Below are 144,179 nucleotides of genomic sequence, written 5' to 3'. Positions count from 1 at the left end.
TTGATGTCTGTGTTCTCCTCCCCTTTTCAGAATTTCTTTGCTACTGAGAATGAAGTTCCTGGAGCACCCAGAGCTGGCTGGATCCATGTAAAAGAAGCAGGGAAATGACAATCCTCTGCATTTTAGAGCCTTTCAGGGACATCCTCTCATCAAACACATGCTGGAAAACCAGATATCTTAGATGCCTCTAAGATATCACACACAGAAAGGGTGGGTAGAGTTCAGGACTTAGGTAGCCAAAAGCAAAAAGAGCTTTCAGGAGAGCACTCAGACTAAACTTTTTACAGCCTGGAAACTTTGACATCTGCAGAATGCAATGCTTAGTTATTCAGCCTCTGTTTACATCTCCTTCAGATCAAGCCATCTGCTCCACTTCAGCTGTTGTGTTTTGATGCCAACCTCTCTGTAAGCAGGCTTGCATTGGTTGGATTCCATCTAGCAGTGGAGCTGCTTCTCTGAGAAAGCCTAGCTTAGCAGTGCCTTTTTTACTTCAGCTTGGACATGAGAATATTGCTTTCTCATCAGAATCAAACTGACACATCATACATCTACTTGTTGCCCACATCCATTCTTGCAAGTCCATTCATTCACCAGGAATTCCTATGATGTTACTTCACATTGCACTGATGCAGAGGATGAAAGTGGAGGCATTCCATACATGAATGGATATGACAGATTTAGCAGTTAGATGTTCACTTTCTTGCACCTTTCACGGGCAGCTATTACATCCTAAGCAAAATGAACTGTTCAATATATTAAGAGTAGGTCATTTTTAGAGGCTGAGTTGGCTGAGATGCAAAGATTTACTTACACCTTATTTTTTCTCTGTTTTTATGCTATTTCTTCCTCTGCTTTTTTACTTTTTGTTATCCTTAACAAAATAATAATTATTATTATTATTATAATTTTAAGCAATATTTACCAAATGCATGGATAGTAGAGGAACCATTCAGTTAGCTACTAAACCATAGCCATGCACAATGGAGTCTGAGGAGTGGGAAGAGAAAGGACAGAAAACCCCAAAAAACCTGAGACAAATGTAATAGGTATAGATCAGTGGGAGTAAAAATTTTGTCATTCTAAGACAGTAATGACACCTTCAGAAAGTAATTTTTTTAAGGTGAGGTTCTGTGTTTCTTACTGCATACCTAGAAACTGTTACTCTGTCATACAGTCAGAAACATTCTGCAATTGTTTCCCTGTCTGGCAGAGCAAAGGGAAAAGCAGGTATTGGAAGACTAGAAGTGTGTCTAGCTTTATTTTCACATTTTATCTGTCTTTCTTACCCTTCATCCTCCCTTTCATACTTATTCCAACCATCACATTTTATAGAAGGGGCTGTGCCTTCTAAGGACAGCATTTAGGACACTGTGAGCACACAAGTAGCATCAGCAATCAATAATAATTCTACCACTGAGCAGTCAATCAGCAAAGTAGATCCTGCAGCTCAGCCATAGTAGTAGACATAGAATCTTAATCCTGAAAATATTTCCACAGAGTTGTTTTTTTTAAATCAGTCAGAAGGTCCATGTTGTGAAGTGCAGCACATGAATAGGAGCTTTTGGGATTAAGACCCAGGAAACAACAGAAATTTTTCATAGAAGGAGAAAGACAAAAGGATTTATTCAGGTGATTTCCTTTACAAAAAATTATAATGTGTATTTTTAACATTGTGATTGGAGTCTGGGCTTTTATTATAAAGCAAATGTTGGTCAATATGCACTTCTTCCTCCATCTTCCAAAAAAACTTGTTAGATGTACCAATCAAACTTTCTCTCAATAATATCCAAGTAACTTCACTAGATTCTAAAAATACAATTTTATGTTATGTGGAGAGTGAAACCCATGGTATTAATCTGGGAATTTGTACTATTGCTCCATGATTCTCAGTGAGTACAGAATTTAACCCTCCAGCATCCTGGGTGACAATCCCTTCTCATGAATTCCCTCAGGTACCATTGCTCAAGGCAGAGGTCCTGCAAGCTGTCTTTGTTTCACTTCCCTCAACTCTTCTGTCACAGCTCAAGCTAAATTATTATTTTTCAGCATGACACCATTTGCAGAAATATCCAGTGTTGTCTAAGGAACCTTTATTTAAATTGGACTTTTTCAGCTCAGGGCATGCTAGGCAAAATTTGCCCCTGTTCACCTGAAGTGGAGAGTTTTGGCCATCTCTTGCTGTAACTACACATGCAGACAGGAAGCTCCACTCACGGTCATTTGAGATCTCTGCAATTGCACCTTTGGGAAGGCAACATTTTTGAGGGAGAGGTGATATACCTTATCAAATCAAGCAGACCAGGTTTTGGTTCCACAGGGTCTGATCCGAGGAGTCTCATATGGATGGAATAAATTTTATGCTAAGCATAGATTAAGCTACATCAGTGCCATGTAACAGGGAGGGCACACATAAATTTGTAGATTTCTTGCAGATTGCTACAGCTTAAAAAACAAAACAAAACAAAAAAAAAAAAAAACAAACTAATAATTTTTTATGCATAAAACCCCAGATTTCATCTACATGGAGGAGACATTTAAGAGTTACAAAACACAAGATATTTTGAACTGAATATGTGCTTATGATGCTACCCATCTTTCAGTGTAAAACCATTTTCCTAGTTCTGTGTTACTCAGATGGTTTCACATCATTCATAGGTCCACAGATGAGGTTTTGCTATGATGAATCAGCTACTCAAGGCAGAGCAAAGTTTTGGCATAGCATAGCCAGGTTCTTTGGTCCTGCAATGAGGACAATTTCATTTAATCTCCTACAACATTTGAATGAAGTATAACCAGATTCTTTCCTGTGGTTTATAAAATGATGGCCAATGCAAATGATATTATCTCAGTTTCTTTCTACAGTTCATTGATATTCTCAGTTTCTTTCTACACTTCATTGATACAGATCAGTGAGGTGTTCCTTGATGTCTTCTCCCAAACTATATCCAAACTATATAGAAACATGTAGTTGGAGAGATTATATACTTCTATATAGTTTCTCTGGAGAACTCTCTACAGAAAAGTATTTCTTTACAACATAGTCTTGAAAAGCTGACCTTTTCTTGAAAGAGAGAAGGGTTTTGAGGAGAACTATGGAAAGTCAGAAAAGGAAACACCCAGGAAGGCATCTATTTTCTACAGACTGCCTCTGCTGATCATAGTCCAGAATTTCTTTGCAACGAAGCTTCCAGTCTGGAAGAATGTGTGGATATGCAAAGGTCAGGACAGCAAGGGGAAGGTCTGAGGTGTGTTTCTTACCAAGTTTATGATCAGAGAAGAATAATGACATTGGTCCAGGCCTTTCACCTCTAGATGCTCTACAACCTCTGACTTCTTTGATGACACTTTCAAGATATTCTAATAGGGTGATGGAAAGGCAAGTTTTCCTCCTTATGAGTGGTGATAGATAGAAGTGTGTAGGGACTTGGGACTTCCTCTATTTGCAGCCTCTGGAAAAATAAATCTTTTGCATTCTCACCCTTACTTTGTACTGACCTTCTCAATTCACACGTTGAGGCAAAGATCCAGAGCCTCCACCAACAGGAGAAGAGGCCTGTAAATCTCATGTACACAAATCTGTGTAGCAGATTTCAGAGTGGTCCATGGTTTCTAAGACAAGACCAAAAAGTATAATTCTGCCTATTTTTTAACCAGTATTCCCTGACTACAAGTCTATTGACAGAGCCTGCAGAAAATACTGCCTTTAAATGTCCATGCTTAGACAAAAAGGAGGCATTTTGCCAGAATGAAAATGAAAATCATTGGCCAAATTAGCATCGTGTGATCTGTGCTTTAAAATGACCCTGATGTTGTATAAACAAGATTACGTAAGGGTTCAGAGGTATGAGAAGCAGTTCAGTAGTGCCATCTTGAGGGGAGCTCCTCGATGTTATGTGTAATTCCAGGTCTCAGATCATCAGCATTTGCCTGTGTTTTAGTAGTTGGAAATAAGTTAATGAACTATCTCAGAAGGATGAAGGATAGTAGATTCAGAAATGCATTAAAACATGCCCTTATTAGCAAAAGAGAAGTCAAAGCCAGGGGTAATGCATTTCTATTGCTGCAGAAAATTATAGTCTGGGAAATAAAATTGTAATGTTTTCTACTTTTAGCTGTTTATTGCAAAGCCACTTAGTAATATGAATAAAGCCTGGCAAAACATTAACACTACTTTAGACCATAAATACCTTTTTGTCAGAAGGGAACCAGTGGAAGAAAAGAGTTGATGCCAGAGTCTCACAGAATTCTGTTTATTTTTTAATAGTTATTTTCACCTAGGATGCAGACCAGCATCTGTTTATTCCAGTCTGACTTTATCAGCAGAGTTAGAACTATACATCAGAAATCAGATTGATTAATTTATGAAGTGGCAAATGGTCAGAATCATAAAAGAGGATGCTTACAATTACGATCTGCTTTGTTTTCCATCCATTCCTATCTTCCCCATCACATTGGTCTGGAAGTGCCATGCACCATCTGGTAGCATAAAATCAGTAAATGTCAAAAGTGGTTTTCATTTTTCAGATCTGTCAGCTGGTGACAAGAAGGGCAGTTTGGAGATCATGCAGATTTTCCTTTTTCTTTTACTTGTGAGGGATCTGTTCTTATCCATAAACATTCTGCCTTTCCTGACCAAAGTCAGAAATAGCAGCAAATTATGGAATTTCTTGGTCCACCCCCCCCCCATTTCCTTCTTTCAGCAAGAGCAGATTTCCACCACAAAAGCAATGCACCATCTTTAAGAGCTTAGATGCTGATGACTTGTTTGTTACTTGACATGCACAATCACCAGAGCTGACGTATGATTTATTGATTATCTATGAAAGGACAGACAGCTGTGAACTTTGATGCTTCTGTAAGTATCACCATCACTCCAGTGCGAATGCATGCAGTGTGTGATCTTACAGACACACACAATTCCTCTGGGACCTGTGTGGAACTAAACACAGAAATTCAAGTCACTTCTTCACAAGACCCAAGCACTTTCATTTATTGGTGAGTTTACTTTCATTTATCGGTGAGGATCAAGGGTATTTAGTGCCTTTAGGAAGCTCTGCCAAGTCCAAGACTGTTGTTGGAAGAAGCAGGAAGGCACAGGAAAAAATTAGGGGAGAAGTGGACATCCCCTTGAAAGAAAAGTAGATGACTTCAGAAAAATCTGACTTCCTGGTATACCAGGATGATATTTATTTCAAAAAAGAGGCTCTTTGAATAAAAAATAAAACTTGTAAATGTCATCATATTGTACTGATAAGACATCATGCCGTGACTTTTTGGTATCTTATGATTCTTTTAGAGTTGGCAGAGTACTCAGTCCCTGTATGATACCAAATGCTATGATGCTTCACCCACATTCTGGTGGCAAATATGTAAAATACTGACCGTGAATAGTGTGGCCAGCAGGACCAGGGCAGTGACTGTCCCTCTGTGCTTGGCACTGGTGAGGCCACACCTCAAATGCTGTGCTCAGTTTTGGGCCTCCCCACTACAAGAAGCACACCAAGGTGCTGGAGTGAGACCAGAGAAGGGCAATGGAGCTTCTGAATTCTTTGGAGCACAAGTCCTGTGAGGAGTGGCTGAAGAGGCTGCAGAGAAAAGGAGGTTCAGGGGTGACCTGGTCACTCTCTCCTGAAAGGAGGTTGTGGGAGTCATCCCCTTCTACCAGGCAACCAGAAACAGGACAAGAGGACTGCCTTAAGCTGTGCCAGGGGAGATTCAGGTTGGCCATCAGGAGGAATTTCTTCACAGAAAGGGTATTAAGCATTGGAATGGACTGCCCAAGGCAGGCAGTGGTGGAGTCACCATCCCTGGAGGTGTTCAAGAAAGGACTGAACAGAAGCAGGTACTTAGACTGCTACAGTCTAGTTGGCATGGTGGTGATAGGTCAAAGGTTGGACTCAATAATCTTAGTGGTATTTTCCAGTTTAAGTGATTCTGTGATTCTGCAAGCAAACTGTTAATCAGCTGAAAAATAACAAATACGGAGAAAACAATTGTTCATAAATCTCCTTGAATAAATTCCAAATGGAAAGTGCTGAAGAAGAATACTTTTGCATGTATCCTTTTGAAGTGCAATTTGCTTGAAAGAAATGCAGAAAATACATCTTTTTGCTTAAATGGGAATTATATATTGACTGTGTAGGGCCAGGGTATCAGTACATGCCTTCCTTCTTTTTTTCTTTTTTCTTTTTTTCTTTTTCTTTTTTCTTTTTTTTGGGGTTTTTTGGGTTTTTTGTTTCTTTCACATGTGTGACATCCTGTTTTGTTCTTCACCCTGTGTCATAGTCTTAGGAATAAAATCAAGTTCTACAGCCATTTATGAAGGTGAGGGTCTGTCTTCTGGCTTCATTGTCTTTTGTGTCTTTTCCATCAATACAGGATGCAGATAAACAATTACTCAAATTATGATGTAATGTTACTTTTTCACCTGGTCTTCACTGTAAGTAAAATCTCTACCTGATCCTGCCCTGGGAAGAAGGTTTAATTTTATACATATGCACATACACATGAAAGAAGGAAACTTAAGGGAAGGTTGTCTTGAAAATACATGAAGATTTACATTTTTTACTTATCCTTTCCATAGAAATTACCACAAAACCCCAAAGATTGGACAGTGGAGGATGCACTGAATGCAACAAAAACACTTTTAAGAAAAATACACTGAAGAAAGAAGGAGTTTTTCTTCCCTTAAGTATTTTTATGGGTATTCCTCATTGCTCTTCCCAGCACATGCTGTCCAAACAGACTCCTACAACGTTGATATCGACAAAGTAATTATATCATCTTAGTTTCCTTTAGAATTTTTATCTGTTCTGTTTCCAAATAACTGATTTGCAATTTGGCAGTTTCATTTAATTTTCATGTATTTTCATGTATTTCTTAAACTCACCATCCAAGTTAGTAAGTGAAATGATTTTTCTAAAGTACAAACCACTCTTGCCATTTATTTTTAATTTCAAATGTCCACCCTCAAAGGAATGGGGTGAAGGATGAACGTGCCTATGTGTTGCCCTGACCTCCAGTCCAACATCACTGCCTGAAAACTGAGAACCATCTGCTTAATAGTGTTAGTTGCTCCTACCAGAGCACTGTTTCCCAAAAGCACATTCTGTTCCCAGGTTTGCTGTTTCAAGCACAGTAGGTGTGTTATTGCATCAGTCAAATACAAATCTGAACAAACATTAAGCTTGCACTGTATTCCTGGGTAAACCATTCTGCAGTAGTAAATAAATGTAGGAAAAACTTTTCTAGATGGATCCATGCTACTGAATGTGAAGGTTTGCACTCTTCTTCTACATGTTTCCTGCAGAACTTGAGGCACAGCCCATGAGAAAAACAAATCCCAGCTTTTTTTTCAATTTTTACTTTAACTATCAGGACTTTGAAACCCCCCCAAAAAACCCAACCCACGACAGATTGTCATTTCATCTTACTCATATATTTATGTTCCAATCAGAAATTCATACATGTGGTGGTGATAGCTACTTGGTTTATATTTGAGTATGACTTTCTCTTGCAGTGGAGAAGTTATTTCCTCTAGAAAGGATCCTATTCCAGCAAATTTGCTGTGCCAGTATGGTGCTTTGCAGCCATTCAGAAAAGTTGCTGAACAATGGGAGAAGGAAGGAAGAAAACTCATGAAAAAGAAAATACTGAGAGCCTATTTTAAAAGTACAGTATGATAAGCACTCAGTTTTTCATGGTGAAATATAAAGATTTTTAATAACTCAGAAAAGTCCCTAGGATTTTGTTCAAATCTGACTATGTTTGCAGCACATAAAGTTCAAGATTTCTTTTACCAAATGGCAAGATACAAACAGGCATGGTGGTTCACTGCAGGGAACAGTCTTCAAGGCTGTACATAATTCTGAACAACAAAATTACACACGTTTAAATGAAGACTTAATTAGACATAATGTTTTAACTGTCTCCATGAAATACTGGATTTGATTTGCGACTGCGTTTTAACATCACTTATTTCTGACTCTGCGTACATTAAAGCCTTATTCATTCATGACTGGTTGCAAACAATAATCTGATAAACATCAGCTTTAACCCCTTGCATGACAGCCTAAGAAAATAAGACCCTGATCTTGACTAAGGTCTTAGTAAGCTATAATAAGACAAAATGATACAAGTTTCTCCTATAATTTCTGTCAGAGGTCATCAATCTGTATTCAACAAAACCATTATTGATATTTGATGCCGATGAGTTCCCAGTTCAGTGGCTGAAAAAACCCATATGACACATTAAGCCCATTCTTTTTCTTACGTGAGACCCATAATTAATAGGACCAAATCATTCTCCACAGATAATTAATTCTCATATAATTCCCCAGGGTGACTGACATTTCATGTAAATACTTCTTTGGATAGGAGAATGCAAAGAAAAAGGGTTTAACTGCTGAACACAGAGAGCTGCAACAACACACATATCTCTGTTGTGTCCTCCCCCAGTGCCTCTGCAAATGGCTGGAGAAGCAGTGTGCTATTTGAAGGAGGAAAGGGATTGACAATGCTGAAAGAACCCCAAGGACCAAAAGCCAGGATTATGGCAGTTTTAAAGCATATCACAAAGTGTAATGTCTGTGTAACCCTCCTGTGGTGACAACATCTCAACACAGTCTTTTGGTGTTTTTAAGCAAGATGGCTGAGCCAACCCTACACAGTACAGCAGTGCTATCAAAGTATTCAATCCTATTCCTTCTTCCTCATCTTTGGAGGAGGCTCTTTACTGAGCTGACACAAGACTCCAGCTACCAAACCTATAAAAATTTCAAAATCCACCTAAAATCCATATTGATCAGTTGAAACAGCCCAGTGCAGGAGCAAAGAAGCACCAGAGTTTGCCACGGCCAGTGTGAAGAGAAGGGGACAAGGGCTTCCCCTAGTGCCAGCCATGACCTGGCTGCAGAGCTCACCTCCTGCAGACCTGTCCAGCAGAGTCTAACACCCACAGAACATCCTGACAACCTCATTTCCCAGCTAAAGAGAAAGAAAAGGAGGGCAAGGAGGACAAAAAGCACTCACATGCTTTCTCGTCCCATCTATCTTCAGAAGCAGATGGCAGCACTTTGCACTCACTCACAGAGCAGGCAGCTGTGCAATTAGGCAGCTGCTTTTTGCACACAACAGCTTGAAGGTGGAATCCTAAAAACTCCAGGAACATACCCTATGAGGAAGTTTGTATTGGCTACTCTTGCAGGGGGAGAGAAAGATACTTCACCTCATCTCCTGGGGACAGACACCTCACAGACTCAGATTCCTTTAGGACATGCAGGAAGGACTTTGGGCTGCAATGAAGCCAGCACATAAAAGCTGAGGATCCAAACCCATTTTAGCCTGTTCCAAAGGGACAATGTTGACTGGTGACATCGCTCATTTCGTGTGCCTGCATGTCTGTCTCTATTTCTTATTACTATTTTAATCACTTCCAATGACACTTGGATGCAGTACAGAGGTCTCAGGGAGGTCAAGTTCCTCTGGCTGTCAAGAAGAAACTGTGTGGGTACTGACCAAAGGAAGGGCTGGAGTGAACTGACTGTTTGGGTGAGGCCATGTGAAAGCTCAACCTCAACATACAAGTGTAAATTCAAGGGTTTGCTGGTTCTACTGACCCCACAGAAACTTCATAAGACTTGATAGAGGCTGACTATATAAGGCTAACTGCAATGTCAGTCATTTTTTCAGCTCTGGAGACCAAGTAGTTTAGTTCCCTGCTCTCAGGAAAACAGGAAAACAAAGTAATAAATTATAATATTTTGTATTTTTGCAGACATATTCTTTCTTGGCCCATAAGATATATTAAGAAAATGCCTCACAGATAAAATACAAAAGGTTTATCACAACTGCATTTTCATAGAGACTCCAGGATTAATGCAAAATTATAGCAAAATCCATGTGTAAATCACAGCTTTTTTGATAATGCTACCTGCTACTTAATGTAAGGATTTTGGGGAAAAAAAAGAATGCTGGATTTAGTACCATGCTACTCAATACAGGGCTTTGCAGTTTTAACGAGTTTTTAAACAGTAAGTTTTACTTTTACCTTATGGAAACTATTTAAAAATTGATGCAAAGGCATGGGAATAAAAATATAAAAATACAACAGATCTGCTAGGTCACCAGATCCATCTATGTGCCAGATCAGAACAGTTCTCTGTGACAAATTCACCCAGCTGAGTTTAGCAGTCTTAGGCAATTGGACAACCAGCACTTTCCCTTAGATTATAATTTTTTCAGACTGTATGTTGTGTGCTCCATTTCATTAATTCAACCATATTTTTTCCTCTTCCTTTTAAATAAAGATTGCAGCACTCACATGTCAAGCTGAAGAAGACATTATTCTAACAGTAACATCTAACATCTGTTTTTGGCAGGCACTATGGGCAGTTGGCAGCAGCTCTGTGCTTCCCTCCTTATGTAAATGATCATGTGCTGGTGGCTGTCTAAGATAACATTGCTGGAAGACAAAGGAAGCAAAAGTCCTTTTCCTTTTACTTGATGTTTACTGTTAGCTAGAACATAAGGACTTTTGCATGTTGAGCAGACAGCCTCATTTTCACTGTATGTGGGCCAGATCTGGCTTCAGGGGAACCAAAGAGAGCCCTGTGCAAGCAGGAATATTCACTAAAATATTTATCAAAGGGAAATGATTTTTAGGGTCTTATTTATGCACAGAGCTATTTATTGTAAAAAAAAAATTGCTAGGGAATGCTGCCTGACACAGAAGCAGCAAAGAAATGAAGATGTGCACCCTCCAGTCCACACAGCAGATGTAAAATCTTGCCAAGACTGGAATACGATTGTAAAAGGCAGGTTTGTTGGATGCAAGTGATTGTTCAGACCTTTTGAATATGCTTGTAAAAGACAGCAAATGCAGAGTCCCACTAACTGGGAAAATCTGGCCTTTGCTGGGTATCACATAGGAAGCATATTATGTATGTGTCCCTCTCATTCTCTGCACTGACTGATGTATGCAGTAAACCCAGGACAACTGGGGAAATTCTGCTCTGTGTTGTACAAGAGCACAAACCAGAGGGTCCTTTCTCCTTATCTGTATAGATCACTGACATGCAGCTTGGAAAATCTCAGCCTTTTTAGCTCTGGCAGAGATATGGTTTCCAAAGATATCACTTCTCTGAGGTGTTTTGGAGATTCTCAAAATGCCTCTCCCTCCCAGACTTTGTGACAACACTGCCCAGCCTTAATTCCACTGAAACACTAATGGTGGATGCATGGAGTGCATGAGCAGACTATGGGACTATCATGCCTGCACAGTGAAGTTGTTGACAAGGCCTTCAGCTCCAAAAAGCAGGTGTTGGCCTGAGATCAGTTTCATATTAATTAGCCCAAGGTGTTCCTAGATGATACTTCCATGGTCCTGCCTTGCCCTCTGTCCTGCTGCATCCTACCACCTTGGATTTCTGTACCTGTACTGGTGGGTTTTTTAAACTGTGGCAGGTAGCTTACATGGCCAAACACTGATTCTACAAGAAATACAGGCTCTTCAGTCTGTGCTAGCATACTGCCATTTTAGCAGCTCACACTTGCCTCAGAGCTGCATTGTGCCATGCTGATGCTGCTCACAAATACTGAGGAATACACTTTGCAGTTTCAGACTCTGGATAAATTCTTCTAATTAGGTCTGCACTGTCAGCTACAGGTGTTTATCCCCAGCTCTAAGTTTTACCATCACAAAAAGGCCTCAAAGCTGTTAGAACCATGGCTATGGGTAGCTATGTTTAAGTGCTATCATGCAGCCAATGGTTTCAAACAAAATAAAATAACCTTAGTGTTTGGTATCTGAGTGACACAGACATCAGTATGAGAAGCCAGCTGTGATACTTTGTGGCAGTAAGAGCCCCAAAAAAAAGAACTCACCATGGAATTTGAAGTAGTGGATGAACATCAGTTTAGATTAGATCCTTCCTATGATCCTGCTCTTGGTAAAAAGCAAATCAAGACATTTCACAATTTGGCAAAGATCATGCTTCACCATGTTCATACACAGAAATTTTTAGAAAGATAAATTGGATGTAGCTTTAGAGTTGAGGTCTGGGTTCTGTTTTGGCCCAATTCTAATTTTCAGGTTAATTTTCAACCTCAAGTATTCTACACAGCAGGAAACAGAGTGGTTTCAGTTAAGTGGTCAAATTTAAGAGATAGAGCTGCTGAGTATGCTCTGTTCCCTCAACCTACTTAAGAATATAATAAGAATGCAATAAGTCTATAATTATTATAAGTATAATAAGAATGCCCAGTGATTGCAGCACTGGACTTCAGCCTTCTGCAACAATTAGTTTGCTGCATTAGTAAGATGCTGCTAGTTTCTCCATTTTCTTCAGGGACATCAGGAAACTGCTGCTGTGTGTGCATTTGAGAGGCCTAGACCTTTCACCGGCAGCTTCTTCTGCATGTTTGCACCAATCTTTCTATCTAAATGCCATCCTAAACTATGCAGAACAATGGTGGGGACATGCTGTGCATCCTGCTGTGAGAAAAGAGAAAAAAATGAGCAGAAGGACAGTAGGAAACAGAATGGTGTGTGAAAATGAGAATATGACTAAGTGACTTACCATTCCAATAGCCTCTCACCAAACGTGTGTAATCAATTCCAGTGAGTTAGGGAGGGTTAAGCTCCCTTACAAAAGCTCTAATCTTGGATTTGTCCAATATTGTCTTTCCCAAAAAGTAACCTCAGATGCCTTAAAAGCACATGCACGGGTTTAGTAATGAAAACTTGAGACTTGGTTGGACTACTTCATTAGGTGTCCCTGCCACAGTGATTTTATTCTCAGGGAGCAAGTAACTTCTCAATACTTGCAAAACTATGACTACAAATTTGACTGAAGACTGCGCTTTGCACTGACTGAAATGACAGTACCTCAAGATTTGTATATCTTTTATTGTATTTGAGTTTTATACAGAATGTAAAACAATAACAATCACAATTATGCCTCACAGGAAAATAAAACTGTTCTTGGAAAGGTCACCATGAAAATGGCCTCTTGCTCTTCAAGCTAATTTATGTCCTCTGAAAGGACAAAACCCAAAAACTTTAGATTTTAAAGTAAATATGTAAATTCCAGGTTGCACTAAAAATGATAACCCAAACATTTGTGGCCTTTATATTCAATTTAACAGGTCTAGAAGATCTATGAGATTGTCATCAGAACTGATCTAAAATCCATTAATCTAAAATCCATTAAATCTGTAACTTTAATTCATTCATAATTTTAAAACTATGGAATCTCCCTTCTGTGGAACTTCGTGCTTCTTCAGAAATCCAATTCTCCATCCATTATTTCAGCAGAGAAATTCCCACCAGCCCTAATTCAGATCCAGAAATCACAAACCTGTTCTGAGTCTCTAAAATTGGATGCCTTCTGAGTAATTTCTCATTAAATGTATTTGCATTTCTGTCTTGAACTGGAATACCAGAGAAAAAATCCTCGGGGGCATTTGATCAGTCCTGGCTTTTTCCAAGTGAAGGGCTATATGAGCCTTCAGCTGGCATATAAAACAGTGTCTAGAAATTAAAGGTGTTTAGAAAACATGCTAATTTTCTGAATAACTGAAATACAGAGGCTCTGAGCATTGACCAGATACAGGTATTTGGTAACAATCTAAAACAATTCCTTTGATATTCATTGAATTTCTATTTATTACGCTACAAGTAACATCAGAACTTGGCCTAATTTCTGAAGTTGCTTGCAGTACTCATTGCAGAGAGAAAAATCTGCCATTAGAGATGTTAAATGAGTTCAATATCATTACATCACAACCTTAATAGCGTGTGTCTCAATAATTTTCAAGATTAGTGAAAAACATGGGCACAAAAAAGAAACCTGAGCTTTCTTATGTAATGCTTCTATTGCCATTTTTTTCTATTGTCATAAGGATCTTCTTTTCCACAGTGCACTACAAAAGAAACCTCTTTAGACAGCTTTCTGCTGACTTCTTCTTTTATCTGTAAATGCTTTCAGTGACTAGTTCACATATCTATTTTTTTCTCTCCAAGCAAAATAGCCTTCTATAGCCTCAATGAACCTGACAGTGAAAAGCACTAAAGTTGAACTACACAGGGTCATATCACAGCTTACAGAGAAACGTGGGGCCACCAAAAGGAGATAACTGTAGACAGCACAGGGGGGCAGGACAGCTCCTGCTTCAGTCCTGCCTCAAGGTAGCATCTCATGAGTGCCCACTTTCCATTTCAGTAATCCATCTTTGTATAATACACTCATTGTTCATGGCCATCAAGTAAGGCAGGCAGCCCTCATCCCATTACTATTTTAGCTCCAGGGTGAGGCTTATTTTTCTTATCAACAAAGAGGATATTAAGGAGTGGAATACATACACATAGTTCTCCTTAGGTTTATTGTGTTCAGCCTACTACCCTGCCAATCATGCCATTTTTGGTTTTGTTATCACTTTTCTTAGTTTAGTCCCATAACCTCAGGCTCTGATCTCATCAGATCTCACAAACTAAATAGGGTCAGGCCAGGTCAGCCCTCAGACAGGAAACTTCCAAGAAAACTCAAACGTTTGCAGGAAGGAGTACTTTTCCACCCATACTGTATTTTTTAGCCTCAGTCAGTACCTGGCAGTACTGAACCAGCACCAGTGAATGATTTTCAAAGTTGACAGACTTCATGTCTGAAGTGAAACTCATCTTGAGCACACTGTAAAATAACAACAACATTTATTTCAGTGGGATCTTTCATTTTTCAGCTGTCCTACAAGTCTGTGGTTGCCTTCACTGCCTGTCTGCAGAACTTTCTGCTAATACTGTATTTTTTCCTTCATTGATAAAGGTCAGTGAGAGCTCCTAGCTCAGAATTCCTTCTTCTCTAGGCCTACCACAACTGATAATGCCACAGGATCAGGTTCCAATTATTGACAACTGCTTCCCTCACAGGACACAGGCATTTCACTGTATTGAGAAAACTCGTGCAATTCAGTGTGCTCCTCACAAGTCAGCTGGCATTCTGGTGATTTATTTGAAACTTAAAGCTGTTGTCAATAGCTTGGAAAATATATACCAACTTTATTCACTAAAGGTGTTACTGTCTTCTACATGGGAGTCATGGCAATATTGAATAAAATATATTTAAATATATTTAAATAAGAATCAAAGAACCTGTGCTTCTGATACCATGACCTTATGCTAGTTATAGACATTATTCTCAGCTTGTCTTTTCAGAGGATAAATAGACACATGAGAATTTTAGTTTTATTGTTGAAATGGTGTTTTCATTAAAGTTATAGGGCAAGAGGCAGTATGGTCTCATAACCACAATGGTATAAAGAAAATTGGGATATTTGGGTAATATCATCATGATTTTGCCACAGTCATCACTGTTAGCTTGAACAAATCACCATTTCAGACCGTGTCTTCCATGTTTCAGAGCTTCAGTTACTCACAAATAGATAGTCATAAAGCTGGGGAAAGAAACAGACTCAGGGGCACATCAGCCTCAGCCAACATCTTCACAACCTTCCTTTGGTTACATTTAGAACATCACAAGAAAAGTTAGGTAGTGGCATCATCTGCCCACAGTTTTTTTGTCACTAATTGCCCCATCTATAAAATGAGGCTAAATATACTAGAGACATATACCTTGGAAAATTCTTTGCATGCCTTAAACAAACAATTCTGTGCAAAGACATAACACATCCCTCACAGATATGATGTGTCCATGTGCTTACTAGCACGTTCCTCTTTGGGAAGCAATACTGACTAAAAGAGAGTGGAGCCACATACAAAGCAAAGTGCTTCCCAAGTAGGTCTGGATTTGGATCTCAGGGGTTAAACAATTTGCCAAGGATTGTAAATAATTTTTAGAAAAGAAGCAGGACTTCATAAATTTCTTCTGAAGTTTATTCTTTGTTTGATATAGATTCTTTCTTTTGAGTAAACAGTACAACCATGACATTAAAATGTTACATAAATGTAGAAATTTATGGAGTTAAAAACAATGAATTGTGAACCTATCATTTGAAAACAAAGGAGAAAAATGGACAAAGTACCAAAAAGCTTTTTTGCATTGACACTATGCACCATGTGCCTTAAAGAAGCTGCCTGTGATTTGTTTTCTTATTTCACATTTTCTCAGGGTATAAATCCTGCTAGAGAGCTTACTGCTTGTTCACATCAAACTTTTGACCTGGTAATGAAACTTCACACAATGCCACAAACAGAAATAATATTGAAAGGCGTGAAAAGAATGGGTCCATTGGGACTGCTATTTATTTTAAAGAGTTCTCTATGCCAACATCCATCTAAAGCCACCTGTCTTTATCCATTAATAACCACGAACTGTTAAAGCGTGTCCCAGATTCTGCTGGCTTCCGCACTACAAACACGCTGCCTTCTTTGTCAAGAACCACTTTTAGATAAGGGCACGTGGCAGATTACTGTTTCTACTGTTCCTTCCTTGCCATTATGAATCTCAGCATGTTGTCCTCATGCTTTACAGAATTTCACAAGATCCTCTACGTGATGCAAAATTTTCACTTTACATGGACTAAAGTACCCCATGACAATTCCCAAGGGACAAACCCTCATCAACTGACAACACTTAAATGTGAGATACAGAATGGAGAAAAGTAATACAGCTCCCATCTTATTTTCACAGCTGGACTCTTATGAATTTTTGACCCCAGCATGTTAGACATTAACAGACCTGATTTTTGATTCAGCATTTAAGCTTCACTTTGACTTTTTATTCCCACTGCCAGATGATTACTATCTCTGATCCCACTATGAAAGTTTACCAGTCACAAATCCCTATAATGTGTAACCTTTATACTGCCTTGATTTACGTTAATCTGATCTACCAACAAATGGACACATCTGTTTCATTCTGACAAAGTTGATTCATGTTGACATGTTGACTTTTGTACTTTCCAATGCTACATTCCCTTTATTAGGTTTCTGGCATTATGTCAGATAGACAGGGCTGGCTTTCCTGCATTTTTTTATCCAGCTGGGATGTATTTCAGTGCTCGTAAAAATTAGGATGCTGAACTCTTAAAATCAATGCATTTGTTACTCGTGTGGACAGTTAAATAGGGTTCTTTTTCACTTCCTGAGATTTCTACGCTTTGATTTCCTTCTCATTTTGGTTGATGTAAATCATTAACAATGTAGCTAAAATTATGTAAATTACAGTGGTGGAAAAGCAGAAATTTAGATTTAATTGATGCCCAATTATTTTAAAACATTTGGAGCAAACTTTGGTACCAAGTGGTATCAGAGTGCAAAAAATATCTCTGCACTGCATTTGCCAGGTCAAGACTCCCATCTTCTGACAGAAAGCCATGCTTTGTGTCCTATTTCCAGCCCTTCATCAAAAAGAAACATCTGAACCCAGATTCTCACTGGGTAGATCATACTCTGATAATAATCCCAGTTGAAAAGAGAACAGAACAGCTGAAGTCTATACTTGGATATCAGCAATGCAGCATCAGGACTGTGTGTCCAGGTCACCTACAATGGAAAAGGATGGGGTGGTTTCTCCAGGAGAATGCTGTGAGGAATGGTGTCCAAGGCTTTACTGGTATCTAGACAGACACCAATCTTTTCTTCATCTGCTAAGCAGGTTACCTTGCATAGAAGGAGACCAAGTTAGTCAGGCAGGACTTGCCCTTCATGAACCCATGTTGGGCACGTCTGATCATCTAGATGTCCTGCACATGCATGTGATGGCACTCAGGATGATCTGATCCATGCACATTTTCCAGCACTGAGGTCAGACTGACAAACTTGCAGTTCCTTTGCTCCTCCTTCTCACCCTTCTTGTAGGTGTCATGCTGCCTAATTTCCAATCAACGATCTCCTTGGTTAGCTGGGACTGCTGGGAAATGATGGAGAGTGGCTTGATCAGCACTTCCACCAGCTCCCTCAGTACCCTTGGGTGAATGCTGCCTGGCTGCACAGATTTCTGTGTGTCTAAGTGGAGCAGCAGGTCCCTGACCATTTTATCTTGGAATATGGGGGCTTCTTTCTTCTCCCCACCACTGCTTTCCAGCTCTGGGGGCTGGGTGCATGAAGAACTATTAAAGAACAATTAAAGAGCAACTATTAAAGAACAACTGTTATTTGTCTTACTATTAAAGACTAAGGCAAAGAAGGCAGTAAGTACCTCAATCTTTTCCTCATCCTTTGTGGCAATGTTTCACCCCACATCCAATAAAGGATAGAGATTCTCCTTGGTCTTCCTTTTGTTGACAATGTATTTATAGAGATGCTTTTTAATGTCTTTCACAGCAGTAGTCAAATTAAGTTCTAGCTGGTCTTTGGCCATCACCAAGGCCATAGCAATTACAGATTTAGCTCCAAGGCCTTGCCTGATGTATGGGAATCCTGCTCACTGGAACAGATTAGAGCCAGTCAAAGTAACTTCCGCTGAATCTCATTTTGTGTGAACATTGAATCCTTAGATCCATCCACTTTGCTCTTTAATCCCAATCCCATTATGTCCCACTAGTTCCTGACACAGGCAGAAGCTAAGTGTATCGCTTTGCTTTAGAGGCATTGAAAATGTGGATTTTTGGTTCAGTGATCACATCAAGAATTGTAACAAAATAAATTTTTGGCTTGGATCAAATTGACATGAAGCAATTTATTTTTAGGTTATGCAACCATTTTTAATCTGCCAGCAGAAGAATAATAGATGGGGGTGGAATAGAGGAGGGTAAAACCAGTGAAAATAGGTTTCGCCTTTTCTTTTTTTCTTAGGACTTTCTAAAAAACTCTACTATTTCCACTCCAGTTTCTCCTATTTTCTCTCCATATTCAGGGATTTTTAAATTTTTCTTTTAAAATCTGGAGAAAGAAGCAGCCTGGAGAAGAACACGGAACAGAGGATTCAAAATTCTTCTACTAGAGTTGCCCAGCTGTACTCAGTAACTTCACGGACATTTTTTACTAGAAACTGTGGAAAAGAGACCAAAGCGGGAAAGCCCTTGGGTGATGCAAGGACAGGCACCAGTGGCTGTGATCTTGAGGCCAAGCGTGCCATCTAGTGTTGGATAGTGCTTGTCAAAGGGAAAGTGTCTGTTCATCTCCACAAGGTCCTCATATCCATTACATATCTTTCATCACTTACTACACAGGCTACTGCTATTAAATGTAAGGCTCAACAATAATAGCAACAACAACTTTTCACCCTTGGGACGTTTGGGCAGTACATGTGAATAATTTGTGAACACCTTTTATTTGAAAGCCGCTGATCAATATCTGGTGAGCAGGTCCAGAAAGTAATGAAACTTGTTCTGAAACAGAGGTGCACAACATTACAATAAAATACTTTGAATATACTGTGGCCTTTTTGATGATTATTTATTTCAGGAAACTGTGGGAACTGATAATCCAATGTCATGAGTAACAACACACTTTTTTCTGAAACTCCAGTAAGGAGGACAATGACCTAATTACCACCCTCTTATGATGGAAAAACGGGCACAGAAAGTTGAACACATGCAGGCTGTCATTTTTTATCCTTTTGGCTTTTGTCAGCTACTCCATATTCAGTTATGAGGTATCAGCATCAAGACAGGTATCAGTCAAATCCACAGCACCACTGTCATCCCAGCAGTTCTCTTAGCACAAATACTCTGCTATCACTGAGGAGCACAGACTTCTAACATATGTTACCACAGAGTTCTCCTAAACAATTGCCAAAACCTCTCATGACACAATAAAGACATGTGTGAACACCTGAAATTTGGTGCATTCCCATAAATACAAAAGTGTAAATTCTTTGGAGTAAGATGTCTTTATTTCTTCAGTTATTCCATTTCAGGCCCCCCCCCCCCCCAGCAGAAATGCCAGGAAACATTTGGGATGAGCTGGACTGGAGGCAAGAAGTTGTATTTCAGACACAGAGATGAAGAAAAGACTGCCTGTAAAAGTCTATGGAAACACATTTCAAGCATCTCTCACCTTCTTGATGTACTGCTAGAATTAAGGCTGATGTGAATGCAGGCACTACAGTGGTGGGCAGAGTAAGAGCAGAAAAAGGAGGGTAATTCAGCATTATTGAATCACATTTCCCCTGTTTGTTTAGCATAATAAAACAGCACCACTATTAACTGCAAAGTGGCTTGATGATACACCTTATCTTGTGTAAGTTAAACTGATGCCAAAAAAGTCACTCCCTTGCCCTCCTGTGCTGCTGTGCTGCCACCATTTCCTCATGTAGAGTGGCAAGTGATCTTGTAGCATCAGATTTTGCCAGGTCTGTGAGCTGATCCAACTGAAAAGTAAATGGGGGTAGAAAAAGTTTTCTATCAGGTAGCTGCCAAAAATTATGTCCTTCAGCAGATGCTGGGACAGAAAAAGCAGTTTAATCCTTCAAGGAAAATCAGCCCTTTTAACAGCAGCCTTTTTAGCAGTGACTGGCTTAAGAATAAATGAAACCATGTCCAAGACAGTTGTAAAGACTGAATCAATACTAAAATTAGAATTATTTATCTATACACAGAGTGATATTTCTAAAAGTTTGAACTGCATCTTTTGAATACAAAAAATTTGCTTCTTTACATTAAGATCGCATCAAAATTCAAAATGTTTTTCTTCTCAGAAGCTTTTGATTTCATTATGTGCCTAAAGGTTTCCTTGCTTGCAAAAACTCATAGAATATTGTAAAGATGAGCAATTAGAAGATTTCTTCAGTGAAAGCCATTAGGTGTTTTCTTCAGTTTAATGTTGTTCATAATCATTCAAGACCCTGAAGCTGAAAGCAAGCAGAAACACTGGGAGACACCATGTTTGTAGCAATCTACTTGTATTTAAAGAAAACATGCTTCTATACATCTAGGAGAGCACCCACACTAGCAACAGCCCCCGTTCTTCTTCAGGAGTAGGCTGGAAGCCCAAACCACTCACTGAGTAGGCTAGAAGTTCCCGAGTATCCTTTTCCCAGCAATGATCCAGTTTGGAGTTACTACTTGTGGGGAGTCTGCATGCCAAGGTCAAGCAGGCAATGCACAGCAATTTGCAATGTTCCTCCCAGCAACTATTTTTGAAGCATGTTACAGCAGGCCAGCTCTTGAGAGGAGAACATCTCCTGTAGGAAGCACTGTTTCAGACTTTGATGTGCAGCAAAGGTATAGGAGAAATATAATTTCCTTTCTCAATTTCAGCACCAATGATCACAGTAGTAATTCAAAGACCAAACTGAGGACTCATTTGCACTGAATATTAATGCAGGTGTAATAGATAAAAAATCTGGCAGGAGTAGTTTTCAGAACAATGCATCTGTCAGCCAAGATCTTTGAAACAAATCCAAGTTTAACAGAGCAGCTTCTTTCCCTTTCTTTAAAAAGGGATTCAATATGATCAGCTACATCTTCTCAAAAGAAAACATTTAGACTCTTTGCTTTTACAGACTTTGATCCAACGTCAGAATAGCACCGATTTCAGTGGAGGCAAGATCTTAAATAAGGTTGGGGCATTTAGCTGTCTTTGAAGCCAGGTGTTCATTTTTGTCACAGGACTTACTTGACAGCCTAAAAACAAAAGCCTCTTTTCATGCCAAAAATAGAATAAATGCACCATTTCAGAAAACTGCTCACACAGTCCTGCCGGCTTGCCTTGACATTTTGGTTCAGGAATCACCTTGAGCTTCACAGAGGAGCTATTTCCCAGGTAGTTTGTCTCATCACCTCTGCCAAAAAGTCTAGTGCAGGTGCTTAAATTATAGTAGTGGTGGGGAGCTGCTTCAGATCCGAGCGTCTGCTGGACAGAAAACAGGCAAGTGAGCCATTTGTTAAGTATAACCAGTCACTACTGGTTTATACCCAGATCCTGCACAGGTGAAACTCCACTGAAGTAAATAAGTTCTGCAAGCAGAGCACTTGACCAGAAGACTGATCAAGTGAGTATAAAGCAGTCTGGTATTGGTGGTCATTCAATCTACCTGCAAAAACCAGCTTTTAACCCAAAGAAACTAAAGAACTAAACCTGCTTGCAACTTCAATTTTCATGTGAAGGTACATTTCAAATGCTACAATGATAAAATGTGCAATTTTCATAATAAAATAGTGAGAATTAAATGGCCACTTTTATGCATGGATCCTTTAAGAGAGCACTTCTGGCAAAACAAGACACCTTTTCCTGTCAATATCCTGAAGTACACTTTCTCCCTCCTGTTATACTTTGATGAAAGAATACTTCATGTCATCTCCATTACTTTCATGCTTAATGGCATTGCAATGAAAGAAATGACACCTTAAAGAATTAGGACCCAGACCAGCATCCCTTGGAGGCTGAGTTTCAGATCATTATTTCTGCTGACACTGTGCAGCTGTTGCAGAGGGTTTTTTTTTTCCTAGGAGCAACTTCGGGTGTTTTGTTTTGGTTTTTTTTTTTCTTTTTTTTCTCCACAGAAATCTTTAGCGGGAAGGGGAAGGCACGGCTTGTTGGATCAGTGATGTAACACCAGCTGACAGGTGGGTTTCAGGGAACTCTCTGGGGCCATGGCCTCTTTAGTGGTTTTACCACTCTAAACTCAATTACAGCGGAGTTTCACGCTCCACAGCAAACTCCAGTCCTTTTTTGATAAAAACTCTACAAAGTAAATAAGTCATGATGATGATATGGGTCTGCCATTTAATATTCATTGAAGTACATATGTTTGAAAATTGGAAGCAGAGTTTAATCCATTTTCATATTTATATCAACATGCAGCTTTAAAAAGGATATATTTCCTTTTCTCAGAGAATCTTGACAATTTCTGGTCTGACAAGATAAATAAAGATGTAAAAAACTCACTTAAAATACAAGGAGAAGACCCAAGGAGATTTAAAATGCAAATCTTAAAATACATATCCTAGGTCTACTCACTTTCAAGGGGGAGCACACCTGCCTTCTACATGGTTATGATTTGATTGAAATTATATAAAATACTTTCAAGGATCCATAATTCTTGATGATATCTGCATAATTTAATCACTATTTACTCCTTATTGTACAGTGCACTGACAGTATAACAGGTAATATATTTTATAAAGGGACTTTCATGATCAATTTCTTCCCTCATTTAAATATTAGCTTGATGTCACTTTTCTGTCTTAGACATAATTAAGTCACAGTAATATTCAGAATTTCATTGTGCATAGCTATGACAGTTAAATCAAAACACACAAGGAGTAATCTCTGTGAGAACTACACATAAAGCTGGCAAAATAAACAATATATTGCTCTTCAATAACTAAAAAATTCTAATTTGCAAAATCTCACCTCATATAGCACTAGGTTTAATTATTATTTCGTAACATCAGAGAGGTTTTCCTGCCCACAGTTCTTCAGAAGAAATGAAAACAAAGACATAGTAATATTTCCTTTGTCTTGGTGTTTTATTTTAGATGACTGAACGATAAATGAAGCTGGTGAAAAAAGAGTTAACCTAATGATGTCGTCTTTTATTTGAGTGAATGTTTAAGCATGGTGCTACGGCTGATGGCACCTTGTTTAATAATGCAGTACAGAGCTTCCTAAGGGGACAGGGCTTGATCTGAAAACTGAATATGGTGCACTCTAAATTCTCTTCCCTGAGGAAGGCTGACTAACTGATAAGTGCCATGAGCTAGCGCAGGGACTGATTCTGTCAAATCAAGCTCAAATGGAAGGCACAATGTAGACTCTTCTCAAGTCTTAGTGAAGTAATTTGAGCAGACATTTGTGACATTAGACAGTGCATCAACTATGGAATGCTGTAAAAGTTCACTGTCTTACTACAAGGTGGTCTTTAGATGACAGGATAAAGAAATCAGTGCAAATTTGTTAATGTAACAACTTGGAAAAGCATGCTAAAAATGTCACTCTATTGGGATATGTGATAAAATGTATAGGGAAGTGACTGCCAGTTGGGTTTCCTTGTGAATCCTCTATTGGAACTCATGTAAAAGGCATAAAAATAGGGAAAGGCAATAGGAACAAAATTTGTATTAGGTTCTATCAGCTCAGCTTCTATTCTTCCTGAGCTAAAAATTTCCAATTGACAATTGAAGCAAGAAAATCCACCATTCAACTGTTTGTTTCTCGCTTTGGGATCATGTCATTCAGTTCAAACTTTCCCTACTGAAGTCCTTAAATATCTTTTCTAAATGGAAATTGAAAAAAAAGGTCTCTAAAGTCAGGAAGAAAATACAGGTTGAGAAGGAGATAAAACCTGTTAATCAGACATAAATAATATGCTAGCATACAAGGAATAACTTTGAGCATATCAGCAAGAAGGACTGGAAACTAACCGAAATTCTTCAATAAAAAGAATGGAAAATAGAAGGGAAAAAAAAATTTCATTAGTAATTCACATTTGTCAAAAGTTGCTCTTTTCTTCAAGTAAATAATGGTTCCCAGTTATAAGAAATGAGTAAAATGTCTGCTAGCTTTCCAGTGAAAAATTTGACAAATTGCTACCTGTGAAAATTGAAGATTAATTTGATAAAGGAAAATGTGGTACATAAGGAATTGATCTAAGAGGATATAAGAGCAAATAATATTGAAAATAAGTGCTTCAAGTTGGAGAGATTTATTGGTGGGTATATTCCAGGATAATTAAAAAAACTTGTTTTCAAAAGCTCTGTGACCTTTACAGAAAAATGCCAGTGTGCTGATGGGATGAGCTGCCACTGCTCAGCTAAGAGGTAGAGCAGCACACAGCGAGGCAGCGTTTCTCAGAGAAAGACCTGATGGCCAGAGTAATAAACCTGTGAAGAAATGGCTTATGATACAACACAAGATGGAGCATTTGGAGACTAATAACAAACTCTATGTTGCAAGGTGGGAATCCATCAGCTGGGTAAGGAGCAAGATTCTAGCGTAATGAGTGGTGACAGAAGGAGTTGCAGATGGCAATCTGCTGACAGCGTGGGAAAGGCAAACGACACCAAACCGGTACCAGATGAGATTTTTCTGTTGAAGATCTACTAATGCCAATGTACAGCACAGCTGGAAAGACCCTTTAGGTGACACGTTACTAAGAAGCTTTCACATCACTTAGTTCAGGAAAGAACTCCTCAAACCAGAATGGTTCTGAAGGAAGAGGCTCTCTGACGGGATAATATGAGAAGAGAGAGACATGTTGTGGCTGATTACAGATAAAATTTTCTGTAAGGGATAAGAATTTCTACCATTTACTCACCATGACTTCCTATCTGTATGGAGGCCAAGGAGCTACTGCAGGAAGCTCCTGTGGAGCTTCTGGAAAGCAGCTTCTCATCTGAGCAGTGAAAGCAAAAAGGCTGCTCCTCAGACAGTGACTTTGGACAAGGTCAGGAAAAAGGTTCTCTGATGTGGTATGTGTGGTCATGTTTGGTGTGGAGATCTAGAAGGTCCTCTGCTCATGTTATTGTGGGCTGCATGGAGCTCTCTAATTCCGTTTTTATCACTGGTATGCTCAAAAGTACAATTTAGGCCAGTGTCTGAGAAGTGTCCTCAGCTTAAAATGCTACACAAGTAAATATATTAATAACCTTGTATTAATGGACCACTGGGAGAATTTTGAAAGGCCTGTAGAACTTTACAACCAGTGATGTTAATGGCATTTAATGAAAAAAAAAATTGAAAGAGGGATCCTCAGTTACCTTGTTCTTCAGTGATTAAGTAAAGATCCAAGCAGATTTCCAGTGCAGGTAACACTGACAACTATGAGTAACAAACTCATATTCAAGCTATAAATAGCACATCTCTGGTACACAAAAATGTCTGGTTTTCACAGGACCTTAATGATTTGCATAGAATCACCAGGTGATTACACCTTACTACAGAGCTCAAACTCTGTTGCTCAGGTTTTACTTTAATGCCTCCCTCTTTTTAGACCAACAATCCAGTGGAAATGAGTCCTGTCCAGCCAGAATGGAGGATAGTCACCAGTAGCTTACTTAGGAAGATAAGGGGGGAAAAAACCAAAAAAAAAAGAAAATTTTTATATTCTCCAATCATAGGAACAAGGGTGAAAAAAGACATTCTGATATTTAGAAACTGAAGTGGTCTCTCTGTGAAGCAATATGAGTCACCTGTTATTCCATATCTTGAAGTTCTGAAGCAGGATTCACTATAACTGATATCACTGCTTCATGGGTAAAATCTGTTCTGCAAGCTCCACTAGCATTACAGCATGCTTCCAATAAGAAAACGATAAAATAGTCCTGAGAGATCTAATATTTAATCTAGCAAGATTTCCTACCCCGAAAAGCTGACAGAGCAACTAATTACATTCACACAGAGCTACATTTAGGAACACTGATAAAGAAAAGATTCAAATAAATCAGAATTGGTTATACACAGACCTCTGCTTTATATTTTCTTTAACTCATTCACTCATTTAATTCTGTTAATCCCTTGAGACACAGTATATCAGTGGTAGTGCTCAACCTAAAATTAAATGTTCAATTTCAAGTCGACCATTTTGACTTATATCTGCAGTATGTCCTGCAAAATGAACTGTAAGTTCAGCCTGTTTCCAGTGTCAGGATTTCCAAGATGGTCATATTTGCAAGTACCCACATGGCATTTGATATTAGCTAGGGTCTCATTTTGCAGTCTAATATTGTCATTCTACAGCCAAGTAATTTATTTAACTTAGAAAAAAATTGTGAAGTATCTGAAATAAGGATTAACCATATAACAATACTGCAAACTATGAAACAACACTAATTACAAGATGATGAAATGAGCACATGATGAAGAAGAATTATATATTTGTAAAGAACAGTTTCTCAAGTTTGAAGTAATTAAAGAGTAACTTACACCTGTAATTTTCCTTTGTTATTTTCTGCAAAGGAGGGTGTCCTATGAAGCACAAGCAGAATTCTAAAGATGTAAGTCTATAAACACTAAGCGATGAAACCCGAATTTTTCTAAAATAAGGACATAAGGCTTTTACAAACAAAGTGTAAATTTCCCACTGGTATGTATCTATGCAACTGATACTTTCACTAAGAGTTGCCTTCAGTCCTGACTGGTTTTGATACTCACACCTTCATGTCAGATCTTCTGGTACATAGAATTGCAGCAGTTTTGTGCTACTGTCAATAAACTCCATCAAGAATTTCTTCCATAGCTAATTGAAGTAGAAGCCACAAAAATCAAGACATTTAATAACATTAAGTTATAAATATACCAATCCTTTTAAAGCCAAAGGAACTTTACATTATTGTAAAGACCCAGCAGTTTTCATTAGCTCATACTTGTGGAGCAGAGTGTAGATCAAATATTGGCTGCACTTATGGGCTACTGTCATAATGGAGTCCAGTGTGTGGTGCTAATTGCTTATTATTCATCAAGACTGCAAGATCTTTTAACATTTCATGCAATGTCTCTTCCTTGTCTTTTTAAGACTTTTCCTATTGCACAAGCAAAACTGAATATCTGCAGCAATGTAGAATTCTTCTACAACTTTCTGTTTGTAATACCACATTGGAGGTATAGGGATATTGACATTTTGAAATATTTCTCTGCCCATTTAAGAGAAATATTTTTAAAAGCATGTCTAGAGAATCTGGAATCAATTTATCATCAAAACATAAAATGCTCATAATATATTTTAGAAAGTCATCTAGAAGTCATGTTCACATACAATTGTACATTATTACAAGTTGTAAGGGTCACAGTATTTAATGCACTACATTATGCAAAAGATCTGATGATGTTCACTACAGCCCTTTCTTTCCAGATAATCTGCTTTTCTTTACAATCATGAACATTCTTCTAGACTACTGCTCATTTGCCAAGGACAAGTAGTGCAGAAGTGATGACAGCATCACAAAACTTTTTCCTTACCCTTTCACCAATTTGATAATGTATTGTTTGACAATGTAGTGTCATTTTTTTCACTCAGAGAGAATGAAAGCATCTCAAAGTAATGTCAGGGGCTACCCCTGAGGCATTTGCTTAAATATCTCTATGCCTCAGTTTTCCTATTTTAAAAAAGGTTCATAATATTTATTCACACCAGCAGGGTGTTGTAAAGCTAAATTTATTATTGTTTGTTAGATGCTTTTAGAGCATCCAACTGGAAGAATGATAGATATGCAAAACAGAACCTGGTACAGCTATTATTCTCAGACAATTTCTGTTGAATTTATATAAAAGGAATACTGATTATTCCCAGACAATTATTCTCAAAAAATATATATTGAATTGGTATAAAATGGAATGCTCTTTTTTGAACAATATAAATAAACTTGACCATTATTCATAAAATTCTTTTTTTTTTTGCAAATAACCAATAATAAATTACATTGAAAATACACTCAATCACTCAGCTTCTGCTAAGATGTACTGAACATCTGTGTCATACAGACATGAAACATGAACAGAGGGCCCCAGTCATCCTTGCCTTTTCTTGTCAGTAAAACATGTACAGAGCTTCCTGAGTGTGTGTTTGCTTCTGATGGGCAACTTTCAGGTAAGGAGAAACACAAGACACTGCTTACTAGTTTTTAATTCTGGTGCTTGTCTGTGAATCCTGTCAAATTCACACTTTTAAAGGAGCTTCTCAACACAGTTTTCAGAGCATGATCATAACTCATTCCTGTCATATCCAAACCAAATAAAAACAGGCAAGAGGTGCTCTGATATACAAAAGTAGAGGTCAAGCCAAGACTGTGCTTAGCACTGCAATCCATTAACTTTTCAGCTTCAGTCAAAAGACTGAATTTTTATTCCTGTGACCATAAATTTACTGCTGCAGCTCCCATAAGGCAGCTCAACCTCCTTCCATTCAAAAAAGAGTCCATTCTTCCTCTCAGATTTTGACATTGAAATTACTGTGAATTAGCCAACACCTGAGCTCTGCTTTTTAATGCTTTCACCATCCATTCTTACCACTTCCAATTCTTCACAGAATGGCTATAATTTGATCCAAATTGAAATTTAATTTGAAGTTTTTAGTTCCTTGTAGGCCAATGTGTAAGCAGGTCAGACAAACATACAACTTATTACTAGCATTCAGAGTAATATTTGAGTTTCAGTAAGCTGTTATCTGGATCAGAGCTACTTGCTATTATAACACACTAACCCAAGGAAATGGCCAGAATGAATATACACACTTCCAATATTATGAATAAAAGTTATTAATCAAAGGAAAGCATGTTACTCAGGACCAGAATAAGGAGTTGTGACATTTTCAAGAAATCTGAGTTTAGAAAAATCTGAATAGCCTTAGATTTGTCAATAAACATGATCATTAATGTAAAAATAAATTGGTGAAGTGAAGAGATATTTTTTACTGACACACCGTCATCTCACTACCTTCATCTCTGAAGACCTGGCTCATCTTTGTCCAAACCACAACTCTTTTGGGACTCTTCATATATTTCATGACCCAGAAATTGTGTCCTATAAAGCACCAAATCTGCAGGGAAGCAGCAATTATAAGGTGATCCAGGATTATCCCTCCCGTTCAAGCTCTCACACTAAGCCTCCCCTGGCTGGGTACAAGACAGCAAACACGTGTGGGTGGGCACACGTGCACAGATGTCCCTTCCCACTCTTTTCTAACAGACCTGTGTTCTGGGCAGGTGGCAGGAATGGGCAGGAGCCTGCCTGTGCCAGAGACACCCTCTCAGTTTACAGAAAAGAGACTAATCCCTGCCAGACTTCTTCATTTAAACAAGGGGAGAACGAATAAAGAATCAGCAGAAAGCTAAAACAGAAACTGGATCTCTTTGTCCTCAGTCCTTTTATATGTTTACATGGTGGGGACAGGCCATGTGGGCTGTGAAACCTTGAGATCTGACCCCAGGCTCTATTGGCTTGGCACCACACTACCTCATTTTCCCCAAGACCAAATGAAATGCCTAAAAATATCAAGGCTTGCCAAAACATTTATGCTTTTAGCTTCGCTCGGTTGTCTTCTCATTCAGACCACTTTTCTTCTTCTGCCCTACCCCTCTGATTAGATAACATTTCTCTCAGTTGCTGGAGCTGGGATTATGCCTGAGCTGGGAACTGGAGGGAATACAGTAAAGCAGTCTAAAGGGGAAGGGGGAATATTTCTGACATTCCTCCCAGTGAAAGCGAGCTGCAATTGACCAAACACACTGTACATCCACACTCGGCACTTACACACTGGGTGAAAGGGTCAGCCCTTGATCTCTGTGCTGCCTTATTGCATTTCCCACAAGGCATTACCTTTGTTGACAGATTCCACCCTTCTCATCCATGAGGACTGTCATCTGGTCCCTCAGGCTATGCTCTTGACTACTTCAATTGATCCTTTAGTTTGCCTTTATTTCTGGATGCCATTGTTATCTCTCTTGCTGGGATTTTATATGTGCAACTGAGTATTATTGTTACTCTAAATCATAGCTCCTCAATTTTAAAAATAGAAGTAATTAAAAAAGAGGATGTCCAAATTTCTCTAGCTTTTCTTTTGATTGTGTTAATGTTTCTAAACATTAACATTCCCCCTTCTCTTCATTCCCCCCAAGTTAAAACTCTGAAAGACTTCCAACCTCACTGCCAACTATTGCAAAAAGAATAAATCAGGTAGCAACTGGTTTCAGCCAAAGCCTACAGTGATTCTTACTGGCATTGCAAAGCTTACTTGAATTCACAAGGGGCTTAAAAAGCACTGAGATGGCAGAGATTGTTGTGGCAGAAGCAACTGGAAAATGTCCTGAGATTGAAACACAGACATATTAACATCACCCTTGTGGACACTAATGACTTGCACTTTAAAATGCCAGAGGCTCATACTGCCAGCTAAAACAAAGAAAAAACCACATTTTTAGTCTCCAAAGACTTTAGATCTTTCCAAACTCTGAGGGCAAATTCAGCCATAATGTATTTTTGTAGTAGAGCAGGGCAGCTCATGCATGCCACTGGGGGAATCATTGCCTGGAGTTGCTGTAGGCAGTGTAGTCGGTATAGCTAAATAAAACAGCAGCTGAAAACCTCTGAGAGGTTAAACCAGTAATGAAGCATTCTATAATGCGATCCAATCAAACCTAAACAGTCTGAAGGCATATCTTGCTGACACTCCCAGTCCTCACCTTTCTCACTGGAATGCATTTAAGGAAACGACCACCAAAACCAAGGATTTCTACAAGAGCTTTACAATTTAAATTGACACATAATTAGGAAAAAAATACTTAAATCTTTTGATGAAATAGCAATGTGCTGCTTAGACACTTCTAGATGAGTTCCTTGAAGAGTTTACTAGTCATGGCAGATTGGAAACTTTCTGAAACTGTTAATGTTTAAAGAGTTCTACTCAAAGAAATGGAAAGATAACAGGAAAGGGAAAAAATGCTGACAATAAAGAGAAGGCTAGAAAAGGCTTAGAAGCAAATATTTGGAATAAAAAGTTAAAAACCAAACTGTCTTGAGTGGGAAAATATCTGTAGGATAGGAAGCATACAGAAGCCAAAGTCATCTCCCGTAGAAATCTAATGATGATCCAAGCCCAAGAAACTTTAAATGGACTGGGAAAAGGTTTTTTTTCATTCTTTTTGATACTTTTTAATATGTAAAAGAAAAGAATTCCAAGTGTTCTTTGCTTACATTACAAATATGCACTTTCTTCACAGATTCCATGGATGGCTAAACAAAGAGCAGGGTAAGATTTTTGTGCTATATGGATTGCATTTAACCTGAATAACTCAGAAAGTAAGTTATACTTTGCCTAATTGAACATATATCTTCTGCTTAAGGATAAAAAAATTCAAAGTAATGTTACATTGCTTTCTTGGTGACCTACTGCTACCTGCAAAAATTAAACAAAACATCTTCTTTAAAATTTTTTATAAATATCAGAACTATTAAAGTAAAAGTCTTTTTTTAATTTTCAAATTACATTTTAAGTAATTCTTATAATATAATGAATCTATAAAGAAAATGCTTTGTTAAAGTTGAGGAAAACAGAGTTGTAAAAGAGGTGAAAAGTCAAAAAGATTTTGAAGAAACACTTTTGCACCTCACAATTCTTTAGGCACATCTCTTTCCTCACATACCCCTCAGTAAAGATATGCCATAAGCACATTTAGGCCAGTGGCTAGCATTGTCAAGTGAGTTGTTAAAAAGACAGAAGCAAATGTGAAACTTTGAAGTTTGCAGTCAGAAATTAAAATTAAAACAAAACTCAGACAAAAGCAATTAAATTCCTCCCAAAAAAAGAGGAAATAAAAGCAACACATGCACACAACTAAAAAAAAGCCAGAAGAAAACATTTAAATTATGAAGGCTAATATTGAGAAAAAATGTAAGAAAAGAACTTCCCAAGACCCTCTGTGTAAGAGACACCCATCATTCTTCCTTTATATTATCTTATGAGTAGGCTAAACTCTTCCTATTGCAGTCCCATGCATTCCAGCTAATTACTATGAATCTCCTAAATTCAAATTTTGATGTAAAAGTGTTGGAAGTGGGTGTATAGTGGTTGAGATTGCATTTGTTCTCATAAAAATGTTTTCTAAAAGTTTGAGCTTGAATTTTGTCATGTACAAATAATGTTTATTAAAAAAATCTGGGAAGATGAAGAGATCTGATAATGAGAATTAAATGTAAACAAACCTACATGAAAGTGGCTACACCTAAGTTAAGAATGAGCAAATTATAAAAGATTCAAACACAACTTGGCCAGAAAAAATGTGCAGCAGTACTGAATTTAAAGCAATTTAAACGGATATAATTGTTATTAAGCTTATCCATAAATCTTAAAACCCTAAAATGCTATTGATGAAGTCCTTACATTGAAGTTCCACAAGAGCTAGAAACACAACTTGGGCTGTGACTGTACAGATTTCTCTGTACACTTACCTTTTTTTTTTGGGGGGGGGGGGGGAATACAGAATGTAAATTTAGAGTCTGTATCAGGCATGTTTTCATGCCAGTTTAATTTTCACACACTTCAAAAAGTTCTTCCGCTACATTAAAAATTTTACCTTGTTGATAAATCACATCAAGCTTACCTCCAGAATTTTATTCAGTGCTGAAAGAAGCTAAGTAGGACTGTTACTGAGATCATTCTGGGAAGCCAGGGAATATCTAATACACGAACCTAGGGCATGGATGGCTAACAGCCAGGATCCTTCTCCTAGCTTCCACTTCCACTCCCTAGATAAATCAGGAAAAGATGCTGCTTGGCTTGACTTCAGTTAGAACACTGTAAAAGCATTGGAACTTGGCAGCAGCATTAGAACCAATTCTGTTGTACTCTACTAAATTTTTCACTTAAATAAGGCCTAATAACTCACTAGATTGTATTTTAAAAATTGAAAGGATACTTACAGGTAAAATAGCATCAACACTAGAAAAAGACAGGCACTATCAGTCTCTCAGCTTCCCATTTCTGCACTGGCCCGGTCCTTGTGATAGCTTGTGCTAGCACAGACAGAGGACAGACACAAGGATGACCAGAGGGCTGGAGCAGCTCTCCTACGCAGACAGGCTGAGAGAGTTGGGGTTGTTCAGCTTGTGGAACAGAGAGTTCCAGGGAGACCCTATAAAAGCTTACCAGTCCCTAAAGGGGAAGGGGACCTAGGAGAGACGGACTTTTGAGAAGGGCATGTAGTGACAGGACAAGAGGGAATGGCTTTAAACTGAAAAAGAGTAGGTTTTGATTAGACATTAGAAAGAAATTCTTCACTGTGGGGCAATGAAGGCACTGGAACAGGTTGCCCAGAGAAGTTGTGGATGCCTCATCCTTGGCAGTGCTCAAGGCTGGGCTGGACAGGGCTTTGAACAACTTGGTCTAGAGGATGGGGAGTTGGATTTTGATGGTCTTTGAGGTCCCTTCCACCACAAACTGTTCTATGATTTGTGTGGTTGTGCATCGTAAAAGGCCAGGGAGATGGTCGGGGTTAAAACCAATCCAGACTGATACATCCATGTGGTTCATCAAGAAACTCTATGAACATTTGTTGCCAGAACAAAAGGATGGTGTGGGTGAGGACTCAGAAAAAATACAGGTTGAAGGAAATATTTTTAGTAAATCCTTCTTGCTCCTTATCTCAGAGTGTTTCTCAGCTCCTGGTGACAGACTGATTCCCCCACAGACATCAGACTGTGCTCACACAACAGCCTCACACTATGACACTTAATCCACTGCTTCAAAGAGAGCAACTACTTTTCAGGGTATAAAGATCAGGTTAAGCTTATTTACTTGAAAAATCAAAATTGTTTCAAACTTTTGTATATTTCCCTAGTGCTGCCCTGACCCACATAAAGGACATTCACAGGCAGGCCCCACGTAGGTAATGATACATCTTCAGGGAGCTTCCCTTTCCAATAAAGTCCTCTTGAGCACTGACCACTCATTCTAACACACCTGAACTTACATGTGCTGAAATAACCTGGTTCTTGTTCATCTGTACCACCTGACTTAATTCAAATAATTTTGTGTAAGCGAACCATTTCCATCACTTACTGCTCCATGACTTTTCTCACTAATTCAAATAGTGACTTCTATTTTAGGTTTCAAGTAAAATACTAAGCTAAGAACTATCTCCATATAGCCTCACTAGATTGTAATTTATTTTGCTAACCTTTCTTAGCAAATGCAATTTGTGTGTTAGTAGTTAACCCATGCTGAATTTACCACTGTTGAAGAGCAGTAATTTTTTAATTGGTGTCAGTAAGTCAAATGCTTGCTAGAAGTGTGTCAGCACAGCTGTCACCTGTATCAAGCAGACTTGTAGTCCTTCAAAACAGTGACAATCTCATTTGGCAAGACCTAATTTCTATGAAATCGTAACATTAAGTGCATTCTCAGCATTAAAATCTCTGTTGAAGTCCATTCTCAGCTGACATTTTACTTTCTTGAGTCTCTGTGCCTAAATAGCTGTCTGATATTACATTTCCCAAATCCCATGTCTCACCTGCTACAGCAGGAGCAGATCATACTCCCAATTCTCTGGCATTTCTCAGATTTTCATTCAAAACCAACATCTTGGTACAGACAGATCTGTTAAGAAACACTGGGGATAACCTGTTTCAACCTGCTTACATAAAAATCACAGCATCAGACAACAGTTTGGGTTGGAAGGGACCTTAAAGACCACCTGCTTCCAATCCCCCGGCTGTAGATAAGGACATCTTCCACTTAGACCAGGTTTCTCAGAGCCCCATCCAACCCAACCTTCCAAGGATGGGGCATCCACCTCATCTCTGGGCAACCTGTTTAAGTGCCTTACTAACCTCACAGCAAAGAATTTCCCCCTAACGTCTGTTTCTTCCTTGTTGTTTTTTTTTTTTTTTTTTTTTGCAAATGTTGACTAGAGAGTACCTGTAAAACAACAGGACATTCTATCAGATATAGGAGCACCAAGAAATTCTGAATATCTGAAGATTATGAAGTGCCTGAGCTTCAAATAGGACTCAAGACAACATAGCATGGTTTTCACTGATGCTGCAAGCCAAGCACGCTGCATGTTGGAGACATCTGGTTTCTTGGATGGAAGAGAAGCTTTCTAGGAGTTCAGATGTAGCCAGAAGATCCTTTGCATAAAGCAGAAGAGAAGGAAGAATCTTTAAATCTCAGTTTGTCCTGCAAGTTTCTAAACCTACCCTTGCCATTTAAGAACTGGGGCTTTTTGGTGTGTTGGGTTTTTTTCCCTTGCTAACATTTATTCAGCTCAAGTATGACAAATACATTGGAAGAAATTCTCACTGTGAAAGATGCAATATGCTCTTCCTTCTGAAAATAAGCAGCTCTTACTGGTACTTTCCAAAGAACAGCAACAATCAAGAAATAAAATGAACAGGGACTAAGCTGTTCTTCAAATTTCATTTTAAGCCAATATTCAGTGTACAAAATCAAACTTAGTGGAGCACGAAATTCATGTCCGAGTCACTGATTTAGGAAAATAATCAAAAAGTGTTTCATGGCTTCATCAAAACATGTATTTTCCAATAATAAGGAGATGATTTTGCAGGGTGAATCGACATTTGAAAAATTTTTTTCTGCACTGCTAAAAATACCATCTATTCTGCATGCTTTTGATGAATGCCTTTAAAACATGAGTTTACAGAAATACACAAATACCTCTATGCCACAAAATCAAATATTTGAAATAATTAATTAGACACAACAGGGAAAACTAAAAAGGATTTTCTCACAGAAGATATGTTTAAAATGTCAATAAATTTTTCTTCCTTCACAGAGATAATTTGTGCTGCACCTTGGATAGCCCAATATATTCAACTGTTATTTTATCTTAATTTATCCAGACAGTGTCTGCCCCAAGGGAAATATTTGAACTTTCCAGCCTTCACACATTGCAGCAATGGGAAAATATTAGCAACACAACCCATGCTGCTGAAACAGGTTACTCTCTCCAGTTAAATGATACCCATTCCAGTCATCCTAACTGAGTTTTATGGGAAAAAAAAGGCTTTGACAGAGTTTGCAGTATTTAATGATAAATGCTTGAGTAGTATAAAAGCTAATTAGTTAGAAAAATATAAAGTACTCACAAACCACAAAGGAATTGAAGCTGTTTGTTAAGCAAATTTGAAATTCACTCTTGAATTCAGCTTTCTTTAATTGAAATTTTATTTCAGTTGAGCTGACATTTTGTCCCCAGCAACAATTTGTCCCTGGGTGCATACACAGGCCTAGCTAGAAAGATGTTTCACTACAAACGTGCACTTCTTGTGGGTAAAAACCTCACCCCCACCATATTTTGTTTCTATTATATAACATGAAAAAAGTATAAAACCCATTCAATGGCTTAAAGCAACAAGACCACCACTGAATACTGTTTACAGTAAGTATATCTGTCTGGATTTTAAGTTTTTTAAATTCTAGGCTTCAGAAAGAAATACCTTCCAAAAAAAAACCAAAAAAAACCACAAAAAATTCAAACCAGGGAAATGAGATAAATTTTCTACACAACTAACTGACACTTGAGTTCAAAGTTTTGTTTTGTAAGACAATCAGTATTTGCACTGAAAAAAAAGATAAAATATAATTTTTTCTACCCTCTTTTCACAATTGGAAATATTACTCCTCAGTTAGAGCACAGCCATATAAACATTTGATTTGGCATTTGACTTAACCAGTGGGGCAGAAATATCCAACAGGGGTGATGGAAAAATTAGCAAGAGAATAAAAAAATTTTTCAAAGTAGATCAGCTGCCAAAAAAATGTAAAACTTTTTCCAGCAGTGACTGATCAGTTTTTTAAGAGATTCTTGGTCTCTGCCCTTCAAAATGCTTTTTTACACCTCTCTGGATATTTCTTGGTCACTCAGGGTTGTCGACCTACAACACGAGGGAAGAGAAATAAACATAAATGGAAGTCTTCAACACAATGAAAGCAAATCTGATTATTGTTCATAAAGAAAACAGTCCAAGTGCCATTTTAGACAGCCACCTCGAATTTGAAGGACCTGAATGGAACTAAATTGCTACTCAGGTAAATGAGCCATACAAATAAGCAGCATGCTGTATCTGCCCCTGGTGTGTGTGCCAGTGAGGCAGACATGTGAGGCACACACAATCTGCATGTGATTTAACATTTCTTTTAATGTTAGTGGATCAGGTTTGCAGAGTGTAAGTAGCCTTTGGATTAACCCTTCTACTTCCCATATAATTAACTGCCCAAGTCCTAAACTATATCCAGCAACTATTAAGATAAATTAGAACATTTACGAGAAAATCACAAATACTTCAAACTAAAGCAGATGTCTAGAGTTTAGATGTTCTTTACTTCATCTATCTTATATCCAGAACTATTAATTTTTGCTATTATTTGGGATAGGAGGAGATTTGACAGACACTTGGCCAGTGCACCCAGAAATATAAAAACAGCATCAGAATTCTTATATAAAGTAATTCTTATGCAAAACCTGAAAGCTTAATAATGTTTTATTATAATTTCCCAGTCCAGTTAGTGATCTCCAAGTCATTCCATTTCTGTTTCCAACCAAAAGTTAAACTATGCATCAAAATCTGAAAATGTTTCATTATATACTGGAGCTACAGGCAGCTGAAATTCAGTTTTACTATTCCTGAAACTTGTTTTATTGTTTTCTCCAACTACTTCCTCTCCAATACTCATAGCAGCCAAACCCTGGGACATGATATTCTTTGTAGTACAGTATGCTCCCAGTTCAACGTGTAAAATAAAGGTAATGACAGAAGAAATACAGTGAGTGATACTTATGTGTGTGTGTGTATGTACATATATATATAAATTCTTTCTTTTTTATTTCAATGCAGAAGGTTTAAGATACTGAAGGGCTCGTAATTGGTTACAGATTTATGACTGGTTTGCAGTTTTCACTAACAGTACAATATGCAAATCTCTGAGCTGTATGAGTCACTACAGCTCGAAGAAAATACCTTCTGACAAAAGCAGCTACCTCAACTTCTCATTTTATGCAGCTTATAGAAAAATTTCAGATGTGACCCAGTTATGTCATAACCATTTTCATATTGTGATCCTCTGAAAAGTAACTCTACAAAAAAAGCACCTTCTTACTCATCAGATCTGCTCCCTGTAGATAGTCAGGACAAGATCTGCTGACTTGGTTACATAAATAAAGGCACTACTACTTATTAAAATTTCTACTAACCTTGCAAAACTAACATAGCTGAGGAGCCAAGGGAGAGAAATTCTTTTGCAATTTCAGTGGAAATAATTATTTTACAGTGCAGTACAACTCTAAAAGAGCTCATCAAAGATTTTGAGTGGGATCAAACAAGAGCAAACACAGTTTTGCCTGCAGAAACATTTTAACTAACAGATACATGCAATAAGACATAAATTTAGCATTTTGTTAGGGATTAGGTCATCATTGCTCATTGGAAAGGAATTGTTTTAAATGAAAACCAAGCATTCTTTATATAGAAATTAACCCTGAAGAAGTAATTTTCCATTTAAATTGTCTATTATTCATCTTTCTCTACTTCTCAGGTTTGCCTTCTTGCTTGTAATTTCAACAAGACACTGGGATACTATTCTACAAATCTTGAAACATGACTCTTTGATTTTTTACTTGCTACTGCTATTTCCTGTTCCAGTTCCTTGGTTTGATTCTACCAAGACTCCGAGAACAGCAAACCAATATGCCAAACCGATATGCCAACACCAGCAAAGCTGTGCTGTCAGATCTCCATGAAATCTGAGATTGGCTTAAACTTAAGAAAATTTACAGCAGGGAGAGGGGAATTTACTTTGGGGAAGAGTGGAAACAATTGACACTTGAAAGATCTGAGCAGCAAAGTGTAAACTTAAAAGCTGAGGAAAGAAAGATCTTCTCACCATCCTCCTGAAAGTGAGCTGTGCTTACTCTCACCTTGTTTCTGCATGTGAACTGCAATCGTTTTTGTCGTGGTCTAATCCCAGCTGCCAACTAAGCATCATACATTCAGCAGCGTGCTTTACCCCCAGCAGGATGGGGGAAGAGAACTGGGAGAGTAAATGTAAGCAAACTCATGGGCTGAGAACACTCATGGGGTTTCATTGTGATGAAAAGAAAAATAACACAGAGAAATAAAATCCAAGAGAGGCAAGCAGTGCAAATTAAAGCAATTCCTCATCACCCTCCAACCAGCCAGTTGTCCTGCAGCCAACCTTGCCCCTGGTTTTAGTGCTGGGCATGATGTTGTATTATTGTATTTACAGGGACCCTCGTGGCAGGGAGGAATGATGCATCTGACTCCTTGTTCTCAGAAGGCTAATTTATTACTTTATGATAGTATATCATATTAAACAATACTATATTAAACTATACTAAAGAATACAGAAAGGATACTTACACAATGCTAAAAAGATAAAAATGAAAACTTGTGACTCTTTCCAGAGTCTCGACAGAGCTTGACCCTGATTGGCCAATAAGTAAAAACAACTCACACCAGAATCCAATTAAACAATCACCTGTGGGGTAAACAATCTCCAAACACATTCCAGACGAGCAAAACAGAGGAGAAGCAAATGAGGCAATAATTGATTTCTTTTTTCTGAGGCTTCTCAGCTTCCCAGGACAAAAATTCTGGGTGAAGGGATTTTTCAGAGAATGTGAATGCCACACCGTATGGTATGGGATGTCCCTTTGGCCAGTGGGGTTCAACCCACTATGCATCCCCCAATCTCCTTGCTGTTGGGGCAGTGTGAGGAGCAGAGAAGGCCTTGACTTACTGTAAGTGCTGCTCATCAATGCTGAACGCATCCCTGTTTCCTGCACAAATCCAAAACCCAGCCCCATACTAGTGAAAATTAACTCTGTCCCAGCCAAAACCAACACACTTTTCCACCCAGCAACCTCACCAATTACTCAGTTACCCCATCTAAGATTTCTCCTTCCTTTCTGTCAAACTCTTCTGCGCCACATTTCCCCACTTTTCTTCTGAACATATATGCTTGTACCATCTCTACCTCAATTCTGCAGCTATTGAATATCTCACTTCATTTTTATCCTCTCAAAATAAAACCTAACCAGTGCAAAAATCATGGTGACTTCGATCTCATTTGCAACTAGAGATTTTTCATGGAGCACTTACTTTGTTAGTAACACCAGCTACATTACAAGACCAGAAGTAATAAATTGTTTAAAAAAAAATGTATTACTGAAGCAATAAAAGGAGGGGATTTCACATTACTGCTAGCATTAAAGGGAGCGAAAATCACATTACTGCTAGCATTAAGCAACTCTGAAAGACATACATTTGTTTAAAAAAACCCCCCTCTTTAAACATATTTTTTTTTCTAAATTCATCAGACATCATCAGTTTATGCTTTTTATTTATTTTTTCTTTTTTTGCAAATGAAGCTGCAATATGCATTCTCATAAGATCTGAGAAATATTTGGAATTCTACCAGAAAAACTGAGCTTGAAGTAACAAGTGTATGAGTACTTTTAAGCTGCTCCCACTTTGCCCTGGAACAAAATGGAAATGAGATATTTAAAGTGTACAAAAACACAGCAAGAATTAATTTCGTTTAGATTTTCTTTGCTGTCAGGAAAGTATCTGTATATTATCTAAATACAGAGCTATCTAAATCTATATATTAATATACCAAATTTCACAGAGAACCACATTCTTCATTATCCTTTAATCTTGAGCCGGTTTGAGAGTCACATCTTCCAGAGGTGCATGCCTGAGATTAGGCAAGAGGCTTAAGCCAACACTTTCAGTCACGTTTAGTGAACAAGTCACGGGGAAAGATCATGTTCCTTCCAGAAACATTAAGGATGCATATTCTTCCTACCAGAAGCTCTTAAATAACACATTGTCTGAAATCTAACCTTACTCAGCTATTAAAAATAAAACCAGTATTGATACTAACATTACATTTATGTAAGTATCTCACCATCCTCTCAATTTGATGGCCTACCTTCCCCCAGAGTCTCAGGTAAAGGCTGCAAATTATCCTCTCCATGGCAAACCTTCCTGATAGTGCACTTCTCAAGAGGAACGCAGCTACAAAATGAGTGCTGGCAACTGTGTTCCACTACACTCCCTCTCCCCCTAGTGTAACGTGGATCATGCCCCACCTTGGATTAGGACCTTGGTGGGGAATGGATGTCACACTGCACTGGTGACATCTGCACACAGCTGCCTCTAGATGAGGCCATTTGAATCTAGGGAATGGGATACAACAAGCAAAAGTATGGGGAAGGGTTCCACATTGCAAGGCAAGATGAATTCTATTACCATCTGTATGGCAGTTGTCTTGTGTCAAGTGGGCAATTCTCCTTACCTCTCTCTCTGAGTGATCATAATCACTCCTCCCTCAGGAGGGGACACCTGCTGATAACAGGCTATTGAATGGCACTGCATGACTGACAAGAACTAGAACATCCCATTGTGAGATGCTCCGCCCAGAGGGAGGAGCCAAGCATTGCTACCCCCAGATATAGTCTGGAGGTTCAGAAACACCAGCATGGTGTCTCCACTGGATTTCCCAGAGGAACAGCAGCTGCCTCTTCTTCCATGGATCTTCAGAGGAAGACTACACCCTTTTCTACAGGATCCTGCTCCAGCAGAACCCCACCTGACACTTCAGAAAGACTGCACCCACATTTCCAACTGGACTGCTACCAATACCCTGACCAACAGGGTGTCAGGTTGAGTTCTGACTCTGTCAGTGTTATTCTACTGTATTGCATTGTTTTATTTTATCCTTTTAATTTTTTTCTCCCCTATTAAAGAACTGTTATTTCCTGCTCCCATATTTTTTGCCTGAGAGCCTCTTAATTTAAAATTTATAGCAATTTGGAGGGGTGGGGAGAGTTTACATTCTCCATTTCAGGGGAGGCTCCTGCCTTCCTTAACAGACACCTGTCTTTTTAAACCAAGACAGGAGGGGAGGTTAGGAGCACAACATCTTCCCTACACACCACAGGATGCCTTGTTCTCACCTGAAAACTCCCTGCCTTGAAACATCTGGACAGGAGCCCCACCTTTCCAACAGGGACTTGATGGCTCCACCACACAGCTCAAGTACCAGTAGAGGACACAGCTGAGACTGCTGAAGGACCCCAGAAATTCACCCACACCCCACTGCACAGCCTATGTCTGACTTTTTCAATGGTCAACCTCTCAGAAACCTCCTATATGAAAGAAGTCAAAGAGCCACAACCCCTACTACCATGCTCTGACACAGAGCAGCCACATCCAAACTGCCTACAGGCAACACTGCTTCTCTTCTGCATGTCCTCTTATGTTTCCTTCACTTTGACATGACTTGGATCATTCACTCCAAAAGTTTTACACTGAGATTCTGGGGATTCATTTGTAGCATCATTTTAACTTTGGATTTTCCAAGTTTCCAAAGTCAACTGCTGTATAAGCTAGTTTTTTTGGAGGTTTTGTACATACAGGGTTTTATTTGAAAGACAGGACAGTGAATGAGAAAAACTCTCATTATCCATGTCATTATAACTCTTGTTTTGGAAATTTCTATGACACATTTCAACTCAATTTTAAAAGCTATTAATAAGTGCTTATGATAAATTCTCAGTGGAATTAGCAGAAACCTTGAGAGAATTTGTTGCAGTGAGGGAGCCTCGCTCAATATGAGTGTTCAGCAAGCTTCGTTTATTGATGAGAACATCAGATATTTATGCACAACAAGTAATAAGCTCATACATATTCAGTAAGCTATGCAATCTATTGGTCATACTGTTGATATCAGCTCTCCTCTTACTTCCTCATTCCTTACGACTTACATCTCCCTTTTCTCATCTCTCTTTCAACTACAGCATCTTGTTATCCTACTACTGCTATGCTCAAGGCCACAGTGTCCTTGCAGGTGCAGGGACTCAGATTAGCTGGGTCCGGTACTTTCTCAATTTTTGGTCAGCTATCCAGAGCATGTCTACATGGCCTTTGTCACGTAGCCATCCCTCCACAAGAATTTATGAGTTCCAGTAGAGATAGTATGCAGACAACTGAAAGAATTTTGCCAGAATCCTTGCTTTTAAATCCTCCCACTCTCCAGCATAGCATGGACATCTCCAAACCACCTACTAGCAATAGTCCCAAGCTGATTGATTCTAATTCCTCAAATTTTGCCAGGCAATTGTCTGGCATAGGCTGAAACTATTGTAGAAAATAGGAATTCTATTTTCTAGTAGACGTAGTTCCAGAGCCCAGGAACATAACCTGGCACCGTTTAATTATTACCCCCAGGGGTAATCATCTTAATAATGGAATAAATTTCTTAAGCAGAGTGAATCAAGCCAAGATTTTTAGACTATGTGGTCTACAGTATGTGTCTGCAGGGAGAAAAACTTCTCAACAACTACTAGTGACACAGTGCTTTCTCTGGATTTTTGCATAAAAAGGCAAATATTTTTTCTCCACAAATAACATACCTAATTACACAACTCATCTTCTTAATCCAAAGAGCCAAAACTCTCACCTAGACTCCATAAACATTATATCTCAATTTACTGGTTAAAGTTTTTCTCATTTTCAGATCTTGATAAATGTGATCTACACCCTCTCATCCAGAGAACTTCAGGAAAAATAATTTCCTAAGTCTACTGTTTCAGCTAAATCGCATTTTGAATTAATTTCCCAAGACCTCTCTTTTCACACCAACCAAGCAGTTGTCTTTACTGGTGAAGCAGAATCATGTCTATGGTTTCTCAGTCAGCAGTGAAAAGACAGAACATCTCTGAGCAGCCTTTCATTTCAGTTATCCACCAACTGGATTATCGAACAAAGAGTTCTTCTTTTTCTTCATCCTCTGGAGGAATTCTTGGTCAGTATCTGCCCCAATGTTCTCCTCTAAAACACTTCTTAAAACGTTCTTTACTGAATCAGAAGCAGTGAAGTCTCAGTGACCAGAACTTACTATTATGCTAACCAATGTCACCTCATTTTTTTTCTTTCTATCTTCCAGCTGTTGGGGTTTAGGGTTTTCCCTTCTGTTTATTTCTCCCAGGGGATTTTCTCACAAATGTTGCAAAGAGACAATAACAACCAATACTTAAGAGAGACAAAAGAAGGTGTCTCAGGAAGGGTGCAGCCAGCTACTCTCTTAGCTGGGGGTTCTCTTGGAGGGGCAGATAACCAGATTTGGGCTGGAAGGAAAGGGGCTGGGGCAGCTCCTGGGGCTCTTGCTCTCTTGGCATTTGGAGGTGAATCACTGTGGGGAGATTATGCCACCACTGCTGGGCTCCATCTCCTGCTGCCTTCTACAAGGACTGAAGCTCTGCTTGTGGGAGCAGTCCTCACTTTGTGACCTTATTAATACCTCACTAAAAAAAGACCTTTCCACCATCTGCTCAGGTGCCTCAGGAGAAACCCTGGGACCACAAACCCTTTCAACCCCCAAGGAAGCCTCTTCTGGCCCTGGCCAGATGCTGAGCTACGGCTGCCCAGCCCTGCTGTTTCTCTGCCACTGCTCCGGGGTTTTTGCTACACCGTAGCCACCCACCCCCTGCGTGCTGGGCCAGCCCAGGGCTCCTGCCACAGCTGCGGAGTTTCTGCCACAGGCCGTGATCCCACCCTGCCGTTCCAGCCGCAGCCATTTCTGCCGCCCAGCCCATCCCGCCGTTACCGCGTCAGGGAGACGCGGCCGGCCTCGCGCCGCAGCGCCCCCTGCAGGCGGGGCGGTCACCGCTCCTGCCCTGCCCGGCCGAGCGCCACCAGCGCCCCTGCCGGCCGTGGCCGGAACTGCACCGCAGCGCAGAGCGCTCCAAGAGCCGACGAGACTTCGTTGGGCTGTTCGCTCTTGTTTGTATTTGCTGTTCATCTGCCTTGTTGTACATACACAGACTAGTAAAGAACTGTGATTCCTCTTCCCATATCTTTGCCTGAAAGCCTCTTAATTTCAAAGTTATAATAATTTGAAGGGAAGGGGGTCATATTCTCCATTCCAAGGCAGGTTCCCGCCTTTCTTAGCAGACATTTGTCTTTCAAACCTAGACACAGTCCTTTGCTGCATCATTTCTGGTCCTGACTATAAAAATGTTGGCATTTTTTTATTGTTTCACTCAAGTGAGCTCTCAGGGGCTCTGCCACGGGGTTTCCTCTCTCAAGGTTTTGGAGGGCGCAGCCTCCTTTTATCCTAACTCCCGGCCGCACGTTGCCCTCTTCCTTTCCCCATTGGCTGAGGTACTAGGAAGGTACAGCCTTCCCAAACCACCTGCCACGTATTCCCCCCTTGGACCTACTGTTTTATCCCAAATTTCAGGAGTTTAGTCTTATGCAGACCCTTGTTTCAGGAGCCAAGCAGTCTGGGCTCTGCAACAAACCTGTCCAAAGTCAGTAGACACCAAAGTTAGTAAAGACCCATTTCAAAGATGTTAACGCCCATAGTTTCACCCAAATTATTTGTAAAGACTTTCCTCTCAAGACTGAACTCTGTATTCCATGAAACCCTGTAAGACTGATACTGGAGAAGCCACGATATGCAGTAACATTTGAAATATTGTCTTATAAGCTGTAACTCATTCCTCAGTGAGCAATGTTGAACAACCAGGATTTGATAAATAACGAAAATGAGTGTACTTAACAATTAAAAACTGAGCATTTTGCATCTTGATGATGAGACAAGTCTTTCCAAGTAAAGTGTAATTGGAAATGGCTGGTCATAGCCAATCTGCCTTTAGAGTAATTGCTTGCAAGTTACAGCAAAAATAATGACATGGTTTTTGCATGAAAATATGAATTTAATTTCTAGATACCTCAGGTAATGTTTTATGTCACAGCAACCAGGTTAACTTGGACGCTAAAATGACGCACCAATTCAGGTGGCATCTCAGTAAATACATGCAAGCTCAGGCACAGATTTACTATTGATATTCAATTTAATGACGTTCTTCCCTCTGCCCGTCAATTCCAGGGGATGTTAAGATTTCAGCAAAAATGCTGATAGCGACCAGCAGCTTTCCCAGCCCAGCTCCCCATGGCTTCCCTGGCGTACACGCCGGCCAGCTACGCTTTCGGTAGGGTCTGGAACAATCAGGGGCAGCGAAGAAGCGGCGGCCACCGCCGGGCTGCAGGGAAGCAGTACTTGGGTGGGCAGGCCGGGAGAGCCTGGCGGGCAGGGCCAGCAGGCCCCGCGGACCGGCACGGAAGAGGTCCCAGGAGCTGGGCCAGCAGGGCCGCACGGAAGAACTCCAGGAGCAGGGCCAGCAGAGCCGCACGGAAGAACTCCAGGAGCAGGGCCAGCAGGGCCGCACGGAAGAACTCCAGGAGCGCCTGCCGGGAAACGCAGCGCTTCCCGCCGCTTCCTCCCGCGCGCCCGCCTTCCGCCGGCGCCGCTCCCGGTTGGCTGCCGGGCGGCCCAACCCGGGCCTGCGTGGAACGGCCCATCGGCGGCACGGGGTGGAAATTAGTAGCGCGCTGGCGCCTGAACGGGCTCTTTCTGAGGCCGGGCTCAGCGTCTCCCCCCTGAGTGGAATGGTTCGCCCCCGTCACATGGGCCCGGCGGCGGCGCAGCGCCGGCGCGCGGCTCACGTGCTGCGGGCGGTCATGGCCGCGCTGCTGAGCTCCGCCGGGCGCCTCCGGGCGCTGCGCTCTCGCCTCCCGCCGCTGCTCCCGCCGCTCCTTCGCCCACCCGCCGCCCCCGCCCCACCGCCCGGCCCCGCCAGGTGAGACCCTGCTCTGCTGCGCTGCCTGGTAGGGTTGGCGGGCCGGCTGAACCTGCGCTCCGCACGCCCAAGGGCACTGCCGGCCATGCCGCCGGGCCCTGAGGCGCCGCCCGCCGTGGCTGCCCCGGGGGGCTCTGAGGCAGCGCTCGGCCCAGGCCGGCCCGGCGGCCTCACCGCGTGTGCGCGGCGTCGGGGTGAGCGCAGGGCAAAGGCCGCCCGGGAGCCCCGCTGCCCTCAGGCTAGGCGGCGTGCGCTGGCCGCGCTTCCCGCCGCGCTGCGCTCAGAGCGGAGCCCCGGCCTCCTGGGGACATGCTGTAGGGGGACACGCCATGGGGAGGGGACGTCGAGGAAGAGGGAAAGACTAGAGGAGATAAGCAGTGATAGATCGGAGTTAGTGTCCCTTGAGGCGTTCAAGAAACGACTGGACGTGGCACTTGGGGTTCTGGTTATAGCTGACAAGGTGGCGATCGGTCACAAGTCAGACTTGATGATCTTGGAGGTCTTTTGCAACCTAAATGAGTCGGTGATTCTGTTACCGACTCTGGGTACTGCACAGTTGGAATCTGGGCTTCATCTTCGTGCCCTCAGACTCTGCTGTGTCTTCTGTGAGGAGGCACAGTGAAATTTCTTTGCCGTGGTTTTCTCTCCCTTCTGTCACACAGGTAGGGTGGAAAACAGCCCTGTCTTACCTGTGTGCATCCCTGCTGCAGTTTTGACAACACTTACGCGTGGCTGGTGCCCTACAGGAAGCTTAGAGACACAAACCTTCATTAACACAACTGTAGACATAAACAGAGCTGATAGGAGCTCTGTATGAGCTGATATAAAGGCTTAGTGCTAACCAAGTTGTTCTGTCTCTTGTGTCACATTATATTCCTGGTGCTCCCTCTAAGTCAGTGTAGTCTAATTCCTGGTAAAAAACCATAACAGTGTTCTGCCATTCTAAGTAGATAAATATGTTCAGCGAAAGACTTGGTGAGTTCCAGAGCTCCTTTAGAAGAAGAGATGGGAAAAGACAAGAATCAGAAATGTAGAACTCCTAGAGGGAAGTCTCACTGTCAAAAAAAGGACGTTGTTGCTAATTTCCCTTCTTTTAGTGCTTATTAGTCTTATTTTTGGGCTGTTTTATTGGTAGCTTGGCCAAAATCTTACTTAAAAAAGGACAGTTTTCTGTGGTCTTTAATCACTGACGTCTATCAGGTGCCAACAAATGCTAAAGTTGGTGTGAGGGATGGAGTAGACCAGTTCAGGAAGGACCAGGTTGGCAACAGCACCACATTTACTTATCTACAAATCATCAATAAACCTTTCTTATTTCTAGTAACTAATTTTTGTTTTACTCAACTGGAAGCTTAATTCCCTAAATTAATTTGTTGCGAGAAATAATTCACTGGAATTCATGTGTGACTTGGTGAAGGACTGTTTTTATGACCCTAGAACTCCATTTCTAGAAAGAACTTTAGAAGTGCTTTATGTGATGATACTTTGGCTCTTACAGCTGGGGTTTGGTTTATTGGTTATTTCCCTCCCAATATGTTTTTCTTACACCAAATTATACTTAATTTCAGATAGCAATTTGGTCATATGTGGGATAGTTCAGTGATCATGCTGAAAACTCTTTTGAAACTTAGTACATTGCTCATGTCCAGTAATTTCATTCCTAAAATAAGTTTTCACTTAAAATCTCCCTGTCACAATACTGTGTGTTTAGGCATCCTAGTGCAGAAGTGATGATCTAGAGTCAAAGTGTAAAGGAAAGGTAATACTTACAAACTGAAATTTCATGTATTAAGCATATGATCTAATTTAATTTTTTTACCTTAAGTAACTATTTATTGCTTTGGGGTTGGGTTTTGTTTGTATGTTTGTTTGGTTTTTTTTACTTATACCTTACTTTCTGTAACTGGACCTCCTCTGAAGAACTAGACTGGCATATGGACAACATTTGGACTTATTATACTTCTTCAGGTCTCAAGATTATTTTGAGAATGACATGCAGTCTATTTGGAATAGCAGGGAAAGACACACTCAGTTTTAAGATTGAATAAATAAATACAAATAATCTAGCATTTTGCAAGAAAATTGTGTAAATAGCTATGTTTTCATGTGCTTGGTATAGTCACTTTAGCATTGAACATAATAAAGTCATTTCAGAGGCAAGTCTATAACTACCATTACAATAAGGGTTATAGAAAAGTTGCAAATCTGTGAACTTCTTTAGAGGTGTGAAAGAGCAAGCATCACATTCAAGCTGAGGTTTTATCAAAGCATCATGATTTGATTTTTAATCTAAGCTTCTTCAAGAAACGAGATAGTAGATGCATGTCCTAATGGTTGAGAAGCATTTTATAGCAAGCCAGATTTAAGACAAATTTACTCTTTCACTTGACCACCTCTGCTATGAAATGTGGAATAACTTAAACTACATTGTCACTCTCCTGCCATGCAATTTCATTGCAGATAAACTTCAGCAGACCAATACAACAAACTTCAGATCTGCAGGAGCAGAGTTCAGCCGTGTGCTGATTTACATGGTACAAATGGCTTACTGGAACTTAGAAAAGCTTCACTAGGGGAGAAAATTGAATTTGCTGTTAGTATCTGAGTGTCAAGAATGGTGTAACAAACCTCTCCACTGACAAGTGTTTAGAGTAGATTTTTGAGTTAACATCAAGATATTTTGGGGGGACTTCATTCTACGTACCGTAGGTGATGCTATGGTTTGATGTTACAGCTTTCTGCTGTGGGAAAGTTAGTGCTCAGAAAAAGGGTCTTGGCTCCATTCTTTGGACACCCTCCAGTTGCTGGCCACCTTGTCTGGCTCTAAATCAGGGAAGGAGAACAGTTGGGCTCCTAAAGCATAGAGTTCATGGAAGTTTAGCTGAAGAGGAAAATCAAGGAGAATCAATACAATAACAAAATGAAATCAAGGTGGCAAACCTGCTCCAGTGTGGGCTCTTTCCTCAGCAGGCCTAAAGGTTCTGCCAGGACCCTGCTCCTTCATGAGCTTGTCTCTGTTTTCAAAACTGAACTCAGCATAAATCTAAAAGACAGCCCCATACTTGCTGCTTTGAAGAAAATTAACTAACCCAGGCAAAACCAGCACAAAAAATGCTTGTAACAACTCTTGCCTTTTGATCCATTGTGCTGTATTTCAAGTATGTTGGTGGGAGAATGAATATCCTTTTAAAAAAGGTTTCACACTGGGGGGACGGATTCGATTATGTCATAAATTAAAGACACAAATGATTCATGGCTTAGTGAATGGTGCATTTTAATTTTTCTATTTTTGTTTTTTAGATTAGCTGCAAACAAGTTCTTTTTGGCTATTCACTATCATACTCCGCAGTCCATTACCATTGGACAGAAATGTAGAACTGAATGCTTAATTGCATTAGCAAAATGATATAATGAGGAGGCATGTAAAATAGACATGCTTTTCATAATACTGTGTAATAATAAAGTTGCACAAGCTGTGCTGTTGTAGTTAAGTTTAGTGATGGCTATACAAAACCTAGATACTTCCCAAAAAATTGCAGAATCTTAGAGGTGTTAAGGTTGGAAAAGATCTTTAAGATTATCTAGTCCAACAGTTGACTGACACTGCCAACTTCACCACTAAGCCATGTCCCCAAGTGCCTCACCTGCCTGTCTTTTGAACACTCCAGGGAAGGTGACAGTTCCCTGGGCAGCCTGTTGCAGTGCTTGACACCCTTTTTAGTGATGAGTTTTTCCTAAGATCCTAAGTGTAGTACAAAGCAAAGGTTTTCTCTTTTACTTCTTGTGAATCACTTTGGGAATTTTTTAGATATTCTTCAAGGAACACAAAGTTTGTCAATCTATATAGAAAGACATTAATTTTTCTCTCTGGTAAGATCCTGCTATATCTCACTGAAACAACTATATGGTGGCCTGAACATTGTGGCCTTTTTGTACAGCTGATAATGGCTAACAGCACAAATACTTTTTTAACAGTCATGTGAATCATGCTGGGATCTCAGGTGGTAAATTTAGTGTTACATTTACTGAATTTAGTGTTAGATCTGGAGTGCTTTTATGTACACTAATGAATTCTAACTCACTTAAGTTTGCCATTATTCTGCTTCAATGATAACTTTATTTTGAGAACTATTTAATGCAGTTTTTGCCTGTTTAGTTTAGAAAGAGCAAAATATTCAATACTTTCTGTAGAAAAAGCGCAGCAACTACCTTATTGTGGCTCTGATAAAGGGAGGCAAGTGTCTAATATTTATAATTAAACATGTGGTTATCTTCATATATTTCTACAAATATAAAATAATGTATGAATAAGTATATAGCTGAATATGTAAATATAATTTTTTAAATGTTTGGAATTGGTCAAGTTTTATGGAAAGCAGCCTTTCTGCTGCTGCAAGGGGAAACACGTACATTACCTACTTTTTGGGTTTTGGGAAAGATGGGACTTTTTTTACTCAGGCTGGTGTGTAAGATATGTTCCTATAGAAAATTAAAGGCACTGCCTTAAGTCTGCTCTAGCAGTGTGGAAGACATAAGTATGTGTATGGGATTCCTACCTAACTCTTGCAAACAGAAGAATTTTACTGGTTGACTTGATATAAATTTCTCCATGCACACTTCATCTCTGCATCAGTCTTTCTGTGAGTTTATCTTCAGCTGCTTTTCCAGTGTTGTAAGCTAAACTGGAGGTGGAGTTGCCACTTTTTTGGGGATAACAACTGTAACCTTTCCTGTGTAGGTGAGGGCTGCAGTTGTAGAGACAAAGCTGAAAATGGTGTAAAGGCTCCAATATCTGAAGGCTACTTCTAATCTTGTGATTGTGGGAGTTGGAGAGAGATTGCTTCATAGGACTCAATATATCCTTTTGAACTTCTCCCAGTTCTGATGCGTAGTAGAGAGAAATTACACGTTTTGGGGAAGAACCAGATTGCTTATTCAAACAGATCTGAAATTTACCGTGCAGCTTTATGTGCTTGTAAATAAAGTGTTTCATATAGAGGAAATCTTAAAATGCCATTTGAAGGTAACAGATGAAAGTAAACTTGGCACTTATTGCAGCTCTTAGGGAAGTATATGTTTTGTTGTGTAGAATAGCATTTAAGTCTGAAAAGAGTGAATTAAAATAATCGAGAAAATATAATTACATCATAAAACTGTAATCAAACATCTAGTACTGAGGCAGGATCAGAAATATCAAGGTCATGCATGATAGATTTTTTTCCCCACCCTAATCTTGTTTTAGAAGCTTCCAAATGAGAAAGCTTGACTGAAGTATCCTATGCACATATTTCGTTACAATTAATATTGCAACCATTAGTATTGTTGTTGATTGTGTGATTCCTGATGGATTAGGTTCAGTTCAGTTAGATTCAACTTCTGTGTTTGGAGAGTGGGATGGGTTAGGTGAGTCCTTTAGGTTGTTTATACTTGGGGTTTTTTTCCTGAATAAACATGCCATGATGAAGAGATCATTATCTGTATTTTAATTATGTTCCTGTGTTTAGGAGCTGAGAATTTGAAGTCTTTTTCCTGTGTGATGTTTCATGCTTAGCAATGCCTCATTTTCAGTACCCTCTAGGCTGCACTGCTTAGCAACTTGTACCCCATCTTAAATTTCTGCATTTGTGTTTTGTCCAAAACATACAACTTCTTGTCTTCTGTATTGAAGCTGTTATTACACGTGGACTGTGCCAGTCGTTTCCTAGTTGGGTCAGGAGATAGCTTCACTTAGACTCCCTCACTATATTCCCAGTTATGCAATCAACCACATTTTAATTTTGTGTATGTATTTAAAATTTTCTTTGCACAACTACTGCACCCATACTAGAAGTACATTGTATCTCCTTGCTTTGCTTATGAGCAGGTTGTCAGGTAAAGTGGTGCCAAAAGCCTGTACATCAATCCATACTTTTTGTTAGGCTTCTGTTTTTCCCACAACTTCCATGGATTTTTCAGAGTAAATCCAAAGGACTGGAGTTTGAGTAAGATCCAGTAATTTGCCTTCAATATATCTTAATGTTTTCAGGAATTATTTGAGTCATTCTTCCATATTCTCACCTACGCCCCTATCTCCTTGTTAAAATTAGTAATGATAGTTAAAATTTACAGATGGTTGCAATTAACATTTCTTGAAAGCCAAACAGTGTATGAGCTGTCATTTTTTCCCTGTGAAGAGGTAATTTCTAAAATAATCTTTATTAAATTTAACAACCTTTCTTGCTGCCTTTTTAGGTCACTTCCTGACAGAAATGGTTAACATGGCCTTCTTGATTTTTATCCTTGCTTTTTTTCTATTTGTCTTAATTGGGTGTTGTTTTTCAACTTATGAAAATTAAACATTCCTGATGCATGGACTACTGGCTCGTATTGTAAGCTTTTTTTGTGTTTCATAGGGAGGTTGTCTACTGTATTCTCCTGCTGTTTGCCTGAAATCAAACCGAATGTCCCTTAATTTGTTATGTTTCTATCTTTTTTTGGAAGCTGACTTTCTGTTCTGCTCAATCTTTCATCTTATAAAATAGTAAGCTCTTTTTTGGTATTTTTTGTTTTCTGTGGTTTTGGTTTTTTTTTTTTAAATTTTAAGTTCTTAGTTAATTTGTAGTGCTACAAACCAGAGTCAAAACAGTAGATGCTGTAGCATGATCCAGCTTTTGAAGCCACAATTGTTTTTAACAAATTCTGATTATGGGATTGGCTTAACGTTACACAGCAGCTTAGTGCTAGAGGTGTAATTCATTCAAATGCTGAAGGCCTACATATGGTGAGGTACACCTGAGTCTTACACCAAACTTATTTCAGATTGATGATGATAGTTTAGGTGGATGCCAGTGAAAGTTTGAGTTCCTCAGGTTGTTTTATCATCTCATACTGTCTTCACCTGTCTGTCTCAAAATGAATCTTGGACTCCCATATTGTCATCTCTTAAAATGTCTTGAATCAGTATAAAGTAACAGAAGCAGCAGTACCTTATTTGGTAATTTTTTGGGGGGGGTGTAAATAGAAATGATCAATTTTGCTCACCTTTCAGAAGGTGAAGTTACTGTATAAAAATAACACTTCATATAAGTGTGTAGTGTTTTACAGTGTGCAACTGTAGCAATTGATACTTACCTTATAAATAGCGTGGTGCTAAATGCTAAGCAGGAGAGTTTAGTAGCAAATGAAACTTAAGAGTCTTCTTGTGCTGTTAACCAGTTTATGTTGAGCATGCAACCAGTTTATGTTGAGCATGTTTTTATCTTTACACTTTTACACTTCATCTGAGGGTGCTGTGCAAGTGCTTTAAAGTATTTGTGACTTCTCACAGGTGGAGACTCTTACAAAGATGGCTTTCTTAACACAGTGCAGGACTTAGGAAATTAGATACCAATTTGTTTATGGTTAGAAATGTGCTGTATGTCAGAATATACTGTTCAATAATTTGAAAAATACTATAAAACATTAGCAGGTTTTAACAGGGAAAAACATTTAAATTCTAATCTGAAGCACAAGAGCTGTGTCCACTTGAGCTTTGATTGTTAATGGAAGTTAAAGTATAAATTTCTGTGTTCCAAATACAACCCTGTGTTGCTTCGGCTTCCAGAGCATTTTTCTAACCTTTCTGGAAGTATTCTGAAAAGCTTTCAGGTAGCTCTTTTAATGGGTATATAAGAGTGAATTATACAATTTTCTTTTTTAATTTATATCTTAAAGGAAAATTATAAAGAACTTAAAATTTCATTCTTCTAGCTCTCCAGTGGCTAGCTCAAAGTTGAGTATTGCTATTCATGTGTTATAAGGAGTTCTCTAAGTTCTAGGCATCTCACTTGTTTGTTAAATCCTGGAGGAGTTAAAATTTAGTATCTTACTGTTATTCTTACCTTGTGCTACTGGATTTTATGCTAATTAGTCTAATGACTTCTGTTTTCCAAAAGTACCCTCTGTCTGGTTATAGGAGGCAATAGAAGGAAAGGAAAAGGAGGGAAAGAACTGGGGAAAATGACACTCTTGGGAATACTTTTAGTGATACATGGCATTACTAGTAGCAGCAAAAAAGTTTGTTGTTCATCTGACAAGGTGCTTACCATGAAAGTAGTGTTTCAGAGCTTTTTTCCTTTTTTGGTTGTTTGTTGTTATTTCTAGTTTCTCTGATTTTAGGTACTTTTTCTTTCTCAGTTTCTTTGTATTCCTTGTTAATTCTGGTGGGTTGTGGACATGATGAGCTGTTTCCTCTCTAAGATGATGCAACAGTAATTTTACTTTTTTGTAGAAGTGGATAAATTGATATTGTGCTCGGTTAGTGAGTGAAATAAACTCACAGAGGGATCTAAACAAAATGAGAGCTAGCCCAAAGGGATTGGTGGGAACTTGCATCTATCAGGAAATGGAACTGAGACTGGAGGAGGGCATCTGTCCTTTTTTGTCAGTCTTTCTTCCCTTCTTCAATTTGTTCTTCCTTATCCTTTCCCTAGTGAAATACGATGCAGATAGTTAGTTGGGCTCTGGAATATTTTCAGGAGGAAACTTTAGAATATAGGGCAATCTAAAAATTGTGTTCTTGAGAAAGACACAAATAATAGTGGTGTTCTTCATTACTGAAGGATTTTTTAAAAATCAAATATCATCTGTTAAACTGCTGTCATGGCTCCATTAGGAAAGAGATTCTGCTTCAGGCTACTTCAAGAATTTATGGCCTGCTGAGTTACCAAATTAGGATTTCAAACAGCAAGGAAAAAGTTGGTCTTTTGGGCTACTTTCTGCTCAGAAGAGGCAACCAGATGGTGAACCACCAGTCTGTATTCTGTACCCCAGTGATGATTTCTCTGCCATTTAGCAGCTTGCTGCCAGTGCTTCTGAAACACAGAATTGCCACCAGCATGCTTTTTTCCTCCACTGGACTTGTCTCCTTGGACCTTAAACTGTGACTGTTGGGTGAGAAACCAGCTAGCAGATAGACCTGTGAAAAAGCTTCAGGGGCAGGAAATGGTTTTGTAGAGAATGTCAGCACTCCTGGCTTTTAGGCTGCCATTTCCCAAAATGTGGAGCCATTACTCTCTAATATAGACTCCTGGAGCATCTGTAACAGCAGGGAGTACAAACTTGGGGGTTTGGTTTTTTTTTAAACTAGTCTAGAAAGCTTAGAAAAATTTAGCTGACGAGTTGTCTGAAGAGCCAGAGATGAGGGAGGGCAATTTCGGAAGTTGCTGAATCTTGGTTTTGCCACCCTTTTTTTGTATAGGATACTGGAGGGGAATAATCTGTTTTATTTTATTCAGTTGTAAGCACAGTTGAGAACAGACTTCCTGAAATGATTGTGTGTAGTGATAATTTCACCTGCCCAGGCTGTTCATAACCTTGGTGTGGCACATATCCAATTTTTTTTATTCTTATGTATATTAACTTGTTCGCTTAAAAAAAAAAAGGCAAGCTTTTAAAAATTGCTTTGTTTCTTTGCTGGAAATAAGATCACTTTCTTGTTATGCGTCTTTTTGTCATATTTTCTTTTGAGAAAATAAATGTTTAAACAAATCTGCTGTTGATGTCTAGTTTACATGGCAGAATGGGTGGATGCTTCGTGCTGGTTATTGTCAATTCTGTAAAATGTGGAATGGTCCTGTTGGTGTCCAAGCCATTGCTGTCTAACACACTGACCTCTGCATTAGTTCTTGTGCATTTTAATTGATGAGGAAGGTATGATTTGCTGCCTTGATTTACTGTGTTCTGGAAGATCTGTCTGTGACTGTTCTTGAGATATTTCAAAACCTTGTGGGAGCTTTAGTGAGTAGCTGTAATGGGACAATAGATTTTTATAGCACTTGGATGACTTAAAATTTTATTTTTGTGGGAATATTATTTGAACCATTTAATTCCTGTGGTGAAGCTAACTGAAAATTTCAGAGAAACGTGTCACTGAGAAAATGTATGCCTGACTTCTTAAGTACAAAGACACTGAAACGAATCACTTATATTTGTTTGTTTATTTTAAAATGGAATGTTTTTAAGACTGTTCATCAGCAAGCAGTGTGTTATCTTTTTGACATTATGTTACTAGTCTAGATCCAAAATGACTCATAGAAATGTAATCTTTATTTTTTTGTTTCTGTTCAAACAGAAACATTCTTAGCCAAATAAGGTTCCTTACACTTGCACCTCAAGAGGAAGGAAGTGTTAAAGAAGAACCAGTCTCAGAAGTTCGAACCAGACGGACCTGGCAGTTTGACTGGGCATTAAATAAAGTGGATAACTCGGTCAGAAAAACTGGCCGCATCCCTAAAGCCCTTCTACTAAAAATCTTCCAGGAAATAAGCAAAGCAGGTAAGTTGCTTCCAATTAAAACAAAATTAAGCTGAATTTCAGGCTGCTGTTTAACCAGAGAAATTGAGTGTTCTGATCTGTATTTTGTCTTTAAGTGTTGTTTGATATGCTGTATATGTTGATGGACAGGCTTTTTTTTTTTTATTAGATCTAATATTTTGCTTTGAATGGTCATGTTAACTTATTCAAGTTTGGGTTTTTTGTGTCTTTAAGAATTTATAAGTCTTATAAAGGTGTACTTTTAAGGTATGTTATATTGCCTTGCTTATTGTCGATTTTTAATCTGGTAATGCACTTTCCTCATGTAACTGTATTTTGCTCTCTGAGCAGGGATCATACGTGCCTCCTTTGCAGTGTATATTTTTCAAGTGTCTGTAATGAACCATGCTGCCCTTAAGATGTTATTTGTCTTAAGTGGAATTACAATAGGGAAATGTGGAGGTGATCCACAAGTTTCCACGTTCCCAGGTAGCCCTGTTCATGACAAGAAAGCTTTGGGGTTTTTTTAATAAAAGAAAACCAAATAGCTGAGGCATTGTCCATTCTGATAGATTGGATACCTCTTTGGCTAAAATATGCAGTCTGCATTCATATTGTGCCACAATTGATGAGATTTGGTACCAGTTAGGATGAGTCAGTGGAGGTATTTAAATATACTTGCTAAGTACTACTACCAATATTTGTCAATGGCAGTATGTATTGTTTTGTTTAAGTTTGAAACTTTGCTGTGTGTTGCTCTATACTGTAATAGTATGTCTAGCAGGCACTGTGCTTTTAAAAGTTTTCAATTTTACTGTTTAAAGGCTGAACCTTCAATTCATGCTCTTTCTGTTGAATGTAGTTTGGTTTTTTTGTTTTGTTTTGTTTTTTTGTTTGTTTGGTTTTTGGTTTTTTTTTTTTTTGCTTGGGACATCTTTTCTGGTTCTGACTGCTTTGTTGTTTTTTCCATGTAAACCTCTAATTTGCAAATGTGGTTTGGCAAGAATTTTGTGTCTCTAAACCTCTCTGCAAGTAGTTCTTCATGAACGTTGACTAGTTCCACAGTTTTTAAGTCATACTAACAAAAAAATCCTAATCTCTTACAGGGTATTCCTTTGGTTTTGGAATTGTATTTAGAAATTGTATTTAGAAAAAGCATAGAACCTCACAAATGATTTAGCTAAGGTGCTATTAAAATAAATGGCAAATATTACCATATGAAAAATTTGATCCTTGTTTATTAATTAATAATGAAAGAAGTTTAGCGAAAGTGTGGAAAGTTAGTGTTGATTTCTGCCTGTTTGTATGATTTTTCCATCTCTAATTACAACACAAAAAATACCTGAAAATGGTGTTTGCAGTAGATCTTGTGCATCTCTCCATGCTCACACTGCCAAAAGTTTTTGATTTTCTTTTCCCTTTCAAGGTACTATAAAACTGAAGATGTGTTGGCATTTTCATTGCATGAAGTAATTATGTACAGGGATTTAAAAGCTGGTCAGTTATGAATTGGTGATCATACTCAACAGCATGTTGCTTTCTAAAGAAACTCTTGTTTTTACTTGAAATTGCTGGGTTTGTATCTAAAGGTGGGATAGAGAAAATAATTGTCTTGAACTGATTGGGTCATCTGTGATAGATTCTGCAGTTCTGCCTTTTCCTCAGGAATAGTAGGGAAGTACAAGAACGAGATGAATTTATAGTTAACTTTTTTGAAATTCTGTAACTGTCAGAAAAGGCAGATAATCTTACCATTTCCTTCACTATTCTCTAGGTGTAAATTTTCTCATTTGCTACGTATTAAGCATAGGCAGAACTGGAAATAGAAGTTTACATGTGGAAATGTGTCTTACTACCAGTTGTGGAATTATATTGAATTGGTATGAAGTATTTTGACATTTCAGAAACTTAGGAAGAATGTCGCTGTTACGAAACTTACGAAACTTTTGTCCCTTTTAGGATGAAATTATCTCGGGAATTGAATTAGGAATTTGAAAGTATTAGATAATCTAAGTTTAGGAATTTTGTGTTGTCTTCTAACAATTTCTGCTCAGTTAAGCTCATTATTGTACTAAATGGCACGTTTTGTAGTGAATCTTTTTAGGGTAGTGCCCAGTAGTGCCGTTGTTTAATCATTTGGGTATCCTGTTCATTTAAAATCTTCAGTCTTGGAGAAAATTCTGTTTTGTAGAAAATGTTCAAATATTTCAGTAGATCTGATATTGAGTGCATAATTATTTATGAAGAAACTTGTGTTTTTGTTCTATTTGCAGGGTGTCCAGGGAGTAACCACACCTTGCTTTTATTACAAAGTTGTGGTGCTGTCTTACCAGAGGTATTGTCACCTGAAAGAACAGAGCTGGCCCATATGATATGGGACAAGATGAAAGAACTAGGTACGTTTGGTCTGTTAGTCCTTCTTGCAAGAACAGCTCTGTGCTTTAGTTACTCTCTTTGTAATGAGACACAATTTATTTTAATGGCATTTAAATGTTAGGTTATAACAGGTTGTACTTATTACCGAATGAACAGTGGATTTTATTATTCAGGTGAGAGACCTGTTTCTAATTCTGGAGGTTATAGTGACATCTAGGGGTGTTAATCTAAAATTCTAAAATCTAAAGATTTTTTAAAAGATGCCTAAATTGGACTTTTGCTTGATTTTTATTATTGAGTTTACTTTTCTGTTAGATGCTACCTGTATATCTGGTGGGCTGTGTATTCCTAGTGCTACCAGCTATTTTATCAGATGATATTTTCATTGTGAGTGAGTCATTTATGTATAGATAATGCATAGGTGAATGCTTTTTGATAGTAACATTGCTGAATCTGTAAAATAAATACAGCTGTAGAGACTGTAGAATAGCATGCACATGAGAATTGCTGTTACTGTGCTCGTTATGTTTTAGCCTTTTATAAACACCAGAGCTGTTTAATAAATGTCTGATGCTTCAAAGGTGAATAAAAGGAAGCCGTCTCCTAAGTTCATACAGAATAAAATTGACATTAAATTAATTACCTGAGAAAGCTGTGAAATTATGTTGAATTTAGAGAATCTACATTGACTGTGGTTGAAATATTTCCTTAGGTGCTGTGTATGATACGAGCCATTACAATGCTTTGCTTAAAGTCTATCTTCAGAATGAGCACAAGTTTTCTCCAACAGAATTCTTGGCCAGGATGGAGGAAGCTAATGTGCAGCCCAATCGAGTAGGTGCCCTTTTAAAGGTTCTTCATTCTTAATAGTAGGATCCATTTATTGAGTGGAAACAATTAACTTCCCATTTTGTTCTCTTTAGGTTACATACCAAAGGTTGATTGCTGCTTATTGCAATGAGGGGGACATTGAAGGAGCAAGGTATTTTGCATTTATGTTTAAAGGGATTGCCACAAAATCTGTTTCTCATATTCCCTACCACTGATGTTAAAACTGATTTCTGCATATTTCGTAGAAATTGAGCAAAGCACAGAAGGGTTTATGTAAGTGTATTTTAACCAAGCAATGAAGAGCAATTTCCTAGAGACTGCCAAAATCTACACAAATGAAATGAAAATAAGTGATAGACCAGTGTGTTCAAATCAAGTTGTATTCACATTGCTCAGAAAATAACTTGTTTTTGTCATTTCCAGAGGCGTCATGAAAAAGTGTGAGGTTTTGAAGGCTTACTGCCTTTGTAAGGAAATGGCTACTGGGAAAAGCATTTGAGAATAAAGTGGGCTAAGGAGCAAATAGTAATAATTCTGGTTGTTATTCTTACAAAGGGCTTGCTGGGTATCTCTAACAATTTTAGAAAGGTTAAGCTGTAACAGTGTGATTGAGACGCATGAGAAATAAGGAAAAGGAAGATAAAAACAAAAAACCCCCAGCCCTACCTTAGTGTCTGCATGTTCCAAAGTGGCAAATACAATTTTTTTTTTTTTTCAGTAAGATTCTTGGATTTATGAAGAGCAAAGATCTCCCCATCACTGAGGCAGTATTCAGTAGTCTTGTGAAAGGACATGCAAGATCAGGGTAATGTTTAATACCTTTTATTCCTTTTGTTTACTGTTAGCTTTACTAAAATATAAAGTGTTCCTGTACAGAAAAAAATTACATGCTGCAGAATAGTGTGATGGTTTTGAATAATAATGTGTAGAAGACTGTCTACATTTATGAAGCAAAAAAGCTACTTAACAAAGGAATTAGATTTTTTTCTTGTGTCTGAAAATCTTGTATTTCAGTATAAATTACTGTACTTTTGTAGTGTTTCAGAAGAAATTTGCTGCACTTAGTTCTGAACTTTATCATCTGTTAAAGTTGAAAGAGTATTTTAAGTAATACAATTATTAAAAAGATTTGCGCTTTCACCTTTCAGGATTTGCTTAGTTAAAATAAGTTTCTCTAAGCCTGTTGCAGTCTTTGTTTCCAATTCTAATTAATTTAGTGAGGAAATGTAGAAGTCGCAATAAACATAATTATGATTAAATCTACTGAGGGTCTTGCTTTGAATTCTTTCAGAGATATGAAAAGTGCAGAAAACATCCTTTCAGTGATGAGGATGGCTGGTGTTGAACCAGGTCCAGACACCTACTTATCACTGCTGAATGTGTATGCTGAAAAGGGTGATGCTGATAGCATCAAAAAGGTATTGCCAATTTGAATTTAAATACAACTTGTTTGATCTTTTGTTCAATATAACTTTGGAATTCTTTCTGTCTGGGCAGGAGGAATAAGAAAGAATTTTATAATTGGTTTCCTTCTACTTGGAAGTAATTATCAAATTTTTTTTATTGCAAATAAATAGCTAGTTAACTAAAAGCAATGTTACAATTTAATAGCCTTTTAATAGTGATGTTTCACTCTGGGAAGATAGATTTGTCAGTGAGTGATTTAATAATTTAGGCATTTTTTAAAAGACAGTGCCTGTGGGATATCTATGTATTTATTTATGAAAGTAAAAAGTAAACCTTGGTTATACTGTTCCCATTGAGCCATCCTTTGCCCATTGAAATCATAGGATCTTTGCAGTAAAAATGAATTTTTTTATTGAGAATTCATACAAGCAACTTAGGTATTTGTTAGGTGAGGCTTCCTTACAGCCCTTTGTGTAGCTGATTTTTTTCTAGTATTCTCTCTTACTTTTTTTTAAATCAAAGAAATACAAAGCAATGAGAAAAGATCAAACCAATTTTCTTAAGTTGTATCAGGAGTTTAATCAGATGTAGAGCACCAAATCAAGGAGGAGGGTATTGGAAACATAAATTTCTTCTATGACTTGAACATATACTCATCAACCAACATTCTTCCAAATAGTGACAAAATGTTTGATTAGTCCTTCTTCCCATTACAAAGTAATTTTTTTTGAAAGTTATCTCACAATGAGAATACCTCTTCTGTTTTCATATATTATTAGATATTAGAAAGAAACTATATGTTATATCCCTTTTAGGTGTCCCTTTTTCTTTTCACAGTCTAAAGGTGTTTGAGTCTCTCTTAATACTTCTTGCATATTTTTTCTCTCTACCATATTCCATTATCTAAATCTGTGGATTTTAGAAAAGAAAAAAAAAACAGGTTTTTATGCTTGTTTTGTTTTGATTTTAAAAGCATTCTGTTTTGAGTCACTTTGGAGTTGATTCAAGTTAAATTTATTTTGGTTTTACAGACACTAGAGAAGGTTGAGAAGACTGAAGGGTACCTTATGGACAGGATTTTGATGCAGGTGATTTTTAGCCTTGCCAAGGCTGGATATCCACAGCACATTGATGATATTAAAGGACGCATACGATTTGAAAGGGAAATAATTCCGGGTATGTGCTTGGTTCCCACAGCAGGGTGGAGAGAGAACACTTTTTTCCTCTTTTTCTTATTTTGTTTTGTTTTGTTTTAATTTGTTTGTTTCTGTTGTTGTTGGTTTTTTTCCTTCTTTTTCCAAAAATAGATAATTTTGTAGTTTTGTCTTGAATACTGAGGGAAAAGAATATTTTTGCCACTAGTTTGTGGATTAATTTGTGTGTTTGTGTGGTTTAGATTGCATTTTATAAAATCTAAATATGGAACAACTTTAATAATTTGCATTCCAAAATTAACCTATCCTTTTTTTAAAATTTCTAAAATGCATTAAGCTTTTATAAGAAAGCAGCAAGTGTGGAGTCCTTTCTGCAAACACTGCTGTTAGGGTTCCTGTTGTGAGAGCTCTTCAAGACTGCCATAAAAAAGGGATACTAAATACTAAGTACAGTTTTTTATGACCTACCTTTAAAGTTACTTCTGGATACCAGTATGTTTAATCTGATTGATAACTGTTAATTATAATTCTTGTTGGTTTGTTGTTTTTTTTAATATGTCTAGAAATGAGTTTCTTTTTTCCTTATCCTTTTGTCATGCTGCAGTGGTGATACTTCTGTAATTTTTGGCCTAGTCTATTTATGAGAAAAGTGAATTTCATTGATTAATATAAATAATTCTGGAAAAGGTAGTCTCAGATTTGGGTAAAAGTATGCTAATGGTACTTGTAAAACATTTACTTTTCGAACTTTCACTAATTTTAGTAGCTTAAGGTAAAAAAGCTGTGTGCACTTTATTAATATATTAATATTGTTGTTCTCTGTTTTTAATTGCTAGATGTAATGAACCTGTGTTTAACTCTGATAACTCATGGCTTTGAAGATATCAGCTTCAACATCTTGAAGTCTTTAAGTCGCTTATCGCGTGAAGATATGGACCAAGGTAGCTTCTTCTTGCAACACTGTGTAAATAGAGATCTGGTAAGCAGACTAGTAATACTTTTTTTCTTAATCTAATAATAACAGTATATTTATTTAGTTTAATGCAGCTGTGAAGGTTGAAAATGGTGAGTTGTTGCACAGTTCTTCAAGAGCAAAAGAAGCATTTTATTATTTTGTATCAAATTATATAGTAAATTGAAATTCACAAAGGAATCCTGTTTGGCTTAAGTAATATCCATTTTGTAAACATTAGAAGAATCTGACATTCTTAACAGTTTGAGAAATTGATAAATACCTGAAATTAATTTTTGAAATTGTTTGCAGCCTGTGAACAAGCTGAAGCAATTCTGTAAAGAATTAAAAGAAGCAAAGATGCACTCGGCACCGTTACCATTTATCTTGCGTTGCGCTTTGGAGGCCAACAGATCAGGTACTCTGCTTTTTTAGTTATTTTACCTATGCTCATTTAGAGTACTTGGTCACTGTTTAATTATTTGGTGAATGTTTTCAGCCTTGGCCATTGCTGTGATGAAGATGATGAAGGAGGAAGGCTTGCCACTCAGACCTCACTATTGCTGGCCACTGCTAGTTGCATACCAGAAAGAGAATAATCTTAAAGGTGAGTTGTCTGAAAAATGCTTCTGTGGCATTATTGCATACCTAGTGCACAAATCCTACTGCTATGAAATTCATCAGAAATTTAACAAAGCCCATGCTGTATGCCCTCGTTTCAAACAATTTTTCCTTCAGAAAGACTTTTAAAACCTCCTTTCTAGCTTGATTGTGATACAGTTCTACAAATTTCAAGTCTCAGTTGACATAGAAAGATGTGAGAAAGTGTTTAGTTATCTTTTTAACTCTTCACATTCTTTGTGCATTCCAGCGTACTTCATGCTGCTCATTACTATTTACAGTTTACTCTTGAAGAAACTGAAATCCAAGTGAAGATTTTAAAAGTAAGGTTATGTTACTATAGTTCTCTTGGACTGCAAACCCAGTCCTTTTTTCAAGACAGCTTCTTAATATTTCCCTGATGAACCAAACATGAGTTTTGTTAGAATCATAAAAACTGCAGGAGAACTTATATTGCTGAATGTGTGAGCCTGACCTGACAGCATACTGATTGAAGGACAAAAATGCTCAATCTTTGGGATTCTTAAGTAGGTTTAAGCATTTAGCATACTTTCCCCCGTTACACATGGGGATGTCTACAGGATATGAATAAGAATTGAAAAAATATTAAATTTTAGAGTACGGTATCTAATTCTTTGGTTTGCGTTATTGGTAATTCAGAAAGAATGGTATTGTAAAAAGATGCTTTTAACAGAAGTACTTCCCCCTTGGGGAAACAAAAAACTGTCTTTTTCATCTTATCTCACAGTATAATGTGCTTTAGAATGAGATGCAGAGTTGTTAGTGTGACACTGGGTGACAAACAAAATGCACAAACAAAAAAAAAGTGCTTTTAGCAGACTCTTCCATATCGCAATTTTATCTTAAATATACAGTCACATTCCAGTTTGGAAGAAATGCTGAAACAAGTATTCCCTAATTGTTTCTGGCTATAAAAATGTCTCAAGTCTTTTTCAAAAAGCCTTTGTGAAAACAATATTCAGTTTTTATTAACTCCTTAGGCTCTGTTCCTGCTAGACTACTGCCCTGCCCAAGTTTATCTTCTCCCAGGTTTTCAAATCCTTGTAAGTTCTATGATATTTTAAAAGTCTGGCAATGTTGTTTTAGTTGGGTCCTTTGTGACTTACTTGAAACACAGTGTTGCCAAAAATAAGTAAATGGAAATAAATCACTACCATACTTTTCTGTGTGGATGCTGCCTACTGAAGAAAGCTGCTTTCTTTTACTCCAAGAAAAATTTCACCTCACTGACTTACTCTGAGAGATGTTGGAAGTATTTTTACATTTAGACTTGGCTCCCAAAATTTAAGCAATATTTGAGCATCAAGAGAAACTTAGGTTTTCATACTTCCTTTGGTCTTTGTCAAGATCAGAGGTTGCCTTAATTTAGACTCCCTGCTGTAGAAATCAACTGTGCTTTGGCAACTGTAGTTGCTGCTGGAGGTCACATAAACAAATTGAGAAAGAAAACTGATGAAGGATCCCTCAATTCCAGCATTTTTAGCCACTTTCTGTAGAGCCTTTGTTTTAAGGCATTGCATACAGGTTCTTCTGTATGGCTGTAAGAGCATGCTGTGAATTTGCAAACTCTATTTTGTAGCCTGGTACTCACTATCCAAGTTGATAGTGTCAAGTGGAAGCATGGTACATGCCCACACAAGTCAGTGATTTTTCAATTCTTTAAATACATTAGGTAAGAATATCCCTGCTCAATTGCTTCTATAGTGAAGAACCAGTGTAACTATTCTTCAGGAATAGTGAAACAAGTTGTCTTCTTCCCTTATGTGAGCTTACATTGAAATTTTCCAAGTTAATAATAAAAAAAATGAATAAAGCAAGTTCTACTATCTAAAAATACAACCAGTCTACTTGAAGAAAAGTAAATAGGGGAAAAAAAAACTCATCCACCTTGGAATTGTTTCATAGAAATAATAGAGCAAACAGTCATGCTGCAGTTAGAGTCTACAGGTGACAGCAGGTAGTAAATTAATAGAATGGTGCTTTCTAGGAGCAAAAAATAATGGGAACAGGGGTATAGACACAGTATCACATCTCATACCAAACCTAAGGTAATTAATTTCTCAACAAAGTAGTAATGCCCAGCCTAATGTGTGTAGTTTTGTGTAAATAAAATATGACAGGATGTAGACTGGACTAAGTAATTAGCATAAACAGAATAAAAGCAACAAGTTATCTAGAACTGCAGTGTACAAATGTCTGGATCAGTACATATAGTGTGACCCAAACAATTAAATAACAAATAGTAGTGTTTAATGCCATGTTTCTCTAATGTTTATTACAGCAAAATCTGACACTGCATAGCAAAGAAAATTCTGTAATTTCTGTATTACGAAATTTGAAAGAAAAGTAGCAGTGAAGTGGTGGCTAGGAGGTATGAAACTAAATAAGGCCATTTTAAAATACACCTTAACCACTCTGAAATAGCAAACAGTTCTTTTTAGTCATTTTTACACAGGCAAATAAATTCAGGTGGGGCATTGCTGTTATGTGCATGTGTTACATGAGTTGGGAAATACTTATTTCCTTAGTATTTATTAGGCTTTTAGGAATGAAAAGTGCTTGCCCGGTTTAAAAGGTCACTGTGCAGTGGATCTGAAACTGTTACTGGCACTGAGTAATTTTATATCAGATTATGCACTAAAATCTAGAGGACCTAGTGTAAATAAGCAGAAATGTTCTACTTAGGCTTATTCCTGAATATTTTATAGTTTCCCTTTGCCTTTGAATGATCATGCTATTTTTAAAAACACTTTTTACAAGTGTGTATTTTGCTTTTGGGTTCTACTGTCATTGAACTATTGTATAAACTGTTGTTACATACAAAACCCATAATTAGTGAATGGCAATTCAGTTTTTATTTTGGAAAATAAGAGTCTGGGGTTCAGAAGGGAATAAGGGTAGTGATTTCACAAAGTTACTGCTTGAAATCCTGTTTTATAGACAGACTCTTCTGGCAGAGAATGTTTTGAGTGGATCTGAAACTAGTAGCACAGCACAAATACATTAAATGCTATACTTTCCTGGATGTGACCTTACTTTTTGAACTGAAGTTTTGGTTTTTTGTTTCCTCAGAAAACTGCTTAAAGCCAAATTTATATTCCCTTGCTCTTGGAGAGCCATACATAGCTGCCTTAGAAATTCCTTCTGTTCTCATGGGACTGCTTTAGGGATGACTTAACTGTGAGAACTTAAGGAGATGAATGGTAGACTGAAACGCAAGCCTCACTTGGCAGTTTTTGAAAAGCTGCTCTACCACATAAACATTATGACCACCTCATAGTTAATCTCTTATATTTGTTCTTCAGTGTACTGATTTGAGGTTGGAATCTGTTCCTTATGGTGTTTGAGTGCTGATTCCAGTATTAACAAAAAAAGGAGTTGTTTGACTTAATTTTTTTTTCTATTTCTGTCTTCTTTCTACTCAATTATGTGATTTTGTATACTCAGCTCCTGTGTACCTACATATGTCAACCTAAAACCTCAAAAAGCTTATTCTCGATCGAGTGGGGAGATGACCAAAAGACTTTATTGGGGGTTTTAGTCATGCCCAGTCTTCTGGATCAGTGGTCTCCAGAGTGGGGTGTGCAAGGCAATCCATTGCTAACAGTCCACTCACAACATTGGGTTGTGAGTGGACTGTTAGCAAATAAATATTTTATTATTTTATCATTTTTGGCTCTCTCTTTTCATGTATGTTTGATAATGCCCACAATACATGTGAATGTATTCTCTACATGTGAATAATTTCTAAATCAATATACATGTGTATTTGAGGGGGTGTTCAAAAAAGTTTGTGAGACCAGTGTTCTGCATGAAGGGCACTTTTGTGCCTTTCGTTTTTAGTCTGTTTTTTTGCTTGTGAGGGAGAGAAGTAGTCAGTGTCCTTTCCAGTATGAGCAGCAGAGAATTTATAAAAGTCCATGTACGTAATGCTCAAATCTTTAACTGAAATGGAAATGTTTCATTGCTTAGTATTGTGGAAGATGTTTATTTGACTTTAAAGTAGTTCTGCTTTTGATGAGGTAGAAAATGTATGCAAAACTGTAGGACTCTGTGTTGGTTTCATTAATCTTCTGTTCCCCCGAAAATTGTACATCAGCCACCTCAAAAAAAAAATTCTGCTGCACATATTTTCATTTTAAGTTTGTGATTACTTTGGCTGTGCAATTACTTTGGTGCAGTATGGTTGCGGTATCTTCATCTTGCTGTTGTGCTGGTGTTCTGTTTCTCACACCTGCCTTTTCCTGCTCAGGAAATGTGCCCAGGTCTGTCTGCTAGGGAGTGGAGATGCTTAGCAAGCCTATTTTCTGCACTCTTCTGCATACAGGCTTGAGCTCAAACCTCCTGAGTGCACCACACCTTATTCACTATGGGATCTAGTTCTTGGTCTTCAAACTACTTTTTAGTGTTACAGTTATTTTTGAAAAGGTTTCAGCAGGAGAGGAATTCATGTATTTTCTGCATGTTGAAAACATGAAATAGAAACTAGCTGTCAACATTTGAAAGGTATGAAGAAAGACTTAGTGTAATTAATTCTTTATTCATATTTTTGCAGATTCTGGTCCAAAATCAGAGTTTTGTTTAAGGCAAACTTGAACAGATGATGCGACTTTAATCTAGTGTGACTTGCCTGCATGTATTTTCAAGTGCTCAAAGGGAATTCACATTTGATTATTTGCACCATAGTGCACTGCATAAAATATTCATGGAAGTGTCACTTTTCCATAGGTGGCACTCCAGGGCAAAGACAGGGACTTTGGACATTTTTAAAGTAATAAGTATGAAATGCAAGTTGAAAAAAACATATGCTGTTTGGTACTGGTGTCCTGCAGCAACTGACAAATCATTTTTAGACCAGTAAAAAATTATTATACCTGTATTAGTTTTGACAGGAGTTCAGAGTTTGGTAGCTAAGGTTACTGAAGAAGTTTCTGCAAATCAGAAGAGTGTAAGCAATTAAAAAGAATGACATATGCTCTACAGTCTACTTGCTGGACTGTTAATATTGGTGTCTGGTGTCTTTAAATGTGACTCTATAGAAGTGATACCCAGTCTAGTTGTGTGACATGATGTGAACCCTGTAAAAGTTACCTTGTAGCTTCACTGGGCTTGGGAGACTCCTTTTTCTGAATTTCCAGTTTGAAGCTGACCCGTTGTAATGAACCAGTTTGATTACAAACATGTTACTACTTTTAAACAAGTCCAGAGAAAAGTCCTGAATACTAACACTAATCTGAGTTGGATACTGGAAACACAACTAAGAATGTATGATGTGTTGAAGAATGTGTTTGTATCTTGAATTTATGTGCTTTATGTCAAATTTCAGATTTGTTTTTTATGCGCAATAATATGAACATTTTGATACATAGCTCTATAAGACATTCTGCGAACATGAGTAACTTGTATATTTGCTGTGTTAGAAAATAACTTTGTATAATAGCAATTTCCAAACTGAACTTTCACGTTTTTTATAGTATGACACGGAATTCAAAGTTTTGTGAATCTATTTTAAGTTTCACAGTTAGAATTCTATTAATACCTAAAATAGAAATGCAGAATTTTTCATGGCAATTTCAAGGAGAGAAATTGAGCTTTTTTGTAAAGCAACATTTATTTTACATGTTGATTCTCAAGTTTTCATTTCTCTGAAGGCTTAGTCTTATTAATTTTGCCTTGATAGGTATCTTTGAGGTCCTCAAAGTGATGCACAAACTGGGAGTGGACCTTGATGCAGAAACGTATACAGACTATGTTTTTAAAAACTTTGCTGATACTGAAACTGCCCATGCCCAGCTGAAGGTGAGTTTACATGTAAAATTTGTAAAAATGGCTATTACATGGCTTCTTATGTTATCTGGGAGGGCTTTAAATCCCAGTAGTGCTCCAAACATAAACCTGTATGGTATGATAAAGCCTTTACAGAATATTTAGAATATTTTTCAAACAGTTGTTGCACTGATGGTTTGTTTATCATGTCTTCCTCCTGCTGCTTTACTTTTTCTTCTTCAGAGCTAACCAAAGTATTTTGCTCCAGACCTAGTAGCTTTTTGTTTCCTAAAGCGGAAAAGCAAATGAATGAATAGTGCCCTTTTTTTTTTTTACTGGGGACTGGAAGTACTACAATTGTTTCTGGTGGATAGGTTTTTTTAACTCACTAAAGAATTGAGAATTGGAGACCAAATATAAGTGTCCCAGTCTTTCTGCCTTTCCATAACTTTGTCTCTTGCCAATGATTTCAATACAAAAAAAGTATGCGGTCAGTAGCAACTCCTTTGGCTGCCATATAGACTTCTGTAGAGCACCTTCTATGTTCTCAACAGCTACCTTTGGGAAGGAAATGTTTAAAAATATGAAGTATCAGAAGATCTTCTCTGTGTAAAATTCCATGGTTGATTGCTTTTTCTCTAGGAAAATGGCTGCCTGTTTGAAAGTGTTGGGCTCTATGTAGCAGAACTAAGAACCGAAGCACTTCAGGGGAGACTGGACAAAGTTCTTTCTATATGTGAGTATTTTTCATGTTGCTGTGTACTTGGTGATAGTTTGGATTGGTTGTAGGCTGAGAGATTTACCTGTATTAATACGTGAGGTTTCAACATATGTGGGGAACTTGAGCAAAGTGCTTATCATGTGAGCTCTTCTATGATGACTTGTCAGATTGAAACTACCAGTTCTGAACCATAAATCATAGTTTAATTCTTCTTTGGTATTGAAGCTGGCCATAAGATTTGTATACAAGTTATTTGCAAATAGCAGCTGTACTGTGATTGTGACAGGAATGTGACACCCTTGTACTTAAAGAGCTTAAGCAAAGAGTTTGTTTTTTACAAAGCCTGTGAGGTAGTTGGTGCTGGGATTGCTTTTGTTGCAGCATCAATGACTATAGAAAGTGAGGAACGATACAGCTCTAAAGTACTACAGAGTTACTCATAAAAGAGCCAGCTTTAAAGATCTGATGGTCATGGACATTAACCTGAGGGTGTTCTGCTGATCTTTTGGTCAAGGAAGTTGTGTATAAATGTGATTGGTTAATTAGGCATTGAATTGTAGCATGTTTAAGAGGTTTCTCCAAAGACTGTTCTGATGCTCAGTGCTTGCAAATGTTAATTGGTGTCATTGACTGAATGTACGGGATGGGATAATTTGCTTGGTTAAGTAAGAATGATTTTCTTCAAAATGTAAATAAATAGTTTTTATATACCCAGTATACTGATATATTAATAAAATACCTAAACTTGGGCTGAATCTGATACAGAAAAATCTCTTTTTTAACAACAGTTTTATTTGTTTAAGGCTCAGGGAAAAGCTTAAGCACTTGCTTGCTGTGGTTGTCTTTAACTGTTTTATTTAACCAATACAAAAATAAGTAGTCTATATACCATCATTCTGGGAAGCTGTTAAGTTATAGCTGAGAAAATTGAGTAGTTACTAATCAGTGATTTGATTTTGGTATTGGAGAGTTATCAATTAGTGAATCTTCAAGATTCCCCTTACATTTTGCCAGTATTTTGTTTGCTTTTATTACCAAAAAAACCAAAAAGCATGAACCTAGCCATTGACACATAAAATTAAGTACCTAAAAAGAAACTTTGAAATTTTTTTTCAAAGGATGACTGTTAACAACAATGAAATCTCTTCTGGAATGTGAAATAGTTAGGGGGATTTTTTTTTCCCATGAAAATGTAGTCCCCTCCTTTTATTCTGGTTAACTGAAACAGGCTGGCTTTAATGTGTTGTAAGACACAAATACATGTATGCCTGGTATATGATAAATGTATATATCAAAAGTATGACACAGGCACACAGAGTAAGTAGAATTCTGTCCTACTGTCACAAAATTAGTATCACTTAGTATATTATTTAGCCATTGTCTGTGAGTTGAATTTAAATCTTTTAGTGGTATTTCTGTTTACAAAGACCAGGGTTAATAATTCATGGAGACATATCAAATTTCTTTGAACTTGAGCTTTAAAGGAAGCTACTCCATAAATAGTTTACCAAGCTGAAATGAATGATAGTAAATCTAATTAGCACCTATGTGATGATAAGGCACAGATATTAAACAGCTGATTTTTTTTTCTTCTTTTTGACTTGTCTCCTTTTGCAGTATTACAAAGAGGGAAAAATAGATGCAGTATGGAAAATAGTTTGAGATTGTCTCATCAGTATAGTCAGAGGAGGCAAAGGTTGGTTATTAATGCTGGCTGCTATCTAGGTGTATTGATTCAGCTTCTCATGCCTTATAATGTATAGATTTCTGCTACTGACAAGATGAAAACTCTGAAGCATCAGCTGAGGAATTTGGGCACATAAGGCGGTGTACATGAGAGCCGCTTTTTCCCTTTATCATGCCGTTCCATTCCACTTCATTGTCAGCCCCTTGATTTTCTCAGACTTGTTTGTTGCTAAGGAAACCAGGTTGCCGATCGTCAGCAGCAGCTGAGCATACTAAGATGCTTTTCTGCTGGTTTTTTTATGAGCAAAAAGTTTAATATACTGCTGGAGGAGAATTTGTATTGAGGCTGTCTTGAAACCAACTTTAACTGAGGTTTTCAAACAAAAAGAAATGTTTCAGCGTTTGAAACTAGAGTTAGACTAAGGAAGTGCTCTTAGTATGTTCTTGTCTTTGACTTCCCAGGTTCCTTTAAAGCTGGTGTTTTTATTTTGGTTATCTTCTACCATATTGCAGCCCTTGCTGAAAGGGCCCTGTGCAGTCAGGTTTTTACAGCAGTTAATTCCATTGTGGTGCTGAAGTGAGATGATGATAACTTCATACAGGCCATAAATGCACCCACTGCTGCCTTTTCTTTTTTTTTTTTTTTTCTACTTTGCGGTGCTGGAGTGAGAGACAGCAATTTTACAGGAAGAAGGTAGAATGCTGTGGAATATTTGGTCAAGAAGTGATGTAAAGATGAGGACGTGAAGCATAACTGTAAATTACCTCTCAGGGACATCTAATTTTAAGTGGTTTTGCAGTTTCCTTTGTGTTCAAATATTATTGTATATAACAACATATAGAACTGTCTATTTGTCTCTTTTTTCCCCCTTAGATTTAATTTCATTCAGTGGATAGCACTTTACATGGAACTACTTTTTCTTTCTTCTCAGGGAATTTATACTAGCAGAAGCAAACACTTAAGAAAGCGTTGTGCCATTGATTTTTGCTTGGATTTTTAAAATTATATTTTTATTATTCTTTTAAAAAATAAAGGCAAAAATTTAAAACCTACTTTAAGGCAGTTGTTCAGTCTGAAACAATTAGCAAACCATTTGCCTTCAGTGGATCTTTTTTTGTTCCAGCACTAGTATCTCAGGTTTTCTTGATTAGTAGTGTTTGAGGTTTGTTTGCTTTTTAGAATTGGTCTTGTACTTTCTTTGGAAAGACGCTTTATGCAATTAATAATTATTATAAATAGCTAATTTATTAACTATTGACATTAGAGGCAATGTAGAGGGAAAACGTCTCACTCTCTGAATATCTGATTGCTTTTGAAATGGATCAGATTTAGAGCTGATAAAACCAAAACTGTTTCAAACGCTTGGACATTTTGAATCTTGGTTTATAAATGTTTGTCAGCCTTTAGTAAACTATCAAAATAGCTTTTCAAGTGATGCTTTATTTATGTGATCTGCTCAGTTGTTGCAGTTCAGGGATTTTTTGACAATAACTATTGAGAAGCATTTCTTTCATTTACAGTGTCTTCAGCAAACACGCCTGCTATAGATAATCGTCTGTTTAGAAACAGCCTCTTTTTGGCTTTTAAAAGGTAAGGTGGCTATATGAATACTTTCTTTTCCCTGTGTAACAAAGTTCCCTCTCTTTTTTGTCTTGTTGAACACAAGTCTGTCTAGTCTTTTGTCCCCGGCTCCATGTTTTAAAAGTAGTATTCCAAGTGTAGTAGGAGATACTGTTGTTCCTCCCTGCTTTCCTCATTTTCCTTGCCTCTGCTATGTATGAGCATACACTTGAAACATTATATGTAGTAGATGAAAAAGAATTTCATTATTCTTTGTTCTGTGCCATGTGCCCATATATAAACTTAGGGCAGTAAACATTTGGGGCTTTATCTTTATTCACCTTATTTTTAATAAACAGCTGTGCTACTGTAAAATTTCCCTAAAGATTGTCACTATTGCTCAGTGAAGTAATAGGGTGCTTGATGAAGATGAAACACCAGTAGGAGCCTGGTTTATTCTGCTACATCTGCTAACTTTCTGTGCCCTCTGTGTTACTATGGCTACTGAACACTGACATGTAACACCTAGTTCTGAGCTACATGGCCAGGACCTTGTGTTCCTAGTCATATGGTCCTGTTCTGCAAGGAAGGTTCCTTGTGTATATGCAAGATTGTCTTAAGCTTATGCAAGTGTGTGTGAATTAGCAAGCACTTCTATCATGCACTGCTTGCCCCAGTCAAATGTTTAGGACTGCGAATGATAGGGTTTTTTTCAGCATGCCTACACCACAGGGAACAAGAGAAATCACCTAATATTACTCAGGACCAGGGTTTGAAGGTTGATTTTGTTATTTCTTGGAATTTTGTGATGAGTGTGAATTAGAACTGTTTTCAGTTGGAAATTAGTAAAATGTAACAGGTGAATATGACCAAATAATTTCCTAGTAAATTGCATATTCTATCTAGCTGGTCCTGTTGTATCATAGAAAAAGGAGGAGAAAAAGCAAACCAGTGTTGAAATTTGGTTTCTTAGCTAGGCCCTAGCTGGCCTTGGCATCCAAGGGATAAGTGGAATAATATTTTAGATCCAGTAGGAGTATACTGCTATTCCTTTAATAGTCAGCCCCAGAATCATCTGTTTCAGATGTATTAATTAAAGTGACAGATTTTCTAAACACATTTTCTCTCTATAAGTACAGATAAATATCCAACTGAAGTAGGATTTTCACTAGAAAGCAAACCATGCCAATGTTTACCACACACAACAGTGCTAGGCTGAAATATCTCTGCCACTGGGAAACTGTGCAGGTGTGCAGAATGTGATTTAAAGTATCTTTAAAATGTCATCTTGCTAGCAAACTAGTTGCTAAATATTATAGTCTGCTCAAGTGAAGCAGTTACTCTCCTCATAGTGGGAACAATTCCTGCTCTTCTGATTACAGCAGTTTTTGGACATGAGGGCTATAAGCTCAGAATTCTGATAGAAATTAAGGTGAGGGGTCTTTTGATGTGATTTTGGTGGGGGGGGAATGGGGTGGTGGTGGTTTTTTTCACTTTTTACTTCAGCTTTCTTTGCCACTTTTAAGTGTGTCATAAGTTTTTTTTTATCTGTTTGATATTATTCTTTTGTTTGCCTTTCTTGCTACCTGGTGTCAGACATTGTGTTCAAGGTTGCCTGTGCTGAGATTTTGCCCTTACATTATTTCTGAAAGCATCATGTTATCTTTTCTGTTTTAAACTTAATGGCTATAACAGCCTGAGCATGAAACTTGAGGGTAGTATAGGAGAGAAGAAAGAATATTTGTAGGTTTTGTAAAGACCACAGCAAAATTTTATGGCTAAATGCAGGTCTTGAGTGTTCAAATGAACAAAGTTCAGGATTGGAGTACCAAAGTACAGGGTAGGGATGCTAGGGACATATGAACAATGGCTGTGGCAGACTAGTTTATGGATTTCTGTTGAAACTGCTCTTCTCTAGTAACTGCTTCAAAGTATTCCCATTCTATTTGCCTGATGTACCATTACTATTTCAGAGTCAAGTACTTTAGGAAATTGATGCATTTGATATCTGCAGTTCATTGTCATGCTGTCAGTGGTGGGAGTGAGTTCACCCAACAAAGCTTAACTAACCTCACAGATGGCATTTTCTTTTCCCTCTGTGTGGACCTGCATTTGACTCATTTTCAAATACAAGTGGCAGTTGCACAGAAGGAACAAATGTTTCTTAGGCTTGAGCTTTCTAAATAAAATCCTAAATTTCTGTGAATGTGTTCAGACTTTTGTGCATCTGTTCGGACTGATGTCTTACTCTCCTCTAATGAGAATTACAGGAAGATAAAATCATGTAATAAGTTTTTGTTCTCTTACCCTTGCCTGTATTAATGCTGTTTTATAGTTGTTGAAAAGTTACAATTCTTGAAAACTCATTTCTTCTAATGAGAATTTTGAAGTTCTGTGAATTACAGGAAAATGTCAGGTTTTTAATACTTGAGACAGCTGGTTTACATTAAGATGACAGGGGTTTTATACTTTGGTGAACTGGTTGACATGATTTTTGCTTGTTACCTCATGATGTGTAGAGAATGTTCTTCCTCAAGTTCTCTTTCAGTCTATGAGGGGAGAAACTATGTTTTGTTTGCTACTTTTTAAAATGTTATGTGTTTCTCTCACTATAATGACCATTATACCTTAAGAGATTTGATTACTTTCTTTTTTTGCATAGAATAAATGCATTAAGAGCTGCCTGTAGTTATCTTGGTGTATAAAAGGGCTAATGCACAGGAGAGTTAGATTTTTTTTTCCTAGCAAATTCCATGTATCAAGTGCTTTCTGTGTAAAGTGCAGCTTGAGTGAAGCTTATTTTCTTGAAATGCTAAATAGAGAAGTATAAAACAAAAAAATACAATTAGGATATGTTAAAAAAATCCAACTAAGATCAAAACTAAAACACTTTCTAGTTATCTATTTGGAATGTTGGATTGTTTTAAGTTTTTTCGCAGAAATTATGACCATATTGAGTATATTAAAAAGCCCTAAAGTTATTCTGTAAAAAATTGGTTTAAACAGTATGTGGCAATTATTGTATTTTAATTTCATCTAAATAAGATCCTCAGTGTTAATGTTCTGTGTTGTTTTAAAGAAAGCTACAAGAATAAAATAATTTTGTTGCTTTTGTTATCCTTTGCTGCCCTCTTCAGCTCAGATGATGTACATCTATGGAGCAAGGTAAGTGGAGATAAAACTGTAAATAAAATCAAGATTCTTTAGGCATTGCATGTTTATGGTGCATTATTGTAAATCTGAATTCTGAGACTGAAAATGGTAGACCTGCTAATTTGAGCTTGACTCCTGTCAGTGGCAGATCAGACAAGTGTATCAAACTGAGTTTTCAAATCAGACAGTTAAGTGGAATTGTGAAAAATCAAGTGTGGTATTACCATGTCATTTAGCTTATTCTACTGCAGTTTCTAGGTCAATGTAGTTACTGCTGAAAGTGGTTATAGCTTCTGGACCAAAGTCTGCCATGGCTGTGCTATCAGACATCAATTCACTTTCCTGCCCTCCTTAAACTTTCTCCCTGTCCTCACACTAGTGCTAACAAAATAGTAAGGCAGACTTAGTTTTTCAGAGTTTCTGTTCTGTCACAAAAAGCATTGAAGTCAAAGCCAGATAAAAGAAATTACCTGGATGAACTCAAAGGGAAATTACTGATCATCTTGCTCGACCCTGTGTTAGGGCTTTATTAGAAAGACACTGCAATATAGCTTTAACTTGGTTGTTACATTTTGCACAGTATTACAATAGGGGAGATATTGGAAGATAACTGCTTTGGATGTGGTTTCAGAATTTAGGAAGGGATGTGCTGTGCTTTTTATTGCTATTCTTCAGTACTGTAGCTGCTGATGAATAAAAGTACATTTTAGATTTTACAAAGAAATCTTGGAATGAAATGGAACTTGAGATTTGGAAAGTCTCTGATCAATGATTTGCATAAAATCAGTTCAGGATTTTTTTTTTACATTTTACTACCTTTTACTGCTATGTGATTATTCTGGTGAGAGGATATTTTTGTGTGCAGCCTTTCCTTTTTTGCATTTAAAAAAAAAAGGGAGAGCAGGGAAACAAAAAAGGGGATCTCTTATTGGTCCCATTATGAAAATAATTTTGCAGGACAGAGAGCTGAAGTAATAGTGGTCTGCATGTGAAGTAATATCTAGAGTTAATTTCTTTCTTCATCACAATGGAAGAAAAATAAATTTTGTTGTCTTCACTAAGTTTAGGAGTAAATACATGCATTGAACTTCTAAAATAAGAAAAATGTGTAATATTATTTCTGTTTCTAAGTGTCTATTCACTTGGGAAGTAAATAGACACTTAGAAACAGAAATAATATTACACGTTTTTTCTGTAATTCATTGCTTTTGGTATTCTGATATTTAATTCAGAAGAATTGTTATGACTTCTTTGGATTTTATTGCAGTGTGTATTGATTTGTCATAGGAAGATGAGGGGAAAAGGGCAGAAAAATGCTGTAGTTTCACTGTGAACACTGTCCATGGTGTTGGTGGAAAAGTAATAGATAAGATATTCAGGTGCACATTTGATATTTTCTGTCTTTATTTATCCATTTTCATCAACAGTTGAAGGTGAGGGTTCCTTTTCTTTTGTCATTACTTAAACCACAGCACTTCGGCAGTGAGAATGCATCTCCTTCTGACTTCTTTAAGATTGTATTCTAGAATCATGGGAGATAAAACAAAAATTCTCAAAGCACAATTTCGGTTTTTAACTAAAGATTTATTTCATAAAAATTATTTAATTTCCTTAACAAGACTCAAATGATTTTTAAAGTGATGTTGTTTGAGTTAAAGCATTTGTAGGTAAGATGTGGGGGGCTTTTGGGTAAATGCTTCTTTTCTTTCAGAGGAGGTAAAATCTATATATTTCTTTGGTTTGCATGATGGATTAAACGAGTGCTAAATGTAGTTGTAATTAATTTTTATGAACACATGTTTTGTCAATTTGTTCAAATTGCACTTATTTAGTAACTAGCTGTACTAGTTACCTTAACTCTACCAGAGCATGATAAATGTTGTTCCTTTATTATTTTCTTGTATTTGCTTCTTTCAGATCTAAAAAATAAGAAGCTTTTTAGGACAATTTCAGCCTTTTGGTAAATCAGAACATAATTGTAGCATCTTCGGGAGTGACACACGTTAAGCAGTGTCTTAGGATAGCTAACTTCCTGTAGAACGATATATAAACAGAATGCTAGTGTTCCCTGTCTTAATGCTATACTTCAGAAAGCATTTCTGATGGAATATTTTTCCAAGAAAACCCTATTATTTACCAAAAAAAACCCCTTTGTGTTTCTTAGGGAATGACTATGATGTGGTAAAGAATAATACTTTAACAGAGAGATGCTTTATTATTTTGAGAATTCAATTTCAGATACTATTTGTCCTTGCTTGCTTCTTTTGGCTGCAATGTACGATTATTCTGTCTCACCAGATAACAGAACTGTTGTACAAGGATGAACGTTATTGCCTGACGCCTCCAGGACCAACTGGTAGAGTTTCAATTTCTATGATTGTAACTTATCCACAAATCCGTTCTTCTGTGTAATGATGGGTTTGAGGGATTACAACAGTAAACACTGATTGCTTCTTTTTGAAAGTGAAATTTGAAAACATGGTGGGTAAAATCCTGATTCAAATAATCAAAGCATATTCTGAGATCCACAAGGGTTTTGTTTTTTTTTTTAGAATGATAAACAAATCTTACTGATAATGATTTATTTTTCTAAATTTATAGATCAAAATGGAGGAGTACAGTATCAGTGCTTAAATACTTTTTAAAAAAAGCAGTTTTTCAACCTGCCTTTACATTTAGTAGTAAAGGTACTGATTTTGTGAGGCAGAATAGTACTTAATATCCCAAATCTTCTACCTTGAAATAAGTATACTTTTTTTGTTTAAATTTTTTTTTTTTTAAGGTTTGGTTTTCCCCCCTCCTTTCAGAGCTAGAGGGGCAAGGAGGTATGGGGACAGCTAACCTTTGAGGAGGCAGTACTTAATACTCTTCCTGTTCTGGGAAGAGGTACAGGGCCCCACATATTTTTGGACTGCATAGATCAGAAACTTAGCATAATTTGATGAAATCTGTTCATCTTAATTTTCATTGGCTAACAGGCAGTTTCTTCAGTGTTACTTGCTCGAATGCTTAAAATATTTTTGTATGCTTTTATAATAATATTACAATACTTAATGTAGCTTGGTAATGGAATATAATGGATAAAATGTACAGAATAAATATGCAAAGTGTTAGAAATCTGTTTTTTCTTTTGAGCAATGACAAAATATTTGTGGCAACTATTTGGGGTAGCAGGCAGGAAAGGGGGGGAAGGCCTTGGGCAGTACCACTTCTGTCACACGGTAGTGGAAAAAAATAGATTGAAGTAAGATTCTGTACTGAAAAGCTGTCACTAGGTCTGAAAATAATTAATATTCCTTTCACTCACCAGTTAGATATGTGCTCCCAAACCACATAATCTCTATGCCTCAGTGATCATTGTTGCCATTTCAGAGCCTCTCATCAGGGTGACATCTCACACCAAAATGATTTCTTATAAATTAATCTTGATAACATGACAGTCTCGGTAATTTTAGTGGAATGCTTTCTCTTGTTTTTTTCCACAGAAGCTGTTGGCTATTTTCTTTATCACTTGATTGACAGCATGACTGACTCAGAGGTACAGGCCAAGGAGGAGCGTTTGAGACAATACTTCCATCAGCTGAAGAAGATGGTACCATTTCATTTTTTGCTACATAATGCCTGTCCTGCCTGACATGTATCTATTAGGTTTGAAATTGCTGCTTTTAAGTACAACCAGACCACTTCTCAATGACATGCAAGAGCTGGAGACTTGAATTACGTCTGAGATAATTTCTGTTAGACAAATTTCAGTTTGGTTCTGTTTCAAAACTCATATAATTTTTTTTCCCCACCTCTTGGTACAGAATATAGTTATCCCTACCAGCCACTACAGCGGCATTTGCAGACTGCTGGACTCCTCTCAAGTTCCTGAATTAATTAAGGTCTGTGGTTCTATAGCAATTACTTTGAATCTAAAAAAAAATCTCTGAATATATTCTCCTTTGCAAAATAAATATCTTCATGCAGTGATTATATGTAAGCCTTTTAACCTTTCTATGATTTTTCACTGTTGTAGCTGGTTTCATTTCTAATGTGAAAGGGATACATTTAATAAGTGCTGTTTCAAGTCAGTGCAATAATGCTGCAGAACACAGCTTTTTTTACCATTGCTATTATATAATTACCTTGAACCTTTTGAGTACAGTATGCTTACTTAGAGATTGAACTTTGGGGGAAGATCAGTGATATTTTTTGTCTTACTGAATTTCAGGATGTAAGGTTACTGTGTCATAAAACATCCCCGTCTACAGACAACATTCCAGAAGTAAGTAAATTCACAGATAGCTGTGCTTGTTCTTACTGTAATAATACTGTTTGGATATGGGGTTTAGATGAAGTGTAATCACTGGCTTTCAGGTCATGGAAGTATATTAACGTTATTTAAATCTACCATTTGAAGTTCAGAGGTTACTTTTCAGAGAAGGAGTAAAGGCTATCCAGATTTTCATATAGACCTGATACTTGACCTTGGAGTTGGCTGAGGTCTTATGCCTCAGTTTCCCTGCCTGGTAGATTTTTTTTTTGAAAGTTCTAGTTAGTTAACAGTAGTGGTGTGAGGCTTAATTCATGCTTGTAAATTACAGTGATCCACTTGAGTGGCAGGAACCATATAAATCCATACTGCTTGTAATGGTCGAGTGTCAAGTCTTTACATTTCTGATCTGAGCAAAGTGGAGATGGAAAAAGAAACAGGCTTGTATTCCCTACTTCCCTGAACACAAAGAACTGAGTGTGAGAGAAATAGTAATGTTGACCTTTGTAGATATGTGACTTAATGTTGGGTTTGTTTTTCTTACTGTATTCTGACTCAAGTCTTCAATTAGTATGTACTATTTAAACAGATAAAAGCACCTTAAATGATTAAAAAATTTCTTTGAGTATGAAAGAAAAGGATTATTTTGTCTGTCTTTTATTAAAGTGATCCGACAAGTTGTTCAGGGAAGGATGTTTTCACAATTGACATTCTTTCTCTTACCTCCATTTAGAGTGCTAAATCTGACGTGTCTGCTTTGGAGAAGAAACTAGAAAAGCGAAAAGCTGAAAACCAGCCTATTACAGATGTCTTGAAACAACTCATACATGCTCTTTGTGAAGAAGAGGTATCTTAAGCAATGCAGAGATAATTGGAAACACATAGCTATATTTTTAAAGGGACATAAATGACTGTGTTATGGAAAGACACAGTTAAGCAAAGACAAGTGCAGTGCTTCAGGTTTCATGGTTTGATGCTTATAAATCAAACATAAGTGCAAAAAGCAATTAAATCAAAAGGTTAACTAATTTCAGCAACACCTTGAATGGCATGTTTTGGGGTTGCTGAAGTTTGTTTACAATAATCTGCAAAGTGAATGATAGTAACAGCTGTGATAGGTTTATCATACATGCCAAATGTCCTTTCAAGCCATGGCTCCGGTCTCTTATATCTAGATTGTCAAGCAACTGATACATGCACTAGTCATTTGCAATTCAAATATTACTAGGTTGTTAATGCAGGGATTGAAATTCCATTTTCCTGCAGGAGGAAAGCTCTTCTGAGATAAAGGGTCTCTTGCCTTCATTCGGCAGGCGTCCAGCTGTAGTTTACATTCATTTAGTGTGTGTCTGTAATTTGTGGGGTATCACCACACTTTTGTTCGGTTTCTTCTTCAATATGATCCTGCCTATAAAGCTGGATATATAGGAACAGTAACAGTTGTGCAGGTGATAGCACAATATTCTCTGCTGCTACGAACACAATTTAGAAAGAGTTGAGTATCGCGGCTGTGTATCCCTACAGTTTTGCATATGAAATAAGCCTAGATGCAAACACCATTGCAAGTTCAAAGTGTTCAAATGTATGAATAAGAATTTATAGAAAAATAAGCTTTCTATGGAATTAATAAGTAGTTTCTTATTCTTTAGAAAGTAGTTTTGTTATGTGTTTGGCAGTGTAGCGGGTGAAAATGGTTATGAATTCCAAATAAATAGGAACTGTTTTAGAATATGGGTTAATTATGTTCATTATTGGGATTAAAAAAAAAAAAAGACGTCCCTTACATTAAAAAATACAAGAAATATAAATGCAAAGCAAGAAAATTTATTTAGAAGTCTATTCTCAAATTAATGTAAAAGGTGTTCTACAAAAATAATGCTTGCAAAACAGCTTTCGCTCTTAAAATTTCCTGAAGCATTACAGCACTGTGTTTTCATATGTGATCCTACACTACTAAAAGCACTAAAGCAGTCATGTAACTGCACACTGAATGTATAAGATTCATAATGTCAGATTGACTTTTCCTCTCGTTCACATCTTTGCTTTGTTCCTTTTTTAGAATATGCAAAAAGCCCTTGAAGTGAAAGCCAAATACGAACCGGACATGGTTGTCGGTGGCTATGCAGCCTTAATAAATTTGTGCTGTCGACATGATAATGTAGAAGAGGCAATGAACCTGAAAGAAAAAGTGTAAGTACACCGGCACTGAAACATGTCACAGAGATTTATGCTGATACACAGACCTTGTTGAATTAAGTAGGTTGAGTATTAACCCCCTCATCCATTTTTAATTAGTTTTCCCCAACAATGTATGTGCATTTAAAACAGTCATGGGTGTGGTTTTTGGAAACAAAAAATTTGCTTTGTGTAATTGAACATTAGAAGCAGCTACTTTGTGTGGTCAGTCATTTCTTTTTTTCCTTTTTTTCTTTTTTTTTCTTTTTTTTTTTCCTTGAAAAATGCAGATTGCTACATAAGATATTTTATTTTAAACAGGCATAGTGTCTAAATTGAATTTTGGCCTCATTTACATTTAAAGATGGGCACCTGTATTGTGTGTTACAAAGCACCTAGAATGTGTTTAGAGTGCAGGGCACTTATATTGTTTTTACAATAGCAGTGTTTGAGTAGTGCATATAGTATATTAGTACTTTAAGGTTACTTTAAGACTGTCAACAAGCATTCTATTTTAAATTTTTACATTCAGTTCTTTGAAACTTGGCAGTAAAAGTTACCTCCCAGCTAAAACATGCCATGCATGACTTAGCCCGGAGCAAATTCTTACAGATGATCCTTTTATTTGCCCCTTTCTTTTTTCCCTCAAAAGGCTCCTTCTGGTCTGGTGCTATAGTGAATCGAAAACTAAGTTAAATGTGACTTTCAGGGTTTCTCTCTCACATACACCCACAAAGTACTTGCTTAGGTTTTACAGCAGGTTGGCAGGCAGGTGCTCATTACACCTTGTAAGTGTTAGAAATTATGTGAAATGATTGAGCTGTGAATGTAAAGAATTTTGCCCCTCTACAAATAAGGGTTGTGTATTGGCTTTGACTGCAGTTCTGCTCTCACATAGTCCCTAGTGTGAGTTTGCAGGAAGTGAAATTCAGTCTTCTGCTGGAGTTTCACTGCAGTAACACATTTTTACTGATCTGCCTCATATTGCAAAAACGTGTCTTTTTGGATTGTTATACAAAGCAACGGTGAAGGAATTAACTTTTAGTACTTCCAGAGAAAAGAAACAACACACAGCAGAAACTTCAAAATAGTGGCTTTAACTTAGGTGAATAGTTTCAGTCTCTCTGTCAAAAAAGAATATAGCCCTGTTCCAGTCATCTGCACTGTTTTCTTCCCTGGCTTCTGGAAAATACCCTATTTTATGCAATAACTACCAGATAATTAAACCATCTGACTCTTTCTCAGAGACATAACTTTTGGCTTTTTAGGGTGGGAAGGTGCGTGGATCATTTTTTTAAATCATGTTCTAATGATGCATCTTTTCAATTCTATCAGATTTTTCCTTTAAGACTTACTATCATTTTTAGCTCCTAGTGCTGTTGCTGTGTTATGTACTTTTAAAAATAAATCTTTAAGCAGAAGCTATGAAATGTGAGCCTCTGTTGATACAATTCTTAATGCTTTAATTTCCAGCTTCCCTAAGAATTCACCTGTTGCTCTTGACAGTGGAAAGTACGTAGCACTGATAGAAGTCTTAGAAAAGCATGGTAGACTGGAAGGTAATCCATTTGCTTTCATTGTGTGTTTCTGCTATATAATAAAGGTATCTTGCCTCGAGAATAAAAATGTGACTTGATATTAATGGTATATCATGTCCTGAAAAGTGCTTGAACATTTTGCATACAAATTTGCATGTGAATTCAACCAGAGATGCTTGGACAGTGCAGGCCATTAGTTTTAATGGATTGGCAAGCTTGTCATTTACATTTGCACAGCTCAGTGCTTTTTGCATTTCTGCAGCTAGTTTTTATTAGCATTGCTGTTTGGATTGAGTTTGAAGATCATGACTTATGGCACAAATTGCGTATGTGCCTAGACTAATGGCTTTGTTTTTGCTTAAGAAGGTCTGAAGGCTGAGCATAAAACCTATAAACATAACCCTCTCATAAGAGCCAAGTACTGCAAAAAAAATTTAACTTTTCATAAAGTATACATTTTTCTGTTACTGTTCTTTTCTGTGTTTGCTATTGAATTTTATATTCAATCTGTAAATTGCCTACAAATTTTGGCTTTTTAATGAGTGTTCTGCAAACTGCTTACTTCATAGTTCTAGATGTTTGCATTAAGCTGCTAGCGCTTTCATTTTTGTAATTTAGTCTAATATAATTCTGTGGCTTACATGGTCTGATTGATCTTTGAAAAGAACTCTAGACTAGTCATTAGCTTTGAAAGACGATTCTGAATATTGAGTTTTATGATTTTGTAGAGTAACAACTACACTAACATTATAAAACATGGTCTAAGCCTAGACACAAAATGTAATGGTTTTATTTAAAACACTGTAAAATAACACAAAAAAGCTAAAACAGTTTTTTTCATGAAGGATCTTCCTTTGAAATTTGTCTTGGCCTTTTATTAAGCCTACTGTTAGAAAAATAATAAACAAAGCTGATGTTGTCCAAACCATAATAAATCAGATCATGTCCACCTCTACAATAAGCAGTTTGAAAATATGAGCTTGCTTTTAAGACTATAAATTTCCCTCAGAAAATAAAATAATTCAGAAATGTAGCCAAATGTAAAGTGGTCAAAACATTCTGTCTATGCAGTAATTAAGAACATTATAAAAACGCACTTATTCCATATACAAAAATGTTTGTTTCCGCCTTACTAATGAAGCTTAATGAACCTAATGTTTTAACATGCAGTCTGTTAGAAAGCTTTCATTGGCTCTCCTTGGCTAATTAGTATCGACACAGCAAACAGGCCCTATCGGTATCAGACCATTAGTCTGGCTGTATATACAGTGTAAACATATCTTTATTATCTGGCCTCGTGACAAGCCATCTGCTGAAGAAACAATGGAGTGATTTAGCAGATGTTAGCATTGAACGATAAAAGCATCCATTTAGTAGAATCTTGCAGCTATAGGGCAGGCTGTACAGGGTTATGTGGTGCAGAGTGGGCACACAGTTCCTATCTATAATTTGTAGTCAAAGTTGCAGGAAAATGATAAAACCATGCTATTGTGGATTTATAATTGTAGTCTCGTTTAGAAATGCAAGTAGTAATTAACTTGAAATCGGCATTATACACCAGAATTTACATTCCTGCTGGGTTTGAAATGCTGTTTTAATAGCAGTTTGTTTTCCCTACATGAAATTACCTAAGGGTCTTTTGTGTTGTTTCATTGTAGATGCTATTAACATTCTAACGGAGATGAAAGAGAAGGATGTTCCTATCTCAGGCAGAACAGTTGCATCTTTTCTCCGCATTCTTAATGCTGCTGCCATGCGAGGTGAAGTTGAAACAGTGAATCGATTACATGATGCCATTGCAAACCTGGGGACGGTGCAAACTGCTGCCCTTCATGCCCCTCTGATTACAGTTCACCTTGAAAAGTAAGCTATGCTTGGGCTTCAGATGAACCAAGTTATGATATTTATATGTGTTCTATGACCTGTGTACGCAATTCACAGCTGCGCATACATGTCTGGAAGTGCTCACGCACGTGCAATTACTGAAGTGATCTTAGAGCAGTAATGAACAAATATGTTTTCTTCATTTAGCTAAGTCTCTTTTCATCAGCTAGACATCATGTCATGATCTCTGGGAACAGCAGCTGTGTTTTATGGGCACATCAGAGATGAAGTGGCTATATGTTGGAATATGCTTATGAATTAGTTTGTTCTAAAGTCTGTTTGACAAGATAGCTATTCAGAGCATGATAGGTGCAGTCTCAGCTCTTGTGCTGAAGTGGAACATGTTTTCACATCAAAACAGCATTATTTTGCTGTGCCTTCCAGTATATCTCAGGTGAGTTGCAGGGCGGTTGTTGAATACTGAAGTATTTTTAATTCATGTAATTCAGATAATTTGATATCATTGCCAGTAGGCTGCTGTGTTGCTGAATTTAAAATTCAAAGAAAATGCTGTGTGGTCTGTTATGTTTGAGGGGGTTTACCTATATATACTTGTAGTACCATTTATTAGGGAAAAGGAATTTTGTACAGGCATTCTGTTGGGAAGTATCTTTAATTCCATGTGCATTATTCCTTTGCTTAAGTTTTCATTATGACATGTAGGATATTTGAATTAACATGCATATGAATTTTATAATAATCTCCTTTTAAAATTAAGGCAAGAGTCACTTTTCCTTTACCATATGCAGAATCCTTTCATTATTCTTTTGTGTGTCACTTCTGTAGTTCCTGGATTTTCAACACTTGTAGCTAGAGTTTATGAATCAATTTCTTGACTTGTGGTTCATGTGAGCAAAATGCTATTGGCATAAATATAATATCTATGAAATAAATGAATTTTCATACTATCATATAAGTCAGCCATGTAGGGGCTTTAAGTTCTTCTAGGTATTCTGGATATGCAAGGTCTGTATAACATTTCTGTATTGAAAATTCTTGAGCAAGAGCTAACTCTTGGTAGATGTGTGCACATTCTCTTTTAAAAACAGTATTTTAGTAAGTGGTCAGCAGTTAAGAATATAGTGTACATATTCTCAGTCAGTGACTGCCTTGGTTGCATCACAAGCCAGGCAGATGTTTATGAAAGTAATTTAACTGCAATCATATGTAACTAATGTGTCGGAAGAATATCTGATATGCTTTGCAGTGCGCATAAGAGCAGCTGCATTTTGCATAATTGCTTTATGCACATTGACATGCAAGTTGTACCTGGTGCTACTTCAGCTCTTTTCACTTGAGATGTAGTGTATGATGGTGTAGATAAAGGTGTGATCATGTGCAGATGAAGAGGGGGACAGTAATGAGTGTTATTTTATTTTGATTACACTTTTTTTTTTTGACTATAAGTTTTGGAAAAGCTTTATAAAAAGTTGGAGTTTTTTTAATTAATAAAGGAAGTTTTGATGAAACTGGATTCATGAAGGAGAAAGTAGTTCCAGATTCTGGAATTGTATGGCTTGAAGTCATTGGTCCTCAACTGTAGAGGTGCCAATATAGTTCGTATATATAAATGAAAGTAAGCTAATTTCTTATGGATTTTTACCACCTTATGGGTGGAGAGACTGCATCTTCTCTGATGGTAGACAGAATTTTGATGGTTTTTTCTGCATAATTTGCTTAGGAGGAATAACTGCATTTTCACTGGGGTGTTTATTTTTTGGCAAGGGGGAGGTGTGTTTTGTGGTTTGTTTGTTTTTCTTAGATATGCTAAGAGTATTTTGAAAGTTATGAGTGACTGAAATAAGTGTTAGTCATTTATTTCAGTAGTAGTGCTTATTGTTTGCCATTCTACAGCTCCAGTATCATGCTGAAATGTTGTAATTTAGCTGCAGGTCATCAGCATGCCTCTGAAATAAGCTCTGGGGTATTTTAAAATGTTCCACAGTAGTGGTTGTACTAGTGTTTTTGTTTTCTTAATTTATTTCAAACTTTTTAATTGCTTGTAAAGGAATATGTGATTCACTTTTGAAGATTTCAACAATTAGAGGTATAAAATGTTTTCATCCACCCCTTTCTTTCAGTCCTGAATATTCCTAAGTTCTTATTAAGTCGTAGTGCAACTTAAAAGTTTTTAACAGAGCATGGAAAAGAAAAAAAATGTTGGTGGTGGATAGCATAACTTTACAAAAGCCAGCATTATAGTAGAATAGACATTTTGCCTTTAATATTCTTGGAAGAATTTCACTGAAGTAACTAGAGAAAGTTCCTTACTCAATGTCAGAAAAAACTGCAAGGTAAGCATGGGTTCTATCTCCCTGCATTAAATTTTCTGATTTTTATTTATGACCTTGAATTTCTCAAGATGGGAAAATCACATTAAAAATTGAGACAGTCCATGTGGTCTTGGTCTGTCATATAATGTGATAAACCTTCCTTAGACTGTGGAGAGAAACCTGCAGGTATATGAAGAACTTGTACTTTGCCTTAAAATATGTCTTACTTTTGAACCGGTTCTTCCACCTGCTGATAATTAGAAAAACTTGTGATACCTACATCAGGTAAAAATTACTAAGATTTTTAAGGATTGTGGTTTTGGTTTAAGTTCTCTACAAACTCACCTTTGAGAGAAGAAACAAAAAAAAAATCTTCATGTTTGAAATTTACTAATTCTTGATATAAGAAATGCTCTCAAGCAGAGGGAAGAAAATTTGCAGGTAAATGATGAAAGCATTATGTTACAGACCATATGAGTAAATTAGTTTGTAGTTTAAGTCAGGGAACACAAGCTGTTAATACTTGTATCTTAAATGATAAAAAGATGGATTGTTTTTCTTTTAAAATGGTGAATGTATTTTAATACAGCATTGTCCATTAGAGCTTGGTGTGCTCATTTGTCATTTATCTCATATAAACCCATTTTGATTAGTTTCTTATGTAGTAGACAGAGCATGAATGCAGTGCCTTGACAATTTTCCTTCTGTTGTTTTCACGGAGTTAAAATCACCTGTGATTCTTTTTGAGATCACTCTGCAGCACTTACAAGTGATTTGACTTTTATATACACTTGTAAAAACAGGCATCTTTGTAAATTAAGTGGTATTTTTAGCGGGGGACTCATGTCTCTTGTGGGGAGAGGTTTTTTTCCCAATTTTTTTAGCAGCTTTGTTTCAAATATTGTATTGAAACTCCTTATGTGTTGCAATGAAATTAGGGATGTTTGGCTCTCTTACTCCATTATTGCAATTAGGAATTTAGCATCATCAGTGCCAAAGGACAGAAGTGTCTCATTTGCCCTATGGGGACAGGACAGTGATAAGATGATTTTTCGTCAAGGATCATTGGGTCGTAATTAAGTTACATTCATGGCTATTGCTTTTTGAAGGATGATTGGTAAATGACAGGCTTCATGTGCTTGCTATGGACAGTGTTCACTAGGGTTTTTTCTCCCTCTGTCAGAAAATCCTGTTGAGTCTGATAATGTAAATGTGGCATTTTATTCTGAACAAAAGAGCAGGGAAATGAGCTATCTTGTCTAATCATTCAGTTGTTTAACACCGACTTCCAGTTTAGACTCAATTGGCTGGAAAGCACTTGACATGTGAAGTTAGTGCTGTTCGGAACGCATGTTTGAGTAAATTTTAAAGTAAGTGACAGCTAAATTGTACCTAGGGAAATTACAAAGCCTTCAACACAGTTAATTTTTTGGGGAGGATTAGTTGTAATTGCAACACCAGTCTCCTTGAAGATTCCTTAGTACAGCAAATGAACAGAAACACATTTAGCTCTTTCAAGAGCCTGTTCTCTTTTTACAGAATAATTTTTGTAAAGCTGATTGTACCTTGCTGAATTGACTTCCCTCTACACTAACATCTGCTTCAGATTTATAGAGAGGGATTTGTTTTACCAGGCTACCCTCCACCCCCACCCCAGAGAGTCCCTTTTTTCTTTTTACCTCTCTAGTGATTTCAGGTTTGAGAGCTTTTCAATCAGTAAACCCCTTAGGTAAATTGCCACTTCACTAAAGCTTTATGCATAATGTTGCAGCACTTCATTCCAATTAAAATCAATATTTGGAGTCTTATTTTTATCAGGCAGACTCTCTGGTTGGGAAAGTTGTTTATTACAAGTAAAAGGGTTAGATTTTACTACATTCTTTAAGCAAGAGGGGAGTGGCTTGTTGAAAGTGAGGGGGGCTGAATTATTGAGGATTGGTATAGCCAGTCCTGCCACAGTGTGTCCTGCAAACCTTCTACTACATGAGTAATTTTGGCCCTTCAGATAACTTTGTGTGATTAAAATTGCCCACACAAATATTTTGGAAGATTGGACCCATAATAGCTTGGACTTCGTAGCCATTCTAAACAGAAAAGAATAAAAAAACTTGGTGTCTTAACCTGAACTTCACTTCAGCTGGAAAATAATGCCAAAATAGGACTCTCCTGGGGCTGCATAAAAGCCTGTGGCTGAGGCTTCTTCTGTCATTCAAAAATAATAGTGTATCTTCTTTTTTAAAAGAGCAAGTTTCAAAGTGCCAGAAAAATTAATTGTTAAGTGGAACAGGTCTAGATAATATTTGTGAGTGAGTTAAAGCTGTAGTATCTGGTCAACTCAAAATGAAGCATGGATCATCTGTGTTCATGCTTTAAATACTGTTTATTCCAAACTGATGCTGGAAATATGATTTTTCCAACATGGCTTTGAATATGTGGACTTTTTTTTCCCTTTTTGACTAGAACCATATTAATTAAATAATAGTTTTAGACAAGGCTTTTAATGTCTTAGAGGAGTAAGTATCCTTTGGGAGGATAAAAGGGTGTTTGACATGCATAACTTCTTACAGAAAGACTCCCAAATAGTTTCAAATGTACAGCTGTTTGTTCGTTTAAAATCATTATGTCTAAATAGCATTTTCTTAAAATGTAGAAATTCTCTTTTGTACAGCTCTTTTTATTATAATTGTTTCAAGAAACACATTAAAATGTTATGTCTGCTTGAAATTTGAAGCCTACAGTGAGTCCCTTATTTTTCATTTTCTAAAAGGACTGTAAAAACTGCTCACAAAAGTAGCTGCTGGTACTTACTTGGAATTAACTGCAGTTTGTGACAGTTTAAAAATACTGCAGATTGCTAAATCATAGAAGCTCAAGTACAGGCATAAGCTTGATCATTTTTTCTTTGCAGTAGTGGTACCAACAATTTATCAAGTCAGAACTTCTCTATGTTTTATTGTTTTATATTTGTCTTTGCCAGTTTTAGTATTTATATGTTCTATAAACCCCATTCTCTAGGAAACTGTGGATGACTGGTTGGTGGATTGAATGCAACTGAACAAATATATCTTTTAGTAGATTAAAAATAGTTGTACATCACTGTGTAAAATACATTACTCCTTAAATACAAACTTAGCCCTTTGAGCAGTAGGTCCCAGTAACAAGTACAATATTTCAATTTATTTTTGTCTCAGGTCTTTGCTGACTTTTTTTCTCTGCTTGTGCAGTATTAATGCCTTCAGAAGTATACATGTAGAGACTAAAAAAACTGTTAGTGCTACTGCTTGAATGACATTGCAATTATTCATTCATTTATTGATAGCTTTGACCTAAAAACAGTCACTTTAATCCTTTAGGAATACAGCTGAGACAATACTATAGCTGTTTGAGCATCAGTCTGAAAAGCTAGATTTATCACTGAAAACTTTAATTTGAATGTATAAATGTTGTTGTGCCTCCTTAGAAATTGAGTAGTTTTCTGTAAAACTGGGTTTTTTTTCTAATGTTAACTGAACTTGCATCTAAAGCAGGAGAAAAATACTGATTATATAAATCTTTATATCTGACTATGGTAACTACCATAGTATTTCGCTTTTATGACAGTAATCTAGCCTGCAACATCTACTTGCAGTTTTGAAATTAACCTGTAATTTAGTCTTCACCCCAAATGACAAAAATTCAAATGACTCCATGGGGTGCCAGAAGATGCACTGTAAACAGGGCTCAGTAAGGGGGATAAGGTAGAAATCCATCATCTAAGGTTCTTTTAAAGAATGCCAGTATTACTGAATAAAATTAATTCTTCTTCTGTGTTTTACTGTTAAAATTTTAAAAAATATTAGCCTAGATAATGATAGCAGTACATGGTAGTTTAGTTAGTTATTCTTTGAAAAAGCAAAATCTGTGCTGCACAAGAAACGCAGTGTGAGGAGAGGACATCTGAAATGGGCTTGTTTTAACATTAGTATCTTGATTTGTTAAGGTTTTGTTGATGAAAAATAACTTTTTCATCATGCTTGAGAATGTTGCTTCGGGAATGTTAAATCATTATTTCAAGTCAGCCTTTCAGCTGCTGTTGTTGAATGATTTTTTAAATTTTTTTTTTCCTTTGGTAACTTACATCACCCGTATCAAATAAGGCTCTTAAAATCTAAAATGCAGTCTTACTGACTGCCTGGCTACTTACATTTTGTGTGTGTGGTCTTGGTTTGTTGCAGCTTAAACCTTACCCTTCAAAGAATAACTTGACATATTGTGGTTGTCCTTGGTTGTTTCTGGTGGTTTTGCTTTGTTTTGTTTGGTTTTGTTTCAAGATTGGGTTGTAATCCTTTGGAAAAAAGGTCTGCAGCAGATTATTAATGTTACAGAATGGAAGGTTATTTTGTATTTGTTGTTACTGTGATTGTTTTTATGACTTCCAGTTTTGCATTTTAATTATGTATACTTCTGAAGGTGTTAATAGTGTGTACATAGGGGAAAACTCAGAGAAGGATTGAGGTACCATAAATGGAAATATTCTGTGTGTTACTTCTACTTGGTGCTCAGAGGCTCCTGACAAAATGCATTTAATGGCATCTTGTACACTTCCTTACCATTACAAGGATTTACACTAGTGCCATGTCTGATGTGGATAGGCCAGCATAAAACACATTTTGGTACCATGTTATATTGTTGAATTAACTGCAAAAATTGTATTTTTTAAAGTAGGAAATATCTGTTGGATTCTGATTTTCATATAGAATGGAATAATGCTATAGCCCTTCCATTGCGATTGAGTGGACATTAACAGATGATTTACAGGGACTCTGTTAAGGTGTAAAACCAGTGGAAAGCAATCTAATGAGCTGTGGTTATCTTAACTCTGGTGATCTCTACTGAAACAGAATATTGTGGAATAATTGAAAATGCCTAAGCATAGACAGAGAGGTAATAGAGTGTACATGGTATTACTTAAAAATGAGAAAAATAAAGCTGTTAAACACTTAAGTGAATTTTCCATGAAGTTTGGGTTTTGTCAAGATAGGATGTAGCATAACTTAAGAATATTGCTCAAAAATTAAGTGCATCTGATGCTGAGGAACATTCACACCTTTGGCTAATTTGTAGTAAACAGTGGTCATGGAGTCAAAAACAACAAGACTTGAGGGGGGAATAAAGTTGGATTACAGACTGCTAAATGAATTTTCTGTGAAATTTTAAAGATTAAAAGTGCTTTCTGCATGAATTGCTCCTGCTCAGAATGTTTTTATTCTTATTTTGTTTCATTCCACAGGGATGACATGCCTGCAGCTCTGGAAGCTTTAATCAGCTGTTACAAGAAGTATGGTAAAATTCTTCAACTTCATAACATCTGCTGTAAACTGGTAGAAAAAGGAGATGCTGATCTTCTGCAAAAGGGTTAGTTGCATGTAGTCAAATGCTGTCTACTAATATGAAGTGTTTTCTGGGGGCTTTTCTTTCAGAATTTGTAAATAGTTTCTTTCAAGTGAAAGAAAAAAAAAGTTTGTCTTTATGTATTAACTTCAAAGTACTAATATGATGCCTGCATTCTTCAGATTAAAAAATTGATTGCAATTTTAAATATGGAACAGTTTGTATAATACATCATTGAGCTCTCCAAGATTAGTGCTAATACTTGTTCTAGCTATGTATGTTACTATTAAGAAACAAATTAATAGTAACACATCACAGTAACAAAACAATACATCTGTTTTTCAAATAGCTGTGCAGTTCACAAACCATATATCCTCACTTTCTATGAGGAGAGCATGCCAATATAGTCTATTTTGTTGAATATAGTTCAAAATGTAGTGCAGAAAAACATTTTAAATATACTCAGCCACAAAGCTACAACAAATTGTGTCGTATGTTATAATCATTCTGTTTGTTTCAAAATTATCCCCCTATAGCTGAGGCTTGGAAAATATTGGTGTTAGGAATGTCTGACATAAAAATTGAAATGCTTCAATATATTGAGTAAATTAATGAGTTTTATTCTGTCTTTAGTTTCAGATTTTATAAGCAGAGAATATGGTGACATGATGGCTCTTTACGATCTCTTCTTTGCCTTCTTGCAAACAGGAAAATACAAAGAGGCCAAGAAGGTCATCGAGGTGGGATTTTAACTATAGTACTCTAATCGTACAGCTATTTAGACTCTTAATTAGAAACATTTAAAGTTTTTAACCTTTAATTAGTCTTGTTCTGATTCACATTAATAGAATGCAATCCCAGTAATAAAAAACCCTCGGCTGGCTTTATTTTGTATAATTACAGTTCAGAAGAGAGACAGTCGTCTTGTACATTGAAATTGTTTCCTCACTTTTTCAAATTTGCTCTTATATATCAAAATGATATTTGCATATTAAATATCGGATTGTGGAACAATTAAATTAAACTGGCATTCCTGGGTGTAAAGTTGCTAATCCTCTTTCCGAAGGAATTCTTTGTTCTTAAAAGCACTGGAATTTAATTTGCTGCAGACCATGCTCAGATTTATTTGTAATGCTTGTCTACAAGTTAATCAGCCAAACAAGTGCTGTCTGCTACTGTTTGGCATTTAATTTAGCATTTCTTCTCTCTCTCCCTTTTTCAGGATAGTAAGCAGCTTATAGGAAGTGGTAGGTGACAAACTTGGTCTATTTAGGATTAGTATATTTTATCTAGACTTGATTGAAATTGTGCTTACTGAAATTGATAAGTCAAAGGGGCAGCTGCAGAGCCTGCCCAGATTGTGATTATTTTTTCTTCTTAACACTGTTGTATGTTTTTAAAATGCTGCATAAGTTTTTCACTTAATGTATGGGAGGAGGCATCTTGCAGAAAAAGTAATAGTTTGTCCTCAGCATTTTTGTGTTATGCACACACACAACTCTAACCTAAATTTTGGGGTTTTTTTTTCCTTCCTGAGACAAAGAATGCTTTTTCTCCTAGTTCTCCTTAGAGTATCTGAAAAGCCAGCTGTCTCTGCTTGAATTGTCTAATGGAATTTTTGCATTTAAAAAATCTTAACTGAAGGTCTGTGTGTTTGTCTGTGGTAGAACAATACTGTCCTGCTGTGGGGTGTGTGGATATTGCTAAGCACCGTGTTGAAACATTGGTATTTTTGTTCTGAGAGGGTGTTTTGGAGCTCAAATCTTACAATACAGAAGAACAGAAATATCAGTGTCTGACAGCAGGTGACACTGAGGAGTTGAGTTCTTTTTACAGTGATTAAAGCATATAGCAGGTGAAAGTATGAAATCTCAGATTTGGAAGTAAAATTAAAGCTAAATGAGCTAATGTTACGTCATGTGATTTAGCAGCTCTTTCTTTCATATTGGCATTTAATTTCCTGGAATTTCTATTGGGGTCTGGAGCTCAGCAATTGTGAATAGGATAATAAGCAAGTTATCAAATTGTTGGGGCGCTGAAACTCTTGTCATTTTCTTAAAGCTTGCCAGATTCTCTCTGCAGGTATTCAGTATTTGGTGATTGATCATGAGTTACTAATAACCACAAATATTTAGGCATCTAGAGATCAAATGGAAGTTTTCCTGCCTTTTATGCTAGTTAAAGTATTTTTATCTAACTTCTATGAAGTATTAATTGGAGCTTTGTTTATGCTGTGGAGAAGAGCTGGTTTCAATTACATAATTTTTAATAGGGAATTTTCTAGGAATACTATGGATGTATATTACTAGTGGAAAAAGTGTCACAAAATCAATTACTATATGGTGCATAATATTTTAAATATCCTTTTCTTATGTCAAAATATGTTAAGTATTTTCAAAGAAATTGTTTCCAAAAGGGAGGACAGAAGCATTATTGTTGATATTTTGCTGAAGAAGAAAATAGTATGTATTTTTTAAAACATAAGCAAGTTCTATTTGCTTTTTGATTTGTTGGGAAGTGAAAGTCTTATTCAGTATAATGTGAAATGGTGTGTGTGTGTGTGTATGTAATATGTATATATTTATAAATATGTGTGTGTGTGTGTGTGGTGTATATATGTGTGTGTGTATATATATATATATATATATGAGGTGTAGGTGTATTCTTTTCTCTAGTCCAGTGGGTTTTGTGACTAAATTACTTCTCTTGATGGTCATCTCAGATTATTTTTCTATCTTCTTTGCTTGTGAAATAATACTCAGTGAAGGAGATTAGTTGGTGCTGCTTTCTCTTTTAGATGCTGTTGCATGTACCTTTAGGCATATGCTTTAATTAAGTATTGCTGGTTATGATGGTCAGTTAATTTTAGTGATTTGAAAATATCTATGGAATTAATAAAGAGTGTCTAAAAGGATAGTAATAATCTGGAAAGAAAACTCTTTAAGAGCTAAGGAAATTACCACTGTGAAGGTTAATGGTTGCTTAAATGGGATTTTTACTCATTGGAGACCACTGCCTCTGCTTGCTCTTGCTATTTTTAGAAATTACACATATACTAGATGCTTATATGAAACTCAATGACAAGTGCTGCTTTGAAAAACTTGGAACTCAAAGCCCCAGGAATGAAAAAAATAACTCTTAAATCTGAAATCTTTGGTAAAATGAAAGTGGGTGACAATACTGGGAAAGGACAAAGGGTAAGATTTGAGTGAGATTATAAAAATCAGGTAAGACTTGTGTACATTGCATTATCTGGCCACAAATGTGTTGAGAATGGATATATATGCAAGATCATGTTATGGGAAATAGCGAGAAAGCTGAAAGCTCTGGGCCTTATCTGCTTGGTGGAATAAAAGCAAGACTAACCAGAGAATAAGAGTGTGAGAAGCAGTGAAAGGTAAATACAAAGGAGATGAGGCAGAGAATTTGTCTGACCCATGCTAGAACAGCTAGACTGAAGCATGTAGTAGTCTCTCCTGAGGCAATGGTGACTGGAAGAGGAGCTTCTGGGGGAAAAGCTGTTCCTGAGGCATCATGGGGGTTTGTGTGACAAGGTAACAGTTTGCAGTATTGTTGAACTGCCTTCTTAAGCACTTGAAGGTCTTGTTCTCAGAGACAATAGCTACAGATAAGGTAGCCTTGGCTGCTCTGTAAAGTGTAAGTCTATTTTATTCTAGATGTGCCTGGAGATTCCTGAGCCCCCAAAGTTGTGCTGGTAGGTGATGTTTTGCTTTACCCTGAAAAAAAGTTCTACCAATGGGTACATCCAGACATGATTTAGTCTTCTTAACTGCACCTCAACTGGTGAGTTAGCTTTTGTCTTTAGTCCTTCAAAGATGATCGTGTCAAAACAAAGTTGGCACATCTCTCTTCTTGCCCCTTACCACAAGGTCACATACTAGCTTGCTTTCCCTTGGATTGGCACAGCATGACTTCTGTGTCATCAAATCTAGCTCTGGATACTTAGGATTTTTTCCCTTACTTAGAAAGGCAGCTTAATTGCCTTTTGTCCTTGAATTTTGTTTTTCATAAAGAAAAAAGGAAGAAAATTAGGTCAGTATGTTTTGCTTTTAACTAAACTAAACTACATTAGAACTAATGTAGGCTAAAAGAAAAATGTGAATTTTCAATAAATAGGATTAGAGGGAAAATACATTTTAAAAAATACTTCATCTGTCCACTGAAATATTTTTCTATTTCAAAAATATTTAATCACATCTCCCCCTGCAAAGAGGTCTTACATAATTATGTGGAGAAAATCTAGAAGAATTGTTTGCCCGTATGGTCTTCTAAGTCTGGTATATAAAAGGTAAAAGAATATTTTAGAGCCTAGTCTACCAGATCTCTCAACTTACCTGGTGCCTGGACTGGACAGTTAAAAGTCCCTTCTGTTTACTCAGCTGTTGATTGCCACTTTATTAAGCAGGTGCTTAAGATCTCTACTAATGGGAAGGTCATCCAGAAGTGTAGAGTGAAAAAGGGAATGTTACACCACCTTGGAGGAATTTATTTATTCTCCTTTTCACCTGTTACCCTGTTTGTTTTTATGCTGCTTGGAGGTTTACATATTTTACCACTTACAGTAGTTAAAATATAATTGATGTCTGCCATTTTGGTTGGATTTAATATTTTGGTCATCTCTGAATCTTTCACCAGGATCTCATAATTTGCAGTTGTTTTTCATTCATGATGACTGAATATTTCTAGACCCACCCCTTTTTCTTCATTTACTCATGCTAAATGCAGCTATTTAAATACCACTGAATCAGTGTGTAATGCAGCCCATGTCCACTCTTGGCTTTTTCTGAAAAGGTTTGTATCTCTTTCAGTACTGTAACAGTTCTGCAGCAGAGGGTCCAGCAAAGCCCATCTATGAATCTGCTTACTGAAAGTCTGAACCATGTTTTCATAAGCAGAAATTAACACTTCATTCCTGTGACTGAGCAGGCAAGGTATTAAACTGATGTTTAAACCATTTTTGCACAGTATCAATAAAATCATTGCACCTTAAATGAAGTTTCATTGTAAAGCAAAATATTTAACTGAATAAACCAAAACAAGCACCCTGTTCAGAATCATGAATCTTTTGCATTTTTAATTGGGAGCTTACAGATCCCTCTGATTGGAAGTAGGAGTTGTTAGCAGTGTTCCACTGTCTTCCTGTTGTTCCACAGTTACTTCTTGAAATCTTTCTAGATCGAATCACATGGGCTGTTAAAATAACAGCTGTTAATTTGCTCCTTCAATGAAAGAGTAAAAGCTCTCATTCCTGCTGTGGTTTGGTTTTGCTGGAAATGAAGGCAAAAAAGATTGGAATACAGGAAAGATCTCAGAACTGTGTTGCAGTGTTTTCTGGGAGAAGTTCAACCTATTTTGTTTCCACTAGAGGAGCCTTCATTGAAAATGGCCATGGATAGTGCATGGCTTCAGAAGTCTTTAAACTAAATTTTAACCAAGTGTGATACTATCTTCATCTACTCTCATTCTAAATATGTTGTTTATATTTAATAGTTGAATTTATCATACTGTATCCTATGTATCTTGAGACATTAGTATGAAGAATTCAGGATCAAATGGTTGTGAAATAGCTTAATGAAATGTGTTCCATTATAAAGAAATGTAAGTAAAGGCATTTGCTGCTGCTGTCTGGGACCTGATAAAAGAACTGGTTTGGGTGAGTTCAGTGTACAGGAATATATCTATCAACAGATGTCAAGGTAATTTAAGAGGTAAATAGATTTAAGCAAAGAATTGTGACATTCATTGTCAGCAGACCTCAAGATACCAGTTGCCATTGGATTTAATCTGCCATAAAAACAATGAGAACATTTCTACATGATATTGAGAGATTACAACCTTCTTTCATCCAGATTGCTTTTTTTAAGAGTCTGCATCATAAAATTGCATCCTGCTGATTTTATGCTGGAGATGAACTACCAGGAGAAGATGCTTTCTTGATTTGTGACAGCAGGGTTGGGGGAGTGAGGGGGGTGCATCAGTTATGTGTAATTTAGTGATGGTTATATCTAGTCTCTGAATTTATTTACAAAGACTTAATTTTGGTCCTGTTGAGAAAAGAGTGGAGGTGATTAAAACAAAATTTAAATGTTTGTGAACAAGGTTGTATTAGATAATGGTGGTCTGAGATTTAGGAATAGTTTGTAGGTAGTGTAATAGCTGTTATTACACTAACTGTATACAACTGAGACAGAAGAGAAAGAGCTTTTAAGCATGCAAGCCCTATAATTACGAGAAAAGATTAATTTTTAAAACTGTTGCTGTTGAATCCTGTTAGTCCAATAAAATCATTACTTCTTCTGAAACTGGACTCTGATGCAGTTAGTTATTAGTGAACTTGGATTTTCTTTTCATGCATCAATGTATGTAGGTTAATTTAAAAAGGCTTACTAGTTCAGTGCACGTTATTTTGAAGTTCTAAAGTATTCCTTTCTTACAGGGAAGGGATATGTTTCAAATAAGTAAATTTGGTAAAGGAGATGACTACTGAAAAAATTCCTTCCCAAAAGGAAGGCAGTAATGCCTTCAGAATGTGGGATTATGGCAAGATCTGTGCATCTTTTCTTAGCTCCAGGGACTTTGTGTTAGAAGGAGTAATAGAAGTTTATAATGCCTTTGTTTTTCATTCATCATACACTGTAAAACCACATTACAAGGCCAAGAGCAAATTTTTGCTCTGAGTCTAGGATAACCTTGAGGAGTTTGTTTTAAGCAGAGTGTTTGTGTATTTTTTGTGTCACCTTTTCTTTCAGTGTAGCTATCGTAGGGAATGTCTACTGATTTTTTTTTTTTTTTTTGTACTAATATTTCACTGCATAATTTAGCTTGGAAAACTTACTGGTAAATGTAGAATATTCCAACAGTCATTAAATGTATATCAGTTTCAGTTGTTTTGAGGAATGGTAAAGTTGTAGAACTCTATCCTACTTTTATTTTAGTATTTTTGGAAAATAATCAAGTTGCCTGACATTTTTCTCCATGTTTGCCTAACACATAGCAGCATGTATTCCTCTTTCAAGTGAAATAAATAAAATCATGAGTATTTACTAAACAGATGTTTGCATTGGTAAAGTCAGTGAACTGTGAAACTGAGAGAAGCTTTGAAGCAAATACGTATGTAGGAGGAAAAAAGCCACAAACCAACAGTACAAACTTTCCCAGTGGAGACTGTAAACTTTGTATTTTCTTACTGGGAACTACTACTGCTTTTTACATCAAAGTGACCTAGAAGAAGTTGACTGGTTGCTACCTTGTGTGATTGTAGGATAGGCAGAGAGGAGAAAATTAGTTTGAATTTTCATCAGTCTCAGGAGAATAGTTAGTGAGGATAGATGTGTAGGCATGTGTCCCTTTGTCTTTCATTAAATATCTGGTACTGCAAATAAAATATCAAATACACATTAGCTGAGTAGGCTTTGAAGGCATGACTTGCAGTGGAGCAGCTCATAAGTTTCAGTATTCCAGTACTGCATTACAGTACTTGCCCTCATTATCAAATATGAAAAGTAGACATATTTAAGGTACAGATATAATTGTTTTCAAGCTTACATACAGTTATCTCTTGCCCAAAAAGTTGAACAACAGTCCACATATTTTAGATGAGTTTCTCTTTAAAGAATTGCTTGTTATAGGAGTTGTATTTTGTTTAGTCATATTTATTTCTGGGCAAAGTTGCTTATAAAGAAAAAAAGAAATTACACATTTTTTAGAGAGTTTGCAAGGTTTTCTTTTGTTTAGAAAGAGTAAAGTGAGTGAGGGTGTCTTCCTGTGCCATCACCAAAGAAGCTCTTTTTTAAATCACTGAGAACTAAACTTCTTTCCAAGTGGAAAATGACCTTGTAGAAAAAGTATTGCTTCCATTGCCAGCCATAAACAGCTGTAGCTGTAATGCCATCCTGGTAGTACAATGACTTAAATAAAAGCTGAGCTAGAAGAGCTCTGGTATGTTTTATTGGGCAGTTGATATGATTGCAACAGGAAAGATGCTTTTTGATGCACAGATTATGTTTAGATTACTCAGTCTCTAAAGCTGGATCTTTTGTGAGCTTCTGGACTATTGCATAAAAGTTCACAGCCAATAATCAAAATAGGGGTTTTTTTACTGCATATTCAACAATGATACTTCACTTGGACTTTGCTATGATGACTGTAGTGAAAGAAATACAGCAAAGTGGCATACCTGCATACATATGAACTCAAGATGTAAGATTGTTTTTAAAAATAATGTAAATATGTTAATTGGTATTTTTAAAAAACTAGTGCATTGTTATTTGAAAGTAAAGAAGTGTTTAGCAGCAAAAAAAATAATAGAAATGTAAGATGGTTTTAACTATCTCATTCAATAGCTAGACTAGGATGGCTGCATAAGGTACAGAAATTTTATATGTGTTATTCTAACTTTCTGATTAAGAAGTGCACCTACTGCTTTGTAGAAGTGAGGACTTCTGCCACAAGTTTTAACCTAGGGGAAGATTCAAGGAAAACATCTAATGTTTATGTTGTAAACAGCTTTGTTCAAATAACCTGCCATGCACAAATATCCCAGGCTTCATTAAAGCTGTATGGAATTAGTGAGATTTTCATAGACATTTTTGTGGAATCAGGGAAAAAATCTGTCTTTAAATTAAGAACTTCCCATCAAGTGTTCTGTTTTCTGTGGTGCTTATGTTGGAGAGAGCTGTTAGGAATGACACACATCAGTTCTTATAGCTGTCTGCCCAAGGCTGTCTGCTCGGAGCAGTAACGCATTTTCCTGCAAGACATTGCTTTGGCATCTCAATCTCAGTAACTGGTTCTGGTACTGGTAGCATAAGTCTGTTATTGCTGCTGATGTAACTCTTCATGAAATGTTCTTCTTCCTTTAGCAGCATTAGCTGTCTCTTACTATAACTGGATTTTTTAGCTGCAAAGAGAGGAATGAATGGATCTGTCCTTCCAAAGAATACCATTGGGAAGTGCAACATGGATGGCTTTTATAAAATTTGGCTGTTTCTTTCCAATGTGTTTGAATTAGTGACCATAGTAGAACTATTTCCCTAAGAAAAGAACTTTTTGCAAACAAAATGCAGAAATTTTGAAGTAAATATAAACTAAGTAAGGTGGTTGGGGTTAGACTTGAATGGTTAGAATTGATGTGTTATTCAAAGTGCAGTTATGAAAGGCTAGAAATAAGTTGACTGCTGTATGTAAGAATTATTTTGCCAAACAGGAACAGTCATTTGTGAATGTGCAGTGTTGCAAGGTTAAAACAGAAGCTCTCCATCTCATGTCACATATATGCCAAATGAAAAATGCTGCTGCTGGTTTTTAAACAGTTCTGCAACCTAAGCCAGCAAAAGTGGCACTGTTTTAGGACAGTTCTCAACTCTTAGTTTGCTTAAAATCATCTTTTTGAAAAGGACTCAGGGCTTCTGGTCTGTATGTTGTCTTTTGTGCTTTTTATCTGTAAGTTTTGTGCTTAAAGAGAAAAAGTTTGGTTTAGGCAAGTAGAGAGGAGGAAATAAATATTTTCATATGTCTTTTGTAATTTTTTAAACTTTTTAAAAAACCAGTATGGCTCTCTTGGCTGTAGCAGTTACAGAATACTAGTGTAAACAGAATTTGAATATTTCTATTGTTATTTTAAAATCTGGAAAAACATCTCATAGATTCCTCTCTGACAGGTCACTATTTTTCCAGACAATCCGTTTTCTTTCAGTGGTAATAGGTAGAAATTAGCTCAAATAAAACTGTTAGTACAGAAAATTTGCTGATTGGACCCCTTCAATCACTTGAAGTGACTGGTTCTCAGAAGGAGGAGAACAAATCAAATGCTTTCAGTGTGTTAGGACTGTTGAATGATTTTTATTGCTGCTTGACGAGAGTTCTTTGGTGTGGGTATAAGTGTAGAATAAGTGTGATTGTCATAGAACCACAGAATATGCTGAGTTGGAAGGGGCCCATCAGCATCATTGAGTGCCCCTCCTGGCCCTGTGGAGGACACCCCCAGGAATTACATCATGTGTAAGTTTTGATCAAAACTCTGGCCTGACTTCTGTAGGAGATACAATGAAGTAGCTGAATTCTGCTTAGCCTAGAGAAGAGTCAGGGAATTTTTATACATATATATATATATATATATATATATATATATATTTTTTTTTAGTATGAAATTGAGATAATAAAGAAAAATCAATTGTATATTGTCTTCTAATACAAAATCCAAGCTAGTTGAAGTTATGCTGAAAACAATCAAAAGTGGTAGTATGTTGGTTGTTCTCTGCAGAAGGTGGTGGAGGCAACCCGTTGCCAAAAGATCTTATGTATGTGATAAATCTTAATGGGTTTCAGGGGCAACTAGAAAAGCTCATGGAAGAGAAATAACTTAGTATAACCAGTGTGATCCACTGAACCTCAGGTAGCTGGAGAGTGGAAGAGCACTAAAGGGAAAGTATTGCTGTGTTTCCTGACATTTTATATTCTTCTGTAGTTACTGTTACAGAGAGGATAACAAGGTTTGATTTGGTACAGTACAACAGTCTTATATTTCAAAAGAATGTAAAAGTCAGAAATCTGTGTTTGGTTTATATGCTGGATGAATTGCATGAGACTCTCAAAAAAACCCAACAAAACAAAGAAACCACTCAATATAGATTTATTTTTTTAATTTAGTCTATTGAAACAAGCAAGATCAAAATTGTAACTGGGAATTGGAAGAGTAATTATAGTTTTTTACTTAATTTTTCTTTATTCCTTGCATTCTGTTATTCTTTATTTTAGTCTGCTGTATCGTAGAAACACTGTTTGCTGCTAAATGCAATGTTTAAAATTCCCTAAGATTGTAAAGGATAAGCTACAAATATGGACTATCAGGCAAGCCCTGGAGATTTAGTTAATCTGACCTAGATGTTCTTTTGATGATTGAGACCTGCAGTATGTGAAAACACTTCTCAATTTCAAAATGAAACACAAGGATATCTGTTGTATAACTCAGCTGTCCTTGTAGTGACAGACACATCAATCATTTCTGAACAGGGAAGGATTTACTATAAAAAGTTTGTAGCTTTCGAGCTGTTGAGTTCATTGGCATTCGGATCAGCAGTGATATTGGAAGTTGTAAGTGAATTCAGCATTTGAATTTTACCATGTCCTAAAGAGGATTAGCTGCAAATGCAGGCAACATACTTCTTTCTTTTTCATTTTCAAGAGCCTGTTGTGTATCAAGAGCCTGTTGTGTAAGATGTTAATTCTTGACTTAGTTTTCAGCATATTTTATGTGAAACTGCTTGGTAGCTCTTAAAAAAAGCACTGAACAGGTACCGATAAGTAACTGTGGGGAGGGGAAAAAACCCAAACAAATAACTAATTGGAAAAAAAGCATGTACCTGGAAAGCTCTGTTTATATATACCACTTTGAATATGTGGCAAGACACAATTTTTCTGTAACCTTCTGGGCTGAGACTATTCTAACAGCATAGCTAAACACCCAGAGATGCTCCATGATGAGGAGCTGTGGGATTAGCATCCTGTTTTTAGCAAACCCTTACATTGACTTCATTGAATGGTTGGGTAATTGATAGGATTATATGGCCAACCATTTACTCAGCAGAACACTGTTTGCTATATATTTAGCAAAATTTTAGAGTTTTCACTGAAATTTTGCATGCTGGTTCTCTGGTGTATGCTAAATTATTTCAGAAAGATGCAAGGGTAGTAATTCTGTGCTTGGAGAATACGGGAAAAGGAAATTATCTGTGTTAAAAAGAGAGAAGGTAAATTCACATTTCCAATAGTAATTGTTTCCACTGTTTTGCAACTGAAACTTAATATTTCTCACAGCATTTTGTTAAAACTGCCTCTTTTGTGCAAACTGGCATTCAAATTTTTTAACTTGCACTTCACATTTAAACTGTAGAGATTTCTTACAATATTAAAACCTAAAAGCCTTCAAGAGTCAAAACATATTTTTCTCTGTAGGGGTGAACAGACATTTCCTTGGAATTACTTTAAGCTTAATGTGAAATAAAAAACAGGGTCCACTCTGTAGATAATATTTGTACTAAGACAAGGTAGTGTAAAGCCAGGAAATCCAAGTATCTATGGGAGGGAAAGCCAAGAGGTAAAAATGATGGATGCTTTGCACACATTTTGCTGTAACCTTTTTTAGATATGTTGGACATGAGTAGGTAGAACATACAACATGTCTTTTTGACAAATTTGACTTTTCCTGTCTTTATTTAAGAATTTACTTAAGTTGAGGAACTGCTGTTTTGATTATGGCATATGGTGCTGGGAAGGCACAATGTGGTTTTCTACACCAGATGGAGTTTCAAGGATTGAAACCTTTCCTTTGAGCCTATGTAGCTACCATGTAGCTGCAGTCTGCTTGACCAGAGGAATGAATAAGCAAAGGCTCACAACCTGGAAAAGTCAGTAACACAAAGAACTGTGGCATGCTGACAATTACACATCAGTTCCTTTGTGTATACACACATAAGGGCAAACCTTAAGTGTCTTAGCTTTAAGAGTAAATCTACAGCCTTCTGTTCTGGAGTAGGAATTGCCCTGCAGTTACTATTCCTGGCATCTGTACAGTATAGTGGCATCACCAGTATGGTGATGGTGCAGTTCAGAAACATGGTTCTCTACTTGCTAAGTTGCAGCAGTGCTGAAAACAAGTATTCCATTGTGAAGACAGTTTGGAAACATTTGGTGTAATTCTTTACCTGGAGTAATACAAAGGATTACTATAGGTAGCAGCAATAATACCCTATTAATGTGATGATAGAAGTTATTTAATGTTTCAGTTCATCTGAAGTGTATTTTTAATGAACTCCCTCAGCAGTGTTCAACCAAAAAAGAGGCTGTCTTGAATAAGATGACTGCAATTTTAATGTCTCATAAATGCAACTTAACATGATTATTTGTGAGCTTGTAGTTTCATTTAGATTTCAAAAAACAGACAATAGCTATGAAGTTTCGTTATGAATACCTGTATTATTTTTATTTTCCCTTAGAATGTTCTATGTGCAGTAATGTATTTCTTGTGGAAATATTTTACAGACTCCTGGCTTGAGAGCACACTCAGGAAGATTGAAGTGGTTTGCAAAAAAGTGTATATCAAATAAACAGGTATGACTTGTATGATGTGTTCTATGGAACTGTCATTTTATTCCAAGAAAAATTGTTTTGAAGTATTTTCTCACTTGATTTTTGTTTGTGAGAGGACATGTGACAGGCTGGTGAGGTGAACTTAATGCTGGTGTATACTTAAATACTGTTTTAGCTGAATGCACACACATGTATGGACACATATCTAGAAAAGTAGTTGTTTGGCTGAGGTATAACTGAGCTCTTCCTTCTTTTTGAAGATGGAAACTTTGGAACAGTTGGTAGAATCAACTCGAAATCTGTTTGAATGTGATAGAGATGAGATGTACTACCACCTGCTCGAACTGTGTGGTAAGTGAGCTTGAGATCTTACCCATGTTTGTAATCTGCTATCCTTTGTGATTGGAGATGGGACATAACCTGGACATTACCTGGAGAGAAGCTATATCTGGATACACAATTAGTCTGGCTACCATTTCTAAGGCATCTTGTGCAGGAGGAGATGTCAAGGGTTTGGTTTTTTTTCATCTGCATACCTGAACACTCAGTACAGGGTGTGTGGATGGATGGATGTAATATATAGACTTATGTAGTACAAGTTTTCCAATCCATGCTATTGTCTGCTGTTATAATTTGAAAGTTAATTCTGTTTTGGCTTTCACTGTGCCTAGAGAAGAAAGCCTGTACATCTATTATCTTCATAACTGATAAAAATTTGGAGTCTCCTGTAATAGGATCTGGTTCTTTAACGTGCATATATTTTTAAAATTTACTTATTTTTCCCAAGCCACAACCTAACTTTTGCATCCTTTATAGTCATGAAATAGTTTTGAAAACTGAAATTTCATTTCTGTGCTGCAGAATTAGTGTAGGATGTATCGATGAGATTTTCATTCCTCTTTTCTGTGGTTTTCAGTCTGTGTTGGTTTTGTCATTCAGTGTATTATAAAGGATTAAAATTTTGGAGATTTATTTTAAAGTATTGAAAAAATACCTTGTGTTGAGAATGGGTATGGAGCACTACAGAGTAAATTGGGACAGAAAGCATTGTAGGGATTTCTGTGTACTTCAGTAATGTGTGTACATATATGTATATATTTTATTGAGCCATTACAGGTGCTTGATATGTCTGGAAAACTTGCTTTTGAATTTTAAGTAATTTTAGGCTATTCTCTATATATGTTTTTGGTTGGGTGAGACTATTGATGCAAGCCTCTTCCCTACTGCATTTTGCTACAGTAGCTGAAGACATGAGTACTTACACAAAAAAATGTGACCAGGGACCCCGTGAGAATTTTGCTGCTTTTCATTTCCTGAAGACTTGGAAAGCTTCAGAGAAAACTGTAGCATTACCTAAGTCTGGCTTTACACATACTGGTTCACCATCAAAAATCAAGCAGGCCTGAAAATCAATCTTGTCTCAACAGGGAGAGAACCTTCCTATTTCTCCACTCATCCTGTTCACCTCTGGCAGTGACTAAGTCTGACAGTGTGCCTGCTAGGAAGAGAATCTAAGAAGATACAATTCATCAAATTCTGTCATGCAAAATCTTCAGTCTTCTTTCAGAAGACAGAACCAATTCCATCTATTCAGAGAAGTGGAAAACATTTGTGGGGTTCTGTCAGCATGAAAGACAAAAGCCATGCATAATCCTGCTTTTGACCATTTTAGATTACTTATCAAAGCTGCCCCATGCACAGCTACAGCAGGACTGTCATTGTGTACTAAAACCATAACTTCAGATCTATTTTAAGCATATAAAAAAACCCTACCATCAAGTCCAAGCAGTAATCAAAAATGCTGAAAACAGGGATTGGATTATCACAGAATAATTTATACTGGAGAAAACCTCAGGAGTTTAGGCCTAGGCCATTTCCTGGAGCTAGGATAGCTCCAAAGTCAGATCACATCAAAGCCTTGTTTAGTAAAGGTTTGGGTACCTCCAACAGTGGAGATCAAAGAGCCTTTCTGAACAGCCTGATCCAGGATTTGATCATTCTCCAGTACTCCATTCCAGTAGCTTTCAAATGTCACCTTCTGCCCTTTGCTGTGCACTTGTGAGGAGAGACTGACTCTTGAGTCAGCAAAGAATTTACAGGATTTGCATGTATAGCAGTAGAGCAAAACCTGATTTGAATGAAATGCCAATGCAGTTTATTGAGAAGGATGCTCCTGCTTTAGAGAGCTCATTTTTACCAGGGTGTAAATCAATAATGACTGAGAGTCATAAATGCTTCACAATTGGAGACTACAAAGCTAGAAAATGTAAAGGCAACAGGAAGGCACATGCTCTAGGTAGTTAAATGGTAGTTAACTATTTTCTTTCATGAAGTCCAGATTTCTGTTTATTTGCAATTGTGTACAGTGATGCATATATAAATTTAAATTACCAGTCTAGAACAATGATCAGTACTTTTGAGCTGATTTCTTATGTATCTGAAAATTTGTACAATCCTTGGGGTCTTTTCTGGCATCCTCAATATAGGAAAATATTTTAAATCTTCAAATAGATGATCATATGAAGCAGAAGCACCTGATTAATTGATGAATTATTTTCCCAAGATTTTCAATCACCTTGGATATGGATGTGTATTTTAAATGTGCTTTCATCTGAAGATTTTAATCTTGTTTCAGAAAGCAAAAAGGACTGGGGAAAGGCTGAAGGTATTTGGACTAAAATTCAAGAAGAAAATATTGTTCCTCGTGAGAAGACACTAATTTTACTTGCTCGTATATTTGAGAAAAATGGTCAGGTTGTTCCATTTGAGGTACCTAAGGTAAGTGAAGTTTACCTTTCCTAGCTAACAGCACTTATGAATATATTTCTTTTTACTAAAAAAACTAACAGTTATCATTACAGTAATTTAAATGTTCGTTTCTTTTAAAGGATAGGCCTGAAGATAGCAGCAGTGCTGCTGCTGGGGAAGAAATGAAAATACAGATGCTTTGCAAGAAAAATAAAGCAAAAGGTAAACTGAAAACCCCTGCCATGTTAATTTTAAGATTTCAATTAACTGCAGAGCTCTTCTGTGCAAACTTCCCAGTCTCTGCTAAAAACAGAATTAATTTCTGCCTGGACGTTTGCCTTTGTATATAGAACAGCAGAGTTGTGGGTCAGTGCCATTCCTTTGATTTGGTCTGTGATTAATCATTGGAAATCCATTCCTATCCATCTCATCCCAAAGCAGGGCAACAGATGAAGAAATAGCTTTACTGGGCCTTAAAAAATGGGGAGGAAATCACAGAATCCCTGAATGTGTCAGCTTGGAAGAGTGGATCATTTGGTCCAGCCTTTTTGCTCAGGCAGTCTCATCCTTGAGCACATGGAACAGGATCCTTGAATATCTCCAGTGATGAGACTCCACAACCTCTCTGGGCAGTCCGTTCCAGTCACCAGCACAAGTCATACTTAGGTGGAACCTCCTGTGCATCAGTTTCTGCCCATTGCCTCTTGTCCTGTTTCTCTGCCTCACTGAGAAAAGCCTTGGTCCCAATTAGTTGATTTCTGGTCTTTTCCAAGATGCAGGGCATTTGAATATTCTGGAAATACATATTTTCTTTATTTATACTGTAGTAAATAAATAGGCACCTCACTTGAAAGCAGTATAGAAAATAGAATTCAGTAGGTTTAAAAATTAATTTTGCTGAATGAGGAAGATTTATAAATGCAAGACACCTAGTAATTTTCTTCTCTAAGTGTAATCAGTATATATTATGGGTTGGACACAGATTTTTAAGCTCTGAGTTTTTAAAAGAAGAATGTATCAGTCATTCAGACATTTAACGTATATTGTTAGTGAAATTATCATCTAGAGTTACTCAGTCTAAATATTCAGTTTATTTAGATTAGCAGTCCGAAGTTGAGTCTGGACATTCTGCATACTGGTAGTGCAGTACCATGTTATGTGTATGAAATTAAGAATCATGCATTATGGCAGACATTTGGAAATTCTTCGTGCTGGTGACTGTTGGGTATCATAAGAAGATGAGAAATGAAGAAATGTTTTCATTGAAAATCAGATGAAATCAAGGGAATGTACTTCATTACATTTTCACTAGGAAAGTGTTCTGTGCCTTTCATATCATAAATGATCAAGTGAAGAGCAGGAGGAAACTAAATAACTGCCTTAGACTTGACAGTGAGACTTTAAAACAAAAATGTAAAATAATACTTCTGTGATAACTTCGGATATTGAACTTAGCAATAAATCACTTCTGCATATTCTTTTATTTAAAGGTGCAATATTTGAGAGAAGGTGGTCTAGAGCTATTGGGAATGAAGGGGAAAAAATGTTCCAACTATATTGGAAAACAATTTGTCTTCTTGGAAAACTGTTCTCTTGGCCTTAGAAAAAACCTAAAAAACCTAAGTTGTTGCCTTTTTTATATAACAGTATCATGTAATTTTGGTGTGAATGTAATGGGGCAGCTTTTTGATGGGAAAAAGATTAACACAATCTAGTTATGTAACTATTTCAATGAACTTTCCAAGTCTGACACGTTTTGATAATCTGTTCTCCAAAGTGCTTGATTTATGCAAAGTCATATTTTCATCTTTGTCTTGATTCCTCAGTGTGAGAACTTGACTCTAGGGGATCATGTAACACATATCCCAAACAGTCACAATTACTGAAACAGATTTGACTGTCTTGAGAACTGAGACTTTCTTGGCAAGTTGTCACTTTTCTAACAAATCTTTCTGCTTGAAATAGCTGGTATAGCACAATATGATTTTGAAACCAAGAAATTTCTCTTTTGAATGCTAATATATTTTAATAATTTTAGATGCCATCTGAAGAAGTAATAAGCTCATAATACCTGATCAGGGATATGTCTTAATTCAAGATTGATCTAGGTGTGCTTCAAACATGCTTCTTGCAGAGATGCAAAATGAAGTTAAGGAAAAAATCTAAACAGGATGATCATAGGACTGACATACACAACAGAATGGATAGAAATATTTTTAATTCTTCATTGAAGTAGTCATTACAGTAAAACCTGAAAATTAAATATATTTCTTTGTAGAAGGAGATCTTACATGTTATGGACTGTGATAATTGTTAGTAACATATGCCTGACATCTTGACCACTAGGGGCCAGGTCTATTTCTGTACCCAACTGATAAAAGTAATATCTAAACACAGGGTGAAATCTTAGTTCAGTCTGAAGACAGCAGAGCTTTTGTAGGATTTTCTAAACATAAGGAGAATTCATCAGTTTGCTGCAGGCCAAACTTGCTTCAGACCTCCAAGTAAAAGTGGTGGAGGATTTCAGGCCCTTTCTTATGTGATCCTGTTGTTTTTTCATTGCTCTTTTGGTTGACAGTGCAATTACTCTTGTAATGTCAGACTGTCTTGTATACATGAAACTGAAATGCACAGAAATTAATTTAATTTTTACTAAGATGCTGTTACCCTTTATCTCTCTTCCTATATATATTTAGCAAAGTTTCAAGCATACAAAGTAGATTATGAGTGGCTCTGGAAATTCTAATTATTAACTTGGTGTAGGAATCTGTGTGATGTAAATAATAAATTCTATGCACAGCCATTTCTGTGCCTTCATTTCAGGAGGTTTTTGTGTATACTTTTTGGCTGAAGAAGTTTAAGATGCAAACTGAAAGGCATACCAACAGTTTTGATTAAAATTCCATAACACACTGTACTAAGTGCAATTAGTGTAATGCTTCTTATGACATTAGGATTCAAATGAGTTGTCTTCATCTTTACTTTGAAAGTAGAAGAAAAAAGCTTAATGCTTAGCTGTGAAATTTGTAGTGATAGTCCAACTATTTCTGATAAGTTTTAAAGGTTACTGTGGCTGTGATTTGAACTAGCAAAGGAATTACTTTATGAGTCATTAAAAGAAACGTGTAAGCACTGTTTAGATGTAAAAGATCATTCATGGTTCTTAACACAGCTTTCTAGCATATGTTACAGCGTGGATGGCAGTTCTGGCTGCATGTTTATAGCTGCATAATCTTGTTTCAGAAAAATAAATGACTGAAAACTGTGCTTATCATTTTTTCCCCCTTTTTGGTAACATCTTTTCATACACTGACAGTTATTGTGAATGCATGAAATAAAACTGTTAATCAGTCAAACAAATGCAGTGTAGTTTACTTGCTAAATATCTGTATATTTGTAAATTGTATGTTTTGTATAAATCTTGTCGTAGCCAAATAATTTGATCTCCCCATATTGGAATCGCCTCCTATATTATTTGTTAAATGCTGTTGTGATCATGCACCAGACACTGTAACTGTATAACCCAGAATTAGGTGTTGCTTTAAAAATCCTGAGTCTTCCCCTTCTAACCAGCTATGTTGATATTGAAGCAGCAGCCAGATATAAATGAAGAGCAGTAGCAAACTTTTTCTCCTGTAGAAGTGTGTGTTGATTGTTTGTATACAGGCAGTTCTGAGCAAGCTGTGATCCGCAGCTCTGGCCTTAAAAATGTAAGCAAAGGATACATAGATTTAAGATGGACTTTTTTCAGTGAATAGGTGATTTCTTTCTGTGATCAACGTTTTTGCAGTATGACATTTCCTTTTGGCTTTCTTACTCTTTTTTAGAGGCCTACACGATTTTCAGTGGAATGCAGGAGAAGGATGAGTCCCGTTATCGTTCCTGTGACATCCTTATAAAAGCGTTGTTAGCACAGAATTGTCTTGATGAAGCCCTTGATGTGAAACGCATGTAAGGCTCTTCTGTGTTTGGGGGACTTTTATTGGCTTAGATAGAGGGGTTAAGTAATTTCTGGATCATTTTCAGGTGAGTCCTTATCTTTTAATGAGAAAACAGGTCATGACTAGTGATTAGGAGCTGTGGTAAGAAATACACCAGTGTTTCATAGGGCGATACGCCACATTTTAAAAAAAGATACTAGAGTGACAGTGTGTATGGCTAATAACTCATTTCAAATAACAATCTGAACAAATGTACTTGGCAGGAGAGTTGAAAGTCTACCCTTCTGGCAGTCTGCCTTTTCCTCTTTAGAGCAATATCCAAACAGACAAGATTCCTTCACTTAGCTGCCTGTGAGCCTTCCCCTGAATGCCTGTCCCTGCTGCTGTCTTACCCTGCCCACACTCCCTGGCAGCTGGCTGCCTGCCAAATGCAAAATGGTACGTTTGACTGTGATGCCAGTGGCTAAGAGATGACCATAAACCTTAGATCCAACTCTTACACTTCTGAAATAAATCCAACCTGCTGTCACGAATTATTAGAAGGAAAGGAATCAAATTAACCTTTAGTGAGTTGTATGATACAGCACTTGCTTTAATGATTGCCTGTAACGTGTGTTCTGGTCAGGTTATAGGCTTTAAAGCATTGTGACTTGTCAATTTAGAGTTCAGAAGAGCAAGAATTCAAGTTTAAGGGTTTTAAGTCTTTCAATTTTTTCAACTAAAGCAAGACTGGTGGTTGTCATCGAGTGTGCTCAATAAATGAGTACAGTCAATTTGAAAGTGCCTGTAGGGGAATTATCTGATGTATAGAGTACTGTTAAAAAACCTAAAAGGTTTTAGAACCAACTTAGTTTCTAATGTCCAGGAACAGTCTAGTGTAAGATGATAGTGATTATTTTAATGTTTTCTTTAAAAGTGTTTAGATTGGAGAAATGTCTTTCACTGAGAAAGTGTTGGAGTTCTGCTTTCAGAAGAACAAATAGTCCTTTTGCAAATAGCTCTCAGCAACTGGGCTTTATGATAAGTAATGTTTGTGCCTGCAGGATATATGGCTTATATTAAAGGAAAACTAAATCAGTTTATCAAATTGATCTCCCTGTAAGGCAAGTAACTGATAAATCTTTGCGAATAGAAGATGAAGTGGAAATGTTCTATGGAGTACAAAGAACGTCTATAAAATTTAGGTAGTTTGTTTCAGAAAAAATGCTCAATCATCTAAAGATGTATTGGAAGGTTCTTCAGGGAAGAAGCTTGAAACATTGTACTGAAGATTTGTACATGGATCCACTGCTTCCCTGCTCTACAGCTCAAACACACTTGTAAGGAAGAGGCACAAAGTAGTGGATAATTCCAGCAGTAATTTGCAGATTGGAAGAGAAGAAAGGACGTGGTGGTTTGTTCCTAGTAATTTTGTCACTTTAGATAAGTGTTTAGATAAGTGTAGTACATAAATTCAAAATTCAGGGGAAAAAATAATTTAAAAGATTGAAAAGGTCGGAGATGTGTTAAGCCTCTGAAGTTTGAGAAGTTTAGGAGTAAAGTAACAGGATTTTATAAGGGATTTTCTTCTTGGTTACTGGTCAAAGCCAACTATGATCTAACCCTGGTGCTTTTCACAACTCTCCTACTCCATCTTGTAGCGTAGAAATGCCAAATAATGACAATCTGAGAAGCTTCTGACAGCTTACTGTTGCATCAAAACAGAAAATGTTTCATATGGGTTTTGTTCATGGCATATCTGTGTGGTTTTCTTTCTAGTAACAATTATTTTTATATTAAGCATTTTAAAAATCTTTTAAGTTCTAAGTAATCCACTGAAATAGAGAAAGTGATGGGGTGTGTGCCTGTGATTGAGGAATAACAAATCTGTGTGCTCAGCACACGTTTCTGGATGCTTCAGAATTTTTCCAGCCTCATACTAAAAAGAGATTACTCCTACAAAGCCTAAATGTGGGTGGTGGTCTGAAACTTTTGCAGCTCCTAATATTTTCATAAAATACAGGAAAGCTACCTTAAGTTAGATACAAATTACTCATTTTACTGTTTGAAGCCAAATTTGAAAGGTGAATAATATGTAAATAGTCTTACTGTGCACATTAGCATAGGCAACAAAATAACTGCTTTTTTAAATAATTATAAAACATCCAATAAATTCAAAATGTCCCTCTGTTACCTGAATTGAAAAACTTCCATGAGAAAGTGATGTGGGAGAAGTAAATAGCACTCCTGCACTGCCTTTGAAAGAAACAAACACCAGACATCCCAGAACATTACTGATCTGTTGGTCAACCCAAGTGTAGTTGCTTTCACATTCTAGAACTGTTTTGAGGAATATTTACTGCATTTAGTCCAAGAAGTTTTAAATAGAAATTTAGGAGTATTGGAATGATGGATTAGTTCTGTAATAGTAGCTAACATCTATTTAATCACACTAAAGATTGGAAGATTGGAGAAAGTAAATCCTTTGTTATATGTAATTTACAGTCTCATGCATGAATTGTTGACTTAAGGGCTTTGACAGATGGGACAAAGGGAAAAAAAAAAGGCGGAACTGAGCAGTGGGTGCTTAGGCAGGGATTAAGGGGATTGGTTGGGAGAGGAAGAAAATCCCGAGTCCACTGACTGCATTTGTGAGCCTGGGAGGCTGAAAGTGACTGAGAGGATAGTCATATTGTGTGCAATGTGAAGGATTTTCTTGGGATTGAGGAGAACAATTTAGCAATGACCCTGCTTACCTCCCAATCCGCTCAGCCCCTAAGTTCAAGTAGGTAGGCTGCTCAGTTGTTTGCCACAAGATGATCAGTGAGGTTTATCTTGATTGCTGATATGGTAAATGGCAATGCCCCCCTTTGCTCTGTAGAGATTTTGTAATCTAGAAATGAACATTTGTAAAGTTATCCTTATATATTAAAAATGGGGCTTGGCCATATGTCATTTAGGAGCAGGAACATTTTGTAGTACAAGACCGATGTGATTGCTGGTTAGTCTCTCTTGACTAATTTCCAGAGTGTTAGAAAAGCTTTAGCAGGGTTACTAAAGTAAAGGCTGTCTTTGCTCTACTTACATGAAGTTTTGTATTACAGGAGACAAGGAATTGATAAGCGAAATACCATTTTAGTGTGGCTAAGTCAGCAAATGTAGGATGTTCGCTTTAAAACCTGTATACATCTAGATGACAGAAATTTGAAAATTAATCAACCAAATGATATGGTGTTAGTTCATAATATGCTTTAGTTTATGTTTAAAATATACAGTGCTGAAAATAAATGTTTCATTTTTATTGCTGAAAGAATAGTTTTATATTTTATAATTATGGTGACTATTGAAAAAAGAAGAAAAAGTATCCAGCTTAGGATACAACAGAACAATGCAGGGCATGCAGTTATTTTAGTCATCTAATATGTCAGCATTCAAGAATCTGAACCGATTGTTTAAAAAAAATCTTGTACTTTGTTTCTTTTGTTGCTCACTTCCAACTTTGTCATCTGTCAGAATGCAAAAAAAAATTATCCTTCTATAACCATTGACAGGATAACACAAAAGCTGTCTCCAGGTCGATATTTTGCAGCAATATTTTTAACATACGAACAGTAGTTTTTATAATTTCACCTTGGTGCTCAACCATTTATTATCGTATCAGAAGCATGTCAGTAATTCCTTTCTAAATGTCTGCTTCTTTTAGTGCTGAGACCCACATCAAGGGCTTCACACTGAACAGTGCTGCCAGCAGCCTCCTCATCATATCGCAAGTTAGGCGGGATTATTTGAAAGGTATGTCACAATGCTTGACCTTTACGTCACATTAATGCCTCTGCAGATTTTTCTTGTAACGCCCTTCGAATACTTGGATAAAGGAGTCCATTTAGCAAATTACCTGCTTATCAAGAGCCTTTTGTGGTAGCTGAGAGACGTAAATTACTGTACATGCATTTATAATACAGCTTGAATATGAATGTACTTGTCATTTGACCACTTAGTCCAGTTTCCATTCCATTTAACACAAGATGGGTTTTCTTAAGATGAATCACAGCTCTTCAGACATGCAAAATTTGTGCTCCAGAACGAGAGAAAGTACAGGCTTTCAAGTGCGTTAAAATTCACAGCACAAGTCATTTTGCTTTGGAAATTAACATACTTTAGAGCATCTGAAACAATTCCCAGCAGTTGTTTCTTGCATATTGTGTTGGTTGTGTGAGATACCAGATGAGTTAAATTGACTGTTAAATGTGTATGATTGTGAACTAAATGATTATAATATTGATTTAAAAACTTAATCAAATACTTTTTAATAGTTCTCAATACCAAGAGTAACAAAATACTCTGGTTTTCTTTTTAATGTAACAATGATGATAGTGAAGAAAATGGTGTCTGAAGAGTACGTAAGGGTACCCAACAAGATGGTGCATAAAGTTTGCAGTTGCTTTATTTTCAGCATTGGCTGCTTTGCAGCCTAGAGATCAGCTTCACAGTGTTATGTCCTACTTATTTAGTTGGGCAGTAGAAGTCTTGTGAGAGAGGAAAACTCTGCATGCAGGAAGTTGTACATGCAGGGCAATGTCTTTTATGTCCATGCAAGTCTAAGTACAATGTTGATAGATATTTTTGTCGGTACCTTTAGGCATGAAAGCAGCTATGTACAAACAAATTCAGTGTATTGAGTTGAGTTTATAAGGCCTACCAGAAAATCCACTTTGATTCTACCATCATGACATTTTATTTCATTCCATCGTGCATAGCTGTATTAGTAACCCATACCTATGTAACATCAGCTACATTAAAATACTCTAGATGAGCATTTAGGAACATCTTCTCACTTGTACTTTTTGTTTCCTGTGGCTGATAAACCTGTTTTCTTCCTCAATCAGTCTCCAGTTTCATGTCATTGGCAGGTGTCATCCACTGAAGTATTTGTGATGATTGGTATTGCTCCTTTTGCTCTTGGCAGATCTTTTTTTTCTGCTTTCAAGGCCTTCACCTGACTTTCCTGTCTGATTTTATTCTAATAAATCTTCTCTGCTTTCTCCTCTAATATGCCATAAATTTTACCAGTTTTTCCTGAATATTGCACACCAAAAGTCTTCCCTTCTTCAGAACATCAGTGATGTTTCTATATCCTGCTAGTCTCTTGCACTGGGGCTTTTTAATCTAGCATACTAAATCCTCTAACATCAACTCTCTTCCTTGTCATACTCTAAAAAAATCTCACTTTTTGCACAATGCAAAGTTTCTCAAGCTTGTGGAATTACATTACTTTGCAAAATTATATTTTCATATATCTTGTGCATTAAACAAGTTTTATCTGACAATTTTATTGAATAGTCACACTTAATCCTTGTTTCTGTTTTGAGATATACTACTTGTCTTTGTCTAAGTGAAGCCTTGAAAATGCAAGCTACTAAGTATTTCAGCCATACAGGTAATTTTCTAAGGCTCATAGATTTTCTTAAATATTTTTTGGCATGGGGTTTTTGTATAGATTATCCAAAATATTTTTTGCCATGGGGTTTTTGTAGTCTTTTGGTGGTGAGCTACATTTGACCTACATCCTGTGATGGCTTTCACTTGTGTAAAACCTGCTTGCTTTACATACCTCATTTAGTTCATCAGCATTCCTTGCTGTCTAATGTGGTACAGTTAAAAGGTTTTATGGAGGCCTCTAAGTGTATTCCTAAGAGCTCTGATATCTTGTAGCAAGAACTTGGTAAAAGCTAGGTTGCTTTAAGAGTCAGAACTTGCCTTTCGTGGTAGGAAATTTGCAGAGTTTATAGGAATTTATTTTGAAAGATGCATGGTTGGTTTTTACAAGCAAATAGTTACCTGCAGAATTTCCCACTATGCTGCTAGTACCTTACTTCTTGCAGTAGTTCTGCACATATGCAGCTTTCAAATCTTTCTCTGTCCTTGTTCTTGAGAAGGCTGGTTGCACTCTGTGTTAGGAGAAGGTCCATACCTAGTTAGGAGAGAATTTGAACTTGGCATGTGTTCTGAGATTGCTTTTTAAATGTTGTGAATCTTGCCCCCCCCCCTCCACCATGTATTGCTTCTTTTTTTTCCCTAAAAATAAGATTGTGGGGCAGAAAAAAACTGCCTGTGAAGGAAGCCTAGGCATACAGGATGTTTTTTGCTTCCTCTCATGTAAAGGGTAACACTTGGTTTCTGCAGTACCTGCATATTGAATTGGAATGGCAATGCTGTGGAGTTCATGTGGGTGTATATTATGCTAGGAGTGTTATCCCTTGCTATTATAATTATCATCTGTGATTAATCCTGCCTGTGCTGGTAAAGAATAAGAGATTTTTACCAGAGGGGCATGTCTTTTTTGGTGTGTTTGCTCATGGATAACATAAATTGACAGGAATTCTGCTTGGAGAAATGAGGGTGACTTCATCAGCTGTGGGTTTGGGGAATTTGTGGCAGATGGACAGGAGATTGAGCTTGTGTGTTTTAACATGTAATTGCTGTAATCTTAGGAGTTTCTGAGGTAAGAGTTGAGTTCTTGGTTTTTGTTCTTTCAAGGAAACTTGTATCCCATAATTCTGTTTAAAAATTAAATTTTGGGATACAGATCTTTCATGCACACTTAAAAAGAGAAATCTCAGTATTATAATTCATCTGTTTCTATAATGAACTACATTTTTAGGCTATATTTATTCTTAAATATACAACATTTTTGGTTTTTAGAAAAGGAAATTGATTGTGGTATGGGGAAAGAAAAGAGTCAGGACTTCAAAATCATAGGAGAGGATATTTATGACACACCTGCTTTCCTCAAGCTGGTTACAAACAAATTATTTCAATGTTGAAAGTAGCTTAATACTTCTTATTATGAGATATTACAGCCTTTCAACCTAAATTATTGTTGAAAGTTTTTATTTGTGTATATGCATTCAAGTTAGAATTCACTCTAGTGATTGCAGGGCTTAAAGAAATTTTTTTTCTGTACTTATTTTAAATGGGTAGGATTAATGATGCCAGCAGCATGGTGCTTTCTGAACCAAAGTCTGATTTCTGTTTCCCTTATTTCTTTACCATTGTTAGATGCCTTGGCTGTTTTAAAAGGAATGCTTGACAGTGGCATGTTGCCTACTAGACCAGCAGTTACTGCTCTCATTCAGGCCCTGGCAGAAAAAGGAGATGTAAAGAACCTGCAAGTACTTGAGAACATCCTGGGAGACGTCACAAAATCAATTCGTTTACCTGACTCACTAATGTCTAATGCAATTGCATTGGCTCATACAAAAAGGTAAGTATTTCTAGGACTGTGTATTTCATTCTTTTCTGCAATGTGCTGGGAAATCTCTTGCATTATCCATTTCATTCAGTTTCCATTTTTACAGTGTCCCAGATGTTAAAATTCTAGTTGAGTATGCTGTGCAGTTCTGTTCTGGTATACAGAACAAATTTGGGGTTGAAAATTTAATGAAATACAGGTATAATAACTGTGAAGCATTGAGGTCTTTTTTGTAATTTAGCTTTGATACCTTTGTTCCAGTGTGCATGTAAAGTGTTTCCTTGGTGTTACATCAAAAGCTGTATGAAATCTGAGGGTAAAATGGAATTACTTCGTCAAACATAGCACCCAGAGATTATATAAATATATATTAATATATATTTTTTGTTGTTGTTTGGAAACAAAAATCTACTACCTGTTCCAGCAGTTGAAATGGCAATGAATTCTTGTTTTAACCTTCAAAGTGTGTAAGCCAGATGTCTATCTGTGGAGTGAGGTCTTTCCTTGGGTTTTTGTTTTTTTTTTTTTTTTTTTTTTTTGGTAAGAACTAAAAAAGCTTGGCTGATACTTTAGGCCACAGTTTAGTTATCATAGTTATCCCCACACTTCCTAGTATCCTGTGATTGAGCTGTTTGTTCAGTATCGTGCTCTGTGTGTATTTCTGGTTTAGTTGGTACATTGGTACTGTGCTGGTTTATCCTTTGTCTAAAATTGGATGAGGAAGCACCTGGAGGAGATAGGGCAAAGTCATCTTTTCCAATATACTTTGCAGGAATCAGTCTTCAGGAATCCTAAGTATTCTGTTGTTTCATTTCAAACTGGTTTTGTTGGGTGGACCTCCTGTGCCTGACTTGGCAGGGAAGCTGTAGAGCTCTGTAGTACATCACAGATTGCTGATTGCCTCAGGCATGTCAGGCCACAGGGAGCAGATCAGTGGTCCTTGGCACACAGTTCTAGTGCATGGACTTGAAATGAAATGCTTCAGATGGGAGAGACACTTCATTATTTGTGTTATAAGCTGCTTATTTTCCTGTATTTCTGTGTCATAAAAGTGTTGCAAAGTCAGGCTGTGCTCTTAAGTTGGAGATTAAATAAATAAATTAATTGTTGCATGCGGGTAGAGCATCAACTTTTCACATACCAAAACTAACTTGATGTATGAAAAGACTGAACAGTGTAAATGATATGCACCCTATATATTCTTAAATACCTTGCAGTCTCCACCTTTATAACTCTGAAAAACAGATTATTACAGATATGTCCAGAACAATGTTCATTTATTGGTAGTTCTGTGTTTCTGACTCAGTTTTCAAAGCATTTTTCATAGCTTTCACATGTGCTGCATTGCTGCTTCACCTAAAAGCATTCGTTGTGCTCAGTTTTCTTTTTCAATTTAATTAGGTTTTAGAGTGGACTGGTAAGAGATGTTGTCATTTGAACTTTTTAGAATGCTGGAAGTAGAGTCTGCGCTTTGGTGAATACTTCTTGTGTTATTAGCATTTGCTATACTTAAGCCTTAAGATGAAAAGCATAAAGATATAATGACCAAATTACATTTAGTATTGTCTTTTGCATCCAAAAGGGCAGGCATGGGAGAAATCAGGTAAATAATTAATTACATTGGATAAAAATACTTAAATTGCATGCATTTATTATTCAGGTACTCTCTGTTAATGTTTAGATTTTGCCTTCTAGTTTTGCAGGATGCATTTTCCTAAAGCAACAAGCTGAACTCTTCTTTCTTAATGAGGAAAAAAGTGTGTCCAAAATACATAAACTTTGTACAGGTCAAAGGCCATTAAAAATTATTTATTGGATAACTGATTTATTCATTCAGTCATAAATTGTTTCACTTTTACAATATCTGAGTTAATAAAATTTTTTTGGTCAATGTTTTTTCATCAGCCATTTCTGGTAAATACATGCTTGATGTAGAAAACAAAAACTTCATTGTAATTGCTTCTTTAGGTTTAGAAATCTTGATTTCAGAAACTGAGCCAGTTCAATCTCTTCTCCTAGTAATGACCTTGATGCTGCTGTGAAATACCTTGAGCCTCTGCTTATCTCTGGTGCCCAGAATCCTGATCAAGCTGTCAGAAGTATTTCCTATTTGTTAAGAAAGGTGTCTGAGGAAGGATTAGAACCAGCTTTGGAAAAATGTAAGTTAATTGCAATGATATTTAAATATTCTGACTCAACAGAGGTGTTATGAAAGAGCTATTACACATAAAACCTGCTCAGTCAGCATAAATCATGCCTGTGAAGTTTACAGAAGCAGCTTTTCAATCAAAGATTTTCCTCATGTACCCATCATTTTGCAGTTGGTGCGATGGCAGAACGAGTGGCCAGTCAGTGTGGAATGTACAGACCTGTCACCGATCTTTTCCTTCAGTATATCAGTGCAGACAGAGTGGATGATGCCAGATCGTTGATACAGGTAATGACATAACAAGAGGTACAGAAATGCTTAGAGCTCTTCAAAGGTTAACTGAGAAATTGTCAGAAAGAGATGTTGTGCAGCATAGGCTGCTGCTGGGATGCATTTGAATTACAATGTGAGTAGCAGTGCACACTTTAGACTAAACCATGGGCTTGTGCTCTAGTTCTGAGAGCAGCAGTGTGTGCCAGAGTCAGGGGCATTTTTTGTCTTCCAGTAACATGAAGGAAATAAAGGAAGTATTTGTATATTGCAAATACTTTTCTCCAAGTTCTCTGTTAGATGTCAGTTGTTTCTTGCAAACCATTTCCTTGCAACTTCTCACCTAATTTCTTAAGTGTTGTAAACATGGTATCTTACAGCTGCAGTTTGCAAAACAGAAGCAGGCTTGTCACGGACTTTACTTCACTTGGCTGTAATATTATATATATTGTATTCAGGGTTTATTAAGAGCTGAATTTGCTTTCTATTTGACTGTCACAGATGCATCAAAACCCAAATGTTGGTCTCTGGGTCACAGTCTCAGCTGAGTTAGGAATTGAGACAGCTGCATTTGTGCCATTTGTGTGGAGCTAAAGACAAGCCAAGCAGGAGATGGGATGAGCTGCTGGAAACAGGCTCTGTCAGGAGGCTCATCCAAGCAGGAGACAGTCTAGCAGTCAGACTGATGTGTGCATAGGCTCCTGCCTCAAATCAAGGCCTCTTATCATCTCCTGATACTGCATGCTACTCATTTACCAGTTCCTAAGTATTTTAAACTCTTAAAGAAAAAGCTCTGCTTCATCCATGACATGTTTTATGATATTCCAAGACACTACCAACAAAACTTTCAGTTAGTTCTGGTGCAGAGAGTGGTGTATTACTTGTAATTCCCGTACATTGTGTAGGGCTTTGCCTAACTGGTCATCTGAATATTAAATTAAATGAAGACTACAATTTTGCCATAAAACCCTCTTGCTATATAGCTAGAAACATCAAAATGCAAAAAAATTCTCAAGTTATTCTACTCTTCCTGATTTGTTGATTGCTCTTTGATTGATATGGAATGAGTAAATGAAAATTGGGTCCTTTTTCTCCTTTTGTGAAGTAAAATGATAGTATTCCTAAAATTTTCCAGAACATGGAGTAATATCCATGTATATATTCCTGAAACTTCTTACAAGAGCATCCAGCTGTTAGAATTAAATTCATGGCTCTATAGCATACTTGAAATCAGCTTGTATACATTGTGTCTTAATGGACAATTTAAAAATACCTTGTTATAAGTGCATATTTACAGGTAAGCTTGAGTTGGAACTTCTGTGCCTAGGAGAAAAATAGGGGATTTTATGGCTCAGGAAAAACTTGGAGCTGTGTTAAACATTTGTGACTGCTATGTGGATCAGGTATTCCACTAATAGGAATCCACCAACTGGAGGATAGGAATAATCACTCTCCATTGTTATATTTTGGAAAGTAAACAACAATCTAATTGAACTATTTTGCTTGTAATCTAAAATATTAGTATATACATGGAGACTTCTTGCTTTCAGAAATGCATCTAAGAGTCTATTTAAAAGTTTATGAAGCAGCTGCAGTGTCTGCTACTGTCTGGAGGGAGAATGCTTTTACTGATGAGAGGCAGAAGGGATTTGATATTTCAGCATGAAAGGGAGCTGTGGATAACGTTTCTCAAACTAGATTCTTTCTTCTCAGAGCAGTTACTGGCAGTAGGTGAGAATGGCTAGAACTGGTAATAAAATATTGCAAGTTTCTCTCATCAGTGCTTTGCCCCTGTTTAGCACCATAAAGCCACTTCTTGTCTGTTTGCCTAAAGGAAGGAACCTTCACACCTTTTCACCTAGACCTTAAGGAGCTTGTAAACCATATTATTTATACAGAATACTCATCATGGCATAACCCAAATTTTCTTGTTTGCATATGTCTGCAATACTAGTTGAATGTACAAAAATCATGGTCTGTGTTTTCACATGCACAATATTCTCTTTTTCCTGTGCTTTTTGGTACTGATATTGTACAGCTGGTAAAAAAACCACACTGTGCATTTTTAAGAGTTCTAAGAGTGACATCTTTGAGGAACATACACTTAATATTGTCTTGTGTATTTTATTTTCTCCTTGTTTCTAAAGTAAGATCGATTTTTGATTTTTATCTGGTCTGTCTCAAACTTTTTTAAGTTCAACTTCTCTTTCTCAAACCCTGTCTATTGCAGTTGAAGCCTTTTATAAAATAGAGAGATTGAAATCAGTCCTTTGTATGCATAAGTGTAGGTAATTATACTTTAAAGAGAACTTGCTTTGTACATTTTAATTTTTATAAAGAAACGAGCAGTTATCTCCCTGACACCTTATTAAATGTATAATTAACCTTATGATCCCTAGCTCACTTGTGAATGCTTGGCAGTATAATTGGAGAGGAATAGTGTTTCTCTTTTTCATTCTTTTGCAGTCCTAAACCTCTTTTTTGTGGTATATTTGAAGTATTAGTTTAATTCTTTCCCCTATTGTTTTAAACAAACTTTATCCCTACCATTTAAAAAATGTTTACCAATGAGGTGCATTAAATGAACTTGGTTTGTGGTTGTTTTTTTTATTTTCTTGTCAACCTAATGCTCAATTATTTACCTTATAAATTGTTAGTATATTGTTTTAAGCATCTGTAATTGGAAATTTTCACCTTAGTAATTTTGTTTAGCAGTAACCTACTCGTGTCTGCTACATTAATCATTTCTTTGTCTTCAGAGGTGGGGTGCAATAGTTCAGGAGAAGAGAACTTTGGGGCGTTTTATGGCTAGATCAGCCTCTCAACCTGGACAGGTACAATATTTTTTTCATGTATACAATTTCATATGTCACAAAATACTATTTCATCAACCTTTGTTGAAGTGTTTAGAACTTCACATTTGACAGCTTTACTGGGTTTCTTGGGGAGGGGGAGGTTAATTTGCAGAGCTGGTTATTTTTAAAGAATAGTTTACATTATGGAGCATGATGGAAAGGAGGGTGTACTTAGTATTTTTCTGTTGTTTTGGTTATTTCCTGCATTTTCCATGTTACACTGTACATCCTACAAACATTGTGCTTAGAATGTTTTACTGCATTATCCAGCTCAGTATCACAACCTGAAAGTCCTTATTTTATTGGCTACATTGTACAGATACAAATGCAAGTTAAAACCTCAGCCTCTCCCTGATGATAAAATGCCTCTGTGTTTACATTAAAAGACGTATTTCATATTACTTGTTATGGTGGTTTGGACGCGTATCTAGTTGGAGCATCTGTTTAGATTCCTGGCTTTGTCCTCATTCCCTGTAATATTTTAAATGCTCTGTTCATATGCTTGCTCTACTCCTCTCCCTTCCTCCTCCTATTGCCCCCTTAAAGTAAACAAAATAACCCCAAAACAAATAAAACACAAATCCAAAGGCCAACAAAGAAACTCCAACCCACACAAAAAAGCCTTAGAACACGCTAAAAAAAAATCAAACAACCCCCACCCCTCAAGCCCAACATTGAACAACAACCAAAAAAGCCCTGAAATACACACCCAAGCAAAACCATATGGATTTCTCTTTCATATAGGAGCAGCATCAGGAGACATCTAGCACACAAACTAGAATAATTTTTTTTTCAAATGAGCCAAATGCACATTTATGTTTTGTGGAAATTGCCATTAAATACTAGTAGATTTTAAGTTCTTCTGTTGAAGGGATGATGATAAAGATAATGTGATAAACACTATTGTTTGTTGTCCTTAAGAAGGAACTAAAAACGTGTAAGTCTCCCATCTCATCAAGCTGAAATTTTACTAACACATCAAAGTTGGTAGTGTGTGATAAAGAGGTTCTTAATTTCAATAAACTGCTTTTAATTTAAAACCTAAGAATTTTTGAAGCTGCTGTCGGAGGCTGAGGGAAGGAGGTTCCAAATTTAAGCACATCAGTTAGTGATCTGATTCCTTTTAAGCATTGATCACAGCTGCCATTGACCTCTGGGTCACTGAAGGATGTTGAGTGTTTTGCAGTTTTCCTAAATTGGTTGTAATCCTGCCATGTTCTTATTGATACATTAATTGTCTACTTGAAAAAAAAAAAAAAAGACACTAATGTTTAGAATTCCTGAGTATGGATTTTAGACCCTTATTACATTAATTGCATTTTGTGCTTCATTTCTTTTACTATTTCATATCTGCAAAATGTTGGGAAGGGAATTATTGTATATACTTTGAGTCACACAATCTATTCTTTGTTACCAGTACAGTTTATTTTAAAATGTGCACTGTTCTGAATTTGGTGACTTTTTGTTCTTTAAGATTTCAAATTCATGGGGGTTTTTTGTGTGTGCATTTAATCTCACAGGCAAAGAGGATTGAGGGGCTTCTAGAACTGATTCCTGAGCATCTCGATCCAGCAGTGGCATACCGGTACCTCTTGAGATGCTATGGTAAGCGATGATCCTTGGAACAGTGTTTTACTGAGAACTCTGGAGACATTCAGAAAGGTCATGCAAGCCCTTACTTGCTTTACAGTTTGAGTCATAAAGAGGTGCAGGGCTTATCTGAGGTTTTTCTTGTCTCAGTCTCTTGGGTCTGTATGCTGTCCTGGCTGTTAGGATGAAGGAGCAACCAGCTGACACAAGCCGTGAATCCTTTACTTAGAACCTTAAGTAGAGGCTTCATGGAATAAGAAAGAATCCAGCCTAACCCATGGGGAAAATGCTGTAGAAATGCATGGCTTTTAAAATTAATTTAGCTTTTTTCCCCCAAAAGCATGTAGTAGTATTGACTCCTTTTATGTTTGTATATGTTTCAAAATCATAAGTGATTTGTTCTATCAGTAATGTGAAACAATCTTATTATTATTCTTAGTGTAAATTATTTATACATCTTCTAATGTAGCCAAAGTTAGTATTCCAGATGTCTGCATTTGAATTCACATAAATAGTTGAAGTACTTATCAGTTCCCTTTATAGCTGAAGTCAGAAGTGAGCACCTCTAAAAAAGTCAAGTTTTTTGTTTATGTATGTTTATTTGCAAGACTCACTCTTGGAAAACCAGGACATACAGCTCCTATGGCAACACTCAATTGGTTGTATTGTATTTGTTGTATGTACTATAAAAAGTAGCTTGCATCTCTGTGCTCTAGAGTCCTTTGCCTTGTGTACTCTGATACTGTCCTCCAGTTTTATAACAGGGAGTAAATCCTTTTCACACGTGTTACAAGCAAAAAAGAACAAGGACAGAAGCCTTTGTGCACCAGTCTATCACAGAGGAGATGAATAGGAATAATTAGGTAAAACACTTCAAACACAAATCCAAGATATGATGTTAAAGGAATACAAACTTACTTGTTTGAATCAAGTTGTAGAAGTGCTGTGATGTGTTATCTAACTTAGAAAATTTGCTTGCCTAGTAACATTGCAAAGAGCAATCACCACCAAAATTGTTTTGCCCTGTAACAGATAGTTTCAGGTTCACAGCAGGGTAAGGTTTTTAGCCTGCTTTTATAAAACAAAAAATTGCCCTTTTGTCACCAGCACTGTACTTGCTGCTTTATGCTGTCATTAGTCCTCTGCTGTTTTGCTTTAGTAAAAATTCTGTAAGTGAACAAGCTTCTCACTATCCTTCCTAACTCTACATGATGGTACAGCAGTTTCATAAAGAGATTGAAGAGAATCAATCACTTGCCCTACTATCCCTACAATAGTGGTTGGAGTGTATTGAACATGAGAAGCTACACTCTGTATGAACAGATGCTTGCTGTACTCTCTTCAGGCAGAGATGTACCTGGCTCCTAGCAGGTTCTAGAGGAGACACTCAGTACCAGCATGAAGAGTTTTAAAAGCTGTTCCCAGATTATTCTGTGCAAGTGTCTTACCTGTATGAGACATTGATCATTTGACTGTTAAAGGGATCATCAGCAAAATATTTAGCACAACTGAAAATGAGAAGATTGTGCTCTAGCCACGAGGGGTAGAAATAAGATCTTTTAAATCAAAGTTGGTGGGTTTTTTCATTTTAAAGTCATTAGTAAGCTTTCAAACATGGTTTCTTGTTTTGCACCAAATCCAACCCTGTATTAGCATAATTTTTGAGTGAAGAAATTATTCTCCTTTCAGGCCATTGTTATTTTTAATTAGAAAATGCTATGTAACATAGCAGAGGGTTGTTATTACCACAGTTGGTTACTGTTTGTAATTAACAAAAAAATGGGCAAATAAAGTTATAATTGTTTGTGTTTAGCAAAGATATAGTAGAACATAGATCACAGCTGAAAGAAGTTTGATCATCTGTCAGGCATCCATGATGGAACAAATAAAAGGACCTTTACTCCTGTCCTTGTCCTGAGATGAGATCCACTGCCAGGGCTAGCTTTCCTTCAGTCTGGTGAGATGCACAATCCTTTGCTGTATACCTTTTAGAAAAAAGAAATATGTAGAATCACGATTGCGTGGTCCATTAAATGCAATCTAAGTATTACCTCTTTTTGTTGGTGTTTCCCATACAATAAATCTATTTAAAGTTGTAGAAAGTTAACGATTTCTATGCTTTCATTAAGCTGTCATTTCATGCTGTTTTTGCAGTAGCCTCCCACATTAAAAAAGGAGCTCAGCCTCTTGCCAGATGTGAGTGGGAAGCTTTTTCTCATGAGAAAGGGACACAGGCTATCCATTTCTGCACAAAGCTTTTTTTTTCCTTTATGAACCATTGCTTTTATAGCTCCTGTGGTTGCGCAGATGATGTCTCCAAATGTGAACAAGTAAAACCTGAGACAGCTCCCATAATGCAGGTGTTTGTGATCTCCCTCCTAGGCAACAGAATGAATTTAACTGGACATGATGGCTTCCTTGATGTTTACAAGGTGCCAGGAACTGTTGTACTGCTTCTAGGACCCTGGGGACAGCAGTGAAACTGTCAGGGGTCGCTTCAGTTTCATCCCAATGCTTCTCAAGCAAATGTCTGAGCAGCAGTCGATGGTTAAGCATGAGTGAAAACAGGTGGAAAGAGAAACAAGTAACCACTGAGCTTTTTTGGGTTCTGTTTTTTTCCTCAGAATTGGATGGGGATGTTGCTTCTGTAAAGGCTACGTACGAGAAAGCAAAAGCGAAGAATATAGAGCTGCACGAGATCGCTTTGAAATCTTTAGCAACTTTTCTGAAGAAAGTAGGAGAACCTGTCCCTTTCACTGAACCCCCTGTGAGTATTTCCTAATTAAGAAATAGAGCTGCAGACTTGTGTGTGTTCAATATTAATAAAACAAATTGCATGAATAATTACATAGGGACTAGGTCTCTGCAGAGACTCCTCAAAGGAGGTAATGTGTGAAGTCTTGGCTATTGTGGGAGCTGTGGTAATCTTGCATTGGATTTGACTTGAGGAATTAAAGCCCCTTGGAGCTTATGATATTTAAACTACCTCCTTCTTATCAGGCACTCATCTACAGGTGTACCTTTATCAAATCTCCTTGGGGCATTTTTCTAAGCAATTGGACTTGAAAAGGCATGTAGAATGTGTGCTTCAGTAACAATTAATGGCTTCTAGTTTTCATTAATTAGTGTTTTGTGTCTACTACAAGTTGCTGAGCTAGTAAGATGGAATTTTAGAACTGTAGGAATTATTTTTCTGTTGCAGCTTTGCTTCTAGCTGCCCTGCCAAGGTACCTATGCAACTGTGCAGATACATGTTACTTGAGGGTGACAAACAGCATGATACTAAATCTGTGAAGATTGCAAATAGTTCTACATCATTCCTTTGACTAATAGTCTCCTAGTACCATTTTTGCTAAGCAGATTTGGAAGACATTCTATTTTCCATTCTCTAAGCAAACTTTTTATTGCAATTTTCTCACCACTTTTTATATTCTAAAAAAGTGTTCTGTAATTCTGTAAAGACTGACTATATACTGTTTCTCTATATTGCTTCATGATAAATGTGATTTTTCTTTTCTAATTTGGAAAGAATTGGAGAAAATTTTGGCGCAAAATATTTAGTTTAGCCTTTTAACGACTATGGTGGGTTTTTTCTCCAGCTTTACATAGTTTATAATCTGAATTTTTATTTGGACTGTAAATTTAAAACATAGAATGTCTGTTTCTTATATGTAGCTAGTAAAAATAAGAGTGTTTTTTCCAAGTCACTGGGATGATTCATTTCCTTGTTCAGTTTTTCTCTAATGCAGCTGGTCTTTAAAAACGTTTCAATTTTTTTGACACAATTGAAGATTGAAGTTAAAAAGTATTTTCATTTTAAAAATGAAATTGATTATATTATTGCATTTAGTAATAGAAGCTTCATTATGCATTTTTGGCAAGGTTTTCCTTTTCCTTTGATTCACTTTCTCTGGTATTTCTCCTAATTATACAGACTTCAATACAGATCTAGTTTTGCATGACAGAGAATAATAGATTTTGTCAGGACGTAAGACTTTGTTCAGAATTAGTAACTTCTCAGTTGAAACAAGGTTGAACTTGTTTATTCCACTCTGTTTATAGGAGCCTCTCAAGTTCTATGTGGAAAAATGGAGGAATAGAAGATCGGCAGCATCGTGAACAGACAGTTTTATGATTTAGTTGTTTATGAAATTGTTTAAATACTACATTCAATAAAAACTTTAAAAAGCATGTTATGTGTAATTTTTAATTTAAATCTGTGATTAACATCACTTTCCATAGCTGCAGTTGATAGAAACATTTATTAATGGAAATGCTGTTAAAATTGCTAATGAAGTATCAAGGTGCAGCCCTCTGAAATATTTCCATTTTGATGTGTGATCTGCTGTAAACTCAACTAGTTTTTTTGCCCCTGTTGATTTGCCAGATATATGTATATCAAGAAAGTCGCTAGAGGGGTACAGAACTGTAACTGAAGGAGACTGTCTTGTCCTTGTTCTTTGCCTGGTCACTGTACTTTGGGGAGAAAATGTGAGGGTGAAGAACACATCTTCAGGATTCAGCTGTATCTACGCAGGAAATAAACTTATTTTTTAAGTTTTCTCTTAATTGTTCTTTCTTGTGTTAAGCATCTTGGTAGGGTGTTGGATATTATATGTAAAGACAAAATACTTTCACCTTTTATACTAGCCTTGTGTGCTGTAGTCATATAGCATTTCATTCTCATAACTTAGTCCAGTTAATTTTATGGATATGGAGTTCTTATACAAGAACTCCATATCCATGAAAACATGCCCTTTAAACAAAGCAGTACCTTTTCTTTGCAGGGGTAGCAGTTTTTACTTGCTGGGAGACTGGTGGACACTCTTTATTTAAAGGAATGTGGGAGTACAGCTACTCTGAGATGATATTTTAGAGCCCAGAGTTGTGTGATCATGAAAATAAGACATGTCTAAGTTACAAAGATATTAGGTAGAAAATACGTCCATTATCTCTGTGCATTACGATGGAAACTCACAAATGTGCACATTGGTATTGTAAATGGAACACGTTGCCTGCTGAGTACTTCAGACAGGTTTTAATGAAATGAAAGATTGTTTCTGTGCATTTCAGCTTTGTTTATTAATCTTTACATTTTCAGCCATATCTTAACTGAGATATCTTTCTTAGGTTTTCCTACATAGGCAAATTTGTGGTAATTTAAAATTCATGTGTATGTTCAAGGTTTTGGCAAAATTTTGCAAGATATGGTCAAAGAAAAAAATTGTGACTTAATTTTTTTTAAGTTAAACTTCTAATTAAATTAATTATTATATTAACAAATACACAAAAAAATCCTGCTGTAGTTTAAAAATGAGGCTTCACTGATCAGGAGCGGGGGAGAGTGGTAAAATTTGTTCTCCAGGCAAGCTGGCTGAATGCAAGCAGTGCCTGCCTCCTCGGTGGTGTGGCTTTGCAGTGACCTTCATCACTCCACGAGCGTCGACTCGACAACACACGGCAGCTCCGTGGCTCAAACCGCCTCGCACCCTTTGTTCCTGCCTTGTCAAGATTAGGCATTAACGTTTGAAATTTCATTCATAGCCTAATGGTTGTGTGCCCTATCTGAAAGCAAGCCTGGGCAGGACTCAGTTTATTTCATTTCACAAATGGAGATGGTTCTTTTTTCTAAAGCTGCAGCTACATTACATGTGTTTCAATGTAATAGCAGCATAATTGAAGACTGTGTCAACTAGTTGGCAACCCTCTCTCTGGTGCCACAGCTCTTGTTTTTAGAGGTCATCTCATGAATCTCTCCATTTCACAGCAGTAGCCTTGTTCCTGTAAGTGGAGTCACAGCTGAGCGTAACTTGAGGAAATGGGCACAGATGCAGCTGGAGCTGAGCTAGCACATGGATTAAGGAAAAGAATATTACTGGAAAAACACCAGGTCACCACAGAGGAAGTTAACAGCAAATCTGGATCTGAACTCCCTTTTTGACAAGGAGGTGAAGTCTCATGAGGCTGTGGATCAGGTACTGCACCTATCAGTGGTCTGTGTTGTGATGCCAAGGGGTCATGTTTGCTGGCTGCTGCCCTCTGAGGCAGGAGAGCAGCACACAGGGCCACAGCCAGATGCAGGGCTGTGTTGCTGGTGCCCACGGTGGGGTCTGACCGTGCAGGATTGGTGCTAGTTAACATCTGTCCATTTTTCTTCTAGCTGGTTTGCCTCTCAGCCAGAACCATGCCCTGTAATTGCTGCAGTTACAGAGATAATAAGTACATTTGATAGCCTGTAACTGAGGAGTGTAAGTGAAATTGTTTTCAGCTCCAAAATTGCCTTTTGAGTGACCTCATGGAAAATCGTGGGCTGAGCTAGCCAGCTCTGCAGCCCGTTAAACATCAGTGAGGTGCTGCAGGAACATGAGACCAAACAGAACCAAGGTTTCATGGCAGCAGTGACAGGGAAATGAGCTAAAGGACATGCTGACCATTTGGGATCCCCTTGGAATAGCCTGGACTCATGGAGCCCAGTCCGTCTCTGTGGCAGAGATGGGAAGAAGGAGATTATTCAAAGAATGAGCTGCTGTTGTATGATAATACTTTTGATTTCCTGTTCCAGTAAATGTTTCATGTGCAGTTAAGGGATGATTACACACAGAAGTGCAGTCTCTCCTGTCTTTAAAATGTGGGCCAGTGAGGGATTTGTGCCACTCTGGGACACAATCATCTCAGTCTGAAACAAGGTTATACCGAGAAGGTTTTGCAGAATCGGCATTTGTGCCGACTTCAAGAGCACGCTTGAAATGATAATATTTCTTGTGCATCGTTGTGCTGAGACTCAGCCATTTCAAGCATGAAGAAAAGTGCAGTTTAGAAGGTTGGCATTTCTTTACCAAATAAGTAGGTGGTTTCATTATTTCTTCCTCTTCAAAGAGAGAAACCTGTAAGATGAGAAAATGCAGAATGGCAGCCTTGCGAACTTGTCACGGTGATTTACTGGTCCTGAGAGCAAATGTACTCTGGCACACTGACCACAGCATGCACCCCTTTAAAGCAGGATAGAATTATTTGCCACCAGCTAGTGGATAACTGGGACTGTGCAAGATCCAGACCAGGTGCAGTGTCTGTGAGATGGGAGCCTGCCTTTCCAGAGGCCTCCGTGGGAAGCAGAGAGCCTGCTGACATGCCATGACCTGACATGTTACTGCAGAAAGCAAATTGTGGGAGTGTGTATGTGTTTGCATAATCGTGTGGCTTGATTGGGGTTGAGAGGACTGGGAAAAGCTTGCTGCCTGAATTGAGATGACATAATCTCACCTCTGTGCCCTGCACCACATTATGGGCTTGCCTCTTCCCCCACTCCTCTTGAGGCAGGGGCAGGAGCAAGGGGCTTTGGGGCTTTTGAGATCAAGACAGGAGAAGTTTCCTCGTTAACTACCGATGTAGTCATTTGCAGCATGATAATTACATGCTATGGTTTTATCCTTATCTACTAAAACAGTTCGTTCAACTCATTGTCTCCTGAGACCCTTTTTTATGGCAAGAATTGCAGCTTGGTAGGTTAGTAGCTGTCTTCACACTTCCTTAATTTGTACCCACTGTTGAGAATGGGGTAGCTGAAGGGATTGTGGCTCTGGCAGTGAGAGTCAGAGGGCTTTTATAGAGGGAAAGCCTGAGTCAGCAGGATTCCAGCTGCAGTTTACTTGACAAGGGAGAATCATAACTGTGAAGGGAGGATCATGAGTGCACATACTGACAGAGGAATAGACTGGTAGTGTGTTCACCAGGGTACTACTGGATTTAGTGCTTTTCTTTGAACATGTGATGCTTCTGGACTCCCCAGGAACGCAGCAGAGGAGAAAGTGACAGAAGTGATAGATGTGACCAGGAGGTCTCTCTGTTCAGTGTGAGAAATCTGTCAGCATCTAGAAAGAATGTCCAGTTTCCTGCACCAGTTTATTTTTACTGTAAAGGTGAAAAAGGTACACATGTAAGAAAAAGCTGAGACTGTAATTGGATGTAGCCCTTTTTTTTTAGCAGGTATTTCTCTGCATTTCTTAAAATTATTCTCATAATTTCTGTGTAAACTAACTGCCAAAAAACATTTCCTTTCCAGAATGGCTGCAGCCTCTGGTGGTTTCCCAGTGCTTCTGTGAATCAATAATCAGGGGAAACCCAATATCCTTCTAAGTTAGTGGCTCCAGCTGAGACTGTAAATCAATCTGAGGGCATCTTCCTGAGCATGCAGATCCTCAGCTACAAGAGCAAAGTGCTGGGTTTCCCATTAGATATGGAAATAAGATATGGAAGGTTGAGGTTTAAGTTTTCTCTACTGTTTCCTGTAATTAAGAAAATGAGATAATAGAATCTGTCTTATGCAGTGCCTGCTATAGACGGGGGTTCCACGTTGATCTACTTTTAGATAAAACTATTAATGCAGGGTTTCTCTCTGATACTCCTAAACCTTTATATTGCAACTGGCTAATGCTTCACAATTTCTCATGTGATTACTCTTGAACACTGATAAAGCACTGGTATCTGTGGAACTGTTATTGTCTGGAGTGATTGCTACCAACCTCTTTGTAGCTCTGTGTTTCTCACAGTTATTTCCCTCAGCTCCAAGTGCCAGTGAACTCAGGGCTTAGAAAGCAGCAAACCCCAGTGTCTGGCATTGATGAGCCTTGACAACCAGCAGCAAGTTTAATTCCTGGCTTTGCAAGTAGTTGGCATCTGCTGTTCTTCACATAGTCCATGAGACCAGGGCAGATGTGAAAAGTGAGTTTTGGGAGGGTTGTAGATAGTTGGAGATGAGTCTTGAGGGCAGGAGTGGAGGGTGTACTTTCCAGGTGGAAAGTGGTTTGGGCTGGTGGGAAAGCAGGGGAGTGTGGACAGGACAGGGTTGTTCTGGCTAACCTCCTTCAAGGCTGTCAAAGGCAGCTCAGTTTTGGTGGGTGCTGGATTTTTATTTATGGGAGATGGGCTGGGGAGGGCTGGTTGTCAAAATACTGGATCAGTGCAGAGGAACTCTGAAGGGATAGGAAGTACAGGGAAACTGGGAAGGATGGCAGTTGTCTCAAAAGACAAAACCAGCAACTTCAGCATGATGCCTTAGGCCTGGGATTTGGGAGTGATTGGGATTGGGAGTGAATGACCATGAGGGGAAGGAGCAGCCTGCAGATTGTTGGCTGCCGTGGTCGACGACACACCACCATGGACCTTTGCCCTTTGCATGGCTCCTGCTGACTCCTCTTCAGTTGCTTCTCCTTGAGGTGTGCTGCTGTGGCAGCAGCAAGGGCTGCTAGGGTTGTGCTGGCTGCTGAGCCCAGCTCAGTGAAGGAGGAGGCCACAAAGAACTGATCAGAGCTGCTGACTCAAGCTGAACCTCATGCCTTTCCCCCACAGGGAGTTGGGGTGGCACTGGCCCTGTAATCACAGGTAAAGGGTGAGGAGCATCATCACAGGACAGAAATCCCAAATGAAGTCTGTTCCAGCAGCAGCCTCTTCAACCTTCTCAAATCCAAAAGCAGCTGTAAGAGTAAGCGTGGTGTTAGTGTAATTCGGGGTGGTGCTGAACAGGAGTCTGGATACAGGACCATGCCTAGCATTGGGCCTGTCACCATTTCTTTGCATGTTCTGATATTGGAATTGCAGCCACAGGTGAGGCTGTAACTGAAGCATCTGTGTCCAGTTTCTGAGCCTGCTACCGAGCCATAATCTGAAAAACTTTCTGCCTACACCAAAAATAAATCATGCACTTGCCCTTGTTACTTGCAGAGTTCCCTGGGATTTTCCTCCCATCAGTTTAGTTAGTAGATGGGATGGTTTGTGTGTGGGGTTAGTTAACTGCAAAGCTTGATCATCTCTAGCAGTTGTCCAGTTCTAGGGCCCTCAGAACCCTTTGTAAGTAAAATTACACTGTAAAAATTAGAAATAGGATAGAAAGTGTATGCTCACTGGAAAATCCATTAGGAGCAATATATCTGTAGACTTTGCTTAAACAGGGTTTTTGCATTTCTTCATTATATTATTGACACAGCCTACATTTCAAACATTAATGTTCAGCAAGAGAGAGCACTGGTAATATCATGTACTGCACCTGGTTAACAGTTCAGCATTCCAGGGAGGAGGAAAAACCACTTGATCAAGTGTGTGATAGCTGAAAATAAATATCTATATAATGTGAAATTAATTATTTTGAATCCTCTAGTTTTCCACCTTTTTATATATGCGTAGTTAATGACAACCATATTTTTCATCCCCTATAGTACATATAAAATATTGTGCTCCAGTTGTGTTTGTGCCAAGGAATACAATTTCTGCATTTGAGTGTCTTTCTCACTGTCATCAATAACATTATGAATTTGTCTAAATTCAGCAAGTAAAAACAAGGTTGAAAACTATGTTTTATACCACTAGCTGCAGGGGGCATAAAATTACGGTAATTTGTGGCTTTACTATTGTCAGTCATGTTCAGGAGTTTTTTTCCAGTGGAAATTTGTCACGCGCCTGTCACTGAACACACTACGGAGCTGCAAGGCGTTTTTCTAGTACAGAGGCACTGAGCAATTCCCTGTGAAGTACAGAAAGCTGAAAATACTCATTCACCTTTCTTTTGTCTTGCTTTTAGAAGGAACAAACCTGGAGCAAGTGTGTGGAAAGCGTTGGTCAGTGCTGAGCTCTGCCGTAACCAGCCAAGTGCACCTTTCTTGGTAAAAGCATTTGGCCAAAATGCTTTTTTACATGATTATTTGTAGGAGTTGTGGGGGGAACTGGGGAAGCAGGTACAGTTTGTGGTGTGAGAGGCCAGAAGTGCTGTGTGCAGAATCACACAGCACTTCTGGCCTCTCACATTCTGTGTGCAGAATCACACAGCACTTCTGTTGCGCTGGTGGGACCATGCTGGCTTTTGGACTGTGCCCACCAGCCTGAAATGTCCCTGTAGCTCTGGGGCAGCTCATGCTCCTGTTGCTAAGAACTGCAAGCCAAAAAGTTGATTAAATGATTAGATCAAGGGGGTGCTAAAAAAGCAAAGAAGTTGTTGGTGTTCTGCCGTGCTCAGCAGAGATCAGAGTCCCTTGGGCTGATGGCCACCACAGGTTTGACCTCCAACTTTCCTACCTGAAAATCCAGCAACTGCCTTGTGTAGCCTAACATCAGTACCTGGTGGCAGCTAGTAAGGGCACTACACATCCTGTTCTTGAGAGTTTTCATTTTGTGTAGTACATTTTTCTGCTGCCTGATTTGGAGCTCTCATTTTTTTGGGTTTATGCCATTCTATGGTCAGATGAAGCCCTACCACCAGATGATTGGCTATTTTTAACTGAGTCATAGAAGATTCAGGTGTTTTTTGAAAAGTGATTATTAAGATAATATTAGTGCTTTCAGGGCAATCTTCACAGCATTGAATCTTGAGAAGGACGGTGTTTACTTGTGTCAGGGAGGGGTAGCTGCAGTGCTGCTACATTGTTTGGTTTTCTTCCTTCTGATTTTCTCAGTGAAACTTGGAGGTTTTCTATTTCAAGAAAGTTTCTGTTGTTTTCTAAAAACTTCCCCCATCCCCCAGTAGTGAAAGTGAGCAAATGTACTGTCTTGAAGACGGATGATGTTACCTGTGACCTGATATGGTTGTATGTTATATTGCAAGGCACTGGGAGTTTACTGAAAATTGCATATTGTAGGCATTTTGGTTTGGATTACTTGTGAATGTTCATAGATTTCCAATTCCTCTGCATTTGTTTGAAAATTCAGGCTAATTTGCTTGTGTAAAAAATATAAATTATTTTTGAGGCAAGTGGTATTGTTTGTTTACTCACCATGTAGTTTTGGCCAGTACTTTAACACTTAGGCCCCTAAACCCACTTGTTCCACATGAAAAAACTACTGTGGGGCAGAAACAATGCTGAGATGCAGTAGGAAATGTAGCAAAATCTGATCAGATGCTTAAAGAGGAGCAAAACATACAAATGTGTTGTTGATGGGAGATGCTGGTTCTGAATCCATGGTGTGAATGCTGAGGGTTTGAAGTTGCAGGGTTTTTAGCACTGGAAGCATTATAAGTATCTAAATGTGACCATAAAAGCAAAATAATGCCAGCAAAATTTGCAATTCAAAATAACCTTTAAGTTTGATTTAATGACAAAATAAATGTCAACAAAGAGTCTTATATTAATTATACATATTGGCAACAGCGCTTCTACAAATTATGGATTTGAACTGCTTTTTAAATATTCTCTACAAAAAAAAAAAGAAAAGAGCAATCATAGGCATTGGTAATGTGTGTATATACATATGTATGTAATCCATTCATGCAGATACTTTTACATATTAACAGGAACACACATATATATGTGCTTTCTAAAGCTCAGCAGTTCTGAAAAGGGTTAAGCAGTTTTAAAATTACCTCAACCCACTGCTTAAACACTGTTGCTTTAATTAATAGCTGCTAACACATGAAGGGCTTGTCTTGGCTCTCAGAGTATATTAAAAAAAAAAAAAGCAGCATGTCACAGAGCTCTGTGTACACTGTTTCTTGTCTACTGCCATTAAAATTAATCACTGTGGCTATAACCTGAAAGGTTTGTTATTTCTGGTACAAGTGGACACACCAACACCTGCAATTTCTTGCCTAAAGAATCTCCATGTCTGTGATTTTGTGTGTGATTTTTTTAAAAGGAATGTAATGGTTGTGGTTTTTTTTTTTTAAAGGAATGGCTATTGATACTTACCTAGCATTTCTGAAGAGATTGCTGGAATGAACAAAAATGAAATTAATCTTTTGGCAACTACTTATTAATTTAGGCTAGCCATAGTGAAAGCTAGTCATTCCCCAAGGAGAAGGTAAGAATATTTTGGAGGACTAACACTATGAGCCAGTATGCAGGGCAGTGTTTCTATAATCCATTTTCCAGTGCTAAAAGGGTTTGTCCTTTTGGCATAGTGGAGACTGCATAAACTTGGAGTGGAAATTGAGGAAGAACTTCCCACCTCTTGCCATATTAAATACTAAACTAATAAATGGAATTTTTTAATCTGTTTCTCAACAGATCAGTATCCATGTAACCAAAAACAACTCTTGGAGCTCTAAATTTGGTGAATTTTCCTTACAAATGTCATTGTTTTTTGTATTTGATAATCCCATTCCCAAACTGGACACATCTGCACACTGCAGCCCCACAGACTGGTGCAGATGGGTTGTTCAAACAGTCGTTGGACAAAGCAGCCTGGAAACCCTGTAACCAATTAAATGTGGTGCCAGTTCAAAACCAGTTTCGCACTGACTTGCTTCCCTGCAGGAGCAGGGGCTGGGTCTTAGAGCTGAGGAGATCCCTTCTAAAGCTGGCCAGGGGGGATATAGGGAGAGCAAAGACAGCCCTTGGTGAATCCTTGGGATGGTGGCACTGTTGGACTGTGCATTGCTGGGTGGCACATCTGCCTTACCATGCTGCTAAAGTCCCTAACATGATACTGGTCCTGTGCAGTGAGCTTTGGGCAGAGGGAGCAGTGCAGTGAGCTTTGGGCAGAGGGGGCAGTACAATGAGTTTTGGGCAGGGCCTTCCTTGTGTTGTTTAGTCTCAGTGTTGAGATTGCTGTGGACTGCAGCAGCTCAGGTTATACAGATACAGGCAGTGCAGGCAGGAGGGCACAGTGAGCTGCTGCTGCTGATGCAGGGATACAGTCTAAGGAAAAGGAATGGCTACTCTCAAACTTGGAAAGCAAAGCTGTGCTGAAATTCAGTTATGACTTTCAGCCTTGGCTGGAGCTCGTGGGAAGACTTCTAGTGCCTCACCAGGCATTTGCTTTTGCAGCAGCAGCAGCTCTGCAGCGGGAGCGTGCACAGAGGCCGAGGCATGACCTTCCCTGGCTGAGAGGGACATTGTTCCCCCAAACCTGCATTATTTGCAAGTGCCAGCAGTGCGAGTGGGGCAGGTTGTGTGTCATCCACCCACTGGTGCCTGAGCTCCTCTCCGCACGCAGCCCCACGGATGCTATTGTTAGGCACGAACGCTAATTGCTGGTATTTCAAGGCTCCTACCTTCTTATTGCTAAAGCCTGTAACAATAATCACAGCCTAGATTCCCCATCTCTCGGCATCAAGGAAACAAGATATGATCATAGGCAGCGTGCTAATGTAATTGTAGTATATAGAATATGAGCTTTTTCTGTGTAAACAGAGGCCTGGCCACATCCTATGATAGCTCTTCCCGCACTCCGCACGCGGGCTGTTCCTCGGCTCACCGCTCAAGTCCCCATTATGGATACATCCAGCCTTGTCATAACACCACCTCTGAAACACTCACACCGTTTGGTCCTGCTGCATAATGGTGAGAGGGTGGAATATTAAATGGAAAAAGGCTGTTTAAGTAATGTCAGCAGCCTGACTAATTTCACAAAAGGAAGGAAATTCAAAGTTAAGGCTATGGTATATTCTTATCTAGATGCCTGAAGATTTCTCTGCGTGACAATATGCCCCTAAAATTCAGAGCTGTCCCTTATGTCTGTAATTTCTCCCATTGTGTCGCTCCTTTTTTTTTTATTAAACATCAAAGTGAATTCACAACAGAGAGTCAGCCTAGAATTTAATCCTCTAAATACCTTGAAAATAGAGGTTTAGACTAGAAGTACCAATATATACCCTTAAAACTTCAGTGTAATATAAAAGAGATTCTAATCACAACAGATCATTACAAAGAAGAGTAAACCACTTAAAAAAAATTAAGTGTCTTAAATATAATAAAAAGGAATAATTAAGAATCAAACAGGAAGCTGCTATTCTGACAATTTAATGATGCTGAATTGGACTGAAAGAACTGGCTTTGCCACTGAAAGGCAGTGAAAATCTGATAATTTCAAAATGGCACTAAGATCAGATCAAGTGGGTTTCTTTGAAATAAAATGCAGCAGAACGAGAAAGAAATGGTAGGATTCACCTTAGAATGTGTTTTGGATTCCTACTGCTGCCTGGGGCTAAAGATCTTATTTTATCAGACCTGCTTAACATCTATAGACCAGTGTTTTCCTGGGAATTTATTACCATGTGGAACCTGTGGAAAGTAATGTGGTAGTCCTAACTGCCAAAGAGAATAATGAAATATGGTTGTTCTTTCGTTCCTATTTCTTAAAAAAAAAACCAAACAGAACAACCAAAACCAACCAAACCTCATAACGTACATGACAGTATCTGGGACATTACACCTGATTACATTAGGAGTTCTTCACTGTGTGCAATGTGCAAATGAAAGTTAAGTAGACAATCTGCTTTGGGTTTCAATATGTAGGAACAGATATATGCATCTAAACGTTTAAAAGCAAG

General features: G+C 37.4%; 1 protein-coding gene across 1 annotated transcript; it reads left to right on the top strand.

Moving 5' to 3' along the window:
- Positions 1-45,924: 45,924 nt before the first annotated feature.
- LRPPRC (leucine rich pentatricopeptide repeat containing) lies at positions 45,925-133,488 on the top strand. The gene is made up of 39 exons (XM_050971875.1): positions 45,925-45,930; positions 46,376-47,019; positions 57,110-57,312; positions 59,565-59,687; positions 60,380-60,501; positions 60,591-60,649; positions 61,217-61,303; positions 61,790-61,916; positions 62,937-63,081; positions 63,896-64,038; positions 64,324-64,429; positions 64,511-64,618; positions 70,334-70,452; positions 71,062-71,155; positions 74,348-74,417; positions 77,525-77,552; positions 79,839-79,896; positions 81,026-81,132; positions 81,347-81,424; positions 81,754-81,807; positions 82,529-82,642; positions 83,855-83,985; positions 85,444-85,529; positions 87,167-87,371; positions 94,935-95,059; positions 95,669-95,775; positions 108,095-108,163; positions 108,403-108,493; positions 110,778-110,920; positions 111,031-111,112; positions 114,718-114,841; positions 118,514-118,602; positions 121,870-122,074; positions 124,082-124,221; positions 124,384-124,499; positions 127,241-127,315; positions 128,857-128,941; positions 131,551-131,693; positions 132,989-133,488. Exons 1-39 carry the CDS (start codon positions 45,925-45,927, stop codon positions 133,043-133,045), a joined length of 4,668 nt encoding a protein of 1,555 aa, XP_050827832.1. The 3' UTR covers positions 133,046-133,488.
- Positions 133,489-144,179: the final 10,691 nt, after the last annotated feature.

This window comes from Serinus canaria, chromosome 3, assembly GCF_022539315.1.
Source record: "Serinus canaria isolate serCan28SL12 chromosome 3, serCan2020, whole genome shotgun sequence".
NCBI lineage: Eukaryota > Metazoa > Chordata > Aves > Passeriformes > Fringillidae > Serinus > Serinus canaria.
The sequence above is the reverse complement of the archived record's forward strand: the minus strand, read 5'-3'. Positions and strand labels throughout refer to the sequence as shown.

What these genes read in the sequence shown, in the direction of transcription:
- LRPPRC (XM_050971875.1), top strand. An exon ending in AAAGGACATGCAAGATCAGG is followed by an intron (nt 61,304 to 61,789) that starts GTAATGTTTAAT and finishes GAATTCTTTCAG; the next exon opens with AGATATGAAAAGTGCAGAAA. An exon ending in TGAAAGGGAAATAATTCCGG is followed by an intron (nt 63,082 to 63,895) that starts GTATGTGCTTGG and finishes TTTAATTGCTAG; the next exon opens with ATGTAATGAACCTGTGTTTA.